General features: G+C 36.8%; 1 protein-coding gene and 1 pseudogene across 6 annotated transcripts; both read right to left on the bottom strand.

The window, feature by feature from the left end:
* Positions 1–48,757: 48,757 nt before the first annotated feature.
* CCDC172 (coiled-coil domain containing 172) lies at positions 48,758–118,084 on the bottom strand. Of its 6 annotated transcripts, XM_027596522.1 has the most exons (10): positions 118,017–118,084; positions 117,495–117,638; positions 117,238–117,323; positions 87,106–87,222; positions 85,772–85,937; positions 76,573–76,674; positions 76,115–76,217; positions 50,319–50,406; positions 49,418–49,483; positions 48,847–48,919 (listed from the first exon to the last, which is right to left on the bottom strand). In XM_027596522.1, exons 2-9 carry the CDS (start codon positions 117,571–117,573, stop codon positions 49,448–49,450), a joined length of 777 nt encoding a protein of 258 aa, XP_027452323.1. In that variant the 5' UTR covers positions 117,574–117,638; positions 118,017–118,084; the 3' UTR covers positions 48,847–48,919; positions 49,418–49,447. The 6 variants fall into 6 exon arrangements, with proteins under 6 accessions (XP_027452321.1, XP_027452319.1, XP_027452320.1 ...); XM_027596520.1 differs by lacking the exon at positions 50,319–50,406 and having other exon boundaries at positions 48,758–48,919; XM_027596521.2 differs by lacking the exon at positions 48,847–48,919 and having other exon boundaries at positions 49,304–49,483.
* On the bottom strand, positions 76,730–76,852 carry LOC113924002 (annotated as a pseudogene).
* Positions 118,085–125,958: the final 7,874 nt, after the last annotated feature.

Here is a 125,958-nt window from a genome sequence, read left to right as displayed (position 1 = left end):
AAGGAGGCCAGGATTTCGTCATGGCCACTTTGGTGAAGCAAAAAAAGAGTGAAGTACAAAGACAAATACCTAAGTCATCTCAGCAAACCAAATATTTAAGTGGCTACTACATGCCAGGCACAATTCGAGTTTCTAGTGATACATCCATGAATAAAAGACAATAAAGACTCTGCCCTCTTGAATAGGACAATGGGGAAAGCAGCCAATAAACACTGTAAACAAGTAAGATAGAAATTCTTACTCTAGATAGAATAGGACTCTAAGAGTGGAAGACTCATTATACTTTAACAATTATATTTAACGATCATCAGACACTGGCGACTTATAGAGTACGGGGAAAGGTGGTTCAAATACTATGGGGCGGGGGAGAAAGCAGAGTAAAGCAGATTGGGGAATCTGGGATTTGTTTGGAGGAGAGGGTTGCTATTAAGTTCGAATGGTCGAGGCAGGTCTCACTGAGGAAGGTGATGTTTGAGCAAAGACTACTGGCAGAGGTGAGGGAGGTAACCATGTGACTCTCCAGGGAGAGGGACAGGTGGTCCCTCCTGTCTTTGAGGAAGAGCAAAAAGGGGACTATAAGGGGACTATGGCAAGAACAGAGGAAGAAGAGCAGGGGATGAAGTCACAGAAGCACTTGGAGTGCTTCTGTGGGTAAGGCTTTATTGGTCATTGTAAAAACTGCTGCTTTTCATCTCAGGAAAAAGGAAGCCATTGGAGGGAGGGCTCTGAGCCGAGGGGACCTGGTCTGACTGGTTGTACCGGGGTCTTTCTGGCAGTTGTGCTGCCACGAGGCTGAAGTAGGGCAAAGGCAGAAGCACTTTTTTTCCCCCTCCTTTCCGTTCTGGTCCTTTTATTTTTGTAGTAAACTCTCTGCGGGCGGGGGTGGCTGGTGTGGGTTGTGGGGAGCTTGTGCGGAGGGGGCCCTCCTGGGCGGGGGCTGGAGGCAGGGTTATTGGCCCGAGCTCCCTGTCCCCAGGTGGCCTCTGTGGGGAGGGTGTCAGGACGGGGGGCCGGCACAAACACGAAGCTGACGGCACGGGGGCGTGGGCAGGCAGGAGAGGCTGGGCGCCATACTGCACTTTGGGAGTGGGGCCAGCCTCCTAGCCAGGAGGCTGTTTCAGTAATCCAGGTGAGAGATGATGATGGTTTGGACCAAGAGGGTGCCAAGAGAGGTGGTGGGAAGTGGATCGACTCAGGATACAGTCTGACGGCAGAGCCAATAGGGTTTCCTTTCTTATCATGTCTGTTCTTCGACTTAGCTCTTGAAGGATGCAATGATATAGGAAGGTCTTCAGTGTGTTTTGCAGATCTACTCCCCTTTTTTCCTGCTTTATTCTTGAATAACACATTTTCTCTCATGAGTATCATCCTTACCATGTTTGAAAGGACAAAAATATTTTAATGAATTTGTTTAGCTTGATTGGTTTAAGGAATGTAATTTTTCTGCAGATTTTTAGAAATGTGTTTCTAAAACATGATGCTTCCGGAGTCTATCTCTGTAGTAAGGCTTTATTTGTATGCACATTTTGTAATAATACACCACTTGTAGGCAGACATAAAACAAGTATCTCATGTGAAAGAATAACCTCTACCAAGGAAATATTGTAAACTATTACTTTGTGAACTCTAGACTGTAATTAGAGAGTCATCACATACTTGTTAAATTACACAACACAGTAAAAATATACATTGCATCAACACAATTCATTATAATTACAAGTTACTCTAGAAGGCTATTTGAAGTTTCCAAGTAGTAGTACACTTTGCATAAGAGTAATGTACTATATATATTAGGATGTGTATTAAAATTACACTTGAAAACTTAAAATTAAATTTTCCCACATTCAGGAAAGAAACTGGAATATATAGAAAAAAATACCACTGTCAAAGAGGCAAGGGAAGGAGAGGTTAGGAGGATTTATATTAGCAATTCATGTATGAGACTTCAACACAGTTTGAAAAAGCCTAAGTTCTAGAAGCAGACTCTAGAAGGAATAAAGTAGCATGGTGATTTAGAGCCTGGACTTCAGAGCTGGATCTGGGTTCATAGCCAGCCAGGACCTCTTCAGATGTGTGATTGCTGGCAACTTAACCTCTCTGAGCCTCAGGTTCCCTGTGCACACTGGTTAAAAAATTAAGTCCCATAACTCACCTGCACCAGCTTTATTTGAATGTTAGTAAGTTTGCCTTTTCTCCTTTATCTAACTATTCATTTCTTTCCTTCCCTTTCTCCCCTTAGCTTTCTTTATTAATTGACAGATAAAATTGTATATGTTTAAAGTGTACAATGTGATGATTTGCTATGCATACATTGTGGAATGACTACCACACTCAAGGGATGTCGGAGTGTTCTTGGGAAGATGCAATGAGCAAATTCGCATAAAGAGCTTGGCCTACACGAGGCATCCAGCACGCAGTAAATGACAGCTGTAACAACAATTACTATCTTCTTAGGTCCAACCCAGTCTCCTGTTATGGGTGGGGTGGTACGGAACAAATACTACTTGTCCAAACCAGCCCAGGAGAAAGGCAGGACTGGAAGGGAGGGTCATCCATGGGTAAGTCTTCCTTCTGTGCGTGCATGGTGACAACAGGGAAATCTGTATGTGGACAGCTTGTGTAATTATGAAGGAAGTGTGGGCCCCATAGAAAAGAACCGCACGGGGAGAGAGAGAGAGAGTCACGGAAAACAGGTTCATTAGGAGGCATGATGAAGTAGCTAGATATGGGGAGGAGAGGGATGATTATTGGGTGAGGATGGCAGGAAGAGATCAGGCATGCCCAAGGACAGGGAACAGGAAGGTGACTTACAGGTTAGAGAGCGTAGGGAGGAGACCTGATTTGCTTCAGCAGGGACTGAACATCTTCCTGGGATGTTCTCGTTCCATGAGCAACAGGATGTTCTGTCATATACTTCCACCCATCACAAGGAAAACCAGAGCTTAAGTAGATTAGTGTAAATCCAGCCAAGCACATTTTAAAACAACTCAAATGCTCATCTGTGAAAGGACTTACCACGAGTTTCCAGGCTTCCCTACGAGCAGGACAGGTGCTCCCAGGGCCCTGGCAGGGGCAGTCACAGCTGTTTCACCTTGCTAGTGTCTTTAGACCCCATTTGCCTGTGTCTCTGTCTACTCTGGCTCCCTTTCCATCGCCCTTCGCCTTGTACGGGTGGTGCTGGAGTGGCCGTGGGCATTTCTGGGGCTCAGCTGAGGGAGAAATTTAGGAAACACTTTGTAAGTGCCTGACTCTGCTGTTTGATGCTTGGCGGCTGACAGCTTTCAAGCCTCACCCTAACCTCCTTTCTTTCTGCCCTACATCTGCTAACCTGATAAGAAAGCCGAGTCTTCCTTTTTTTTGGCACGAGTGGCAAGTCCACTTGATCTTAGCCAAAAGGCCGAGAAGCGATGAGTGGCAAGTCCAGACAGGGAATCCCGTGCACATGCGTGTGGGAGCCACTACCTCAGCCCCACCTCCTAAGCACCATAAAACCCCCAAGCCAGTGTCCTCTCTCTCTAGTCGTTTTTTAGACCAGCGGGGGTGTCTTGCCCCGCTTTCCCAGAGATGCATGAGGTAAGTAATATGAGCCTATTTTGTTCTCACAAGTACCCTACAAGGTTGATAGTTTATTCCAGTTTTTATTCAGGTAAGAAAGTTGAAGTTAAAGAGGTTAAAAAAGTAAAACCCAAGAGAATTATGAAAACTGAGCTAGGGTTTGAATGCAGTAAAACTCCTAAACACTGCCCTGTCTCACTGTAGCCTCCCAAATGGTCGGTCCTCCCTGTCCTCTCTGCTGTATTTCCTTCTTCCTGGCTCTGGAAACACACATCCCACTTCCTAGGTCTCTGAACTAGCCTGTTTTCCCACCTAGTTTTATGGATTCTCTGGTTCCATTGCCGGTGGCTTTTTCAAGTTTTTTTCTTATTCTTCATATACCATTATTCCCCCCACATCCTTCTCCTTTCCTTGCACTGTAGATTCCTAGATATTGACATCTGTGGCAAGAGCCTTCCTTCCTACGACTTCACCTTTTGTCTCTATGTGAGAAACTTCCCTCCATCCTCTTTCCGAAGCTTCTGGACCCAGCGATACCATCTGTCTTCTGGACCCTTCTAGCTGGGTGTTTTAAACAAGTCATAAAGTCATCCCATCCAAGTTCTAAGAAACTCTTCTCTCCGCGGAGCTCTTCCTCACACCTCCCCAGTTCCTATTGTAGGAGCTGCTATTCTTTGAGTCATGAGCTGGAAACATCCACAGCATCTCTGATCATATCAAGGGCCCTATTGATTCTTCTTCTGTGGTGTCTCCTTTGTTCATTTCCTGTGAGACTCACTGTCATGATCCCTGCTCAGGACTCCATCTCTTGCCTGAAATTTTGCTCCTCTTTCACTATCCGTGTATCCTACTTGTCCAAACCAGCCCAGGAGAAAGGCAGGACTGGAAGGGAGGGTCATCCATGGGTAAGTCTTCAAGACTTGAACTTCAAGTTCAAGACCAACCATCTTGAATCATAACTCTGATCACATTCTCCCCAAATGTCTCTGTTGAATGAAGCTCAAACTATTTACCTTGGATAAAGGACCTCCTTGTCCTCCCCTCAATTTAGCTTTTGAGCCTTCAAGTCCACACCCCTCTACACCCATTGCTCTTGTCGACTTGCTGAGGTTTTGGTTCCTGCTGGTTCTTTAACCTCGATGGCCCTTTCCCACCCTTCTTTACATGCTAAACACTCCTCAAAATTCAAGGCCCAGTTCAAGTGTGACAGTCTTCTCTCCTGAATATTTCTCCCCATTCCCCTCAGTCATATAAGCTTTCTCATTTCTGAATACCCACTTAACTTGTATTATTTTTATTCTTCTTATAACTTTTAATTTTATTATTCCATTTTTAATTTTTTTCTTCTGCCTGTTCACCTTTCATCCCCCTTCACCCATTTCTCCCACCGCCCCACCTCTGGCAACTGCCAGTCTGTTCTCCGTATCCATGAACTTGATTTTTTCTTTTTTACTTGATTCCCCGTATAAAAGAGATCATATGGTATTTGTCTTTCTCTGACTTATTTCACTTAAGCATAATGCCCCCAAGGCCCACCCATGTTGTTGCAAATGGCAAGGTTTCATTCTTTTTTATGGCTAAATAATATGCCATTGCGTGTGTGCATGGGTGTGTATACCACAATTTCTTTATTCATTTATCCACCGATGGACACTTAGGTTGTTTCCATATCTTGGTTATTGCAAAAAATGCAAAAATTATTTTTATCTTTCTTCTAACTTAAAAAAAACTCATTTATTTTTTTCATCCACCTTATTAAATTGTAATGAGGTACATTGTAATGTACCAAATTCACGGCCAAGGATATATATTTGCATGCTTGTTATGATACCTGATTAGTACAGTTTTTTGCTAAAACACAGATCTGATCATTTTGCTTGTCTCTGCTTGTCTATGAGATAAAGCTGAGCTCGTCAGCATGTGATGCACGGCCTTTCTCACAGCACCGCCTTGGGTTTCTCCCACCACTCCTCACTCTAAGTGCCCATCAAAAAGAACCACTTACAGCACTGCAACAAGCTCAAAGCTCATTGTGCCTATGCCTCTGCACCTTTATTTGAGCTATTTTTGCAACACTATTCCCCTCCCTTCTCTACAGGGTAATCCTAGTCTTTCCTCCAGATCCACGTCAGGTATTACCAACTCTGTGAAATCATCCTCAACCTTTAAACTGGAAATTATCACTTACTCTGGGCTCCCCCGTACTTTAGACACATCTCTAATTTTGATGCTATTGATTATAATGAGTGACATGTTGGACTGTCTCACCTGAACCCTCCTTAAAATTAAGGAAATCAACACCTCATAGTCATCTTTGTGTTCCTCAGTACCAGGCAAGGGGCCTGCCACTTGGTGAACACTCAGTACTTCTAGAACAGATACGTGAGTAAATAAATGAGTGAAAGAATGAAGGAAAGAAGTAGTCTAAATATATATTGAATGGACTCATCTTGATTTTGCTAAACATATAAAAAAATAGAATTCTTGTCAATGGTCCAAATTTCTATTATAGCCTTCAACAACTTATGGAAAGGAAACAACTCTATGAGTTTATTCATTCCATTCTTCATGTTTTCTAGTACATGTAGGCTTTAAAAAAAAAAAATCAGCTGCAGGTCTGGTTTCCATCCTCTGAAATCCAAGGATTACCGTTATGTATTGTTCTCTTTGATATACTAAAATAGGTAGATGTATCCTAATACAACAAATGTATATATTCCCACAACAAATAGTTGCAAGAATTCAACTTTGGTACTGATGATCATTTATCTCTAATAGGGCTAAATCTTGATTATTTCATGAAATTGCTCTGATTATTTATTTATGCTTCATATTTCCACAATGTCTAGTTGCCATCTTAATGAATTTAAAATTTCTGAGGAAAAGATGACTTGGGGGTAACTTGAAGACAATTGGGTTTTCTCTTTTCACAGGAGACCCAGTATTGGGGCTGTTACAGACAGAATGGCATGCTGTTGTTTGAGGTTTATTGAATACATATCCCTAAGCTCCTATGTGATAAATCGCAAAACACATTTTAACCAAAGCACTTATTTCCCTCTGGCAGGCTTTAAGCTTTACATGACAGTACATGATATAGAAAAGACGACTCAACTTGACATCTGAAGAGAGTTGTGTGAGAATGCTCTTGGGACACAGAGGGATACATAGAAATGAAGGGTCTTGGTCTCTACTTCTGATACGGATATTAGCTAGCTATGATCTAGGCCAATAGACACTTTGTTTCTTTTTTTTTAAATTTTTTATTGGTATGTTAATCACCATACATTACATCATTAGCTTTTGATGTAATGTTCCATGATTCATTGTTTGTGCATAACACCCAGTGCTCCATGCAGAATGTGCCCTCTTTAATACCCATCACCAGGCTAACCCATCCCTCCACCCCCCTCCCCTCTAGAACCCTCAGTTTGTTTTTCAGAGTGCATTGTCTCTCATGGTTTGTCTCCCCCTCTGACTTACTCCCCTTCATTCTTCCCCTCCTGCTATTTTCTTCTTCTTTTTTTTTCTTAACATATGTTGCATTATTTGTTTCAGAGGTACAGATCTGTGATTCAACAGTCTTGCACAATTCACAGCGCTCACCATAGCACATACCCTCCCCAATGTCTATCACCCAGCCACCCCATCTCTCCCACCCCCCACCACTCCAGCAACTCTCAGTTTGTTTCCTGAGATTAAGAATTCCTCATATCATGAGGTCATATGATACATGTCTTTCTCTGATTGACTTATTTCACTCAGCATAACACCCTCCAGTTCCATCCACGTCATTGCAAATGGCAAGATCTCATTCCTTTTGATGGCTGCATAATATTCCATTGTGTATATATACCACTTCTTCTTTACCCATCCATCTGTCGATGGACATCTTGGCTCTTTCCACAGTTTGGCTATTGTGGACATTGCTGCTATAAACATTGGGGTGCACGTACCCCTTCGGATCCCTACATTTGTATCTTTGTGGTAAATACCCAGTAGTGCAATTGCTGGATCATATGGTAGCTCTATTTTCAACTGTTTGAGTAAGCTCCGTACTGTTTTCCAGAGTGGTTGCACCAGCTTGCATTCCCACCAACAGTGTGGGAGGGTTCCCCTTTCTCCACATCCCCGCCAACATCTGTCGTTTCCTGACTTGTTAACTTTAGCCATTCTGACTGGTGTGAGGTGATATCTCATTGAGGTTTTGATTTGGATTTCCCTGATGCCGAGCGATGTTGAGCACTTTTCCGTGTGTCTGTTGGCCATTTGGATGTCTTCTTTGGAAAAATGTCTGTTCATTTCTTGATTGGATTATTTGTTCTCTGGGTGTTGAGTTTGATAAGTTCTTTATAGATTTTGGATACTAGCCCTTTATCTGATATGTCATTTGCAAATATTTTCTCCCATTCTGTCAGTTGTCTTTTGGTTTTGTGGACTGTTTCTTTTGCTGTGCAAAAGCTTTTGATCTTGATGAAATCCCAATAGTTCATTTTTGCCCTTGCTTCCCTTGCCTGTGGCGATGTTTCTAGGAAGAAGTTGCTGCAGCTGAGGTTGAAGAAGTTGCTACCTGTGTTCTCCTTTAGGATTTTGATGGACTCCTGTCTCACGTTTAGGTCTTTCAACCATTTGGAGTCTATTTTTGTGTGTGGTGTAAGGAAATGGTCCAGTTTCATTCTTCTGCATGTGGCTGTCCACTTTTCCCAACACCATTTGTTGAAGAGACTGTCTTTTTGCCATTGGACATTCTTTCCTGTTTTGTCAAAGATTAGTTGACCATAGAGTTGAGGGTCCATTTCTGGGCTCTCGATTCTGTTCCATTGATCTATGTGTCTGTTTTTGTGCCAGTACCATACTGTCTTGATGATGACAGCTTTGAAATAGAGCTGGAAGTCCGGAATTGTGATGCCGCCAGCTTTGCTTTTCTTTTTCAAGATTCCTCTGGCTATTCGGGGTCTCTTCTGGTTCCACAAAATTTTAGGATTTGTTCCATTTCTTTGAAAAAAGTGGATGGTATTTTGATGGGGATTGCATTGAATGTGTACATTGCTCTAGGTAGCACTGACATCTTCACAATATTTGTTCTTCCAATTCATGAGCATAGAACGTTTCTCCATTTCTTTGTGTCTTCCTCAATTTCTTTCATGAGTATTTCATAGTTTTCCGAGTACAGATTCTCTACCTCTTTGGTGAGATTTATTCCTAGGTATCATATGGTTTTGGGTGCAATTGTAAATGGGATCGACTCGTTAATTTCTCTCTCTCCTGTCCTGTTGTTGGTGTATAGGAATGCCACTGATTTCTGTGCATTGATTTTCTATCCTGCCACTTTACTGAATTTCTGTATGAGTTCTAGCAGTTTTGGGGTGGAGTCTTTTGGGTTTTCCACATAAAGTATCACATCATCTGCAAACAGTGAGAGTTTGACTTCTTCTTTGCCGATTTGGATGCCTTTGATTTCTTTTTGTTGTCTGATTGCTGTGGCTAGGACTTCTAATACTATGTTGAATAGCAGTGCTGATAGTGGACATCCCGCGTTCCTGACCTTAGGGGGAAAGCTCTCAGTTTTTCCCCATTGAGAATGATATTTGCTGTAGGTTTTTCAAAATGGCTTTTATGATATTGAGGTATGTACCCTCTATCCTTATACTCGGAAGAGTTTGGATCAAGAAAGGATGCTGTACTTTGTCAAATGCTTTTTCTGCATCTGTTGAGAGGATCATACGATTCTTGTTCTTTCTTTTGTTAATGTATTGTATCACGTTGACTGATTTGCAGATGTTGAACCAACCTTGCAGCCCAGGGATAAATCCCACTTGGTCGTGGTGAATAATCCTTTTAATGTACTGTTGGATCCTATTGGCTAGTATTTTGGTGAGAATTTTTGCATCCATGTTCATCAAGGATATTGGTCTGTAATTCTCCTTTTTGATGGGGTCTTTGTCTGGGTTTGGGATCAAGGTAATGGTGGCCTCCTAAAATGAGTTTGGAAGTTTTCCTTCCATTTCTATTTTTTGGAACAGTTTCAGGAGCATAGGTATTAATTCTTCTTTAAATGTCTGATAGAATTCCCCTGGGAAGCCATCTGGCCCTGGGCTTTTGTTTCTTGGGAGATTTTTGATGACTGCTTCAATTTCCTTAGTGGTTATAGGTCTGTTCAGGTTTTCTATTTCTTCCTGGTCAATTTTGGTAGTTGACACATTTCTAGGAATGCATCCATTTCTTCCCAGTTATCTAATTTGCTGGCACAGAGTTGCTCATAATCTGTTCTTATAATTGTTTGTATTTCTCTGGTGTTGGTTGTGATCTCTCCTCTTTCATTCATAATTTTGTTGATTTGGGTCATTTTTCTTTTTGATAAGTCTGGCCAGGGGTTTATCAATCTTGTTAATTCTTTCAAAGAACCAGCTCCTAGTTTCGTTGATCTGTTCTACTGTTCTTTTGGTTTCTAGTTCATTGATTTCTGCTCTGATCTTTATTATTTCTCTTCTCCTGCTGCGTTTAGGCTTTATTTGCTGTTCTCTCTCCAGCTCCTTTAGGTGTAGGGTTAGGTTGTATATTTGAGACCTTTCTTGTTTCTTGAGAAAGGCTTGTATTGCTATATACTTTCCTCCCAGGACTGCCTTTGCTGTATCCCAAAGATTTTGAACAGTTGTGTTTTCATTTTCATTGGTTTCCATGAATTTTTTAAATTCTTCTTTGATTTCCTGGTTGACCCATTCATTCTTTAGTAGGATGCTCTTTAGCCTCCATGTATTGGAGTTCTTTCTGACTACCCTCTTGTGATTGAGTTCTAGTTTCAAAGCAGTGTGGTCTGAAAATATGCCAGGAATAATCCCAATCTTTTGGTACCGGTTGAGACCTGATTTGTGACCTAGGATGTGATCGATTCTGGAGAATATTCCATGGGCACTAGAGAAGAATGTGTATTCCGTTGCTTTGGGATGGAATGTCCTGAATATGTCTGTGAAGTCCATTTGGTCCAGTGTTTCATTTAAAGTCTTTATTTCCTTGTTGATCTTTTGCTTTGATGATCTGTCCATTTCAGTCAGGGGGGTGTTAAAGTCCCCCACTATTATTGTATTGTTGTCCATGTGTTTCTTCGCTTTGGTTATTAATTGCCTTATAAAATTGGCTGCTCCCATGTTCGGGGCATAGATATTTACAATTGTTAGATCTTCTTGTTGGATAGACCCTTTAAGTAGGATATAGTTTCCTTCTTCATCTCTTATGACAGTCTTTGTTTTAAAATCTAATTTGTCTGATATAAGGATTGCCACCCCAGCTTTCTTTTGGTGTCCATTAGCATGGTAAATGGTTTTCCACCCCTCACTTTCAATGTGGGGGTGTCTTTGGGTCTAAAATGAGTCTCTTGCAGACAGCATATCGATGGGTCTTGTTTTTTAATCCAATCTGATAGCCTGTGTCTTTTGATTGGGGCATTTAGCCCATTTACATTCAGGGTAACTATTGAAAAATATGAATTTAGTGCTATGGTATTGCCTGTAAGGTGACCGTTACTGTATATTGTCTGTGTTCCTTTCTGATCTATGCTGCTTTTAGGCTCTCTCTTTGCTTAGAGGACCCCTTTCAATATTTCTTGGAGGGCTGGTTTCGTGTTTGCAAATTCCTTTAGTTTTTGTTTGTCTTGGAAGCTTTTTATCTCTCCTTCTATTTTCAATGACAGCCTAGCTGGATATAGTATTCTTGGCTGCATATTTTTCTGGTTTAGTCCTCTGAAGATATCATGCCAGTCCTTTCTGGCCTTCCAGGTCTCTGTGGATAGGTCTTTTGCCAATCTAATGTTTCTACCATTGGAGGTTACAGATCTCTTCTCCCGAGCTGCTTTCAGGATTTTCTCTTTGTCTCTGAGACTCGTAAGTTTTACTATTAGATGTTGGGGTGTTGACCTATTATTATTGATTTTGAGAGGGGTTCTCTGTGCCTCCTGGATTTTGATGCCTGTTTCCTTCCTCACATTAGGGAAGTTCTCTGCTATAATTTGCTCTAATATACCTTCTGCCCCTCTCTCTCTTTCTTCTTCTTCTGGGATCCCAATTATTCTAATGTTGTTTCATCTTATCGTAGTGCTTATCTCTCGAATTCTGCCCTTGTGATCCTGTAGTTGTTTATCTCTCTCTTTCTCAGCCTCTTTATTTTCCATCATTTGGTCTTCTATATCGCTGATTCTCTCTTCTGCCTCATTTATCCTAGCAGTTAGTGCCCCATTTTTTATTGCACCTCATTAATAGCCTTTTTGATTTCGACTTGGTTAGATTTTAGTTCTTTTATTTCTCCAGAAAGGGTTTCTCTAATAACTTCCATGCTTTTTTCAAGCCCAGCTCGTATCTTTATAGTCATGATTCTGAACTCTAGGTCTGACATCGTACTAATGTCCGTATTGAGTAGGTCCCTGGCAGACAGTACTACCTCTTGTTCTTTTTGCTGAGGTGATTTTTTTCGTCTTGTCATTTTGTCCAGAGGAGAACAGATGAATGAGAGAACAGAATGTTAACAGGTTAACAACGTCCCCACGAAATATACTCTATACAAATCAGAAAAGACCTGAAACCAGGGGAAAAGAAAGGGAAAGAAAGAAAAAAGAAAGTGGAAAAAGAAAAAGGAAAAGGAAAAGATAAAAACAAAGAAAAACAGAACAAAACAAAACAAAAAAAGAATATGATCAAATATGATCAGGCTAGTGCATAGATCAGTGCCGCACACTAGATTTTGGACGTATTTTGATCTCTTAGAAGAAAGTGCCTCCTAAAATTTTAAAGGAAGAAAGACTTATATATGTACAAAATAAGGGTTAATACAATGAAGGGATGGAAGATGACTGTAAAGATGAAAATTATAAAAGATTTTATAAAAGGAATTGATAAGATAAGAAGTTGTTTGAAAAAAGAAAGAAGATTTAAAAAAAAAAAAGGGAGAGAATGTGATCAGGCAGGAGACTAGAACAAAGCCATACACTAGTGATTTAGGGTATATTTTGATCTGTTAGAAGAAACTGTATCTCAAAATTTTAAAGAGAGAACAACTTATATATATATGCCAAAAATGAGGGTAACGACTATGAAGGGATAAAATATGACTCTAGAAATTAAAAATAAAAAAACTTTTTTTTAAAAAAGGGATTGATAAGATGTTGGTTGAAAAAGGGAAAAACAAAAATTCAAAAAAAAGTTAAAAAAATTAACTTTGAAAAACTAATGAATCATGGTAAAAAAGCCACGAATTCTATGTGCAGTATTCCCCTAGCGCTGGAGTTCTCCCGTTCTCCTTGATCGGTAAACTTGGTCTTGGCTTGCTGGCTTTTCAGGCTGATCTTCTGAGGGAGGGGCCTGTTGCCGTGGTTCCCAAATGTCTTTGCCAGAGGTGGAAGTGCCCCGCCTTTGTCGGTCTGTGTTAAGCAAGCTGCTCAGGTTTGGTCTCGGGAGCTTTTGTTCCCTGCAAGCTCTCGGTAGAGCTTTGGAGGACCAGGGTGAAAATGGTGGCCTCCCAATCTCTGCCTGGAGGAGCCGAGAACTCGGGGCCCCTCTCCTCAGTGCGCCCCCAGAGAAAAGCAGTCACTCCCGTCTCCCGGGTCTCCGGCCGCACTCCATGCTCACCCGGCCTGTGACCAAGCGTTTCTATCTCTGGCACCCGACTCAGTGTGGAGTCTCCAAACCCAGCAGACCCCTGCGGTGCGCTCCCGTGCCGCTCCTCCCGGGGGAGGAAGGGGAGTCTCCCCAGCTCTGCCGCTTGTTGGGTCCCTGCTGGAGGAGCAGTGGCCCAACTGGGCCGCGGATCACAGTTTATGGCAACCCCGAGCTGAGAGCCCGCGCCTCGGCTCCGTCTCTGCAGCCGGCTTCCCTGCTCCGATCCCTGGGAGCTCTGGCGCACTCGGGCACCCCCGGTCTTTCTGTGACCCCGAGGGTCCTGAGACTACACTGTCCCGCGAGGGCTCCCCCCCCCCCCTTAGCCACTGGAGCGACGTCCCTCTGCGGAGCCGACTTCTAAATGTTCCGATTTTGTGCTCCGCGGCTCTAGCACTTGCCAGAAGCGGCCGACGGAGGCCCCCTCCCCCGCCATCTATCCTCCCGAATATCGCCTCGGATTCACTTCTCCGCACGTCCTACCTTCCAGTAAGTGGTCCCTTTTCTGTTCAGAGAGTTGCTGCTACTCTCTTCTTCGGTCTCCTGTTGAGTTCATAGGTTTCAGAATGGTTTGATCCCTATTCAGCTGAGACCAGTCGAAATCCAGGTCTCCTACTCCTCCGCCATCTTGCTCCGCCCCCACCTCCAATAGACAACTTTCTGAATTTAATTTCCTTGTCTATAAAATGAGGAAATTGAACTTTGTGATCTAAAGTCCTTTGCAGCTCTAAAGCAGTCTAAGCTTTGAATTGTAAGGAGCACATTCATAGATCCTTGAGTAAGCTTGTCTTGTGAGGAAAAAATAAAAACAACTTGACAAATTTGTCTTCCTCTCTCACAGTCATGCTTTGACCATAAAAACCATCCTAAAGTGTGATTATTTCTTGCCATCCACGCTGACTCAGTGTTTATCATCGTCAGGTGGCATGACTTTTGGCACCACCCAGAAAGGAGCTCTTGGGGCAGGATATCACTAAGTAATTTTAAGAATGAAGAACGAATGACTTGAATTTCAACTAAAAAACCCCCAAAGACTCAGTATGTCTTGATGAATAAAGGGATTGATTTAGGTTTAGTTAAACCTTAGACCTTGCAGTGGCATAAGGAAAATTAACACCACTGTTATTTTAAAAGAACAGGAACCCCAATCAGCTTTTTTCTCCCATTGTGGAAGGGGATGAGGGAAGCAGTAACAAGGAGCCAAACACTTTTCATCTCCACCCTAAGGAGGAAGTCCCACCTTTGGGCTGGGTCTCCAAAGAAAGAAACAGGATCAGCTGACAGAACAGAAGAGCTCAATTTAAAGGGGAACTTTCTAATAAGTAGAATGTCCCCAAGTAGGAACTCCTTAATTGATTACTTCAAAAATATATTTGAGGGTGCCTAGGTAGCTCAGTTGGTTAAGCGACTGCCTTCGGCTCAGGTCATGATCCCGGAGTCCTGGGATCAAGTCCCACATTGCGCTCCCTGCTCAGAGGGGAGTCTGCTTCTCCCTCTGACCCTACCCCCTCTTGGGCTCTCCCTCTCTCTCTCTCTCTCAAGTAAATAAATAAAATCCTTAAAATATATATATATATTTGAGAACCTTATTACAGGGAAAGCACTTGTTATAAACAGGGTATTAGGGATTTAAGTATTGAATCTGCCCTCAAGGAGACTATAGTCTAGTAGAAATCATATGCCATGTACATAAAAAATCCTAAAACCAGATAGAAGGTAAAATTTATGAACTGAGTAGAACGGTAATAAATCCAATGTCAGTGGCAATGTTCAAGGAGAGGCTGCATGACTGTTTGGGGTGACGTAAGAGAGATTTATACATTCAGTAGGAAATTAAACTACATGACCTTCAAGATCATTTCCAACAAATGCTTTGTGGTTTTATTAGACTGTCACTATAGTAAGGATTTTTTAAAAAACAAGATTGTCTGATTTACTGTTCCGCTCACATCTCAGATGTTTTTCTTGTAAAATGTATCTCTATGGTATAGTATTTTTCCCAACATTAGTTCTTAAAACAAACATTCTTAATTAATTTACTTAAAATATGTCTGAGAATTCAGTTAGAAAAAGTCAATAGAGCATATTTAAAACTATTTCTAAAAGGCAAATACAAACATTTTTTCCAATATAATCATGATGGATTTTTTTAAAGGAAAACTTAATTACTTTATATAATACAAACCAGAAAAATGGGACTAAAATAATAATCTTACATACATTTATAATTTCCATTCACTCTTCATACTATTTTAGCTTTAAGATTAATTGTTCAGAATCTTATTTCACAGTCACTCAACTTTTATTGACTTCGATATGGACAGACTTGGTACAAGTTATAAAGCCTTATGTGGCATGATATAGAATTAAAATACTTTGTCTCATAACTTATATTAATGGGTGCATGTCAGAGAATGCCGATTTGCCTCTGAGAAGAATGTAAACCCACATAAATTAATTTATTGTGGAAAAGCATATCAGGGCCATTAACCACTTTGTCTTTGCCTCACATAGTGAAGTGTTAGCTGCTACAGGCTGTGGTTAGGAGCCCTGCAGGCTCAGCCTACTCTTCTTTAATGTGACTTCTGTTAACAGTAAATTCATGTTCCACTAGCCTACTGGTAAATTTTTGAAAATATAAAGCCGCTGGATCTGGATCAGATTAAATTTAAAAAAAGCATTAGTAAAAGAGTAATTTGATTTCTAAATGATTGTGGTAAGGAAGACTCTCATTGTTGTTCCTAAATCCTCACACATAAATTCAGTTGAATGGTACTGGGTATGGTCCAACCATTTTTAGAGCACTGAGTTATAAATAAGTAGCAGGATCTGGTGTGTTGTTTATAGGTCAAGATACAAATACTCTATTCTTATGCCCAAGGGTGATAAGGCTCTAGCAACTAATTTAGCTACCCAAACTGACAAGAGGCTGCTATGTAAACTGGAGAGCAAATTTATAAATGCATAGGACAAAAATTCACTTTTGAAGAGAAAAGATACTCTGGTGCCTCGCTCTCTCCTGCAGACCAGGTCAATAATATTGCTGTTGTTTAGTGAGCACAACATCTGATCAAGGATAGGTAGGTGAATGATATTTATGGCTCCTGTTATCTATCTAGAAAACAACCAGTGCGTCTATCTCCACAGTAACAATATCCTTGAGGTCTCTGGTTGGGTACATTTTTCCCCTAGATAGTGCTGGACACACTCTGACAAATTCTTGCTATTTGGAATCTCTGTTTATAGATACCATAAAGCCTTCCATCAAAGGATGACTGAGCATCATACAGAGGCTTAGGTCAAGGCGGGGGTGGGGGGTAGGGGGAAGGGGCTCATTCAAATGCCTCCAGGGGCCAGGTAGTCACAGAAACAAGTGAGGTTAATGAGATGTGAGAGAAGTGTTGGAAAATAACCAAATTTACATTATTTTTTCTGAATATAGTATGAACAGGTATGTGTGATATTTTTAGAGGGATTTGGAATTTTAAAATAAAAAACATTGAAAAATAGAAATATTTCCTTACTTAAGTTCTCTTTCATAATTTGTTGCATGGAAACATAAGATATCACTATCAGACCATGTAAACCTAAACCACAAATCCTTCGATTAGGTGTAATACTTTGATTTACTCAGTTTCAAATGCAAAAATGGAGTTGACAAACATTGGTGCTCCTTAATATGTATAGGCTCTCTTTACACAGTGCTTGTGTCTGGAGATGGCTTTGTTCAGTTCTGGCATCCCGGTACCATTGTACTTAACTTTTAGTTATTGCTTTGCAGTTCAGTGGCTTCAGTTTGTAGCTCTTGTTTTCATACTATCAATCTCAAATTACAAAGGTAAACTTTCTAATGTTTCAATGTTTCTTTATTTTCATAAAGTTTAAAATCAGAGAACCTTTTTGGAATTCCATTTTCAACTCCACAGCTTTGGTAATATAGTTCAAGCCATGACTTTCATTTCAGGAGAGTGATTTCAGTGCAGGATAATGGGCCAGATTATACCTTGCCAAATTAGTTTCTTAAAGACACAATTTCACTTCAAGTGAGCAAATTGAATCATACATTTGTGTAGCTGATGAACGTGGTGAATGTCTTTGAAGAGAACTATTCAAAATTGATAGGTTCTAGCATCAAAAGGCCAAGACTTTGATCCACTTTTCATTGTTAGAGATTAAGTAGAGTGGCAAATGACATAAAAGCATCCAAAAATATTAGCACTCAGCCACATAAGTCCATGTACTGCAACAGGCCACAATAGGATCCATCCAATTTATATAAAGGAGCCCTCAGATATCTGGATTTTATGCTATGTAACATTATCCAGTTCACAGTATTAATTACGGCACATTCATGGTATGTTGCATTTTAAATTCTTTGGCACAAAGCAATTCCTAGGAAATGATTGTAATCAAGAGACCTAAATTCTATGTCTTGGGGAATGTTTCCTTCCTGAATTTAAGTTTTCACATTAACACTGTCCATTGTAAGAGTTGAATCACACTGACTTTGACCAACTGCCCTGCATTTTGCAAATTTTCTTGCAGACAAAGATCAGTCATTTGCAGAGTCCAATCACAGCCTGTCATCTTCTGACACATAAGCGTTCTTGTCAGTATCACCAATTCAGTGTAGCTGATGATGTGATATTATTTAAATCTGTGCTCTCATCATCTGCAGTAAAAAATGCTGCAACCAATTTAACTTTTTTTATACAACTTTTCTGCAAGAGCTGAGACATAACTTCAATATTCTGGTCAACAGTACTTCCAGTAAGACTTCAATTTACAAATGCTTGTCTCTGTGCAGAACACATAATTTCTGCTGTACTCTATGATGCTCTTTTATAAACTTGCCATCCTTTATAAAAGTTTTTGTTGTCTGGGTAATTTTTTTCACTTAATATATAACCTCATTTATAGGAGCATCAGATATCTTATTCAAATTCAAAAACAATCATTGACATTTCAATCCTAGTCTCAGGTTAAGTTTTTCATTTCTCATCTTTTCCATATACCAGTAATAAATGTTATGATTTGTTTCAGATGGTTTATTTCATATTTCACAACCTCTTAAGTTGGGGTTTTTTCAATAGGGACATCTTTTATTTGTGTGTTATATATGGAAGACTACTCTTCACTTCATCAAAGAAAGATGATCTTTTCCATTGAGTCTAAATCAAGCATCTTTTCCCCACATTCAGTGGAGATAGGCATATAGCGTTCTTTATTCTAGAAGAAACAAACAAAAGTGGCAACTGAAATCAGCTTTAACATTATAGAAGCAATAGAGAGTGATGGTGATTATGGCTAATTAGAGACCAAATGTTCCATCTAAGGGAATAGTTGCTGCTGCTCTATTATATATATATATAATATATATATATATATATATATATATATATATGGTAACTAATTATCTTCATGCAAGAATGCAGATCTAGTTTTGCCAAAATTGATTTTTTTAAAAGAAAAGATGGGGCGCCTGGGTGGCTCAGATGGTTAAGCGTCTGCCTTCGGCTTGGGTCGTGATCCCAGGGTCCTGGGATCGAGTCCCGCATCGGGCTCCCTGCTCTTTGGGAGCCTGCTTCTCCCTCTGCTTCTCCCTCTGCTTCTCTCCCTCTCTCTCGCTCTCCCTCTGTCTCTCATGAATGGATAAATAAAATCTTTAAAAAAAAAAGAAAAGAAAAGATGAAAATGATTGGCTCAATTAAAAAAGAAGAAAAGAAACTACAGGTCAGTAGACTAGACAGAATAGTTCAGAAAGTCAAAACAGTCCCATAGGCAATCAGTATGCAATTTCTGTAATAAAGTATTCAGATATTTTCATACAATTTTACTTTTATGAGATTATATCCACCACTATGATTGGAATGCTATATATTCCCTACTATCTCAAACATTTGCAAAAAAAATTTATAAATGTCAGCTCATAGTGTGAATCTCTTATTTTCGTTATCCCAGCAGGTTCTTTCTACTGGTAGGGATGTCGATCACATGGACCTGCATCCCCTGCATCCGCCATCATTGAGAGGATGTCATGTGATGCAGCACAGCCACTGTTCTGAGATTTATGAATGGGCACATGACCCAAGCCAGTCCAGTCAGAATCCTCTCTGGGTTTTTATTTAAATGTTGAAGTACTCGCTTTTCTTGGGGCTCACAACCAGAAAGTACATGACGTCTAGAATTATTTATGGCCATTTTTGTCACAACACAAAGAGTCTACCTCAAATGATGCTAACATAGAGAAAGATATCAGAGCCAAAAACATGAAGAAAAGAGATAAATAAATTGGTCATAATATCATTTGAACTGCTGAAGCCAGCCATTTTTAAAGCCAGAATTTTCCTTGGTCTTCCTAGTTAATAAACCAGTTTATATATATATATATATATATATATATATATATATATATATATATATATATACACACATATATATTGGCATAGGCTGGTTTAGGGTGGGTTCTGTAACAAGCAAATAGTCCTGACTCCGTATGATTAGTACAGATAACTAATATTACTCTTTATGTCTGAGTTGTTCGGCAAGCTATATGGTCTATAATAATCCTAAGTATTCTCCATTATAATATACTATACTTAAATATAATCTCTTATTTAACATCAATTTTATATACTAGGTTTGGAAAACTTTATTTGTGAAGAGCGAGATAGTAAATATTTTAGACATTTTGGGCCAGATGCACTCTGTCACAAGTAACTTAACTCTTTTTGTGCAAAATCAGCCATAAATAGTCCTAAAACAAATGAGCCCAGTTATGTTACAATGAAACTTTATTAATGGCACTGAAATGTGAATTTCATATAATTTTCACATGTCATGAAATATTACTCTTCTTTTGATTTTTTTCAATCACTTAAAAATCATTCTTAGCTTGTGAGCCATATTTGGCCTGCAGGCTATGGATTGCTGACCTTGTAGTAGATCATAACCTCCACAAGGGCGAGGAGGGAGCCTCACCATCACTGTGTCCCCAGCACTAAGGGGCAGTGCTCGCAAGTAGCAACATATCCCTAAATATTGAATATGGGTTAATGAGTACTCAGGGAAGATCAAGATTATGGAAAATTCTGTTTTCACAAAAAATAGTAACACTAAGCATTTTGGAAACTTAGTAGAAATAATTAAAGATTGAAGGAACCCAAGGAAGGCCACCGCTTCTTCCCAGTTCTCTGGCCCCTTCTTTGCCCTTTCCTCATCTCTTTACACCCTCCCTCCTGAATTGTCCTAGGAACCCCAACTTTTTCTCCTTCTATTATGCAGACCAATGTTTTCTCTTTACAACTACTATCCCCAAGCTTGCATACTGAAACCAATCAAAGTATTCTGATGAACGGAGGGATCTACCCTACAGGTCAGGGAACCAACCTCCCAGTTCTATTCGTGATATCTTCAACAGGTCATTGGTCCCAGGCAACATGCTTAAAAACTGATTTTTTTCTCACATAAAATGGAGACAAGTATCACCTATGGAACCAACTCCATACATTTTCTTGAAAGTTCCACACGAATTAGTAAACATATGGGATACATAAGTTTCTTCAAATTCCTAAAAAAATTTAACACATTATTGGTAAAGATTTTAGTACTTTTTACAGTGATAAACGTTTATAAGGAATGTGATCCTACCTGCTTAACAAAGCAAATTTGTTTTAAAGGGGCCATCATTGTAATGAAATTTCTCACCTTAAAATAAAAATAAATTAGGCTTCACAGGTTTTCTAAGAAGAAGTATCAACTATAACCAGGATAACTTTGATACTATATTTTTTCTTAACTGAGAATCTTGTATTCAACTGATTGCAAACTATTATTAATACATGAAAATGAAAAATAACATCTGCATCTTATTTGTGTAAAAAAATATAAGAACTCAGCCAGCCTAATCTCAAGAAAATATGAAAATTACACCTTTAGGATATTATTCTCTAGAGAAATGTGGATATTTCTAAACATCTTTTAAAATGATATTTTATTCTAGTGGAATCCTTTTCTCTTTCATTAACCTGGAGAATTAAACTTAGACTTTTAGTTAGGGTAAGTATCAAATGAATAAAACAGTTTTTCATACAACAATGAATTAGTCTCTTTTCTTCAGAATCATCTTTAATGTGTTGCGTAGCTACTGTTGCTAAGATTCTTTTTTCTTTTTCTTGAAAAAGAATATTATGTTATATAGCCTATGGGGTCCTCTTATCTTACCTTAACTTCTGCTATCATAACTACACAAAACTAAAACTCTACACAGACATTATCTTTGTTTTAAATAAAGAATGACACATGGAAATAGTTAGATTTTAAATTGTTTTAAATATTCAGATTATCTTTCCAACCATCAGTTCTCACAAATGAAAAGCTTGAGTTTCTAGTCCATGTCATCCAGTTTATCTGTCCATTATGCACTTATATTTGTTTATGAAATATGAGAATAAAATATAAAATAACTAATTCTAAGCAAATGTGCTTCCATTATTTAAGAACAGGATGAAAACATCTGGTTGCTTTAATATGAATTTTAATTGCTCTCACTGGTTATCTCCCTTTGACTCTACAAAATCAAGTGTGGACCTAGAATGGAACATTCTTTCTCCTTCTCTATTACTCTAGCAAACAATATCATTTTCCACAGCTGCCATTGAGGGACTTTTTCAAAAGATTTTACTCTCATTTTTTTTTCCCTTGTGGGGGTGATAGGGGGGAAAGGGCAGTAGAGGAAGGCAGGGAATTAAACCAAATCCAGCCAATTTTCAAAAAAAGATAATGTGTTCTCACCACCTTTCAGTTGTAAGCTCCTAATTGGTAAAAACCGAAGTTGTGCACAAATTTAGCTTCCCCATTACACTGTGAGTTCTTCAAGGACAGAACCCTGTTTTACTCTTCTTTTTACCCCCAGCACCTAGCATGCACAGTGCAAGAGAAGTAGGAAGAGTTTAGCAAGAGTGCTGAAAGAATTAATGAATGGGTGAAAGGTCAATGGTTAAAATTCTTATGTGTAGCCACAGGCGTAAGTCCCTTCAAAAGATAAATGAAGACAACATCTCATTGGCTAGGACTGTAGGGTAAGCACCCAAAAAGAGTAAGGGTAGTCATTGTTACTGATTATTTTAAATATAGAAAATAATTAGTGGAAGCCCCTCAAAAATTTGTATTCATCTACTGAAATCTGAAAGGCTGTGTTGGTTTATGATTGATCACAGGATAGTAGGGATGAAAGAAATACCATCGGATTAGAAACTAACAAAAATTTTACACATCAAAGACCATTTTAATCAATTATTAGAATTTTTGTTCCTTTTCAATTCCTGTGTTACTTATGACACTATTTTAGAATGAGGCAGGGTTAGAATTGCTTTTCACCTGGTAAAGAGCTACATGGAAAAATTGGCTTATCTTTTATTTTCTGGAGACAAAGGTGAGACTCTGTTGAAAAGAAACAGGACAAGAAAAAGCACAATTAACTAACTCATTCTCAATATTCCTGGTCTCCATCCTGTTACTCAAATGGATCTTTTGCTTTAAAATCAACACCTTGGGACACACTGATGAGTTTGACGTTGATCAGTATATGTCCCAAGATTTCCTTGATGGTTTTCCTTTGCATAAAAGAAATAGATGTCCCTGGGCAGTTTATGGATCAACTCATGTATTTGAGTAAGGCCTTCCATCATTACTGCCTCACTTAGAGTAATACCATTGATTATTAGAGCCACAACATCTGACATTGCTCAGAGATTATCCCTTCAAAAAAAGAATCAAGAACTATGTTGCTTATGGCAAAGACCAGTATATCTATTTCACCATTAAAATTTTCTTAATTTCTTAGACAATATAGGACAAAAATCTAATGTGGAATTACCAATAAAATCCTCCCAAGTTAATTTCTGACTGAACTGCACCCAATTAAAATCCCCAGCCAGTGAGACCACATAACAAACACCAAAATAAGTAAAGAAACATAACCTGATACTAATGTTATCCATATTACCAAGCAGAAAGCCATTGCCCACAGAGTCAACAAAATGCAGGAAATACATGTGTCAGCATGCATGTGTCAGAATGCAAGGAGACAAGCCAAATCTGGATTTGACTATGTAGTATCTAAAGCTTTATCTGATAAATTCAAGGATATAGTATGTACATCTTAGGAATTGCAACTTCGAGTTAACCTGACCTTAATAAAGACTTAGTAATATTATAATAAAGTCTATAACTGGATATGAATATTCATGTGATCTCAACTATAAAAAGGTTCTTACTCAGGCAGTCGACACTAGGGCCTAGGCTTCAGGGCAGGGAAACATGACCAGTAGCCCTTAGAAATGGTCATGACTTGGTGATGTCCACTGTAGTTCTTGGGAGTCAATCAACAGTGAATACTTCCACGCATGGTCTGTTGCACTGATGAGCACTGTTTTTGATACAGTTAGAGACAGTGCAGAAAAGGGCAACAGCAACCCAGACAGGGGGACAGCTTACAAAAATGTCTTGGGAAAGAAGTGATTCACACCATTAAAAATACAGGTATAGTAAACTGATAATATGGCCTCAGCTATTGACCAATTTTCTAAAATATAATCTGGGAGCTTATATAAAGAAACTGTATAATTCTATCTGGAATCAGACATTACACCAATTTACTTAAAAACTAAAATATAGGGGTGCCTGGGTGGCTCAGTTGGTTAAGCACCTGCCTTTGGCTCAGGTGAGGATCCCGGGGTTCTGGGATCAAACCCCACATCAGGCTCCCTGCTCAGTGGGAAGTCTGCTTCTCCTCCCTTTGCCCCTTTCCCCTCTGGTGCGTGCTCTCTCTGTCAAATAATTCAATAAAATCTTAAAAAAAAAAAAAAACCCAAAATGTGTATCTTTTGTTTTAAAGGGGAAAAACCAAAACCAATTAAATTAAAGAAAAAAAGGGGAGTATCAGACTAGTGAAAGACAACCCCAGTAGGCTATTTCAAGTCCGTACAAAAAGGTTTCAAACCTAAAGCCACAGGAACATTTTGAGAGTCTGCCAATGATCCATCAAATAAGAACCTAAGCACCCATATTTAGTGCTTACAAGGCACTCAGTTTTTACCATATTTTTGTTCAATAAATGTGAATTACTGCAGAATTATTTTATAGTCCACTAGAAAAATGTTGTTCCATGATATTAAATTCACCAGCACAGAGATGCTTTCCGAAATACCAAGCAGGTACTGAGTTCTGAATTTGTGCCAGAACGTAACAAACACAAACCACAATTTCTCTGGCTTCACATTAAGAAATCAGATGGTGCTGAGGGAGTAAATGTGCATTCTTAAGGGACAATGTCTTCCAAATAAAGGAAGCCCTTGATCTTATCTCAGAGTCAAGAAGTTCTAGAATTATGTCTGCAGTTATGTCTATATAATTTACATTGATTTCAAGCTGTTTTCTGGGCTCCAAGGACGAAGCCTGGTGGGAGTAGGAAATGGATGAACAGGACTTGAACTTTCTGACAGGAATCACAAGGAGAATCTCAGCCTTATTCACATGCAGTCAGGCGTCAGTGCCTTGACAGAGAGGAGGTATCCAGAAGAGAACCCCCAGGCTCAGGGATATGTCCCTTAGTGGCCAGGAGAGTGTCCAGTGAGTTGGGGATTTTTGTTTGTTTGTTTGTTTTTCCAAATAGAAAGGAGACCAGGAAGGCTGTATGAGAACCCAGTGCTAGAGATTTACAAGGGAGAAAAAAAAACTCAGCTGACAGAAATACATCAGTATAACCCACACTTCCCCAGTTTGCACAACAGCCTATAGAGGAGTGCAATCCAAAGGTAGAAAAAATAAAATAATTATCTTTGGCTCAGGGCCACCAGCAACAAAACAGACCTTGATGCCACAATTATAGTTACTTGCAACTACAGACTGATCACTAGATAGGGTTAGTTTCTGACTCAGAGTCTGAGTGAATGAATCAGTTTGTCTTGGTTGGTATTAGGCAGGCTGTGAACAAAGAGGTTATTTGAACTGCCCTCATGTTTGCCTCCAGCAAATGGTCAGGCAGAAAGAATGATGTAGATAACAAAGATTATCTGAAGAAGATTGCCATTAAGACTCACTGGGTTTCGCATCGTATGTCCCATATTAAAAACCAGAGGCACATATGTCCCATATTAAAAATCAGAGCCTGCCCAGTGAAGACAAGGGGATGGTGCCCCACCTGGCCTCAGCTGTCTCCAAGTAAACTCTGAGAATTCACAACACAATCCTAAAGGTTGCTCTACCTGTCATACCTACTTTTCATTTTTTGACAAGTCATTTTTTTAAACAAGTGGGTCTTTGTAAAGAACTGTGGAGTTACCAGGGCTGTTTTCTGCCATGGGTATTGAGGAATCCAACTTTGAAATACAGAGTACAAGTGTGCCTGTGGGCCAACAGCTCTGGAATGGCCAACCGGAAAATGTTTTCCCCAAAGAACTAAATGATACCAGAACCATTAAAGTATTTCTCAGCCTTACTTGCATATTCAGTTTACTGAATTATTTCAAGCGATTTACAGTCTTGGCATTAGTTTTGGTTTGCTTATTCGTTTTGTTTATTCAGCACTTTTTCTTTTAAAAATATTTTAAATTGAGGCATATTTCGTGTGAATGGAAGTGGGTATAATATGGATTCTGCTAGATTTCACTATCTTATGGCTGAAAAACTAGGCATTCATCCCAGCAGCTGCCGTGGATGGATTTTGGGAGAACATGGCAACTCAAGTGTGGCTGTGTGGAGTGGAGTGAATGTGGCAGGTGTTTCTCTCAGGAACTGAATCCAGAAATGGGAACAGACGACAGTGAAAATTGGAAGTGCCTAAGATGGTGGTTGAAAGTGCCTATGAAGTCATCAAGCTAAAAGGATATACCAACTAGGCTATTGGATTAAGTGTGGCTGATCTCACTGAATCCTTGTTGAAAAATCTATCCGGGATTCGTCCAGTGTCAACGATGGTGAAGGGAATGCATGGCATCGAGAACGAAATCTTCCTTAGCCTTCTGTGTATCCTGACTGCTCAGGGATTAACCAGTGTTATCAACCAGAAGCTGAAGGGTAATGAGGTTACTCAGCTCAGGAGTTACCTTGTGGGACATCTAGAAAGACCAAAAACACCTGTGACTTTTGGCTTCTAGGCTGTAGAAATTTAAAACTACAATGTGATTAACTGTGAGCCTTTAGTTTTTCATCCATATACATGGATCATAGTTTGCTTTTATCTTCCTAAATATGTGAATCTGGGATCACAGAATCAAAGCTACACTTGGTTCAATGCTTTGCAATATGAGCCCTTAACAAATAAAATTAACTATCATAAAATAAATAAATTGGGGTACATTTAACATTCAATAAAATATACAAGTCTTCAGTGTTCAGTGAGCTTTTTTATTGTAGTGAAGTATAAATAACATAAAATTTACCATTCTAACCATTTTTAAGTACAGTTCAGTCGCATTAAATACATTCACACTGTTGTGCAGCCATCACCCCCATCCATCCAAAGATTTTAATATCCCCCAAATAAGACCCTGTACCCATTAAGCACTAACTCCTCTAGGGGCGCTTGGGTGGTGCAGTCAGGTGAGGATCCCACTCTTGGCTTCCGCTCAGGTTGTGATCTCAGGGCCCTGACCTCAGGGTTGTGGGATAAAGCCCTGCACAGAGCCCGGCGTCAGGCTCCATGCTCAGTGTGGAGTCTGCTTAAGACTTTCTCTCCCTCTCCCTCTGTCCTTTCCTACCACTCGCTCTCTCCTCTCTCTCCATTAAATAAATTTTAAACACTAACTCTTCTATGTTGTGAAGCAACTTTTTTTATATGCTTACTTGCCACCTGTATATATTCTTTTAGGTATTCTTCTTTTAAGGTCTTTGACTCATTTTTTATTTGGGTTGTTTTCTTACTGTTGAGATTTAAGAGTCCTTTGTATATTTTATATATTTAATAGATGTTTCTTTTGCAAATATTTTCTCCCAGTCTGTGGCTTGTCTTCTCATTCTCTTGATATTGTCTTTCACAGAGTAGTTTGTAATTTTAATAAAGTCTAGCTTATCATTTTTTTCTTGGTTCATTTTTAGTATTAATTTACAGGAATTCTTTTTATATTCTGGATACAAGTTCTGTCAGAGTTGAGCTTCAAGTGTCTTTCCCAGTCTGTAGCTTGTTTTTTTTATTTTTTAAATAACACCTTTTGATGACAGAAATTTTTTTAAAAGATTTTATTTATTTATTTGACAGGGAGAGAGACAGCGAGAGAGGGAACACAAGCAGGGCGAGTGGGAGAGGGAGAAGCAGGCTCCCTGCCGAGCAGAGAGCCCGATGTGGGGCTCGATCCAGAACCCTGGGATCATGACCTGAGAGCCAAATGCAGACGCTTAACAACTGAGCCACCCAGATGCCCCTTGATGACAGTTTTTAATTTTGATGAAAACTTAGTTTTTTAGTTTTTTTTTTGTAATGGTTAGCACCTTTTGTGCCCTATCCAAAAAATTCTGCCTATCCCAAAGTGGGTAAAATATTCACCTATGTTTTCTTTCTACAAGGTTCCAGGTTCTGGGTTTTACATTTCAGTCTATAATCCATCTCAAATTAAGTTTTGTATATGTAGTGAGAGAGGGGTTTAAGTGTATTTTTTTTCTATATGGATATCTAGTTTTTCCAGCAATATTTGTTTAAAACGAATTTCCTTTGCCCCACTGGACTGCCTTGGTACCAAGGCAAAAAAATCAACTGATCATATACATGTAAAACAATTTCTAGCCTCTTTATTCTGTTCTCTTGATCTATATGTTTATCTTTATGCCAATACCACAGTGTCTTGATCTAAGCTTTAAGAAGTAAGTCTTGAAATCGGGCAGTGTAATTTTACCAACAGTGCTTTTTTTTTTTCAAGATTTGTTTTGGATATTCTGGGTCCTTTGTATTTCTATGTAAATTTTAGAATCAGGTTGTGTATTTCTTCACAAAATCCTTCTGATATTTTAAGAGGGATTTCAGTGAGTGTATGGACTTATTTGGAGAGAACTGACATCCAGATGTTAATGAGCCTTCCAATCCATGAACATATCTCTCCACTTGTTTAGGCATTCTGTAATTTCTCTAAGTAACATTTCATACTTTTCAATGTAGATGTCTTGTACATCTTTTGTAAGATATCTGTAAGGTATATTCCAAAGTATTTGATGTTTTTTGATGCATTTAGTATCTTTTGAAATTTAATTTTAAATTCTCATTGCTTGTATACAGAATAAAATTTTTGAATATTGCCTGTGTATCTTGTATTCATGCTAAATTGACTTGTTAGTTCTACTATACTTTGGGATGATTCCATAGAATTTTTCAAATACTCACTGATGTTGTCTGTGAATAATGAGTATTTTATAACTTTTTTTCCAATTTAGATGTCTTTTGTTTCTTCTTCTTGCCTCAATGCACCAGCAGGAACCTCTTACCCTGTTGAATACAAATGGTGAAAGCAAGCATCCTTGCCCTGTTGCCACTCTCACAGGAAAGGATTTAACATTTCACCATTAAGTATGATGTGAGCTGTAGGTTGTTTTGTAATGCCCTTTACCAAACAGAGGAGGCTGTCATCCTGGTTTGCTGCAAGGTTTCATCATGATGGAGTACTGAACTTTGCCAAATGTTTTTTCTGCATCTATTGTGAGTTTTTTCCTTTATTCTGTTAAGTGGTGTATTCCATTGGCTTGGTTTTCAAGTGTTAAATCAACCTTGTATTTGTGGAATAAACCCCACTTCACCATGATAAATTATCCTTTGTGTATATTAACAGGCTGTTACATTTTTTGTGTTATGTTCATGAAAGTTATTGATCTATAATGTACTTTTCTTGTAATATCATTGATAGGTCTCAGGGTTATTCTAGCCTCATAAAATGAAGTAAGAAGTATTGTCTCCTATTCTACCTTATGAAAGAATTTGTGAGGACTGGTTTTATTTCTTCCTCCAGTGTTGGGTAGAATTCACTAATGAAGATATCTGGCGCTGTAGTTTTCTCTGTAGGAAGGTTTATGATGACAAATTCAGTTTATTTAATAGATATGGGGCTATTTGGATGCTCTATTATTATGTAAGTTTTGGTAATTTATGTATTTCAAGAAATTTGTCTATTGTATGTTGCAAAATATTGATTGCCATAAAGAAGTCTGTAATATTCACATCATTCTTATGTCTACAGAATTTGTAGTGGGGTTCTCTTTGTATTCCAGATATCAGTAACTTGTGTTTCCTCTTTCTTGATTACATTTGTTGGGGTGTATCAATTCTACTTGTCTTTCAAAGTATCACATTACAGGTTTTTAAATGTTATTATACTGTATTGTCTAGATTGCCTTTTTTGCTTAACAATATATCATTGACATTTTCCAAAGGTGATAATACATAAATATGCCTCAATTTTTAATAGTTGCATAATATGCCCTTAATTCCATATTTAAGTCATTTCCAAATTTTTCAAAACTACAAACAACCTTGTATTCTTGTTTACAAACATCACACAACCCACGCTGGTACCTAGTAGTACCTTCTAGGTTATAAACCATGAAATTAAAATGTTGATAGAGTCTCCAAAGATATTGTAATGTAAGAGTATGCTTTTTCCTCCTAATTTCACCAATACTGGCATCATCCCTTTGTTTAATTTTTCCCAATTTCCTAAAGAAATTTATCTTGTTTTTGTTTGCATTTAATTATAAATGAGCTTAAGCATCTTTTTGTATGAATAGCGGCCTCTGTATCTTTTTCTATTAATTATTGATATCCCTTGCCCAGTTTTTTTTATTAATTTTTTGAGGTTCTCTCTGCATTATTCATGTTAACACTCCACTTATCACCTGTTGCAAATTCATTTTCCTAGTTTTGTGTGTGCATGTGTCTGTGCGTCTGTGTGTTGGGTGTTTTTTAAGTGTTAGAAATAGATGAATGCTTCTAAAGTGTTTGGCACAATGTACAGCAGACATCCAATGCACAGAACTATTGTTATTAATCCTGTCGTGTGAATGGTTGATGCTAGGAGACTACCTTGTTGCCTGTACTACTAAAGTCCATTAGGAAGCTAAATGCTTCATTTTTCTCTACACTTCTTACATCAGACTTCTCCCTCACAGAATAATCATGGAGAACTACTGCTTTCTTACTCCCACATTCCGTAACAAACTAGCTAAATTTAAAACTTTACAGGAAATTGAGTTTTAATTAATATAATCCAACTCACACTACAAGATCGATACCATTTTGCATGACAAGCATCAGAAAATAATTTAAATTCTTATGACTCATCCTTGAGAACAAAATGTCCTCAGACAGTGGAACACAGGTGTGACAGGTGTCATCAGCCTTGTAGTCTCTGTCTCATGCTCCCTGGATGAGAAGTAACATACCCTGGATAAGAAATGAAGAAATGTTGAGGTAATTTGCTATATTCCCTGTGCACCTTCTGCCACAGGAAAAGATTTTAGTGAACTGTCTTGCTCAGCTTCATCAGACAGGCTTCAATGATATAAACAATTTCTGCAGGTGTTATTAGGTAAGATGGACACTTTTAAAAAAGAATCATGGGCTCTATGTGAACCTAGATGAAAAAAGTGGTAGTTTCTATGAGGAAATCGAGAGAGTATGAGAACTGACAGTTAACTACACTTGGAAATAAGGATTTTCAAGTGAGAGACTCTAATTACTGCTGTATGCTCTACTAAGAAGTCCTTTACCTAACATTGATAGCTTCCTCTGGCCCAGATTAATTAAGCCCAAACCAATATTCTGTCACTGAGATTGTTCAGCCACTAGGAAAAGTAGAAAGCTGGGTGAGTATTAGCCTTACAATGATGTGTGTCCTTATATATTTTTATCCCATCTTCAAGCAAACTCATCTAAATTTTTAACAAAAGCAGTTCATCTGATGACTCATTTATTCAACAAACATCTATTAACCACTTACTAAAAGTGTTTTCCCACTCTTGTATTTTTAGTACCTAGCACTGAGCCTAGCATAATCATCAATTTTTTAAAAAGATTTTTTATTTATTCATTTGCGAGAGAGAGACGGAGACAGAGACAGTGAGAGCACCAGCAGGGGAAAGAGTCAGAGGGAAAGGGAGAAGTGGACCCCGCACTGAGCAGGGAGCCTGACTCGGGGCTCCATCCCAGGACCCCAGGATTATGATCTGAGCCAAAGGCAGATGCTTAACTGACTGAACCACCCAGGTGCCCCAATCATTGAGGTTTAATAAACATTTGACAAATAAATTAATGAATGAAACCAGGTGCTGTGCTAAGCAGTATGAGCATGTTTAAATCCCTACCTTTCTTGACAGCATTTGAAACAGTTGTCCAGTCCTTCCTTCTTTGAAGTTCTGTTCCTACGCTTCCTCAATGTCATAGTCACCTGTTTCTGCTCCTAATTCTTTAGGAAATCCTCACTGTTCTTTGCTGGTTCCTCCTCATTCCGCCCATTAAATTTTGGTAGTTCCTCCAGAGTCTGTCATAAGCCTTCTTCTAAGTCTGCTCACTCTCCTCAGGTCATTTTATTCATCTCCAAGACTTCAGTTATTGTTTATATGTGCACAACAAATCTTTATTTCCAACCCAGGTCTCTCTCTTGAGTGACAGATCATGTATCTCATTGTCCCTGGGTTTCTCCCCTTAGATATCAAACAGATACCTCACATTCATCGGCATCAAACCGGAACTCATCAGTTCTCCTTTACCTCTCTTCCACATGCTTCTGCCCCACAACACACTATCTCAATAAACAGCACTCCCATGCAATCTAGTGTCCCAGCTAGAAACTTGGAAGTCATGTTTAAGTCCTCTTGTCTTCACTTTTTTCTACTTTGTTCTATGCAACCAATCATGAAGTCCTTTTAATTCTAGGGCTTAAATTTTCCCCAAATCTGTCTCCTTCTCCCAATCTTCTCTACAGTGATTTTTGGTCCAAGCTGCTATCAATTTTTACCTCCTCCTACTACAACAGTCTCCAATCTCCCTGCCTTCAGTCTTGTTCCTCTTCAATTTCTTACCCATACTGTAGTAGGAAAGAATGATTCAGTGTAAATATGGTCATATTCTTCTCCTTGAAACTCTTTGTCTATTGTCCTTAAAGTAAAAATCCAAGAAGCTGAAACAGCCAAATGCATTCCAAGATCTGGCCTATGCTATTTCTATACTGTATGAGATTGTTTCTTGAATACTCATGGTATCATCTCTTACCTCAAGACCTTTGTACAGCCCTTCCCTCTTCCTGAAACAGTCACCTCCCATCTCCACATCACTCTTCATCATGCTAACTCCTTCATTCCCTCCCTGTCTATTACCATGATGCTCTTAACACTTGTATCACAAAATTTAACAGATATTTTGTAATTTTTTTCTTTCCCATTAGAGTAAGCTTTGTTAGCATTTAGTGTCATGTCTGGTATGTTGTACTCTATAAATATTTGCTGACTAAATGAATGAATAAATGGGATTCAAACAAAAATAAAATAAGGTCTCTGCCCTCAAAGAGTCTGGAGGAAAAAGAAAGACAAAATGATTAATTGTAACTGAGCCAAAATTATGTTTCATACATAGGTAAATGTAAAAGTTAAATGAAAGTTAAAGGACTGATCACTTCTGCCTATATTGCAAAGGGCCCAGAAAGGCTTTATAGATAAAATGACACTTGAACCAGGGGAGGGGGGTGGGAGGATGGGTGAGCCTGGTGATGGGTATTAAAGAGGGCACGTTCTGCATGGAGCACTGGGTGTTATGCACCAACAATGAATCATGGAACACTGCACCAAAAACTAATGATGTAATATATGGTGATTAACATAACAATAAAAAAATTAAAAAAAAAAGAATAAGTGGACATTCAGAGTGCTTGGAATAGAGAAAGTACTTTTGCTGGTAATGCCCATCATTCATTCTTCCTCCTTGTGGTAACAACACTTCCGCTTTCTTCTGGAGAAATATGGTTCCCTTTTCCCAGTGGTTTGCATTCGGCTGACCTCATTCCTTGCCCCACCCCTCAGCCTGGCCTGGCCAGTCAGAATCTGAGTGTTTCCAGGCACAGGGACCTTGTCCATGCAGGCCAGTGAGAGCCAGTTCAGAGACCTGCTAGAACTCGTAGAGGAGGAGCACTCTTTCCATGGGGGACAGCTACACTGATGGTAAAAGCCTGAAGCTGCTAGTAGCCATCTCTGACACCATGTAGGCAGAGTTTACCTGAAGATGAAGCTAGAAGACTGAAAAATGGACCTAGTGGTGAAGACAGAGACTGGTCTAATTACTTTGTTAAAGCCCTTGGGTCCAGCTGTGCAGAAGGAAGGCCAATATGTATTCCAAGACTTAACTACTTAAGCAAGAACGCACTTTTTGAGCTAGTTTGCGTTGGATATCTGATCTTTTACAAGTAAAAGTGTCCCCACTAACTCAGCATTCAATAAATAACTATTAAAATGTGTACAAAAGTAACAGGCAGAAAACACAAGATAAGGTGTCAGGTCAAAGGAATAAATAGCATTAAGTGAAGGAGGAAATTAAGTTTTAGACAGCTTAGTTTAACTTTTCTTAAAAATGGGGGAACATATTCCTGTTGTCAGCAGCCCATAGATGCAAGATATTTCATGCCTCTTAGGGCCCCTATCTGAAGGCTCCTCTTCATCTCTCAAACTGTCGTACATAAGAATCATGGTACATAATAAAGGAATGATTTGTCCAGTTTTGTTCAGAGAAGGTTATGTCTTTTGTTCATATTCTGAACAGAAAGATTCAAGGCAGAGTTACAGAACTCATTTATTATATCTATGTTCAGCGATTAGAATCAATCCTTAAACCAACCATTATGATGTCATTCTTCTTGACATGCACCAGGAAACAATCCCTATTGTTAATGTATAACCAGAAGATTTGCATAATCTGTACTATATGCAATCAGCATGCATTATGAACTAGAGCACTGCCAACTTATGATGACGTGATTTCACTACCTTTTCTGCATGATCAAATTACACATCTATTGAAGTAAATCTTCTCAACTTGTCTCGTGTAATTTTAATATTGCAACTTTTCTATACACACCAAACCTCCTTTCTGTTTCCTAACATAGCTCTGCTTTAGACAGTCTTCTATCTGGCACACCTTTCTTTTTAATTGGAAATCCAAAATTTACATGCTAAACAATTTAGATAACAAAAGCATTAATAAGGCACCAATAGGCTTTTGTATATCTATCCTAGGTTCTAAATTAACTTCAGCATTTGCTGAAATGCTCTAATTAACAGAGGTTCGTAGCCTTAATACTAGTGCTCAAAATTTTAGTTATACCCGGAGAACCCACTAAATGTAAGCATCATGCTCCCTATAATCTCAAGAAGGTAACTAAATATAATATAAGGGAAAAATAGGTATGCCTCACTTTAACTGTAGCCTTGTTAAATTTCCTATAGTCATAGTACCCATTTTCCTAAAATATCCCATATCGGGTACAGATGCTCTAACATAGTGAAAAATGAATGAAAATTAAAGTAAGTTTGACAGATGAGACCTTATGGATTCCCAGTTAAATTAGTTAATTTGCTCCAATGTACATTAAAACAGAGCTTCCAAAGATAGAAACTTATTATATAAAACCTAATTAATAAAGGGTTGATCATCTCACTGATTCTCCATTTAGTAGCCCCAAATTTTTGCCAGCTATTAAATTTTTGCCTGGAAAAAAATAAAAGACATTCCCATGGTGGATTACCATAGCCTGAATTCTGTAGTCCCACCATTAAGGCCCCATGCCCAATATCCAATATTATTAAAATTACTGATTCCATCCAGTCAATAACTATAAATGAAATTGTTCTATCCCTTGCTTTGGGTAGTGATTACATGGGTGTTTACCTCTGGCAAAACTTATCAAAACCCACTTAAAATCTGTGCATTTTATTGCATATGAATTACATCTCAAAAAATGATTTAAATTTAAAGAAAAAACAACTGCAAAGAAAAATACGTGTTTCACATATCAACACTATACTTTTATGCAAGCCAGAGAGGATTTTTTCCTTTAAAAACAAAAACAAAAACATGTACTTTTATTGAAGTCATTATAAGCTGAATTATACTGCCTTGTATGAGTCGATTATTAAATTTTAGGAACTTTGTGAGCCAACTGTTAAGTTATTGTTATCCTGAAATTAGCCATGGTAGAAGCCTTTACAACAGTACATTACAAATCAGGGCTCCTCCCACCCCAATACCTCAGTGAGCTGGTTTACTAGCATACCCCTGTACTTATGATTTATATTAAAATAAAGATCTACTTTGCATGTCATGTTTAGAGTTATGGTCAATAAACAAAGCAAACTTTCCAAAATATAGTTTTACAAAAATCATTTGTATTAATGTAGACTATCAATATCACCATGCCTGCTCCCCTTTTCTTCTCATCACGTGTGCTCTCAAGTAATAATTTCAACTCTTTTGGCTGTTCATTTTTTATTTTGCCTTCATGTCACTAACATGCTGCTGTTGCTTATTTTTTCAGTTTTGGCACTATATAATGATTTCCCACATGAAAGATATGAATTTAGTCTTCTTTCTCACAAAACATCTGCCACCATCACAAACACACTTCTTCCCACTCCTATCCTTCCAACATTGTGTTATACTTTTGGTTAGATCAATAGTCAGTGTTTCATATGATTATCAAAATACCCACAGCTGAGCTATCTAGTATTATGATTAGTATTACTTATACTTCCTTGCACAACTTTTTGTTTTCTCTGGAGTTAATGATATTCTTGTGGTTTATTTGCTTAGTTTTCTATGTACTTATCACTGACCAAAACTCTATCCAAATTGTTTAAAATTCCTCTCAGTATTTCCAACATATCAGGTATTGCAGCAATTCCACTTTGGGAACACCTCTCTGGAGGTATTTTCATTTGGACTGGTTGCTCTCTAGGCCTGGTGCACGGCTATGATCCTGGGATTTATCTTCCCCGTTATCTCTAAGATTCTCACTACCTCTTTTCTGAATCGGTAAACCAATTGTTAGATCAGTCATCCAAGTACTGCTGTTAAGTTCAAAGCATTCTGACTCCTGATCCCTTAGAGGTGACCTATTTTTCACTTTGCAACTTCACAGGATCTTATCTTTGTCCTTCATATTCTGAAATTTTGTGATGATGTCAGTTGGACAGCAGGTTGAATGATTCCACTACGCCCTTAATGGGTTCTTTCCATCTAAAAACTCAGGTCCTTTAATTCTTGAAAATTTTCCTTTTTTTTTTTTCTGCTCTCTTTCCAAACCCCTATTATTCAGATATTGAACAAAATGAACTGATTCTTGACTCTTATCTTTCTTTCCTATTTTCCTCCTTTTTTTTTTTGCTCTACTTTCTGGGAGATTTCCTCAACTTTATCTTTTCGCTCTTTCATTAAAAAAAAAAACCTCCTGCTAACATTTTAAATTTCATTTATTTTGTATCTTATAATGGCAAATATCTTCTCCTATCTCTCTGAGGATATCAAGTACTTTTTAAAAGCTTTCATCTCCCTGAGTAATCTCTTCCAAGTTGCTTTTCCCCTATTTGTTTGGATAGGCCCTCTTCTTGTTAAAAGAATGTCTTGTGGATATTGACTGCTTCTATTTAAGAATGAGGCTGTAAAATGTTTTAAAATTTCTTTGGGGTACCTGGGTGGCTCAGTCAGTTGTGTCTGACTCTTGATTTCAGCTTAGGTCATGATTTCAGAGTTGTGAGCTCCAGCCTTGCTTTGGGCTCTGTGCTGGGCATGGAGCTTGCTTAATATTCTCTCTCCCTGTCCCTCTGTTCCTTTTCCACCTGCACTCGCCCTCTTGCTCTCTCTCAAAAAATTAAATTAAATTAAATTAAATTAAATTAAATTAAATTAAATTAAATTAAATTTCTGGATACATGGGTGGCACTTGTCAACTGTGAGTTTCACTCTAAGGTCATCTGGCTGGACTGTTTCATTGAAAAATTTCTTTCCTTAAGTCTTTCCTATTGAACTTGTGAAATTCCTCAGAGAAGGATATTCCAATCTTTTGTCTGGAGTGGTATGGTTCTCAAACTTGAGTGTACATCAGAATCACTGAGACATCTTGTTACAACACAGATTGCTGGGCCCCACCTACACAGTTTCTGAGATAGAGCCCTACAATTTGCATTTCTAACAAGTTCCTAGATGATACTGATGCTGCTGGTCCTGGGACCATACACTGAGAATACTGGCTGGCCTAGAGGATATAAATTTCATTGCCCAAATCAAGGCCTAGTTTAAAGTGTTGGGCTTACAACATTTAGAATGTAAGCTTTTCTTAATTCCTCTGTTTTCAGTAATTGTACTCTATCCTCAACAGTGCCCAGTTCCCTCTGTCCTGAGACCTTCTGTTTTATAGTTCCCAGAAAATAAGCCTAAAATCTTATGCCAGAGCTGGGAGGGTGTTATTCTTAGCCTGAATGGGGACTAGGGCCTGAGGATCTCAGTGTTTCTTAAACACACATCTGACCAATCCCTTTGTTTTCAATCCCACCTTCACTGCTACTTCCAGCGGTACACAGTATTGCCAGTTTCCAAGTGTTTTGAGAATTCTTTAGGGGCAAATCAAGGTGGTTTTCGTCTTTTTTTCTGCCAGTTTGGGATCCACTTTCTCAAGTTTGCTATGTCATCTCCCAATCATCCATCTACTTCCAGCTTCCAAAATCATACTACTATCAACTCTTCTATATCATTTTCTCTTTGTCCTTTAGGCTTTCAAAAAAATCATTTTACTATCATATTAGTAGAATTTGGGGAAAGAAGCAGAGGTAAAAATTTGTGTTCAATCTGCTGCCTTCAACTGGAAGTTAGAAAAGTCTTTAGTATCCAACAAATGATATTCCTAGATTAATTATATCTCAGAATATAAAAACAACAAAAGCAAATTGAACCATCCCCAAAAGTTCTGCTAGACTGGTCAGTTCAGTTGTTTCAGACTTGGCAAAAGATGTAAACTATGTTTGCATAGGACAATCTGTTTCACAACTTCAGACTGCACCTCTCCCATAGCCAAGTGTGTCATGGGTCTGGGATACAAGCCAAACACAGGAAATTCTGGGGACTCAAAGCAAGAAATCCAAGTATATGAACCAGAAAGTTCATCTTTGCATATAAAGAACAACACTAAAAACATTAAGACCATGCTAAGGTACACTATCTGTTCCACACTGTCTTCTGCCCAACAACAATTAAAATGACTAGGATTTTTATACATAATGTCAGGATTATGCTAGTTCCTTTATATACTACTCTCTCTCATAGAATCTTTACAACAACCCAACACAATGGATATTATTTTACTCTTTTATTACCAGTTAGGTAACTGAATTCCAAAAGAATTAAGTAACTTGCCCAAGGCCAAATAGGAAGGGCAGAGCCAGAATGGGATTCTAAAGCTACCGCATGACCACTTTTGAAATTGGGTGAGTTAAAAGCAAATAAAAATATTTATCCTGAACACAAAACCAAAGCTGATTTCATAAGGCAACACAGTGTTCTTGAATTAAGTTTTTTTTTACAGATTTGGACCACATCTTGCTTTGTGTGGGTGTGACCCATACAAGCACCCACCAGAGCAAAACTTTAAGAAATAGCCATTAAATTGAAGATGGTTACAATATATTTAATAGTTCTATGAATACTACACAAGAACAAGTTCATTCAAGATTATTATAGACATGTCTGGTAAGTCACTAGACAGATTTCTGCCATGGGAAATCAAGAGGACAGAAAACCCTTCAGAGACACACACACTTCGTTCCTTATCATTACTTTGCAATATTTTCTTTTTAAATAAAAACAGATTCTACACATTTGAACCAACAAAGTGGTTTTCCCAAAGGATATTTTGAGGGTGGATATTTTAGCTTTAGTTTATAAAGGTCACTCTGAAGTTTTATGCTCTCTGGGGAGTCTTCCAAATGAAGATTTTTACCAGAGAAGAGAGATTCAGTGAGGGACTAATGGTCACATTTTAAAACCTAAAAAAGGGGACCGAACTTCTTTTATTATCCATGAGTGAAAGTAACACAGTAAAACAAGATAAACAAGGTAAGACTGGGCAATAAGAGTAGAAGTGGAAAATAAGAGAAAAAAAAAACATAAAAATGTGTTTGGAAGAAACTCAGAAAGGAAAGGCAAAGATGTTAACATTTAGGATGAGAAGAAGATGAAGGAGATAAAGAAAAAACTGCTTGAACTGCCCACGAAACATCTTTGTTACAGGACTACAGGACCCACTTTGCTGGGAGGGGGAGAAATCACTCAACTACATTATGTTTTCACTTTATTGCAGGCCAGGAGATAGGCTACAGAATCATAAAAAGCAAAATGTCATTAACTAATACTAAATTTTTCATTCAACTTAAAAGGACTTACTAGGAAACCAAGCACAAAATGCGCTGTACAATTGAGAAGAAAGCTTAGCCTGTCTTAGAGAGCACAAATATTTCACTGATGTGCTAGGCAGAGTAATACCCTCTTCCAAAGAGGTCCACATCCTAATCTCTAAAACCTGTGAATATGTAAGTTACATGGCAAAGAGAAACTAAGGTTGTAGATGGAGTGAAATCTTTAATTAGCTGACCTTGAAATGAGGAGATAAGCCTAGTTTGTCCAGGTGGGCCTCAAAATTACCAGGTCCTTGTAAGTTGAAGAGGAGGGCAGAAGAGGGAGACCAGGGAGACTCAACATGAGAACAACCTGGCTTGATGGGCTGGATGGAGGAAGATGGAGGAAGGGGCCACATGCCAAAGAATGTAAGCAGCCCCAGAAGCTAGAAGAGGCAAGAATCTATAGATTCTACCCTAGAGCCTCCAAAAGAAATGCAGCGCTGACGACATCTTGCTTTCAGTCCAGTGAGACCCATATCACACTTCTGACCTCCAGAACTGTAAGATAACAAATGTGTGTTATTTTAAACCACTCAATTTGTGGTAATTTGTCAGCAGCAATGGGAAACTAACACAACCGGCATGCCCACGTATGTAAACTCATCATTAGTCTTATCTTACTCTCTAAAGCCAGCTAGTCAGCCTTCACTCAACAGCCTGCACAGCAAAAATGAAACTGTCACCTGTTTTTGTTAGAACAAAAACTGACTCCATTTTTCAGTTTCAGATAAGTGTATTCTCAGTTAAGCTTAATTAATGAGGTTTTATGAAAACAGAAATCAGAACTGAATTAAACATGTGTAAGTAGTCTGTTTCACACATCATCATCATTGCATAATACTGTTGTAGTTCGGCCAACTCTGATGCTTTCTACACTTGCAGAATAGATTAACCAAATGTCCTTCCCTAAGAAGAACTTCTTCCACTGGTTTGTATGTATACATTAATTCTTTAATTCTGGTAGTCTGTCATCAGCTATTTTTTCTATATATTTTCTCTCTATATATATTTTTCTATTTTTTCTATATGCTTACTCATTTCCTTTTAAAATGTTCCCATAGTAGTGAGTATCCCCAACTTCCCTTTTAACAATATCAAGTTGCAACTGTGAATAGCAAATGGTAATTGGTTGTACTGAGAGCAAATTTGAATTTTTTTTTTTTTGTAGGGGAGGAATCACCAGGACAAGAATTTGAGAAAGAAATAATTATAGGTACCTAGTGTTCAAAAGTTAATATTAGGTTATTTATTTATTTGTTTGTTTCAAGTTTTTATTTAAATCCCAGTTGTTAACATATAGTGTAATTTTAGTTTCAGGAGAAGTAGGTTGTTTAAATCCTAGCAATCACCTTCTCTCACCAAGATTCCTGAAGATTATCAGGTTCCAGGCCAATCTATAAAACTTAGCCCACTAAGTATGTGAAGTGGAAGTTAATCATATACATGAAGTCTTCCACATTTACTGGGTACGTGCAATGTGCAAGATCTTTGAGTTCGAAATGCAAAGATAAATGAAAATTCTTGCCCTCATATAGTTCACAGTCCAGAGGAGGCTAATAATTATATCACTGCTGGATAATACTATAATGCACATTTAGTAAGGGTTCAGCGGGGGACAGATGGCATCCTCAACTTGCCTGATGGTATGGGGAGACACTTGGCAGAGAAAGAAGCACTGGTGCAGTATCTGAAAGGAAGGAATATTCTTATTCCAGTTACCTCCACACTTGCTGGGAAGGAGGAAGCTGTGGCCACCACTGGAGAAGAGGCAGTTTAAGCATCCCTGGTACCTAGTTAACTGCTCTCTACATCTATGAAAAAAAAAAATCTCTTTGTTGCATCTCTAAACCCAGGCAAATTAGTACCTATGTATTCTGAATCGGGAAAGATAGCATTTATTAGAGAGGACTAAATTTAGGTAGCCCTGGGTTCAAATCTGCTTGGAAACTGTCACTGCATTATCTTGGTAATTTGCTTAGGCTTGCAGTCTCTGGTTTCTTGGCTAAAAAACAATCTTCTCATCTTTTAAGATAGTGGTGAAGATTAGAGCTGGTTTATGTAAAGCACCTAGTGTAAGAGATCAAAATGGAATTCTGAATTTGGACTCTAACACCAAAACACACACAAGTCAAGTGTTCACAGATCAGGAAAAACACCAAACTCCTCAAGAACCACTGCCAAGTTTAACCAATGCCCCTCAGAAAAATCAGCAAAATGCAACAAAATGAAACCCATCTCCTATTTCACTGAAGAATAAATCTAGGAGCTCTGAGTCTGAATTGTTTTGTGCCATTCACCACAACCCCTTAATAATCCTCAGGTAGAAGTGCAAGTTCTGTAACCAAAAGGACCTCATCTTAGTCACCTTTGGTCCCATATCACAACTATGATTTCTTGCTCAGTAGGTGCTCATTTTTCACCTTAAAATGTAGAGCTATATAGTCAGTCTGCATGCATGTAAATGACAGAGATTATACTTACTTGGACATTACAATTTAGAGTTGACAGAAACACCAAGGATATATCCCTACTAAATAATTTATAAAATATTTTATTTGAGAAAGAGGAAAATCACTCAGTCATTCATTTAAGAAATAAGCTGTTTAAATACATACTATGTGTCAGGCACTGTTCTATGTACTGGGAGATAGCAGTGAAAGAGACAATTTCATGACACTTATATTCTAGTCTGAAAGATAGTGAATGTGACAAAATTTATAAATAAGAAAAACAGTAGGGTAAGTGCTAAGAGACAAATTAAGCAGAAAAGAAAGGCAGGAAGTATCAGGGAGCCTACGCCATGGTGGTAGCCTTGCTGTGATGCAAGAGCTCCCAGATTCTGCATGTATTTTGAAGGTAGAAACAAGACTTGGTGATGGATTGGACACATGAAATACTGTCAAATATCCAACTATTAGGATATTCTTGGAGTCAACAGAGATTCACCCCAATTTCCCTTCATCAGAATTGTGCTAGAAAATATTTCAATCACTTAACTCATGAAACAACATGAATTCTGGAGATGATAAATGATAAGGAGATAGGAAGTTTAAAGTCAAGCTTTAAAGAAAACACGTATCTGGCGATTAAAGGTGCTTGGCAGGTAAATTGCCAAAGATCTTAAGTAGAATGACTTCACTTCATTTGATGGACCAACAATTCACGAGTGAATCTTTGAAGACTAAAGACAAACACTAAATAATCAAGGTTAACAAACTAAGAAGTTGTATAATCAAGAATATGATTTTATACCAACTTTTCATGTGGTCTCAGAGCAAAAGTCTTATATTTTTTAACTCAAAAATAAATAAAATGTCTTGATTAAACCAGTTAGGTTCTTTTAACATTAGCAAAAGCAGAAACAGTAATAGTACTAAAATTTTACTTTTACAGCCCTTTAACTTTATATTTTCTCTTGGATACATGTGATATTAATTTGAAAATTGGTGTCATTTGAAAATTATATATGGAACGATTAGAAATTATATATAGAAATTTAAAAGTTATATCTACATAGATGGGGAAGGAGGGAATAAAGGAAGGAAAGAAAAGAGAAAGGAAGGAAATCTCACTTGTTTATAAGGATTTGTCATTCCCAAACTTCCTTCGTATTCATCTCAACTTGTCCAAGGTGGTACCAAAGAAATCCAGCAGATGGCACTCATACATTTTTCTAAATACGGTGCTGAATAAAAACAGGATTGCTTAAACTTCGTATTTCAGACCAGAAAGACCGAATAAATCATAGTCAGAAGCAAATGCATTTCAAATTTTTCTATTACCATAGAGAAATTATGCTTTTAAGCTACTCTAATGCACAGTCATAGCTTGCAAGCAACTTACAATTTTCACTTCCTATTCTAGTAGCTGGTGGAAAGTAAGCATTCAAAGCCATTACATGCCAATCAACAGCTTGATAATAGAAAGCTGTAAGTAAACACTGAGAGACCCACAGACTTTTTCCATGAAGGGATATGGGATCATTATTTTCTTCTAGTTTCCTTTCAATGCTTTTATTGGTTGTTCTACAAAGATAGGTTCTGAAATTAGCAAACATTATTACTGCCAATTTTTAGCTAAGTAAACAGAGTCTCAGAAAGAGTAAAAAATGAGGGCATAGAGTAATTCAACCAAGAAAGAATCAACAATAAATGAACTCAGTTTCTTTAACTAGAAAATCAACAATTTATATTTAAATTCTCAATAAATATGGGTTAAATGAACAAGTTAATTCAAGCCATATTTTAACATATATTTATTGAACACTTCCTAAATGCCAACACAGTTTCAGGCTTTGAGAAAAAAAGTGGTATGTAAGACCAACAACACCCCTGCTCTCATGGAACTTGTGTTTCCAGTGGTTAGAAATAGAAAAGGAAAAAACCAAACAAACAAGAAAGATATCAGAAATGACAAGTAGTATGAAGAGCGTTAAACTTGAGTGTGTGATAATGTGACCAAGTGACTACTTTAGAGCAACTGTTTAAAGGAGGGCTTCTCTGAGGAGGTGACATTTCAGTTGACACTTGAATGACAGAGCAGACAGCTATACAGAGATCAGGAGGAGGAGCAGAAGAAAGTTCCTGAAATGATCCCAAGGCCAGAGCGAGTCTGGCCTATTTAGAGAGCAGAAAACCAGTGTGGTTGGAGAGGAATTTTCAAGGACAGTGGCATGATATGAATTCTGAGAAGTAGCCAGGATGGATGGATAGGTGGAAGGAAGGAAGGAAGAAAGAATAGATGGAAGGAAGGGGATGGAATAGAAGGGGAACAGAAAGAAATGAACAAGAGTACTAATTTCAGGTTAATCAGAGATTCTTTTATATGTTGATCTTTCTGGAAGTTTTCTATTAGTTCACAATCCTGCCTTAGCAAGTACTGAAAAATGAATATAACTCTCATTATTTGATATTTTAAGAAGGTGCCATCCCTTAGGTTATCACCTTAAATTATCAATGACCTTCAGGGTAACACCGAAAAAAATACATCTGTAGAAAGTGTAATAAAGTGGGATGAATAGATATTAATTTCAAGAGATACCCAAGAGGTGAATTTTCAATAATACTTGAGTCTGTTTTGTGCTGATTTGCCCTTTCCTTCTCATGGAGAGTAAAAGATATTCTTAGTTAATGATTTACATGTACTGATTCTGATTAATCAATGTTTTCTGGTACCAAAAGGGTGATTTAAATGATTCTCAAATTTCTCTTATCTTCTAATATTTACCTGTTGTGTAAGATTTTATAAGCAAATTTTCAAAAGCAATGTATTTTTAAGGTTGTTGGAACTGAAGCCCAAGCAATTAAATTGTAAATAAAGGAACGCACTGCCCTCTGTGACCTCACACAAATCAGATCATCAATCAAAATCTCAGTTCTTCCTGTAAACACTGGGATCTATGCTCAGACTCCAACTAGAATCTCAATAAAGAGCTTTGATTTTATTGGGGGTAAATTGTTTTTATAAATATAACCTTGATATTTTACAAATTTTAACTGACAACAGAGTTTAAAGCTGACATTACACTGACCTTAGGATTACTCCCATGTCACCCATTCCCAACCAGAAGTTTCCTTCTCTAAAGTCCACAAAAACTATCAACAACCACCCCATTTAATGGTGATTTGAATTTGCAAATACTTTCTCTCAGCAATCACAAAGCCATATCCAGAAATATTCATTAGTAATTGTATTTGCGTCTATTAAATGTAGATTAAGAGGATTTTATTTTAACAAGATTTTATTTACCAACTAATTAGGATGACAATTTATTACAAGTATGAAAATAATTAACTTAGAATTAATAGAGTAGTATAGCTTTTCTGGTTGTAAGAAAGAAAGAAAATCATTTCTCTCCCCTCTATGGGCCTTGGTTTGCATAGCTACTTATATCAGTCATTGTTATTAATTTCACATTTTTACTTACTCTTTATTTTCCCAGACATTTGAATTCTGGTGCTGTCAATTTCATAAAGGTCTTTTAAAGATAAATGTGCTATGTATCAAAAGCAGTTGTTTAAATAGGCTTTCAGTTCTGACAGCTTTGCTCTTGATACTTTTCACAGCAGCAGCTAGGAGAGCATTTTACCATCAGTCATGGCTATCTTTGTAATGCTTCCTTTTTTTTCCTCCAGTCAAAGTAAATATGTTCTTACAACTAGCATTACCCTGCAAAATGTTTCCTCATGTTTAATAAATGTGACCATCAGTTTAGTGAACAACAACAAATAAACAAATGAAATTCCCATACTCCCTTATTGAACAGGGAGAATGATTACATTATTTCCTTTATATATTAGTCAGTGTTGTCTCAATATTGTCTTTTGGCCAAATGTCAGTAAAATAAATAAAAAATTAAAGCTTCTTGAGGCATGATGGTTAGATCATTAGCAGGCCAAGCAAAAACTTACTTAACTGGAAAATGTAATGTTTAGAAAGTATAAATGCAGCTAACTGTACATTCTTAGCTCCAACATTTTCAAAGATAACTTCATCTACCCTGCTCTTCCATTAAAAAAAAAAAAAATCTGTTGTCTTAAGATAAAAGGGCCTCAAAACTCCAAGACTTAATCCCTGCTTCAGGCTAATGACAAAAACTATTTTTCATTTTTTTAGTTCACATCCTGAAAAAACATTCCCTTGACAGAAAATGTTCTGAACTAGACTCTGAAAGGCAAATGTATTTGCTTCACTTCAGTTTTTCAGGATGACAAAGGAGAGAAGAGGAGTCAAGAAGAAACATAAAAGTTGACCTAAAAAAGATCTGTTTCAAATATTAAAATATTTTTTAGAGCATCGAACAACTTCAAATTTCAAATGTTATGCTATAAATAAATATTTGAATGACAGAACACCTTACCCTTGTACACCCAGGATTAAAAATCATATCATATTTATTTCCAATCATGTCACTGAACTGCTACTGTTTTCTGGACTGCAAATAAATGACTTATTCATAATAATGTGACACAGTTATGTATGATTGATTGGTATGAAATAGAAAGGGACTTTGTCCTCAGTGTACACTTAGAACAGGGCTTGTCCCGTGCAAGCTATCAGTCCATCTGCAGCCAGCCAGCTAAACTAACCTTCTGGTGAGAGACTCAGTAGATTTTTCACAGCATAATTTCCACTCCACAATAAATTACCAATCCCAATTGCCTCTCTTTTAAGACATTTCTAGATTTCAATTCATTATAATTCTATGACTTCAACCTTATCTTGGACTTTTAACAATCTCATCATGGTTTTTCAGGGTTCAAGGAGAAAAAAGACAGGCAGACAAAGTACTCCTCAATTTTTGTTTCTTTTACAAGAGAAAACACTACTATTGACAAAACAATGAGTAGTATAGAAATCTTATTGATTGTATATACCTTAAAGCTTTTCCTTTTCTTTGATTTTTCCTTCCATTTCAATAATCAAGCCAGGGAAGGAAGAAAGGAATTTCTAGTCTAGTGGTCACACTCCACATCGTATAACTGTGTTGCTGTTTTTCCCCTAGCCAAATAAAGCCATTAATCAACAGGAAAAATACGCAGCAAACTACCTATATACATCCTCATATTATCCCCAACAGAGAGCTGAGAATTAGAAAGTTGCTTCTGGAAGAACTTCTGTCACAATAAAGAAATATGGTGGTGTGCCCAGAACCTTGGAGCACTCTTACTCTGGATTGGTTTAAGCCTTGGCTATAACTAAGTATAAGGAAAATTTAGTGAATTATTTGCTTAATGAATGAGTATTCATTTAAAAACTGTCCTTCTGCATAGCCAAAGTCTTGCTTCCCAAATAATTATAGTCAGTCTGAGACACATTTTACCCAGAAATTTCAGTTATTTTTCCCACTTAAGAGGTTTATGAATATGGTCTTAAAAAAAACTAAAAACAGCCCAAATCTACTGCTGATATATTACATTAACAGTGCACTTTAGTTTCATACACTGTGATTTCTATTGATTGTTTTATTTCCTTTGTCCAGTGAACCTGTTCCTTTGATTACATTGATTCTAGTAGTCCCAGTTATTTTGACTTGGTATCACATGGGTAGTGCTTTATATCACTCTACCATGTAGTGCTAAAATAATCATATATTTGATTGTTTGAAAATTAAAGTTTTAAAATATGCATTTTAAAATAATGAAAATACCAAATCTTCCATTTTTTTCTCAAATTCAGTTCATATGAATCCTGATTCCATTACTGAATATTTAATCCTGATATCCTATATGATATACATATGAAAAGATAGTTGTATCTGTAAAGAGTTTATTCTGCATACATGTCATTGCATGTCAGTTATGCAAATATGCGGCAGATCTGTAGTTCACATTAATATTTAGCTACAAAACCAAAAACGAACAAAAATTACTGGTAATTGAAAAAGGCTTTATGTGTAAACTCAAACTGCATATTAATAATATAATACACATTTAATAAGTAGATATTCATGAGACTTAGAATTTAGATAAATGGACTAAAATAAGACAGAACTGAAGTCATGACTAATTCCAATAACCATTTCCTACTCTATATTTGCATATAAAATAGAATGTAATTCCCTGGTACCATTAATTTTTTTCTTCTTAGGCAAAAGTAATTTACTATCAAATATTTAAGGAATCAAAATAAGAAATCACTTCTGAAAATGCAAATTATTTAAACAGATGGCAATTGCTACACATCTCAAAGGAGAGTTTTAACTTTACTAATTTTTACAAAATAAGAGTGTAAAACAACACATATAGAAAGCTATACCAAAATAAGCCTTGCTCTGAAACTAGACCACCTTATCAGTAGAGGGAAGATGTATGTAAACATTTCATAGTTGATGTTAAACTCATTCAACTCTAACCACAAAATAAAACATGATTCTAACATTTTGTACTCAGTACTTTGAAATATATCTCCAAACAAGTTTTGTTTCCTTCCTCACACCCACAATTTAGGGCCTTGTTGGACATTTTCAATACACTTTTATAGAAACTAGTGAAAATACACCTATCTTCCTAGACAGTATGGCGAACCACAGAAAGCTACATGATGTTGCAAATTTGGTGGAAATACCAAGTTTGATACAAACATGAGTTTTAGTTGCCATGTTTCAGTGAAAATGAATCCTGAGGCCCCTCAGGGGATTATGTACGTCCCCAAGTGGATGACTCATTTCATTCTACCAACATTGGCATCAGGAAGAAAACGGCCAGGCACAAAGACTGGTGAAGACCTCAGGTGCCCCAGACTTAACTCCACAGACACATCTAGAGAAAAGAAGAGAAAACTGGCTTTTGCAGATGAAAGGCCTCCTAGGACCTCTGTCAACAGACATCTTACTGATGAGAGAAGGATTAAAATGAAGTGAACATCTTTGTTGGTGAAAATGGCAGGGACAAAACTGGGTCAATAATCTGATCATTTCTCTCTCCCAGGGTTTGATTGGACCCAAGGTAAACTGCAACAAAAAATGAACATCAGAAAGTACAGATCAGCTTAAGGGTCAGGGGAGATAAGAAGCCGGAAAACACAGTATCTACCTGTCCTTTCTTCTTCCTTTAGAAACAAAATCAAACACCATAAGGAGCTTTAAAGTTCCAGCAAGTAACAAGAGAAAAAAATGACATTTTTAAAGTGCTAATATACCAATTCTAGATAACAACTTTGAACATTCTGGACTTCACATTTTCCACAAAAATCTGTTGTAATGGGTATCGTTCGTGTATCTATCACAAAGATTTGATTCTAAGATACTTTCATCAAACCTTGGATAGCTTTGGTCAACTCTCCACAAGTTATTTGTTTTCCTGAAGATCTTTCTGTGCCAATGTCTGAAAAGAAAAATATAGTAGTTATTCATGAGGAAAATTAAATTCCTAATGAAGGAATTCCATAAAGTTCATGTAAATTTAACACAATAACTGGGCATTTTTAAATTTTACCTTTGAAAGTTTTTATAAAAAATATAAATCCTGACATAAGTAATTGGGACATTTTAAACAAGAAATGTTTACAGAAAATAAACTGAAACAAAATGTAATGTACTAAATTAAAATTACATTTTAACATGTTTTAAAGCTAGCTATATATGTCTTCCATTAAAATGGAGCGTGGCAAATACTGCATTCATTTTATAAACAACCAAAGTAAGAGGTTAAAAGCAATTTAAAGTGCTCCCACACAATCCGAAAATAAGTTTCCAATAATTGAATCCAAAGTTCTTGAGATCATAAAAATCTGTAATAAGAAAGTTTTAGGATCAAACATAATAAAAGTATAATTTATGCCTATCAAAAACAAAAAGCTTTTAAGCATTATGATAGTTAAACTCCTTCAGTGCATTAATCCTCTAATAACTGTTTCAGTCAAGAGAATGTTGGGAGGTCAGGTTTGGATTTTTTTTTTAACTTAGTTTGAAATCGTACATATTCTCTTTGAATATAATTTGCTTTATGTAGCACCTAACTCTCCAGGAACTCAAAACACTTCAGGGATTTATATCCTGACCTTAGTTTTGTTCATTGTTGCTGTTTTATTTTTTTGTATCTAGTGAAAATCCATGTGAAGGGCAAACCACTAGTTCAGTGATATGTATCCCAACAAACCCATTCTTGCCAGTAGGGAAAATAATGCTGAACAGAAGTTAAAGAATCAGTGGTGGCTTACCAACTCCAAAACTTCTATTTCTGTTTGGAGAGCTTCACAAGCACTTTGTATGTCATCTTCCTTATAAAGTTCTAATTCTTTTTTAAGTCTGTTTTAAAGGAAAAATTCACCCTATGAGTTCAGCAATAAGCTTTTATAATAATTTTTTTGTTATATGGATAGTGGCAGATTTGTAGCTTCTATCATCAGAATTTTAACACTAAAGAATTTGGAAAGAAATTTTAATTCTCTATACTTCTATAAAGACTGTATAAAATTCTGAAGAAGTACAAAACTTCCATAAAGAAAATAAGGCAGACTAAATAAATAAGACAATTTTAGATTAATTAAAAGAGCAACATAGTTTAGTGGGGAAAAATATAGTACTGTCTGAAGAGCTCTGTTTTAGTCTTAGCCACTAACAAGCTGAAAAACTTTGGCTAAATCATTTAGCCTCTCTAAACTTCACCTGAAAAATTTTAATTACAGGAAAAAATGACCTCTGAGATTTCTTCTTGAACTAAAATTAAACATTAACTTTATAGTACACATATGCAATTAAAATATATTTTAATTTTAGAGTGAGAAAGCAACATCAATATTTCTTTCTTCCAATTAAGTCTTTAATCCTTTGAATATTCATAAATTTAAAAAAGTATTTTATGTCTATACTTAATGTAAAAAAATAGTGAAAAAATGGTCTTCTATTTCTAGCATTAGGGCTAATATTCCTTCCAAAAAGAAAAACTTAAGCGAAAGCCATGAAATGTGGCTGGAGAGGTAGAGAGCTAGGGCAGCAAGGCAGATGAGGCTGCCCTGAGGGAGCAACACTGATCTCACAAACGTAAGCCAATGGGGCCAGCCACAAGGTGAAGACTTGCACCTCTGTTGAGCTCCAACCCTTAAGGAAAGTCTGAAAGGGGTTCTAGGTCAGTGGCATTCCCTGTATGCTAGCAGAAGCAAAAGAAAATCCTCTCTGAAGGAAAGTTTAACATATTTAGACCTACAGGCTTCACACAGATCAAGAGGAAACCATGAGCTCACAATCATGAGATCACCAAGCACGCAAGAAGGCAAGCCACCATAAATAAGTCAGCAGAGACAATAAACAATAGATTATGTCCATAATACACGAAGAACTACAAGTCAGTAAGAAAAAGACAACACAGTGGAAAATGGGCATACCCTCCCCAAACACACAAATCTCTGCCAGATCAAAAGATATACAATGGCTAACAAAAATAGGAAAAGATGCTCAACTTAATTAGTTATCAAGGAAATACAAAAGAAAAACACAACGAAATGTTATTACAAACCCACCAGAATAGCTAAAATGAAAAATAAGGAATTCCAAATATTGACAAGGCTATGACTATATGCCATAGAGGCTACTCCTTTACACTTGGTTGCAGAATGAAGATGACAAGTGTGGCTAACTCCCAATGAACATGCATGTAGTGTGAGCAAGAAATAAACACTCATTATTCACTGACATCTTAGGGTTGTTTGCTTCTGAAGCATAATTTAGTCTAGGTCACAGAAAAAAATATAAAAAATAATTGGAAAGTCACCAGGAACTGAGCATTGAAGGCTACTAACACCCCCAAAACTAGAGGCACTAGGCCTCCTGATGGAAAAACACCACCATCTATGATATAGCTTTGCCAAAAAAATTCAACCTAAATTTGATCAAGTTTTTAGAACCAATTACCAATTTACAAAAAATATATAAGTCAAACAAACATGTTTAACCCTACAATGGGAATATAATCAACTACATCCAAATCGAGGGAAACTCTACAGGATAAAAAATTTAATCTCCTCAACAAATAAATTACAAGTTAAAAAAAAAAGGAGGGGGATATTCAAGATAAAAGAGACTTAAAAGACTTATCAGCTGATTATCATGTATAGACCTAATCTGAACTTAATTCAGACAAAAAAAATGACACCTATAAATTGTAAATGTGAACACTGACTGGATATTTGATGGTATCAGTTAATTGCTGTTAATTATTTTATGTGTAATAATGGACTCTAGTTATGTTTTTTAAAAGTTCTTATTTTTTAAGAGACATAATAAAATAATTATATGATATATATGATTTGCTTCAAGTAATACAGGAGAAAAACAAGTAGAGATACAGATGAAACAAGATTGGTCATAAACTGATAACTGTTAAAGTTGCATGATGAAGTACATATGATACATTATATTTTTCTTTTTTACCTTTGTATGTGCTTTAAATCCTCTATAATAATTCTTTTAAGAAACAGAGTTTAGCAAAGATAGTGGCTATAAAGTCAACATACAAAAACCTGTTATATTTTCATGCACCAGCAATAAACAATTAGAACATGTCATTTAAAATAAACACACCGTTTACAACAGCATCTAAAACTACAAAGTACCTAAAATTAAAACTTATCAAAGATGTGCAAGATCAATAAACAGAAAATCATAAAGTTTTATTGAAAGATATTTAAAAAGACAAATGGAGATATCCTAAGTTCATAGATGGGAAGTCTCAGTTTCATAAAGATATAAAGTCTCTCAGAAGTAACTACAATAATAAATGCAACTGTAACCAAAATCACAACAGATTTTCATGGATATGATAAATTGATTCAGAAATGTATGTAAAAAGCAAAAGGCCAAGTATAGACAATATACTCTTGAGAAGACAAAAAAAAGACAAAGGGGGGTGTCCCACCTTGTATCATGACTCATTATAAAGTAACAGTAATTAACTAGTTAAAACGGAATAGTATGCATTTAGTAGTTCTGAGTGGTAATGAACGAATTGACCAATGAAACAGAATAGAAAATAGAATGTGAATTATATCCATGATCTATTATTATTATTTTTATTTTTAATACAAGATGTGACATTGTAGATCACTAGAGGAAGAAGACACCATTCAATAAATGTTGCTGGGACAACTGGTTATCCATGTGCAAAAAAATGAAAATAGATCTTGTTGTACATATAAACAAAATCAATGCCATATAAACTAAAGACAAATGTGAAAGGCAAACCTTACAAATAATTAGAGAAAATACAGAACAATATCCTTCTGATCTTAGGTAAGTAAAGAGTTCTTAAGGCACAAAAATGCTAACCATAACAAGAAATGACAGATAATTTCAACCATATTAAAAGTAGGAACTCTACTAAAGCATAACAGTATAAAGAACTCCAAAAAACAAAACAAAAACAAAAAGCTTCATAAATTGGGAGAAGAGATCTCTAACGTGTAGCAAACAAAATCCAGAATTATGAAAAAACTAAAAATAAAAAACTTCTAGAAATCAATAAAATCAAATACCCAAACAACCCAGTTGCAAAATAATTATGAGGCATTTTACAGAAAAGGAAACACACGATCTATAAACAGATGGAAAGAAGCTCAATCTCATGGGTAGTCAGGGCAATACAGATTTAGCCCACAAAATACCATCTTATATCCATGAGGTTGGCAAGAGTTTTAGTAAGTCTAAAAATAAAGTACTGAAGAAGATGGAGATCAATGGGAATTTTTATAATTTGCTAAAGTAAATAGAAACTGGTTTAATCATTTTGGAAAATAGTTTGTTGTTACCTTGTAAAGTTCAAAATTCATATGCCTTTACACACCAATTCTACCAGGCATATAACCTAAACTCTTACACATGTTGTATCAGGATAATCACAAGAGCATTGTTTGTGGAAACGAAAACTAGAAACAATCCAAATGTGCATTAAAAGGAAAAAAAAAACTGTGATATATTCACACATCTACGTTCAATAACATGGATGAGTCTTAGAAACAATCCAAAACAGTATCATACCATTTTTACAAAACTAAAAAATAAACAAAAATAACCAATATGCAGACAGATCATATATATAAATATATGGCATAAATTTAAATAAATCACAATGTAACAAAGAAAATTACATATAGGGAAATGGACTAAATGCAGTGTCACACATACACAAGAAAATGAAACACAATGTAGGACAGCAATTACATCTGGAAGGAAGGGTATGGAATAAAGGAGGAGCCCATGGCTAATGCAAGTTACTGGTTTTAAGTCTAGTTTAGTTCACAGGTGCTCATTATATTATTACACTTTACAACTTACACATAATTAGGGAAGAAAAACATAATAACTGTAGGGATGGAAGAGGAAATAATACCCTGTATATGTGAACTTCATTGTGTTCTGAACTTTTATGAATTTAATAGTAAATAAGAATTCTGAAGGAATGCTCAAGTAGGAAAAATAGAACAAGTTATTAATTTTGAGCATTAGATGTTTACACAAGCATAAAAAGCCTTGTAATGAATATTTTTAAAGAGTAAGTAGAAAGTTAAATGGAGAATGACAATGTACTATGGAGAGCTACACAATGTACTTCAGGCTTCATTTGAATATATTTATCTTTTTGAATAAAGTGGTAGCAATCTTTCTTCCACCATACCATCCATTCTTGCTCCTCCTCCTTTTCATTTTAAATGAAGTGCAGGTTCTGTAACATTTTTCATGCCATCAGAACTGGGCGGTTGACCACTTTCCCTTTCAGTGAGCTAACCGTGAGAATGAGAGACTACTGAAATTAAGGAGGGCATTTAGAGCGAATTATAGGAAGTATTTCACTATCCAGCATATAATCAAGCTGTAGAATTTAGATCTGCACTTAAAAAAAATTTGCTGTTGCTAGCTTTAAAAGAGGCTAGATAATACTGGTATGAATATTAATACATTTGCAGCTAGCCAAAGCTATATAATGGTAAGCAGATATCATGCTTCAGTGCACAGACTGATTGCCCACAGGAGTCAAGAAGGACTTCCTTCACCTGCTGCACAGTAACTCAGAGCAGTTTGCATTGGTTATTGTCACCTTTCTCTGAATCATCAAATAATGATGAGGATGGGCCAATACTGCTAGTTAGTCTTGCAAAACTTATGTCCCGTGTATTTTTATGATTTCCTGCCACATTCCAATCTTTTCCAGTTACTTCTAAATGCTATAGAAAGCCTTTACTGAAAGAACACTTTTTAGCTACAGCACTGTACACAAGTACTATTTAAGTAGAAAGAAAAGGAAAAATTTCACCTAAAGTCCTAGTACACAGACTCAAATGATAATTAAATTTAGGTATATTTTATTAAAAGAACTTACTAAAGAATACTCATTTTAGCTACAGAGCTGTACACAAATACTATTTCAGTGGAAAGAAGGAAAAATTTCACCCAAAATTCTAGTACACAAACTCAAATGATATTGACATTTAGGTATATTTCATCATAGTCTTTTGTTTCCATATAATCGTGATTATGTAATTTTACTTCCTAGTTTTTTTCTTTTGCTTAATGTTATCACTTATATTTTCCTCTGTTAATTACATATGCCTATTAATACTATATAAGAGAAATATGTAATCCAAGTGGCTACCCCAGAATTAACTTAATCATTCATGTATGTTATAGAAATTAAGTTGTTCCTATTTTTTTCTACCATAAATAACATTTCTATGAACACCTTTGTGCATCAAGTTTCCTCTGTACTTAGAATTATTTTCCTTCGATAGAGCTTGTAAGTGTAATTTTTAGGTTAAATGGCATAAACATTTTTAAGATGCTTACAGTGATTTATGCACATCAAATTGCCTTTGAAATATATGCAATGTATACTGCCTCAGCTTTGTATGAATTATCTCTGTACCACACCCTTGCCAATTTTGATATGGCCATTTAAGAATGTCTTTCAAAATTTGATAGAAAAATGATATTCAGTGGTTTTAATTTGCATTTAATAGATAAACAGTATAACTGATTTACCATTTGACTTATTCGTCTTGGTATCCTTACTAACTTGTATAACGTAAGATACAAAATATGCATTCAATGCATGTTTGGTGGGTAAATACATGAATGGACACTATTGATTTTAGTGTCTTCTGACTGATTTTTCATCAGTTGATTATTTGACAAGCTGTTATCCTTGTTTGTCATAACTACTATAAATTTCTCCCCATTTATCATTCCATGATGCTGAACATCTTTGACACATGGAATTTTAAATCTTATATGTTAAGTGTATTAATTTTATCCTTTTTGGTTTCCTTAATCACACCAGAGGTTTAATAAGTAGTTCTTTCTACTTTTTGCTAGTGTTTCCTGCTTAGAAGGAGGTAAAAGAGGGATGGGCCCTGCCAGCAATTCCATTATTTCAAATCTGGGTGAGCTGAATTAGGCATCTTCTTTAAACTACATATTTCCTCTAATCTTCCTACTCCCCCATACCAAAAAGAGTAGTTTGTAAAGGTAAACATATGAAAATGGAAAAAAAATGTTTTCTATTAAAGACATGAGTGATTTCTGAAAATGATTAATTTAACATTACACATGGCTTCTACAATAAACAAAATTATTTCAAAGTTTAGGGACATTTACAAATAGTGACATTTACATCAGAATATAATGTTTAAAATAATCAGTTGATTCTGTCATCAAAATTTCCCTTGTATTTACTTAGAAGTTTTAATAACTATAGTATGTGCCAAGAATTCACAAAACAGGAGATCTCTATTAGCTTGACGGCTACATAAGCAATGCTATAGAGACTCTTCTGTTAGTGAATAAATGATGAAGTTTTACTCGAAAAGATGCAGAGTCAACAGAAATATTCAACAAAATACATAGCTAAGAATAATCCTGGAATTAAATGGGGATTTTCATATTTTATAAATGTTAAAAAAAGAGAGAGATGGCATGGATTGGCTACAGGTATATCATTATTTGACTAGTATATTCCAGAAACTTTAATGCTGAGATCTTATTACACTTACCCAGTTTGAGTTCATTCTTGTTGATAGTACAGAGTACTGCAAAGTACCTGGGCATTATTTCCTCAGTGCAGCCGGGATAACAATTCTTATTACTCTACTAAATAATGCTTGTTCTAAATAATGTTATGAAACACTCCCACAAATATTTAAAGATACATGTATAAAATGTTTTCAATTATGAAAATTTAGAAACTCATATATCCATCAGTGGGAAAAAGGCTACATCAATACGGTATTTCCCTACATCGGCATTAAAAGGGAAGGAAGTTTATCAGCACAAACGAACATGGGAAATGTCTATAATATTTTGCTAAGTAAAAAGCAAATTACAGACCAGTAAGTCTGATCCCATTCTATGCTAAACACACACACAGCTCGTATGTGTGCTCACACACACACACAGATATATAAACTCTGAAAAGATACATGTCAAACTTTTAACAATGGTTACATGGGGTTTCTGGAATAAGGTAATAAGAGAGGAGACTTTGATGTTTTACATTTTCATAGTGTTTGAATTTTGGATTCAGTCAACATAGCCTAGTCTCATAATTTAAAAACACCTATATACATTTGGTAAAATAAAAAATGTAAATGTGTGTAAATACACATATTTATCTGTGTATCTTTTAGAGAGGTTGGGAGTGTTTCAATACCATCATGTATTTATGCGTTCCTATAAATCAAAGGACCATCAGTGTGATCTCTACAACCAACTTAACTGACTTTTTCACTGAAAAGGCAACAGCACTGATTTACTACTTCATATAAATGCATTTAGAGTCTCTCAGTAGGAGGTGAGTATTAACTTTTGTGCAGTTTCCATTGCAAATATCTCTTCACAAAACCACACTATCTTCAAATGTTCAGAAGGAAAATCCCATGCTGTTGACTTTGCAGCTTTATTTCTGAAATAAACTTCCTGTTGTATTAAACAGGCACAAATACTGGTTATAAAAAATGTAAAAGCATTCTAGAAAGAAGTTTCATGGGTAAGGAAAATGACTGAAATGTTTCAAGTTGTCTGGTATGTCACTATTTGGAGCAAATAAAAAGTCATGATCAATAGCTGTATTTTGGTGACCTTGGTGTTGGGCAATAATACAAAAATAATAGGTGTTGGGAGTTTGAAAGGGCCCAATATATAACCGTCTTTTTTCCTGCCCAGTTGAGAAATAAAAGGAAAGCAGAAGATAACCACATTTACTACGAATATAGCAGATACTGGACAATGTGGCTTATATCTACAAGCAAAGGGCTTACTAATATTAAACCCCAGAATTAGACTAACTTAACGCACACATTACGGGCACAATTGGATGCAACAAGCTTTCTCTTATGGATTCCTAGCACTTTAAAACTTAAGGGATAGAGGAGCAGAGAGGAACATACACTCTCTGAGGCAGGCCAGCTTCTAAAGAAATAGGGAAAGAAAAGGGGTTGGGCTCCAGTTTACCCCTCCAAACTCACCAGTCAGATTGGGTCACTCCTCCCCACTTTCCAAAAAGAAAGGAGGGTCTTGGGGGAAAGGCTGCGAGGATTACACCTATAAAGCTTTTTCCACATGGAATAAAAAATCAGGAGTGGAAAAAGAATTCCATTGGGCTATCCCAGTGGTGAGAATACACCACATCTTTGCAAATAACATTGAACATATGTGAAGGACTTGTATCTTCTTTGTAGTCAAAATAAAATTATATGTAGACTCAATCACTGGAACAAATATTTATTGAACACCATGTGCCCTTGACTGTGCTAGATGTGAGACTGATAGAAAAATGAGCAAGAAGTAGGGGGAATTCCCAGCTGAGTGGGATCGATTGACACAAATAACTATCATGGAATATGACTAATGATATAATAGAATTATAAACATACTCTCTTATGAACACAGAGAAAGGAACAGTAGAGGAAAGCTTTCATGATTTATTACATTCATTTATTCATTTATTTATTTAATACCTACTATATGCCAAGCTCTGTAACAATGTCTTAGACCATGAATATACAATGGTAAACCAAGTAGACAAGATCTCTCCTCTTGTTGAGCACATGGCAGAGACAGACACTAACAAAATAAAACACATAAGTACAAAATAGAATCTGTGCTATAAAGGGAAAAATATAGAGTGTTAATAAAAAAATAAAAATAAATTTAGATCACAGGGTAAGGGAGGGCTTCTCTGGGGAAACATTTCAATTGAGATCTAAAGGATAGGGTATGACCCATGTAGGTAGGAGACAGGCAGACAGAGGGGCTAACAGATTATTTGAAGAGAAGGAAAGGCAGAGAAAGAGGCCCGTAAGTGGAAAAAAGCTTGGAGTGCTTGAGGGAGCAGAGTGAAGAGGGGCCCTCAGGTGAAAATAACATCAAGGGAGGTGGTCAGAGGCCATATTGTGACAGGGCCATACTAAGGACGTTAAGTTTTATTATGTGTGTTATGAAGCCATTGAATGATTTTGATGATATGATTCAATTTACAATGGATTGGCTGATGCAAAAGTGGAGGAATGGGGAGAAGAAGACAGATTGTTACTGTGATCCAGGTGAGAGAGGGTGGTGGCTAGAACTAGGATGTTAGCAATGGGGAGAGAGAATTGGAAGGATTCAGGAAATATTTTGCGGGCAAAAGCAGTAAAACTTGGTAATGGATTCGGGTGGGGTGAGAATGACGAGTTCTGTAAATACATCAAAGATGCCTGCTACCTTTTAGATTTGAGCAAAACCCATAAAAAATGACATGTGAGCTGGGCCTTAAGGACTAAGTTAGATTTTAGGTCATGGAGAAGAAAGAAAGATAGAGGTATGAGGTCCTGTGGCATATTTAGAATTCTATAAATAGTATTCTGATGCACTAGTAGTTTAGGGTATGTGATAAAAATGCAGGGAGATAGTAGAAGGGCACAGATTATGAAGACCTTTGAATTCTCCCACCCAAGTACTAACTAACCAGGCCCGACCCTGCTTAGCTTCTGAGATTAGATGAGATTGGGTGTGTTCAGGGTGGTTTGGCCTAGCCAAGACCTGTGAGCCTCGGATAAGATTTTTGTTTTTGCTTTTTTGCTTATTTAATCAGGGCAACATCACTTCAGATCTATCTTTATATTAAACTATTGGGAATTCAGGACTGGAGCTTAGGAAAGAGGGATTTAGGACAAATATTTGGAAATTATCTATATGTGATAACTAAAACCATTAGAGCTTATGAGGTAGCCCATAAAGAGTATAAAGAAAGAAGATTCAGTGATTAACCTTTAGGGATCCAATGCATTTAAAAGACAGGTGGAAGGAGCCCAAGATGGTGAAGAAGTAGGAGACCCTAGTTTTGTCTGGTCCCAGGAATTCAGCTAGATAGCTATCCAATCATTCTGAACACCTACAAACTCAACTAGAGATCTAAGAAAAGAATTGCTGCAATTCTACAAATAGATAAGCAACCACTTTCTGCAAGTCTTTTTTTAATTTTCATTTTTATAGTTACATTCTATCCTTTTATTGTATTTAATTTAATTTTTGTACATATATAAGTTTTTTTTTCTTTACAATTTTGGGATCTAGTTTTCTAACAAACAGACCTAAATACACACAGGATCCAGTGTATTGCTCTGTTCTGTTCACCTGTCTGATTATATTCTTTTTTTTTTTTTTAAGTTTAAGGTCTCTTCTGATTTGTTTAGTGTATATTTCTCTGGGGTCATTGTTGCCATTTTAGTATTTTGTTCTCTCATTCAACTATTCTTCTCTGGGCAGAGTAACAAGAGAGAAAAACTCACTTCATAAAAGAGAACAAGAGGCAGTACTGATGGCCAGGAATCTAATCAGTATAGATATAAGTAAGATGCCAGAACTAGAGTTCAGAATAATGATTATAAAGATAACAGATGGGCTTGAAAAAAGCATAGAAGACACTACAGCATCTCTTCCTGGAGAAATAAAAGAACTAAAATCTACTCATGTTGAAATAAAAAAAGGCTATTAATGGGATGCAATCAAAAATGGAGGCTCTAACTGCTAGAATAAATGAGGCAGAAGAGAGCATTAGTGATACAGAAGACAAATGATGGAGAATAAATAAGCTGAGAAAAAGAGAAATAAACAACTACTGGATTACGAGGGGAGAATTCGAGAGATAAGTGATACCATAAAGTGAAACAATATTAGAATAATTGGGATCCTAGAAGAAAGGGGGGCAGAAGGTATACTGGAATAAATTATAGCAAAGAACTTCCCTAATCTGGGGAAGGAAACAGGCGTTCAAGTCCAGGAGGCAGAGAGAACCCCACTCAAAATCAATAAAAATAAGTCAACATCTTGACATATAATAGTGAAACTTGCAAATCTCAGAGACAAAGAGAAAATCCTGAAAGCAGCTTGGGACAAGAGGTCCGTAACCTACAAGGGTAGAAACATTAGACTGGCAGCAGACCTATCCACAGAGACCTGGGAGGCCAGTAAGCACTATATTCAGGGTGCTAAATGAGAAAAATATGCAGCCAAGAATAATTTATCCAATTAGGCTGTCATTCAAAATAGAAGGAGAGATAAAAACTTCCAGGACAAATAGAAACTGAAAGAATTTGTGATCACTAAACAAGCCCTGCAATATTAAAGGGAATCCTTTAAGCAAAGAGAGAGCCCCAAAGTAACACAGACCAGAAAGGAACAGAGAAAATATACAGAAACAGTGACTTTATAGGTAATATAATGGCACTAAATTTATATCTTTCAACAGTTACTCTGAATGTAAATGGGCTAAATGCCCCAATTAAAAGACACAGGGTATCAGATTGGATAAAAAAGCAAGATCCATCGATATGTTGTCTGCAAGAGACCCATTTTAGACCCAAAGACACCCCCAGATTGAAGTGAGGGGGGTAGAAAACCATTTATCATGCTCATGGACATCAAAAGAAAGTTGGGATTAGATATCAAACCAAAGACGGTAATAAGAGATGAGAAAGGACACTATATCATAACTAAAGGGTATATATATCATAATCCAACAAGAGTATCTAACCACAGTAAATATTTATGCCCCTAACATGGGAGCAGCCAATTATATAAACCATTTAAGAACAAAATTAAACACATTGATAATAATACAATAATAGTAGGGGACTTTAACATCCCACTCACTGCAATGGACAGATCATCTAAGCAGAAGATCAACAAGGAAACAAAGGCTTTGAATGACACACTGGACCAGATGGACTTCACAGATATATTCAGAACATTCTATCGTAAAGCAACAGAATACACATTCTTCTCGAGGTCACATGGAACATTCTCCAGATTATAACACATACTGGGTCACAAATCAGGTCTCAACTGGTACCAAAAGTCTGGAATCATTCCCTGCACATTTTCAGACCACAATGCTTTGAAACTTGAACTCAATCACAAGAGGAAAGTTAGAAGGAACTCAAATACATGGAGGTTAAAGAGAAAGCTACTGAAGAATGAATGGGTCAACTAGGAAATTAAAGAAGAATTAAAAAATTCATGGAAACAAATGAAAATAAACACAACTGTTCAAAATCTTTGGGTTGTAGCAAAGGTGGTCCTAAGAGGGAAGTATATAGCACTACAAGCCTTTCTCAAGAAAAAAGAAAGGTCTCATATATACAACCTAACTTTACACCTAAAGGAGCTGGAAAAAGACCAGCAAATAAAGCCTAAATCCAGCATGAGAAGAGAATTAATAAAGATTAGAGCAGAAGTCAATGAAATAGAAACCAAAAGAATAGTGGAACAGATCAATGAAACTAGGAGCTGGTTCTTTGAAAGAAAATTAATAAGATCATTAAACCCTGGGCAGACTTATCAAAAAGAAAAGAGAAAGGAACCAGATAATCATGAATGAAAGAAGAGAGATCGCAACCAACATTGAAGAAATACAAACAATTATAAGAACATATGCATAACTACATGTCAACAAATTAGGCAATCTGGAAGAAATGGATGCATTCCTAGAGATATATAAATTACCAAAACTGAAATAGGAAGAAATAGAAAACCTGAACAGACTTATAATCAGCAAGGAAATTGAAGCAGTAATCAAAAATCTCCCAATAAACAAGAGTCCACGGCCAGAAGGCTTCCTAGAGGAATTCTACCAAACATTTAAAGAAGAAGTAATACCTATTCTTCTGAAGCTGTTTCAAAAAATAGAAGGAAAACTTCCAGGCTCTTTCTATGAAGCCAGCATTACCTTGATCCCCAAACCAGAAAAAGACCCTGCCAAAAAGGAGAATTACAGACCAATATCCCTGATGAACACAGACACAAAACTTCTCACCAAGATACTAGCCAATATGATCCACCATGTCCAAGTAGGATTTATTCCTGGGCTGCAGGGTGGTTCAACATCAGCAAATCAATCAATGTGATACACTACATTAAAAAAAGAAAGGACAAGAACCATGTGATTCTCTCAATAGATGCAGAAAAAGCATTTGACAAAGTACAGCATCCCGATTCTTGATTAAAACTCTTCACAGTATAGGGATAGAGGGAATATACCTCAATATCATAAAAGCCATCTATGGAAAGCCCACAGCGAATATCATTCTCAATGGGGAAAAACAGAGCTTTCCCCTAAGGTCAGGAACATGGCAGAGATATCCACTATCACCACTGTTTTTCAACATAGTACTAGCAGTCCTAGTCTCAGGAATCAGACAACAACAACAACAACAACAAAAATAAAAGGCATCCGAATCAGCAAAGAAGAATTCAAACTCTCACTCTTCGCAGATGACATGATACTCTATGTGGAAAACCCAAAAGACTACACTCTAAATTGCTAGAACTCATATAGGAATTCAGCAAAGTCTCAGGATATAAAATCAATGCACAGAAATCAGTTGCATTTCTATACACTAACAATGAGACAGAAAAAAGAGAAATTAAGGACTCAATCCCATTTGTAATTGCACTAAAAACCATAAGATAACTAGGAATAAACCTAACCAAAGAGGCAAAGGATCTGTACTCAGAAAAGTATAGAACACTCATGAAAGAAACTGAGGAAGACACAAAGAAATGGAAAAACATTCCATGTTCATGGATTGGAAGAACAAAATTGTGAAAATGTCTATGATACCTAGGGCAATCTATACATTCAATATAATCTCTATCAAAATACCATCAACCTTTTTCACAGAGTTGGAACAAATAATCCTAAAATTTGTATGGAACCAGAAAAAACTCTGAATAGTCAAAGGAATGTTGAAAAAGAAAACCAAAGCTGGTGGCATCACAATCCCAGACTTCAAGATCTATTACAAAGCTGTAATAATCAAGACAGTATGGTACTGGCACAAAACAGACACACAGATCAATGGAACAGAACAGACAACCCAGAAATGGACCCTCAACTCTATAGTCAACTAATCTTCGACAAAGCAGGAAAGAATATCCAATGGAAAAAAGACAAATCTTTTCAACAAATGGTATTGGGAAAATTGGGACACCTGCAGAAGAATGAAATTGGACCATTTCCTTATACCATACACAAAAATAGAATCAAAATGGATGAAAGACCTAAATATGAGACAGGAATCCATAAAAATCCTAGAAGAGGACACAGGCAGCAACCTCTTTGACCTCAGCTGCAGCAACCTCTGGCTAGACATGTCTTCAGAGGCAAGGGCAAAAATGAACTATTGGGACTTAATCAAGATAAAAAGCTTTTGCACAGCAAAGGAAATAGTCAACAAAACCAAATGATGACCAACAGAATGGGAGAAGATATTTGCAAATGTCTTATCAGATAAAGGGCTAGTATCCAAAATATATAAAGAACTTATCAAACTCAATACCGAAAGAACAAATAGTCCAATCAAGAAATGAGCAGAAGACCCGAACAGACATTTCTCCAAAGAAGACATACAAATGGCCAACAGACACATGAAAAAATGTTCAACATCACTTGGCATCAGAGAAATACAAGTCGAAAGCACAATGAGATACTACCTCACACCAGTCAGAATGGCTAAAATTAACAAGTCAGGAAATGACAGATGTTGGCGAGCGTGCGGAGAAAGGGGAACCCTCTTACACTGTTGATGGAGAATGCAAGCTGGTGCAGCCACTCTGGAAAACAGAATGGAGGTTCCTCAAAGGGTTGAAAATAGAGCTACCCTATGACTCAGCAATTGCACTACTAGGTATTTACCCCAAAGATAAAAATGTAGTGATCCAAAAGGGCACATGCACCCCAATGTTTATAGCAGAAATGTTCACAACAGCCAAGCTAGGTAAAGACCCCAGATGCCCAACAACAGACGAATGGATAAAGAAGATGTGGTATATATATACAATGGAGCAGTACTCAGCTATCAAAAAAATGAAATCTTGCCGTTTGCAATGACATGGATGGAACTAGAGGGTATTATGCTGAGCGAAACAAGTCAATCAGAGAAAGATAATTATCATATGATCTCATTCATATGTGGAATTTAAGAAACAAAACAAGATCATGGGGGAGTGAGGGAAAAATAAAACAAGATGAAAGCAGAAAGGGAGACAAACCATAAGATACTCTTAATCATAGGAAACAAACTGAGGGTTGCTGGAGGAGAGAAGGGTGGGGGGAATGGGGTAACTGGGTGATGGACATTAAGGAGGGCATGTGATATAATGAGCACTGGGTATTATATAAGACTGATGAATCACTGAACTCTACTAGGAAACTAATAATACATTATATATTAACTAATTGAATTTAAATTAAAAAAAAGACAGGTGGAAGAAAAATGATAAAGAAGGTGAAAGTCATGAAATCCTCATGGATAATATGAAATAAAAATTCAATCATAAGTAATCATATATTTATAATTATATCTAATTTTAGAGCATTTACTATGTTCCAAGCACTGTTCTAAGGGCTTTATATATATTATGTCATTTAATTATCACTATAATCTTGTGAGGTAGATGCTATTATGAAACTCATTTTATAGCTGTGGAGACTGAGGATAGACAAGTTAAATTGCTGGTACAAGGTTAGTAACCTAGTAAATAGCAGAGCTGGGATTTTAAGGGGTTTGTAATCTTAACCTCTATGCTTGCTGCCTCTTAAGAACCCAAGGTTTATCATTTCTATCCTCCCTGAACTATATGAAAAAACTAGATCAGTCAGAGTTATACAACCTCCTGGGAGCTTCTTATGAATTAACCCAACCTTTGACATAAGTGTTAATCATAGCAATATTCTACAAGTTAGCTACCTTAATATGTTTACTTAATGATCCCAAAATCTTCAAAATAGAATCTTTTAAATAAGTAAGCATCTTGGTATTTATAAAGAGGAAATGATTACCTAAAGCAGAGACCATTAAACCACTGTGAATGTAAGTACTGGTTCTCTACACTAAAGGATGGCATCAAGATAGAGTCCAACAAATAATCTGAACATGGCAGATTAATTTAAAAAAGAAAACCATAATCATTATGAAAGAATTCCAATAATATAGACAGTATAAAATATGTGTAAAATTTTCTAATTACTGAAAGTAGAAACAATAAACTCATAGAAATCAACTAATATTAATTTTTTTGTAATTGCTTTCTTAACTGGTTAAAGTTTAATAAAAGTAGAAGTACAGTTATAATAACCTTAAAATAAAACTGGTTCTTGACAGGGAGCAAGATGGCGGAGGAGTAGGAGACCTAGATTTCGTCTGGTCTCAGGAATTCAGCTGAATAGGGATCAAACCATTCGGAACACCTACAAACTCAACAGGAGATCGAAGAGGAGAGTAGCAACAACTCTCTGAACAGAGAAGCGACCACTTACTGGAAGGTAGGACGTGCAGAGAAGTGAATCCAAGGCGATATTCGGGAGGACAGACGGCGGGGGAGGGGCCTCCGCCGGCCGGTTCTGGCAAGTGATAGGGCCGCGGAGCACAAAATCGGACCTTTTAGAAGTCGGCTCCGCAGAGGGACGTCGCTTCAGTGGCTAAAAGGGGGGTGGAACCCTCGCAGGACAGTGTGGTCCTGGGACCCTCGGGGTCACAGAAAGACCGGGGGTGCCTGAGTGCGGCAGAGCTCCCAGGTATCGGAGCGGGGAAGCCGGCTGCAGAGATGGAGCCGAGGCGCGGGCTCTCAGCTCGGGGTGGCCATAAACTGTGATCCGCGGCCCAGTCGGGCCACTGCTCCTCCAGCAGGGACCCAACAAGCGGCAGAGCTGGGGAGACTCCCCTTCCTCCCCCGGGAGGAGTGGCACGGGAACGCAGCGCAGGGATCTGCTGGGTTTGGAGACTCCACATGGGGTTGGGTGCCAGAGATAGAAACGCTCGGTCACAGGCCGGGTGAGCACGGAGTGCTGCTGGAGACCGGGAGACGGGAGTGACTGCTTTTCTCTGGGGCGCACTGAGGAGCGGGGCCCCGAGTTCTCGGCTCCTCCAGGTGGAGATTGGGAGGCCACAATTTTCACCCTGGTCCTCCAAAGCTCCAGCGAGAGCTTGGAGGGAACAAAAGCTCCTGAGAGCAAACCCGAGCAGCTTCCTTAGCCCAGACCAACAAGGGCGGGGCAATTCAGCCTCCGGCAAAGACATTTGGAAACCACAGCAACAGGCCCCTCCCCCAGAAGATCAGCACGAACAGCCAGCAAGCCAAGACCAAGTTTACCGATCAAGGAGAACGGGAGAAGTTCAGCGCTAGGGGAATACTGCACATAGAATTCATGGCTTTTTTTTTTTTACCATGATTCATTAGTTCATCAAAGTTAATTTTTGTTAACTGTTTTTTTTTTATTTTTTTTTCCCTTTTTCAACCAACATCTTATTAATCCCTTTTAAAAAAAAAACATTTTTTATTTTTCATTTTTAGAGTCATATTTTATCCCTTCATAGTAGTTACCCTTATTTTTGGCATATATATATAAGTTGTTCTCTCTTTAAAATTTTGAGATACAGTTTCTTCTAACAGATCAAAATATACCCTAAATCACTAGTGTATGGCTTTGTTCTAGTCTCCTGCCTGATCACATTCTCTCCCTTTTTCCTTTTTTTTCCTTAAATCTTCTTTCTTTTTTCAAACAACTTCTTATCTTATCAAGTCCTTTTGTAAAATCTTTTATAATTTTCATCTTTACAGTCATCTTCCATCCCTTCATTGTATCAACCCTTATTTTGTACATATATGTCTTTCTTCCTTTAAAATTTTAGGAGGCACTTTTTTTTTTTTAAAGATTTTATTTATTTATTTGAGAGAGGGAGAGAATGAGAGATAGAAAGCACGAGAGGGAAGAGGGTCAGAGGGAGAAGCAGACTCCCTGCCGAGCAGGGAGCCCGATGCGGGACTCGATCCCGGGACTCCAGGATCATGACCCGAGCCGAAGGCAGTCGCTCAACCAACTGAGCCATCCAGGCGCCCAGGAGGCACTTTTTTCTAACACACCAAAATACGCCCAAAATCTACTGTGTGGCACTGATCTATGCACTAGCCTGATCATATTTTTTTCTTTTTTTTTTTGTTCTTTTTTTTTTTTTTTTTCTTCTTTTTTTTATCTTATTCTGTTTTTTTATTTGTTCTGTTTTTGTTTTTATCTTTTTTCTTCTTTTTTTTCTCTTTTTTTTCTTTCTTTCCCTTTCTTTTCCCCTGGTTTCAGGTCTTTTCTGATTTGTATACAGTATATTTGCTGGGGACGTTGTAAAACTGTTAGCATTTGGTTCTCTCATTCATCTATTCTCCTCTGGACAAAATGACAAGACGAAAAAAATCACCTCAGCAAAAAGAACAAGAGGTAGTACCGTCTGCCAGGGACCTACTCAATACGGACATTAGTACGATGTCGGACCTAGAGTTCAGAATCATGACTTTAAAGATACTAGCTGGGCTTGAAAAAAGCGTGGAAGTTATTAGAGAAACCCTTTCTGGAGAAATAAAAGAACTAAAATCTAACCAAGTCGAAATCAAAAAGGCTATTGATGAGGTGCAATCAAAAATGGGGGCACTAACTGCTAGGATAAATGAGGCAGAAGAGAGAATCAGTGATATAGAAGACCAAATGATGGAAAATAAAGAGGCTGAGAAAAAGAGAGAGAAACAACTACAGGATCACGAGGGCAGAATTTGAGAGATAAGTGATACGATAAGACGAAACAACATTAGAATAATTGGGATCCCAGAAGAAGAAGAAAGAGAGAGAGGGGCAGAAGGTATACTGGAGCAAATAATAGCAGAGAACTTCCCTAATGTGAGGAAGGAAACAGGCATCAAAATCCAGGAGGCACAGAGAACCCCTCTCAAAATCAATAATAATAGGTCAACACCCCGACATCTAATAGTAAAACTTACAAGTCTCAGAGACAAAGAGAAAATCCTGAAAGCAGCTCGGGAGAAGAGATATGTAACCTACAATGGTAGAAACATTAGATTGGCAAGAGACCTATCCACAGAGACCTGGTAGGCCAGAAAGGACTGGCAAGATATCTTCAGAGCATTAAACGAGAAAAATATGAAGCCAAGAATACTATATCCAGCTAGGCTGTCATTGAAAATAGGAAGAGAGATAAAAAGCTTCCAGAACAAACAAAAACTAAAGGAATTGGCAAACACGAAACCAGCCCTCCAAGAAATATTGAAAGGGGTCCTCTAAGCAAAGAGAGAGCCTAAAAGCAGCAAAGATCAGAAAGGAACACAGACAACATACAGTTAACAGTCACCTTACAGGCAATACAATGGCATTAATTCATACCTTTCAATAGTTACCCTGAATGTAAATGGGCTAAATGCCCCAATCAAAAGACACAGGCTATCAGATTGGATTAAAAAACAAGACCCATCGATATGCTGTCTGCAAGAGACTCATTTTAGACCCAAAGACACCCCCACATTGAAAGTGAGGGGTGGAAAACCATTTACCATGCTAATGGACACCAAAAGAAAGCTGGGGTGGCAATCCTTATATCAGACAAATTAGATTTTAAAACAAAGACTGTCATAATAGATGAAGAAGGAAACCATATCCTACTTAAAGGGTCTATCCAACAAGAAGATCTAACAATGGTAAATATCTATGCCCCAAACATGGGAGCAGCCAATTATATAAGGCAATTAATAACTAAAGCAAAGAAACACATTGACAACAATACAATAATAGTGGGGGACTTTAACACCCCCCTGACTGAAATGGACAGAAAATCTAAGCAAAAGATCAGCAAGGAAATAAAGACTTTAAATGACACACTGGACCAAATGGACTTCACAGACATATTCAGAACATTCCATCCCAAAGCAATGGAATACACATTCTTCTCTAGTGCCCATGGAACATTCTCCAGAATTGATCACATACTAGGTCACAAATTAGGTCTCAACCGGTACCAAAAGATTGGGATCATTCCCTGCATATTTTCAGACCACAATGCTTTGAAACTAGAACTCAATCACAAGAGGGAAAGTCGGAAAGATCTCAAGTACATGGAGGCTAAAGAGCATCCTCCTAAAGAATGAATGGGTCAACCAGGAAATTAAAGAAGAATTAAAAAAATTCATGGAAACCAATAAATATGAAAACACAACTGTTCAATATCTTTGGGATACAGCAAAGGCAGTCCTGAGAGGAAAGTATATAGCAATACAAGCCTTTCTCAAGAAACAAGAAAGGTCTCAAATACACAACCTAACCCTACACCTAAAGGAGTTGGAGAAAGAACAGCAAATAAAGCCTAAACCCAGCAGGAGAAGAGAAATAATAAAGATCAGAGCAGAAATCAATGAACTAGAAACCAAAAGAACAGTAGAACAGATCAACGAAACTAGGAGCTGGTTCTTTGAAAGAATTAACAAGATTGATAAACTCCTGGCCAGACTGATCAAAAAGAAAAGAGAAGTGACCCAAATCAACAAAATCATGAATGAAAGAGGAGAGATCACAACCAACACCAAAGAAATACAAGCAATTATAAGAACATATTATGAGCAACTCTATGCCAGCAAATTAGATAACCTAGAAGAAATGGGTGCATTCCTAGAGATGTATCAACTACAAAAACTGAACCAAGAAGAAATAGAAAACCTGAACAGACCTATAACCACTAAGGAAATTGAAGCAGTCATCAAAAATCTCCCAACAAACAAAAGCCCAGGGCCAGATGGCTTCCCAGGGGAATTCTATCAGACATTTAAAGAAGAATTAATACCTATTCTCCTGAAACTGTTCCAAAAAATAGAAATGGAAGGAAAACTTCCAAACTCATTTTAGGAGGCCAGCATTACCTTGATCCCAAAACCAGACAAAGACCCCATCAAAAAGGAGAATTACAGACCAATATCCTTGATGAACATGGATGCAAAAATTCTCACCAAAATACTAGCCAATAGGATCCAACAGTATATTAAAAGGATTATTCACCACGACCAAGTGGGATTTATCCCTGGGCTGCAAGGCTGGTTCAACATCTGCAAATCAATCAACGTGATACAATACATTAACAAAAGAAAGAACAAGAATCATATGATCCTCTCAATAGATGCAGAAAAAGCATTGAAAAAGTACAGCATCCTTTCTTGATCAAAACTCTTCAGAGTGTAGGGATAGAGGGTACATACCTCAATATCATAAAAGCCATCTATGAAAAACCTACAGCGAATATCATTCTCAATGGGGAAAGGCTGAGAGCTTTTCCCCTAAGGTTAGGAACGCGGCAGGGATGTCCACTCTCACCACTGCTATTCAACATAGTATTAGAAGTCCTAGCCACAGCAATCAGACAACAAAAATCAAAGGCATCCAAATCGGCAAAGAGGAAGTCAAACTCTCACTCTTTGCAGATGATATGATACTGTATGTGGAAAACCCAAAAGACTCCACCCCAAAACTGCTAGAACTCATACAGGAATTCAGTCAAGTAGCAGGATATAAAATCAATGCACAGAAATCAGTGGCATTCCTATACACCAACAAGACAGAAGAGAGACAAATCAAGGAGTCGATCCCATTACAATTGCACCCAAAACCATTAGATACCTAGGAATAAATTTAACCAAAGAGGCAAAGGATCTGTACTCAGAAAACTATAAAATACTCAGGAAAGAAATTGAAGAAGACACAAAGAAATGGAAAAACATTCCATGCTCATGGATTGGGAGAACCAACATTGTGAAGATGTCAATGCTACCTAGAGCAATCTACACATTCAATGCAATCCCCATCAAAATACCATCCACTTTTTTCAAAGAAATGGAACAAATAATCCTAAAATTTGTATGGAACCAGAAGAGACCCCGAATAGCCAGAGGAATCTTGAAAAAGAAAAGCAAAGCCGGCGGCATCACAATTCCGGACTTCCAGCTCTATTACAAAGCTGTCATCATCAAGACAGTATGGTACTGGCACAAAAACAGACACATAGATCAATGGAACAGAATCGAGAGCCCAGAAATGGACCCTCAACTTTATGGTCAACTTATCTTTGACAAAGCAGGAAAGAATGTCCAATGGCAAAAAGACAGTCTCTTCAACAAATGGTGTTGGGAAAATTGGACAGCCACATGCAGAAGAATGAAACTGGACCATTTCCTTACCCCACACACAAAAATAGACTCCAAATGGTTGAAAGACCTAAACGTGAGACAGGAGTCCATCAAAATCCTAAAGGAGAACACAGGTAGCAACCTCTTCGACCTCAGCCGCAGCAACTTCTTCCTAGAAACATCGCCAAAGACACGGGAAGCCAGGGCAAAAATGAACTATTGGGATTTCATGAAGATAAAAAGCTTTTGCACAGCAAAAGAAACAGTCCACAAAACCAAAAGACAACCGACAGAATGGGAGAAAATATTTGCAAATGACAGATCAGATAAAGGGCTAGTATCCAAAATCTATAAAGAACTTATCAAACTCAACACCCAAAGAACAAATAATCCAATCAAAAAATGGGCAGAAGACATGAACAGACATTTTTCCAAAGAAGACATCCAAATGGCCAACAGGCACATGAAAAAGTGCTCAACATCGCTCGGCATCAGGGAAATCCAAATCAAAACCTCAATGAGATACCACCTCACACCCGTCAGAATGGCTAAAATTAACAAGTCAGGGAACGACAGATGTTGGCGGGGATGTGGAGAAAGGGGAACCCTCCTACACTGTTGGTGGGAATGCAAGCTGGTGCAACCACTCTGGAAAACAGTATGGAGGTTCCTGAAACAGTTGAAATTAGAGCTACCATTCGATCCAGCAATTGCACTACTGGGTATTTATCACAAAGATACAAATGTAGGGACCCGAAGGGGTACGTGCACCCCAATGTTTATAGCAGCAATGTCCACAATAGCCAAACTGTGGAAAGAGCCAAGATGTCCATCGACAGATGAATGGGTAAAGAAATGGTATATATACACAATGGAATATTATGCAGCCATCCAAAGGAATGAGATCTTGCCATTTGCAACGACGTGGATGGAACTGGAGGGTCTTATGCTGAGTGAAATAAGTCAATCAGAGAAAGACATGTATCATATGACCTCACTGATATGAGGAATTCTTAATCTCAGGAAACAAACTGAGTGTTACTGGAGTCGTTGGGGGTGGGAGGGAATGGGTTGGCTGGGTGATAGACATTGGGGAGGCTATGTGCTACGGTGAGTGCTGTGAATTGTGCAAGACTGTTGAATCACAGATCTGTACTTCTGAAACAAATAATGCAACATATTTTAAGAAAAAAGAAAAAGAAGAAGGTAACAGGAGAGGAAGAATGAAGGGGAGTAAGTCAGAGGGGGAGACGAACCATGAGAGATGATGGACTCTGAAAAACAAACTCAGGGTTCTAGAGGGGAGGAGGCGAGGGGGATGGGTTAGCCTGGTGATGGGTATTGAGGAGGGCACATTCTGCATGGAGCACTGGGTGTTATGAACAAACAATGAATCATGGAATACTACATCAAAAACTAATGATGTAATATATGGTGATTAACATAACAATAAAAAAAACTGGTTCTCAACTGGGTAGAGTTTTGCCCACCCCTCTCTGGCCAGGGGACATTTGGCAATGTCTGGAGACATTTTTGGTTGTCAAAGCTGGGGGTGGGAGGTGCTACTGGCATCTAGTGTTTAGAGGCCAGAGATGCTGCTAAATGTCTTAAATTGCGTTAAGACTCCCCTCTTGCAACCAAGAATGACCTGGGCCAAAATGTCAATAGTGCCAAGTTTCAGAAACCCTGCTATAAAAATGGCATCTATACCAATAGCAGTTAATCCTGAAAATTTAAGAAAAAGGCAACAGAATTTAGTATACATTTGAACACACAGATAGAAAATAATATTCCAAAATTTAGGGATAAAACCAACTTAATTTTGCCCTTCAGGATATTGAATAAATGTCATGTCGTTTCTTGCCATTATTAGCTTCTTGTTATTGCACCAATTATAAGGCTTATGGCCCTATTTCCAAAAATCTTTATATTTGGTACTTTGACTTGGTTCTTTATACTTGAAATTACTTTTATGGAACATATCAGTAAGCAAACTAAACTACACATATCAAAAAATTTAAAGTGGGAACTGGTAAATATTGGCATTTCATTTGATAACTCCTAAAATTCAAAAAAAAGGACAATGTATATAGACAAATGTTTCTTTCTATTAAGATTTCTTCTGTCACCATCTGTGAAGGAAAAAACACTCTCTAACAGACTTTGTGTGTTTAATTTTAACCCAGGGCAAATTTTTATGACTGAGTGATAAACCCACAAAACTGGAGTTCACATCAGAAGCCCTTATACTACTAACCATGATGATACCAGTGGGCATTATCATTTTTAAAAGTGTAAAAAATTCAATGAGCAGATTGTCATTACAGAAACTCATTCTGCATCACACATATCACCCAAGAGATTGATATTTCATGCTTATAAAACTTAACATAAAATTAAATTGCAAGTATTTTCTCACAATCTACTAAAATTATGGCCTAAGGCAATACACTGCTAATATGAAGCATTTGTTCAGCTCTAGTGGGCATATTTCTATATGATTTATGTAAAAGAAGACTTCATTTGCTTCTCATAGATTCAGTAATGAGGTTTCTTTCCTTATATTTAGCCCAGAAAGTAGATGAACTTCTTTGAAATTAAGCCAGCAAATATAACATTGAATTATTAATAAACAATAGTAAAATTAACAAACTGAAGATTTTCTCCTTGGGTGTATGACTATGTGGTTTCAAACACCAGCCATTCTTTCATTATCCAAATACATAAAAAGCAGCTCAATTTCCCATACAGAAAATACATTTCATTCTTTCAGCATAAAACAAATAGTAATAAATTTCAAGTAAAATAGTAGGTTGTGATTTTTTTTCCCTGAAATCTGAAACAATAAAAAATAATTTCAACCATTAAAAAAAAGTTAAGGGGTGCGTGGGTGGCTCAGTCGGTTAAATGTCTGTCTTTGGGTCAGGTCACGATCCCAGAGTCCTGGGATCCAGCCCCACATCGGGCTCCCTGCTCAGCGGGCAGTCTGCTTCTCCCTCCCTCTCTCCCTCTGTGTGCTCTTTCTCTCCCAAAGAAAGAAAAAGAAAAGAAAAGAAAAGAAAAGAAAGAAAGAAAGAAAGAAAGAAAGAAAGAAAGAAAGAAAGAAAGAAAGAAAGAAAAAGGAAGGAAGGAAGGAAGAGAGAAAAAAGAAAAATCTATCTTAAAAAAAAGTTAGGAATAACAGAAAAGATAGTTGTGGAACCAATACTTTGTCTTAATCTATTTGGATGTGAATAACACTGAGTCCATGAGGTAAAAGAAAAAATTGATTTCAATATTATCAACCTGATGCACTGTGAAACTTACATGTAGCACTTTTTAGACAGTGAAGCGTTTTCTCATTAGCATACTTCACAATACAAATAAAAGGAATTAACATCTTTATCTGGAACTTAAAAAAAAAACTACACATTTAGCTTTATGCTGAAATATCTTTGACAACTTGAAAAATTAGCAGATTTTACACCAAAATATAATAGGGAATTCTTACCTTAAGCATTCAGCATCATTTTGAGGCTTTTCACTGATTTTTACTTTTTCTGCCTCTAGGTATTTGGTAGTACAAATGGCTTCATTCTTTTTATCTTCAAAAACTAAACAATTAAGAAAATGCTTACAATCTTCAAAAAAAATCATAAGAGTTAACTTTATTCATTCATAAGAGCAGTATTCTAATTTTTGGTGCTTTATGTAAAATGTATGCACTCATGATTCTTATTTTTCTACTTTAATATAGCAATTAAAGGCATAAAAAAGATCTCGACAAAATTTATGACATTAAAACTACCAGATCTAACACTGTTTATTTTAGTGTTTTACCTATTTTTTCTTTATACCAATAATAACACTGTATCCCAATAGGTTAGTGCAATTTGAAATAATAATACGACCGTTATGTGTACGTAATTATATTCATCAGCAAAATAAACTAGCTCATAGAGATAATACCTTTAAGTTTTCTCTGCACAGTAAGTAATTCTTGTACTAATTCACTCTTTTGTTTTTGAAGTTCACTTAACTGGCCACTATCATGTTCCATTGACTTCATTTCTAGAAACAAATAGACAAATAAAAGCCATATTTTAACCACTTAGGCTTTGCCTTGAATATGTCAGCAATTATTAACTTTTTTTGTGTGTGTAGTAAAAATTTAAGCAGCACATGGTCAATTTTAAACTGATAAGAACAGATACTATACTTAATCTTAGCCAAAAGGCTTTGAAGCGATTCATATGGTCAATTTGAAGTCACAGCAGGCTTCCTTTGGCCATCTAGATACTGTTTTTAATAAACTGACCAGGATTCATTAAGAAACAACGAGGTACAAAAGAATTAGTTAATTGATGGTTAGACTACCTAGAGAGAATTCAAAATAATGTAACATCACTAAGTAAAACAAGCTTCCCAATGAGATAATAAGAAAACTCTATCCTTCATAAGTAAAGCATATTTAAAATGACATTGCATAGTACTCACTATATGGCTACAAACTCCCACAATACTGCTAATATTGCCTCTTCTACCTAAAATATCTTTCCTTTCTTTATCCCCACAACAAATTCCAATTCATCCTTTAAGATTCATCTCCTAATTTTTCAAAAGGTAAACAATAAATTAGGACACAATTATGCAAGACACTACATAAGTAGCTAACTTCCTTAATTTACAAAGAACTCATATAAATCAGTAAGAACAAAAATGTAGAAAGATGAACAGAATATGAACAGATTGTTCACAGGAAAATAAAAAGAAATTTAAGTGATCAATAAATTCAGAGAAGTAAATTCAACATCATGCAAAATCAAAGAAATGTGACTTAAACCAACAATAAAAATAATATTTTTGCTTGTCAGATTGGTAAAGATTAAAGCCAGTGATAATACCCAGATTGGTAATGGTATAGAATAATAATAAAAGAAAACAGGCACTCTCCTATAGAGTTGGTAGGAAAATTAATTAATTCAGTGCTTTAAGGAGTCTAATTTGGCATTAAGTCTCTTAATATTTTCCTCTGACCTAGTAGTTTCATTAGTAGATTTTACGAGGCTTATATAGTCACAAAAGTATAGAGAGATATATACTCAGATAATTAGAGGCCCCTATTGATGGTCATGTAGGTTGTTTCCTGATTTTATTTTTATTTTGTTTTGTTTTCTTCTGAAATCACCACCAGTCCCTCCACCTGTGCACCATTTCCCATCTTCTCTGGGAACTTTACTTCTCTCTTGAGTTTTCAACTCTACTTCTCCATGGGCTTTGGTCAATTATTATTTAATATGTTCAAATATCTCCTGTCTCAAAAAACAGAAATGAAAAAAGGACAACACATAAACCACTAAAAGCCCTCCCCTGACTTCATATCCCCCTGGATTACTGGACTGTCTCATCCAGAGAAACTTCGCTTAAAGGGCTTGTGGGCGCTTATGATCACCATTTCCTCTGCTCTCACTGCTCAACCCATTACAACCTGCCCTCTGCCCTTCCTTTTTTCCTACTTCCATCTGTTGCTTTCCCTAAAGATCACAAGGGACCACCCTTGGCTGCTTCTTAGTCTTCATGGTTGACAATTTGGCAGCATTTAACATGGGCTGATCACTCCCTCAAACGCTCTCTCCCTGAGGTGATTCCCCTTTCACACAGTAATGTGTCCCGCCAGCTTTCACACTCTTCACTGGCCTTTTTCTTCTTGCTTTGAAAATCCTGGTGTTCCTCAGGGTTTTATTATTTTCCTTCAATACATTTTTCCTGGGTGACTCCCAAATTTAACTGTTCCAGCCCAAGTCTTCCTCGAAGCTCTTGACTTATATACTCAATTTTCTGACATTTACACTCAGATCTGCCATTTGGCTAATTCCTATCACCCTTCAGATCTCAGTCTGAAAGTCACTTGTTCGGGGAGAATTTCCTTCATTCCTAGTCCAGGTTAAGTTCCCTTATTATATGTTTTCACCTCATTTTATACTTCTCCTATTGAAGCAGTCATCGATTCATAATTATCTCTTTCATACTATTGGAGAAAGAGCATTAAAAAAAAACAAAGTCCTGCCATTACAGAGTTTAAAGTTTCATATAAAAATGTTATGATATATGTAGAGATGGGCTTTGTGAAAGTACAAAGACCAACAGCACCAGGTAGTATGGAAGCAAATCTATTAAAATAAATCCATATTTCTGGAAGAAAGGATACAAAACAAAGGGCTCCTACAGTATGTGTGGTATCAAGGATTTTTTCTTTATCACTTTTTTGGAGGAATAATTTACATGAAGTATATCCATCCACTTAATAGCATACAAATCTATGAGTTTTGGCTCTCACATACACTCGTGAAAGCACCACCACAATCAAGAAACTGTGTATTTCTATCAGTCCCAAAAGCTTCCTCTGCCCCTTTGCAATTTATTCATTCTGACCCAGGCAACCACACCGATCGGCTTGTTGTCACTTGCCTGCTTGTTGTCCCATACAGTTTGCATTGTATGTAGTATGTGTTCTTTTGTGTCTGGCTTCTTTCAGGTACCAAATCATTGATGTCCCATACAGTTTGCACTGTATGTAGTATGTGTTCTTTTGTGTCTAGCTTCTTTCAGGCACCATGTTGTCTGTGAGCAGATCTGTTATTTTTTTATCTCTGAGTATTCCACTGCATGGAATACACCAATTTTGTTTATCCATTTACCTCTTACCGGACATTTAAAAGTTATGTTCAGTTTTTGGCTACTGTGAATAAAGTCACTAAAAACTTAGTGTGTACCTAAATTTCACTTCTCTGGTGTATCTAGTTGTAGAATGGCTGGGTCATATGGTAAATGTATGTTTAATGTTTTAAGAAACTGCAAAACAATTTCCAAAGTGGTTGTACCATTTATTTTACATTCCCATCAGTACCATATGCATTTCAGATGCTCCACATTCTTGCCAACACTTCATATGACCAGTCTTTTTAATTTTAATTGAATGCATGTACAGTGATATTACATTGTGGTTTTAATTTGTATTTTCGTGATGACTAAAGATATTGAATATCTTTTCATATGTTCATTGGTCATTAGTATATGCCCTTTTGTGAAGTTCAAATCTTTTTCCCCTTTTAGAATCAGTTTTTTGCCTTATTATTAAGTTTTAAGAGTTCATTATATTCTAGATAATAGTACACTGGCAGATATATGTATTTCAAATATTTTCTCCAAGTCTGTGGTTTGTCTTTTGATTTTCTTAATAGTGTTTTTTTCTTAATTTATTTGAAATCCAATGTATTTTTTTTCTTTCTTTTATGGTTCATGTTTCTGTGTCCCATCTAAGAAATCATTGCCTATCCCAAGATGGCAAAGATTTCCTATTATGATTTCTTCTAAGAGTTTCATGATGTTAGCTTTTATGTTTAGGTGTATGTCCATTCTGAGTTAATGTTTAATATGGTGTGAAGTAAGATTTAAGAATCATTGTTTTGCAATGGAAGTCCAATTGTTCCAGCAGTATTTACTGAAAAGACTTTCCTTTCCCCACTGAATTACCCTGTTACCTTTGTTGACAATCAACTGACCTTATGGACTCTTTCATTCCAGTGGTACCTATATGCCTATTTTTAAGCCAGTGACACACTGTCTTGATTACTATAGCTTTTCAACAAAATTTGAAATCAGGGAGTATAAATCCCTAAATTTTGGTCTTTTAAAAATTTTTGACTGTTCTAAGTGATTTACATTTCCATATAAGTATTAGAATCAGCTTGTCAAGGCTTACTAAAACTTAATGAGATTTTTACTGAGATTCTGTTGAAACTATGATAAATTTGAAGAGACCTGACCTATTAACAAAATTGAGTTTTCTAATCCATGAACATGATAGATCTATTTATTTAGGTCTTCCTTAATTTCTCTCAGCAATGCTCTATAGTTTATAGTGTAGAAGTCCCTCATGTCTTTTGTTAAATTTGTTTCTATTTTGTTTTTTGCTGCTGTTTAAATGGCATTTTTATTCCATTTTCTATTGTTTGCTGTTAGTATATAAGAATTCAACTGATTTTCTTTTTTTCTTTAGAGAGAGATAGTGGGAGGGGAGGGGTATAGGAGAGGGAAAGAGAGAATCTTAATCATGCTCCACACTGGGCAGTCCTGAGGTCATGACCTGAGCCGAAAACAAGAATCAGACACTTAACTGACTGAGCCACCCAGGTGCCCCTCAACTGATTTTTAAATATATACCTTATATCCTATAACCTTACCATATTGACTTATTAATTTTAGTAACTGTTTTGTAAATTCCTTATAATTTTCTAAGTAAACAATCATGTAATCTGTAAATAGAGGCAAATTTTTTTGTCTCATTGAAAAGGTTAAAATGGCTAGGACATCCAGAGCTGTACTGAATGGAAGTGATAAGAATAAGCATCATTGCCTTATTCTCAATCTTTGCAGGGAAAGTATTTAATATGTCACCATTTCGAATGATATTGGTATTCGATATTTCACCATTAAGTGTAATATGAGCTGTAGGCTTTTCAAACAAGTTCTTTATCTGGTTGAGAAAGTTCCCTTCTATTCCTGGTTTTCTGAGAGTTATATAGAACTGTATAGATCCATTTACCAGTACTCTTTTCCAGCCCTTTATGTGATAGCTGTCATATATGCATATGGTATGCATGTATACAAATTGCCTCTGTATACACTATAAATTCTACAAGACAATATATTATTTTTGCTTTAAACAATTACATGTGTCTTTTAAAGCTAAGAGAAAAAATAGGTATTTATAATTATCCATATATTTGCCATTTCTGTTTATTTTAATTCATTAAATATGATCCAAGTTTCTCTCCAGTATTATTTTTGCCTCTACTTGGAGGACTTCCTTTAGCATTTCTTGTCTTTCAGGCATGATGGCAATGGATTCCCCTAATTTTTATTTATCTGAAAATGTCTTTTTTTAACTTCATTTTTGAAGGATATTTTCACTGGATAGGGAAAATTTTCTTTCAACACTTCCAAGATGTTATTGCGCTGTCTTCTTGACTTTATCATTTCTAGTTACAGGTACATAGTCATTAGAGTTACTGTTTCCTGTTTTCAAGATTTTCTCTTTCTCTTTGACTTTTTAAGTGTGACTACTAAGTGGCTAGGCATGGATTTCTTTGAATTTACCCTATTTGGGTTTGCTGAACTTCTTGAATCTGCAAATTAATGTCTTTTAGAAAATTTAAGAAATTTTCTGCCATGATTTCTTCAAATATATTTTCTGCCAATTCTCTTTCCTCTCCTTCAGAGACTCCAATTACTTGAATGTTAGACCTTTTAAAATTGTCCTACAGGTTCCTAAGTTTCTAATTTCTTGTTTCATTTTATTTTAATTTCTCATCTTTTTCAGACTGGACAATTTCTATCGATCTATCTTCATGTTCACTGGATTTCCTATCACTTCATGTTCACTGGACCTCCGATCAGGTCCATTCTGTTATTAAGCTTATTCAGTGACATTTTTATTTCAGATAATGTATTTTTCAGTTCTAATATGTTTTTTTTTTTACATTTTCTATTTCTCCACTGAAATTACCTATCTTTTCATCGATTGCAAGTGCATCTTCCTTAACTCACTGAGCATAGCTCAATAATAGCTGCTATAAAGTATTTCATAATTCCAATGTCTAGATCACTGTAGGTTTGGCATCCCATGGTTTTCTTTTGACACTAGGTCACATTTCACTGATTCTTCAGAAGTCAAGTAATTTTGAATTGCATCCTGAACATTGTGAATATCATGCTGTGGAGACTGTATTTTTTGATAATAGCCATTCTAATGGGTGTTAAGTAGTATCTCTTTGTGGTTTTGATTTCCATTTCTCTAAAGACTAGTGGATATGGAGCACCTTTTCATGTGCTTATTGGCCATATCTTTGAAGAAATGTTTACTCAAGTCCTTTACCCATTTTTTAATTGAGTTGTTTATTTTTTTGGTGTTGAGTTGTAGTTCTTCTATATTCTGGACACTAGAAGCACCTGGCTGGCTCAGTCAGTAGAGCATATGACTCTTGATCTTGGGGTTATGAGTTCAAGCCCTAAATTGGGTACAGAAACTACTTAAAAAAATACTCTGGATATTAATCCTTTATCGAAGATATGATTTGCAAATATTTTCTTCCATAAAAAACACAACTCATTCTCTCTGTGAGTTGTGTTTTTACTCTCTTGATAGTGTCCTCTGATATACAAAAGATCTTAATTTTAATGAAATACAATTTATCTATTTTTTCTTTTGTTGCCTGTGTTTTTGATATCCAAGAAATCATCTCCAAATCCAATATGATGAAGTGTTTCCTGTACGATTTCTTCTAAGAGTTTTGTTGTTTTACTTAAGTTTAAGACTTAGCTAATTTTTATATATTGTGTAAGGTAAGTGTGGTATCCAGTCTTCCCAGCTCTATATGTTGAAAAGACTACCCTTTCCCATTGAATAGTCTTGGCACTCTTATAAAAAAATCATTTGACCACATACACGAGGGTTTATATTTGAGCTCTCTATTTTATCCTGATTTTCTATATGTCTGTCCTTATTCTAGTACCATACAATTTTGATTACTGTGGCATTTTAGTATGTTTTGAAATCAGGAAATGTTGAGTCCTCCAACTTTGTTCTTCTTTTCCAAAATAGTTTTGGCTCTTTGGGATCCTTTGGGATCCTATATGAATTTTAGGATGGGTTTTTTCAATTCATGAAAAAAATGCTGTTAGGATTTTGATAGAGATTACATTGAATCTATACATCATTTTGGGTAATAATGTCATTTTAACAATACCAATTTTTCCAATCCATGAACATGGGATGTCTTTCCACTTATTTGGGTCTTCTTTAATTTCTTTAAGCAATGTTTTATATGGTTTTCAATGTACAAGTCTTTTACCTCCTTGGCTAAATTTATTCTTAAGTATTTTATTCTTTTTAATACTATTATAAATGGAATTTAATTTTTTTTCCTTTTTGGATCACTTATTGCTCATACATAGAAATGCAACTTATTTTTGTGTGTTGATTTTATATACTGCAACTTTGCTGTATTTATTTATTAGTCCCAGCAGTTTTTTGTGTATCCTTAGGTGTTCTATATATAAGAGCATTATCATCTGGGCACAGAGACAATTTTACTTTTTTCGTTCCAATGTAGATGCCTTTTATTTCTTCTTCTTGCCTAATTGATTTGGCTAAATTTCTAATACTATGTTGGATAGAAGTGGTGATATCCATGACTTTTTGCAGAAGTTAGTTTTAAAGTATGTACCTATTTAACTTTGTATTCTAACTTGTTATTGAAGTACACATCAATGTCACCTAAGGGATTTTTAAAAAGTTATGTTCCCTATCCTCTCCCACAGATTCTGTTTCAATAGGTCTTGAATGAGACTCAAGCATTTAATATTTTTTAAAGCTTTCCAGATGTGTTCCTCTGTCCTACACTCTCTACCCAAAGTAATTTATCTCTGAGAACCTTATTTCCTTCATCTATAGAATGAGACTAAAAAGTATAATCCTCACATTTTTTGAGGGTTTAATTATGTGGCAGGCAGCATTCTATGTGCTTCAGTATTATTTCATTGAATCCTCACAACAACCTTTGTTAAGGTCATGACCACTAGGCCCCATCTTTACAGATGGGGAAACTGAGCCAAAGAAAAGTTTAGCACCTTGCCCCAAATCACACAACTATCAAATGGTAAAATTAAGACTTAAATGAAATCAACATATTAGCAATGAAATCTTTAGGATGGTGGTTGTTATACAGTATAAGCCTGATGAATATTACTTAAAATAGTTGTCATATGCAAAGCAAAACAATAAATTATTCATACTGATAGCTCCAAGTCAATAAAAAAGTTAAATGTGTTTATTATTCTCCATTTACTAAAGGCATCAAAGTAACAGTACATCTTAGAAAGGCTTCCATTAAAAACTAATTTTCCATTTAATATCGTTTATATTTTCATTCTCTACTTCAACTCCCATTGACTCCAATCTATTACTACTGCTCTACTCTGTGCTACTGCGCTTGACATCTTCTGATTATCAAATTAATATCCTATTTTGTTTTCCACTAATTTGAGGGAATACATATTTTGCTTTTGGTTTCTAAAATATTACTCTCTGTTGGTTCTTCTCTTGCCTTCTTTGACTACTCTGTTCCATTCTTTTTCTTTCTTTCCTTAAATGTAATGCTTTCCCAGTTTCCGGCTTTGGTCTTCGCTCCTCATCTATGTTCCCTCTGTATGTTTTCTCTGAATGATGTCACCAACTCCTCCGGATTCAGTCCCAAACCTAATGCTCTGGCTCTGATCTCTCTTACCAGCTTCACAACCAAATCTTCCCCTGCCACCTGGGCATCCTCCCCTGTATATTCCATAGACATCTCCAACTAAAAATGCCTGAAACAAAACTCAATCATTTTGTCCAGAATAGGCTACAGTTCCAACAGGCTTCTCTACCTCTGCTCTTCCTCCTGGTACCATAGTCCACCCAATTTCTGACATATGGAAACTGGAATTCATCCCTAACTTTCTCTATTTTTGTTCACATTAATCAGTGATAAATGTGAAAATCCTATCATCATTCCTAAACACCTCTTTAATTTACCCTCTCTTCTCTTTGGCAATGTCTTTAGTTCAGGATCTTATCACAGATTGCAATAACCTGCATGCTAGGTTTCCTGAAATGAAATTCTCCCCACCCCACTGTGTAACCTTGTTTCCCAGTTTAAATTGTATTGATGGTAAAATGATGGTAAAATGAGGATCATCATACCAGTCCTGCCCTTATTAGAGCTTCTATCACATCATACGATAAATATCTGCTTACATATTGGATTCCTCCACTTTTTAGTTTTATATCCCCATAACCCAGAACAATGCCTATCACATAACAGAGAGTAACAGATATTTGTTTACTGAATGAATGACTAAATGCTCATGTCACACCTACTTCTAAAGAACTTGAAACTGCTCACAATAAAAGATACATTTCCATTAGGATAATTAAGATAAATGTAAAAGAATAGTATGCAATAACCAATTTACTTATGAAAAAGTTAAATTTCTGGAAAATTCACTGGTTCAAAATAAGTTATTTTCATTAATGACAGATAAATGAGGTAGCACTATATACTCATACCCCTCTTCAAAATGTTCGCCTGGTTTTCTAAGTCAGATATTTCAATCTTGACATTTTCTTTTATCAAAAGCTTTCTTTTCTTTGTTACTTCATACTCATTATTGAAGTCTGTAATTTCCTTAATAAATTTTTCTTCCTCCTCTGTCATTCTTTTCTTTGTAGCCCCCTGGAAAACAAACAAAAGATCAAATATAGATGTTAATTGTAATAATATTTTTCTTTAATGATTTAAAATGCAATCATTTGGAATTATTAACAACAAAAATATAAAATTATACTTCCTGGTGTTATCACAAAAATGCTTTATTCCTCCAGCAATATTAATAAAAAAGTGAAGCTATTACATACTAATAACCAACTATTTCCACATGAAAGTTTTATCCTTAATGTTTTGGGGGTATTATTGGGATAGAAATTCTACTACTTGTGATTATATCTGTGTTTACTTATGTATTAACTTATAGCCATATATGGGTGCCATTTTGTCATTGCAATATAAAATTGGGTAAAATAATTAAATGTGCAAATGTGAAAATGAAAATATACACTCAAAGGAATTACTGCTATAGAAAAAACAAACAAATAAGGAAATCCTAGGAAATCTTTTAAAATATGGACAAAGGAGGTAAAATTATATATTTATTTCCAATTCAGTTCTACAAAATAATTCAAATTTTATGAAACATCAACCTGAAGAAGAAAGAATTTCCAAAAACTCTGCACAATGACGGAACCTAAATATTACTGTATTTTTCTATTTTTTCTAAGAAATATCAACTAATAGTGAACTACATTGAGAAACTAGACATGTCATGTATAAGCACAAAGCCTGTTGGTTCTGACTTCAGATAAATATTTTTAGTATTTTTAAATGTATTTTCTTTGAAATTCAATTAATTATAAGTCATATTCCTAAACTGGCCCGGTCATTTAAAACTACTAAGTTTGTTGGTTCTGACTTAAGATAAAAAGATAAACAAAATCTATCTCTTCACCAAGATCCATAAATATGCCTTGAGTGTGAACCTCTCTGTCTTTCAAAAGCATTAAAACCAAGGTCTCAAAGCCTGAGCAATTCAAATCAGTTTCACTGGGTTTTTTTATGCTTATTACAATTGCAAATAATTTCTATATTGCATCCCTGCCAATAGAATTCTTTCTAGCTATATTACTCTACCACCTGGTTTTAAATAGCACTTAATACTTTTCCATAACTGAACAGGATTATCTGCCAATATGCATACAGATAATTTTCTAACAGTACACCTAAGTATATCTAAATACATTTCAATACAGTTAGTGAAATAGATATTTCTAAGTGGCTGTAGGCTTACAAAGGTTTGGAGAAGCATATTCCTCTGGTTTGTAATTTCACTACACTGTCTTTCTAAGGCATTTTCATGAATTTTCCAAAGCTGTAAGAGGAAGGCTTTTTCAGAAAACTGCTGAACCTTTAAAGTGAAAAAAAAAAAAACAAATCAGAATGAAACAATTAGTTAAACATTTTAGGGTGCCTTCTTAGCTAACAGAACAGATCTGCATAGTATAAGATATTTTCTGTATTAACCTTAAATGAAAAATAAAATTCACATTAAACATGTTATTTTATATGTACTATCATATATTATTTTATAAGTGTTCTATCATCACAAGTTTTATAATATTTTCCCCCAATAAGACTATAGGCCCCTCAATGGCAGAAAATGTGTTTTTTCTTTACAGTACCTAACACATTTCTTAGCTTAGGTATCAAAGGCTTTTTGACTACACATATTAAACTCTGCTTCAAGACAGCCTGTGTTAAAGAACAAGTTTCTATTCTCATCACTTATAAGGAAAATATGGATGAATTAAACATGCATACAGTACGACTAATAAAATGAGATAAAATCTACAAACCATAGGCAAAAACCCCGTCCCATGACTATAGTTATATTAAGAAAAACACAAATCTGCTAAAGTCCTCAAATGCTTTTTTTATTTTTTATTATTATGTTAATCATCATACATCATTAGTTTTTGATGTAGTGTTCCATGATTCATTGTTTGCGTATAACATCCAGTGCTCCATGCAGAACGTGCCCTCTTTAATACCCATCACCAGGCTAACCCATCCCCCACCCCTCTTCCCTCTAGAACCCTCAGTTTGTTTCTCAGAGTCCATAGTCTCTCATGGTTCATCTGCCACTCCGATTTCCCCTCTTCATTCTTTCCTTCCTGCTATCTTCTTCTTCCCTTTTTTTTTTTTTAACATATAGTGTATCATTTGTTTTAGGGGTACAGGTCTGCGATTCAACAGTCTTACACAATTCACAGCGCTCACCATAGCACATACCCTCCCCAATGTCTATCACCCAGCTACCCCATCCCAGAACTCATTTCTTATGTTAGTACCTCATTTGGTTCTAGTTAGCATAAGACATAATAAACATTAATATTGGATATGTAACTATTATTTCATTTGGGCCATAAAGAATAGCATCTCCTGAGACCATTAGAATATTGAAATGAAAGTCAGGAAGCTTTAATATATAAAAGCTAAAATTGATGCCAGACTGGGAATAATCTTTCCTCTATATTCAGTACTGGCCCTCATAAGAAAGCATCACTTTTAGTTTGGGGCTGTTCTCATCTCCACAGTGAAAAGAAAAAGGAAATAAATTCAATTTAAATTGCAGAAAGCAAGATTTATGTTAGCCATAAGAACTTCCTGAAGGTGAGAGACAGGGTGTGAAATCTCTGTCCCAGAAGATATTGAATAGTAAAGAGCTTAAGAATAGTCTAGTCCAGAGGCAAAGGGTTGGCCTGAAAGATATTTTGAAACGATATGGCTAAAAAGTCCTGGAAATATTGGCATTAAAAAAGTAACAGAAAAAAAGTAATGGAAATAAAACAGAAAATATGGTCTTGCATATATATAATATCATGGCACATCTGCTCCCACCTTCAGTACTTGGTGCTGTTCTCATCAGCTCTATCTTAAGAAAGACATCAATACAGAACGATGAAAGAGATACAATTTTCATGACCAAAGAAACTCAGAAAATACTTTTAAAGTTGAGGGAAGGAAGAATGGGGCAGTTAGTTATTTTACTAAGAAGACAGAAATTAGAAATATGGCCAGATCTATGAAATCATATAGAAAATAGTAACAACAGCAAACAAGGGTATGACCATGAATTCTATCACATTTATTTAGAATAAGAAAATACTTCAGAGCTATTTAGTGTTTATCATATAAATGAGAATAAAATGAGTTCCAAAGAAGTGAAATTCGTTAACAGAGGTAAAATAATTAAGTATAGACAAACGCAGGACTAAAATCCAGTTCTTCTGACTTATTTTCTCCTAAATTAGGAATAGAACTATTTCAAAGTAATAGAGATATTTCTGGAACTAAAAGGGACTTTAGTCTCTGATAAAAGCAGAAGATGAAAGTATGTAAGTTTGAGAAACAGAAAAATTACTAGAACTTAATGAGAGAAGGTTGCTTGCATTATATACCTAACTCTCAGAGTTGTTATTCTGGACAGTAACCATGAATGCCTGCAAAATTGCTTTGGGACCAAATATTGGGCTGGATCAATTTTGGTTTAATCCAATAAGGTATGTCACGTATGAATCAAAATTCCTGAATTCTAATTGTTTCCACCACTGATCTGTTGTGAAAGACCTATGATGAAACCCAGAAATGAAGAAAATAGTAATTATCAGGCTAAAAAGTTTTTAAATAAGTCATAACTAAATTTATTATTCAGGTTCAGAAAAACCTTATGGTAAGAAATAAAAAATTAAGATGTCCCATTCCAGCTATCACCAACTAAGACCTAAAATTACCACTGTTCTCTTTCCTAAAAAAGAAAATAATTAAAGAGAGCTCTTAGACAAGTTGTCATTTAATTGGAATATTTTACCATAATCTGAAAAATGAAATCTATATACCCCAAATGAAAAGTAGAGAACTATTCAAAAACTTCATAAGAAAGGTATATCTATAAACTTCCTCTTCCCCTAAACTTCTATGGGAATTATCATTTTGAGGTCTTTTCTGCTTCTTTGTTGTTGTTGTTTTTATTATTATTGGTCTGCTTCTCCTCACCATTCCCATTTTCTGTCTTATATTCTGTATTTATCTTTTACTTCCTCATTTTCCTCTTAAAATCAACCTTAAAAAGTTCCAGAATCAATAACTACAGAAAAATTACAGTAACACTAATTTTTAAATTCACTTAGGATCTGTGATGAAAACATTTAATATAAAATGGAATTGGCAAATAAAGGAAAAAGCATAATAGAAAAAGAGGCAGGAGTTTGGGAAAGCTCAAGTCAGTAAGAGCAGATGTCCACAATATGATGATTCACATGGTGAAGACGGCAGTAAGTTAGGGTTGCAGAAGCTACATGGGTCTATTATTAATAGAGTTCTTTCATATTTTAATGAAACTGAAAGGACAAAGACTCTTGGATCTTCCTAGGTGCTCTCTGCCAAGTGTAAGTTGTTACTCTTAAAAAAACTGAAATAGCTTTTCATGGCCACCTATTTGCAGAATGTGTTTCTCATTATTCCTTTCGTTCTTTTTATCACAACCAATTCCTTAAACTATTATTCACACTCTTGTGTTCGAAAACCAGACCTACTGATGTGTAAAATTTAGGTAAATAATTCCAGATACAACCCTGAACATACTGCTATGATCACAAGACAAGAACATTTCACAGAATAAATTATCATCAGAAACAGCTCTTCTGTTGTAAAAATGATGGGTGGGGATCAGAATTGGAAAGACACTAGAAGAAATGTAAAACTGAGACTTAAAAATAATTTTAACTAAGGTATAATTGACATATAACATTATATTAGTTTTCAGTGTACAACAAAATGATTTGATATTTATATACACTGACAAATGATCACCACAGCAAGTCAAGGTACCATTTGTCACCAAAATTATAAAAATCTTTTTTTTTTCTTGTAAGGAGAACTTTTTAAGATTTATTCTCTTAGCAACTTTCAATATCACTGACTATGGGCACCCTGCTATGTATTATGACCCAAGCACTTATTTATTTTATAACTGGAAGATTGTACCCCTTGACCCTCTTCACCCATTTTGCCCACCCCCCCAAACTCCTCCCCACTGGTAACTACCAATCTATTATTTGTATCTATTAGTTTGGTTTTTCTTTGTTTGTTAGTATGTTTTGTTTTTTTAGATTCCACAAATAAGTGAAATTATATGGTATTTGTCTTTCTCTGATTTATTTCATTTAGCATAATACCCTCAAAGTCCATCCATGTTGTTGCAAATGGCAAGATTTTATTCTTTTTTTATGGCTGAGTGGTATTCCGTTATGTATTTACCCACAACTTCTTTATCCATTCACCCACTGATGGATACTTAGGTTGTTTCCATATCTTGGCTATCATAAATAGTGTTGCAATGAACCTAGGGGTACACATACCTTTTTGAATTCGTGTTCCCATTTTCTTTGGATAAATACCCAGAAGTGGAATTGCTGGATCATATGGTAGTTCTGTTTTTAATTTTTTGAGGAACCTCCATACTATTTTCCATAGTAGTTGCACCATTTACATTCCTACCAACAGGGCAAGAGGGTTCCCTTTTTACCACATTCTTGCCAACACTTGTTATTTCTTGTTTTTTTGATTATAACCATCTTAACAGATATGAGATGATATCTCATTGTGGTATTGATTTGCATTTCCCTGACGATTAGTAATGTTGAGCATATTTCCATGTGCCTGTTGGCCATCTGTATGTCTTCTTTGGAAAAATATTTATTCAGATCCTCTACCCATTTTTAAATCAGCTTTGTGTGTGTGTGTGTATGTCCACCAGCTTTAAGAAGGCAGCAGGAGAGTGGGGCACATCCCCTGGCATTAGCAGGGCAGCTCTCCTGGAGAGTGCTGTGACTGTGTGCATGTGCCAGCCACTGCCAGCAAGATAAAGGGAGAGTGCAAAAATGGTGCTAGCAAGTCAGTAAAATGGCACAAGGTGGAGGAAGAGCGCAAAAATGGCACCCATCTGTGCCTCCATCTCTAGAGAGAATCCCAGTAGGCCCCTGTCCCTCTGACAGATGCTTTTATAATTAGGAAATAAATTTCTCCTTCACAAATATATAGTCCTAGGTGCTTTTCAAACTGCTGCTTTTGCACTAGTTCTGTGGCAAATGAGTCTACCTATGAGCCTTTTAAGAGCAGAGCCTTAGTTCCCTACAGCACTTTGGATCTCCTGGATGTAATAAGCACCATTGATTTTCAAAGCCAAATGTTTTGAGGGTTCATTTCTCCCCTGTTAAGTCCCAAGGGCTGGTGTGCCTGACGCTGGTATGCTGAGATCTCCGGGAGAGGCTCCATATTTGTGAGCTCCCTCCTGATTATGGGTTGCTGTGCCAAGGTAGGAAGTGGGTTCTGCTGAGACTACATCTCTGCCTCTTGCACCCATCTCAGTGTGGCCCTGTATGTTATCCTTTGTTGTGGAGGAAATTTTCAGCTAGTTTTCAGGTCTTTTTCATAGGGAATTTTTCCAAATGTAGCTGTAGATTTGGTGTGTACGTGGGAAATGAGTTCAGATATTCCTATGCTGCCATCTTGAACCACCTCCCAAAATATTTTTGAACATATCTTTCCCAATCAGGTTTGAGTTGAGGCACTATCTTATATCCATGGTAGCTTGGACATCTTTCATAAATCAACACCTTAGAGACTACTAACTCTATATCCTAAGTTACCCAGGAATATCAAGGGGCTATAACAACAAAAAGAAAAGGGTAGAAGGTTCCTAGTAGCAGTAATACAAATTTCCCTTTCTCATCTCTCTTCTTCCTCTGACTACAAATGAAGAGAAATTATTCGCATGCAGCCTTAAAGTTATATTCTAGAATCAAATAGCCAAGCTTTGTCAGAAAATATTGCTGTTTTGGAAAATTTTAATTTATAGCAGTGCCAACACTCTGGTTAATTCTGCTTCCCTCAGCAATAAAGATCTTTTTCTTTCCCTGTTTTATTCCTCTTGGGATATTTGATTTTTCAACAGAGCTTATAGTTTTCCCAGTGAGCTGACTTATCTGGTCAACTAGGTCAGTTTTCAGCATAGCCATGATTTGTGACTCTCCACTACTCTTGCTGCCTGGGTGCCTTTAGGTATTTTTCTACCAGAAGAACTTGAAAATTGAAAATGACTGAGAATTCTAAATTAATGCTTAGGTCCAAGTAAGCACAGTACAAAGCTACCCTTTGTTGTGGTTGCTGTTGTTTAAAATATTCTCAGACTTTAGGAACTGACATTTTGCTGATTAAATGATCTACCCCACAGTGTAAGGCGACTTTACATAAGACAGTTATACAGATTTCACATTTTAAGCTCATAGCAATTGGGGGAAAGAATGTGTTATGACTATAATAAAAGACATTTTAAATGCTAGAATACATCAGTGAATATTGTATCAACAACGGATATTAAGGTTTTGTAAAAGAAAAAGATCTATTTTTTATAAATTTGTTTCTGTTTTTTAATTTAAATTCAATTAGCCAACATATAGTACATCATTAGTCTTAGATGTAATGTTCAACAATTTATCAGTTGTGTATAACACCCAGATGTAGTACTTAAAGGAAAACTCACTATGACACAGGAATCCTAATGTAGGAAGCTTCAATATCAGGAAATATTAATCCCTACAATGGACTTTTGTCCAGTAAGACTTTTCACGATCTGCACTCCCTTATTCACTGTCCAACCTTATCTTCTACTACTCTCCTCTTCATTTACTTTCTCCAGCCACACTGGCCTCTTTGTTATTCCTCAGACATACCAGGTGCACTCCCTCCTATAACCTTTGTACTGGCTGTTCTCTCTGCCTGAGAATCTCTTTTCCCAGATTCCTTCTGGTTCATTCCTTTACCTCAGTCAAGTCTTTGCTCATCTCTCATCTTTTCATTGGAGGTTATTAGGATGCCAGATAAGACCACTGCTATTTAAGTTTGTTCTGGAAGTTTTTATTAATGCAATACGGCAAGAAAAAGGAATAAGAGATACAATTATCAAAAAAAAAGCTAGTACACAACTTTCTTTCATTTGTTTAGGCAAATGCTATTGTTACATACCTAATAAATCCAAATAAATCTACTGAAAAACTGTTAGAAATAAAAAAAAAATCAGTAAAAAGGTTAGTAACAAATAAATATCAAAAACTAAGTATCTCTTCCAGTTACCAAAAATAAATAGAAAGAAAGCATGGAAAAGATCTCATTCATACCAGCAACCAAATAAAGAAAACACAAATAAGCTTAAAAAATATCTGAGACCTATATGAAAAAAACCCTCTACTGAAGAACAGAAGAGATTCAATAAATAGAAAGATATGCTTTGTCCTTGAATGTAAAGATTCAGAGATGGAAATACACCAATTCTTCCCAAATCATCACATGAATGTTGTACAGTCTTAATTAAAACCCCAATAGTTTTATTTGTTAGAATTTGACAAAATGATTTTAAATTTATCTAGAATAACAAAAAACCTGAAAAGAATCAGGAAAATTCTAAAAAAGAAACTGTCGTGCCAGAGAGTCAAAGGTATTTAGTAGCTAATATAATTAAGTAAATATGATACTGGTGCCAAAACAGATTAATAGAAGCGTATAGACTATCTAGAAACAAATATATATGTATTACTGTATCATAAAGATGGTGCTTTTGGTCAATGGAGATCATATGACATCTATCCAGGCAAAAATGGAGGAAGAGTCATCTTTATTTAAGATATTTAAGAAAAAAACACACTGGAAAAGTACTGGAAAAACATACTGTTTAAAACCTTGGAGTGGAATAGGCTTTCCCAAGCCTGAGACGGATTTCAGGAACAAACAAATAAACAAAAAGATTAAAATTCTAGCAACACATTCTAAACTTTGACTAGATAAAATATGTCATAAAAAGCCAACCTACAAATAATAAAATTTGCAACAAATGACAAAGAAAGGGTAATATCTGTAACATATAAAAAGCTAGATGTCAATAAGAAAAAGGCAAGGAAAGGATATGAATAGGTAAAACACATAGTAAATATTAGCGATCAGTGAAAAAAATAAAAATATAAGTAAACAGAAAGTTCAAATTAAAACTATAAAAAGATGCCACTTTTTCTTATATTTGCCCAAAGAATTGATAATTTCAATTATATGAGTAGTGAAATTATGGGAAAATAAACGACCAACTTTTCTGGAGGACAATTTGGAAATTATCAAAAGCCTTAATAGTATATAACTGTTGATAGAGCAATTTGGTTCCCAGGACTTTATCCTAAAAAAATTAAGTGCACCAAGATGCATGTGCAAGATTGTCATCACAGTGATATTAATCATAGTAATTTATTAATAGTAATAGTAAATATTTATCAGTAGGAAAGTAGTTAACTAAAATATCATATAGCCATTGAGTGGAATACTATGCAATCATTAAAAACTGCTTATTTAGATATATATTTACTGAGATATGTGGGATACAGTAAATGGAAAAAAAGCAAATCATTTCAGAAAAAAATACATTCACTTAAATAAATCTGAAAGAAGAACTATGAAAATATTAACTATACAGTGGAACTATGGATAGTTTTCACTCTGTATTTGACCTATTTCTATTTTTGGAATAATTTGCAATAAACACATACTACTTTTATGAAGAATTAAAACAAAGCTAGTTCAATTCAGAAAAAAAATGTCTGCTACATGTTCATCAAAAATAATGATAGGAGGCCCTTATATTTCCCGAGAATATAACCTACTCTTCCAGTAACAGCATAAGCAAGTGCTCCTAATAAAGATGGAGAGGAAGAGGAGCTCATAATAGAGAGAAGACGACCATTTTGGAGGAACAACCTAATCCGTTTTCCTAAAGTGGAAGTCACATATCTCCCATTCTTTCCTCTTCTGTCTTCTCTTGGGAGGAATTAATTAGAATTTTAACCAGCAAAAACTGGACTATATTTAAAGCCATGAAACTAGACTGAATCAAAGAAGCTGAAGTAGGCAACCTTCAAGTTATCTTGAGATATTAATTCAGGCAATAACAATTCAGAAGACCACGTAAGTACCAAAGGCTCTATGAGATGTTCTTCTCAACAACATCAAGATCACAGGCACAGCTGCAAGTAGCCAGTTTGCTTTTGACCTCTTCCATTCACCTTTTTTGAATCCGTCTGGTGTTACGGGTTCCATAGCCAACCTAAATCTAACCTTCTCAAAGTAACCCCATACTCCAAAATCACTTTTCCCCTTTTCCTCAAATAAAACTTCCACTTCTAAAGAACTGCTGATGCAGCTACATACTAATATGATTAGGGAAAGAGCAGTAATGCACAAATACTGATAGGCCAAGAACATTTGTAATGATACTTCTTAATCTGACTCAGTTGGGAGATACTTTGAAATAAGGTGACTTCTATGCTATTTGACAATTCAGGAGGCAGTACTTTATCTTAGCTATCACTACATGTTCCTATTCTGTCAGGATATAAAACAATGGAATACTGCAGGTAGTGATTTTTCATGTACTGCTTTTAATGGAAGAACTATAAAATGTCACAGATTCTTTAAAACATAGTTTTCCTCCTCATAATAAGAAAACTTGGCACATGAGCATGAAAAGATCATACCTCCGTCAAGTATACTACAAGAAACCGGATGGGGGATATTCACATCAACTTGTCAACCAACAGCTTTAGCTTTAGGAAGACAGTTCATTCTTTAAGAAGCTGAGCAAACAAGAATGGGACAAAGAACAATGTATATACTGTATCTGTTGGCAAGCTGTAAGTTTGGACAGTTCTCACATAACAACAGCATAAACCTCACCCCCCCAAAAATACTGCAATGGAAGATAAAAAAAAATAATTACCCAAAAGCTTACGGAGAAAGAGTACTATAAATCTCTGTAATATATTACAGCTACAGGGTGCAAAGAGATAAATTTTGCTTATCAATTATGTGATGTCCTCAAAAGAGTGCAAAGGTATGTCCCCCAAAAAACAAGAGCAAGTCAGGACATAAAGAGTAAGATAAAAAAAAAAAAAAAAAGCTGAGCTAAAAAGGAAGACAGGAAATGAAAGAAATATAAAAAAGAAAAATAAGAGCCCAACACAGCTTTTAAATTTACAGAGTATTAAATAACAGCACCAACAATGCAAAAGATGGAATCAGTAATGCAAAGTATAAAGAGTTCTCCAAGGCTGCTGAGAAAATCACGGGTTCAGAGAACAAAGAACAAAGATCTACTCTTATAAGGAATAGGGGTACTCAGAAAATAAACCACAAGTAATAGTTGAGGTTAGAATGGGAGGCTCACCCATGGTCTAAACAAAACTAATAGGTACATCTGTGAACAGATCTGTAATTATAAGAATGAAAAAATCTGCACAACCAACCAGGGAAGAAAAATGAAAACAGGCTACCTAAAAAGGATTTTTAAAAAGCAGACTGAGGGGTACCTGGGTGGCTCAGTCAGTGAAGCATCTTCCTTTGGCTCAGGTCATGATCCCAGGGTCCTGGGATCAAGCCCCACATCGGGCTCCCTGTTCAGTTGGGGAGTCTGCTTCTCCCTCTCCATCTGCCTCTCCCACCTCTCCCCAACCCCCGCTTGTGTGCACACGTGCGTGCTCTATCTCAAATAAATAAATAAAATCTTTAAAAATAAAAAATAAAAACCAGGCTGATTTCAATATTTCTCTTCTGCATTAATAAAGTTCAAAAATCAGTAGTGCCACTTATTGTGACAATCACTGGGTGCTGTATATAAGTACTGAATCACTAAACTGTATACCTGAAGCTAATATTACACTATATGTTAACTAACTGGAATTTAATAAAAATTTTTAAAAAATCAGTAGTGTTAGATCTACATAATTTTTTAAAAACAGGTGTGAGCCAAGAATTCTGTATACAGACAACTTTTCATTCAAGTGTGAAAACAACAGAAAGAAATTTAAGATCTTAATGGCTTAGAAAATCCATCATGCACATATTTTCCCTGAAAATTTACTTGAACAATTATACAGATTGACCAAAAGATAAAAAAGAAATAAGAACCCAAGAATGAGGAAGTTGAAGCATTAAAAAATTTTAAAGTTAAAAAATTAAAAGTTAAGAATTCTGTTTAACATGGCAGTCTAAGCAAATGTGGGAAGGACCCACTTTCTACTCAAATACAGAGAAATGCTATATAAAATAGAACTACCTTTAAAATAAGATATCATTTACATAGCCAACCTGAAAGTAAGAATGGGAAATTGTCATGCCAAAAACAAAGAGGTAACTCAGGGTAAAAATGGCGTGCTAGATTTTAAGCCCAAGCGATGTCCTTGAGATTGGGTACAGGTGTTAGGGGCTAGGGTTTTAAATGCCCACATCAGACCAAAAGTCAAGACCAGAGGGAGCTGGAACTGGGCTTCACTGGATAAAGTCAGGAATTGAGAAGTGTCTATGCCAGCTGTGCAAGAGGGAATAACAAAACTCCATTCATTGGTTTAGAGAAGCAGCATATAAATGAGGCTGCCACCATTGAGCCACGAGTGGAAGGAGTCATCCCCAAGAAGCTCCAACCCCAAGCTTGAACGGTTCATGGATATGAGATTTCTCTATCTCTCATTCATGTACTGCAGAAATCCTAAACTCAGAAATTAACATAAAAACTGGTTCTGAACAAGTGAAATTTGTAAGGCCCTGGCAGCAGGGGTGAAACTGCTCCATAGGGACATCTTTTTTATTAAGGGAATATGTGGTACCCCAAGGAAACACAAGCCCCACTAAAGGTAAGTTCACAATAGAAAAATTAAAGCTCATAAGAAAACACACCATTACATAAGAAAGCCATCAGATGAAACAAGCAGAATTCACAGGAGAACAGAAAACAGAATCCTATGAGAAAAGTTTTAATTTATTCACTCAATATTATTTATTTAACACCCACTACAATTCAAGCACTGTTCTAGATAATGGGAATAACAGTAGTGAACAAACTAGACAAATTTGTATTTCTTGTGGAGCTTACATTACATTGGGGGGAGACAAGTAATAACAGATAGATACAAAATATGGTCAAGAGGCAAGTACATGTTACAAAATAAAGGATCGTGAATAGAAAGGAATGGGAAGGGGTGATACTTTTTTATATACTGGAGGTCAGGGACGATCCTCTCCAGGAGCCATTACTAAACTTTTTGGTCTCATGACTTTTCCATCTTTAGGACTTTACAGTCTTAAAAAATTATTGAAGACATTTTTGATTGTTTTTGTAAGCTAGACCTATCAATATTTTCTGTATCAAATATTAAAACAGAAATTTTAAGAAACATTTAATTCATTAAGAATAACAGTAAATTTATTGCATGTTTAAAAATATATATTTATGAAAAAATAGTACTCCACCCCCACAAAAAATAGAAGAGTTGCATTTACATTTTTTTGCAAATCTTTTTAATGCCTGGCTTAATAGAATGACAACTGGATTCTCACATTGCCTTCTTTACTCAATCTTTTTCAATACGTTTTTTGTTGAAGTATATGCAGAAAATCTGGCCCTCACACAATATAATTTTAATACCCTTTTCAAATGACCTGTGGGGTATGCTTGATACTGCACCCAAACTAAACCAGTGATAGTTCCTTAAAGGTTAGTTGCAATGTGGAATCTGAAACTATTTCAGTGAACTTTTCACCTTCTGTTACAATAAAACCTATTGGTCTATGGTGCTTTCAGAGGATCTTTTATCCATGCGTGGTTTCGTAACATTATGTGCTGGTCATTTGGGAACTATTGCCTCACTGAACTATTCAGATCCTCCAAACGTTAATACATTTCACAATATAATACTAAAAAAATAACATTCATTAAGTATCATCACACAAATTCATCAGAAAAATCTTAAGTATTGGGTGAAAATACTGTCAAGTTATAGTGACAGTTATGAGTCTTCCAAAATTCTAACTTTTGTTTGAAAGGTTGAATATTATTATTGGCAAAATATTACTACTACTATCAGTTGTTTGCCTTTAAATATCAGGGTCAACTTCATTTTTGATGAAAATTTTGCCAAGTACTCAAGTTTAAATAACTACAGCCTGTCAGTTGTTCAAGTAAAAATGGTGTTCCTGGAAAAAAAAAAAAAGAGCTAGTTCATTTTGTAACTCAATCACATAAGTACTCTCCCTTGAGACAATCATTGTACTTTGGAACACAGAAGTACTTTATGTGAACTTCCCATTTCATCACATGCGGTATTAAAAACTCATATACATAATGGTCAACTTCAAAACAACCAAGGCATTTGTGAAACTGGTGGGTTTTGTTTTTTACTCTAAGTTTATGGCAGTGAAGAATGCAATGACTACCAGTACAGCTGGATGCTACTGCCTTGACTTGTGCTAAGGCACCAAAAGTTTTACTCATCATCGCCTCTACTAACATCAATGTGCAGGCAAGCACAGTGAAAATAGTGAATAATGCCTTTGCATCATTAAGAAAATAGTTCACAGACCTCCTGAAAGAGTCTTGGGGATGCCTATGGTTGCAGATCACTCTTTAAAAACCATAGCTCTCAAGTGGCAACTGCAACCTCAGGTAACCAACCACCAAGATTTGCATGTCTTGACGTAAAGGCTCACATTCCAGTGGAATGGCTGGCCACCCTGCGGAAAGAGACCTAAAAGAAACGAGCGTACACAAAACACCCCTAGCTGAGGGAAGAAGCATTTCAGGCAGAGGAGACAGCAAGTGCAAAAGCCCCAAAGTCAAAGAATAGTTGGCATATTCAAGAACAACAGAACCCATTGCAAAGGCAAACACCCTTAGAAAAATAGCCCACCCCCACAAAAATGCCCAGTACTGTACTCTAAGGACATCTGGTGCACTCATCTATTTTTATGCTTTAATTACTTGTGACAAATATGAAAAGTTTTTCTTTACAGAACTGCAGAGAAAACATCAAAAGATATTACAAACTTTTTTTTAGAAAGGAGAACATTGAGAATTTTGAGTTTACAGTTAAGTTTATACACTTGAAACTGTTTGATGCCAACTCTCAAATTAAGGTAGAAAGTCATTATGTAATTTATTTCCAATTATTCACAGTGCAATGTAGAAGTTGCTTAATGAATGTTTGTTGAATGAATAATTATCCAATGTGTGATTGGAGATACTTAGAAATGAGGAACACAGTTATTGACATTCTAAGAATCACAAAAGGCAGGGGCGGAGCAAGATGGCGGAGGAGTAGGAGACCTGGATTTCAGGAATTCAGCTGAATGGGGATCAAACCCTTCTGAACACCTACGAACTCCAACAGCAGACGAAGAAAGAGTAGCAACAACTCTCTGAACAGAGAAGCGACCACTTACTGGAAGGTAGGATGTGCGGAGAAATGAAACCCGAGGCGATATTTGGGAGGATAGACGGCGGGAGAGGGGCCTCCACCGGCTGCTTCTGGCAAGTGATAGAGCCGCAGAGCACAAAATCAGAACTTTTCGAAGCCGGCTCCGCTGAAGGACGTCGCTGCAGTGGCTAAGCGGGGAGTGGAAACCTCGCGGTACAGTGTGGACTCAGGACCCTCGGGGTCACAGAAAGACCGGGGGTGCCTGAGTGCAGCAGAGCTCCCTGTTATCGGAGCGGGGAAGCCGGCTGCAGAGACGGAGCTGAGGGCGCGGCTCTCAGCTCGGGGTTGCCATAAACTGTGATCCGCGGCCCAGTTGGGCCACTGCTCCTGCAAGCAGGGACCCAACAAGCGGCAGATCCGGGGAGACTCCCCTTCCTCCCCCGGGGAGGAGCGGCGCGGGAGCGCACTGCAGGGATCTGCTGGGTTTGGAGACTCCACACGGGTCGGGTGGCCAGAGATACAAACGCTGGGTCACAGGCCAGGTTAGCACGCAGTGCAGCCGGACACCAGGGAGACGGGAGTGACTGCTTTTCTCTGGGGGCGCACTGAGGAGCAGGGCCCCGAGTTCTCGGCTCCTCCGGGCGGAGATTGAGAGGCCACCATTTTCACCCTGGTCCTCCAAAGCTCCAGCAAGAGCTTGCACGGAACAAAAGCTCCTGAGAGCAAACCCGAGCAGCTTCCTTAGCCCAGACCAACAAGGGCGGGGCAATTCCCGCCTCCGGCAAAGACATTTGGCAACCACGGCAACAGGCCCCTCCCCCAGAAGATCAGCACGAACAGCCAGCAAGCCAAGACCAAGTTTACCGATCAAGGAAAAGGGAGAAATCCAGCACTAGGGGAATACTGCACATAGAATTCATGGATTTTTTTTACCATGATTCATTAGTTTTCAAAGTTAATTTTTTAAACGGTTTTTTTTAAATTTTTCTTTTTCCCCTTTTCAACCAACATCTTCTCAATCCTTTTAAAAAAAAAACATTTTTATTTTTCATTTTTAGAGTCATATTTTATCCCTTCATAGTAGTTACCCTTATTGTTGGCATATGTATATATATAAGTTGTTCTCTCTTTAAAATTTTGAGATACAGTTTCTTCTAACAGATCAAAATATACCCTAAATCACTAGTGTATGGCCTTGTTCTAGTCTCCTGCCTGATCACATTCTCTCCCTTTTTTTTATTTTTTCTTTCTTTTTTTTTTAAATCTTCTTTCTTTTTCAAACTTCTTATCGTATCAATTCCTTTTATAAAATCTTTTATAATTTTCATCTTTACAGTCATCTTCCAACCCTTCATTGTATCAACCCTTATGTTGTACATATATAAGTCTTTCTTCCTTTAAAATTTTAGGAGGCACTTTTATCTAACAGACCAAAAATATGCCCAAAAATCTAGTGTGTGGCACTGATCTATGCACTAGCCTGATCATATTTGATCATATTCGGTTTTTTTCGTATTGTTCTATTTTGGTATTTATCTTTTTCTTTTTCTTTTCTTTCTTTTCTTTACTTTCTTTCCCTTCTTTTCCCCTGGTTTCAGGTCTTTTCTGATTTGTATAGAGTCTATTTGCTGGGGACATTGTTAACCTGTTAGCATTTTGTTCTCTCATTCATCTGTTCTCCTCTGGACAAAATGACAAGACGAAAAAAATCTCCTCAGCAAAAAGAACAAGAGATAGTACCGTCAGCCAGGGACCTACTCAATACGGACATTAGTACGATGTCGGACCTAGAGTTCAGAATCATGACTTTAAAGATACGAGCTGGGCTTGAAAAAAGCGTGGAAGTTATTAGAGAAACCCTTTCTGGAGAAATAAAAGAACTAAAATCTAACCAAGTCGAAATCAAAAAGGCTATTGAGACACAATAAAAAATGGGGGCACTAACTGGTAGGATAAATGAGGCAGAAGAGAGAATCAGTGATATAGAAGACCAAATGATGGAAAATAAAGAAGCTGAGAAAAAGAGAGAGAAACAACTACAGGATCACGAGGGCAGAATTCGAGAGATAAGCGATACGATTAGACGAAACAACAGTAGAATAATTGGGATCCCAGAAGAAGAAGAAAGAGAGGGGCAGAAGGTATATTGGAGCAAATAATAGCAGAGAACTTCCCTAATATGAGGAAGGAAACAGGCATCAAAATCCAGGAGGCACAGAGAACCCCTCTCAAAATCAATGAAAATAGGTCAACACCCCGACATCTAATATATTAGTAAAACTTACGAGTCTCAGAGACAAAGAGAAAATCCTGAAAGCAGCTCGGGAGAAGAGATATGTAACCTACAATGGTAAAAATATTAGATTGGCAACAGACCTATCCACAGAGACCTGGCAGGCCAGAAAGGACTGGCATGATATCTTCAGAGCACTAAACGAGAAAAATACGCAGCCAAGAATACTCTATCCAGCTAGGCTCTCATTGAAAATTGAAGAAGAGATAAAAAGCTTCCAGGACAAACAAAAACTAAAGGAATTTGCAAACACGAAACCAGCCCTCCAAGAAATATTGAAAGGGGTCCTCTAAGCAAAGAGAGAGCCTAAAAGCAGCATAGATCAGAAAGGAACAGAGACAATATACAGTAACAGTCACCATACAGGCAATACAATGGCACTAAATTCATACCTTTCAAGAGTTACCCTGAATGTAAATGGGCTAAATGCCCTAATCAAAAGACACAGGCTATCATATTGGATTAAAAAACATTCTCCAGAATAGATCGCATCCTAGGTCACAAATCAGGTCTCAACCAGTACCAAAAGATTGGGATTATTCCCTGCATATTTTCAGACCACAATGCTTTGAAACTAGAACTCAATCACAAGAGGGTAGTCAGAAAGAACTCAGATACATGGAGGCTAAAGAGCATCCTACTAAAGAATGAATGGGTCAACCAGGAAATTAAAGAAGAATTTAAAAAATTCATGGAAACCAATGAAAATGAAAACAACTGTTCAAAATCTTTGGGATACAGCAAAGGCAGTCCTGGGAGGAAAGTATATAGCAATACAAGCCTTTCTCAAGAAACAAGAAAGGTCTCAAATACACAACCAAACCCTACACATAAAGGAGCTGGAGAAAGAACAGCAAATAAAGCCTAAACCCAGCAGGAGAAGAGAAATAATAAAGATCAGAGCAGAAATCAATAAAACAGAAACCAAAAGAACACTAGAACAGATCAACGGAACTAGAAGCTGGTTCTTTGAAAGAATTAACGAGATTGATAAACCCCTGGCCAGAGTGATCAAAAAGAAAAGAGAAATGACCCAAATCAACAAAATCATGAATGAAAGAGGAGAGATCACAACCAACACCAAAGAAATACAAACAATTATAAGAACATATTATGAGCAACTCTATGCCAGCAAATTAGATAACCTGGAAGAAATGGGTGCATTCCTAGACATGTATCAACTACCAAAATTGAACAAGGAAGAAATAGAAAACCTGAAGAGACCTATAACAACTAAGGAAATTGAAGCAGTCATCAAAAATCTCCCAACAAACAAAAGCCCAGGGCCAGATGGCTTCCCAGGGGAATTCTATCAGACATTTCAAGAAGAATTAATACCTATTCTCCTGAAACTGTTCCAAAAAATAAAATGGAAGGAAAACTTCCAAACTCATTTTAGGAGGCCACCATTACCTTGATCCCCAAACCAGACAAAGACCCCATCAAAAAGGAGAATTACAGACCAATATCCTTGATGAACATGGATGCAAAAATTCTCACCAAAATACTAGCAAATAGGATCCAATAGTACATTAAAAGGATTATTCACCACGACCATGTGGGATTTATCCCTGGGTTGCAAGGCTGGTTCAACATCCGCAAATCAATCAATGTGATACAATACATTAACAAAAGAAAGAACAAGAATCATATGATCCTCTCAATAGATGCAGAAAAAGCATTTGACAAAGTACAGCATCCTTTCTTGATCAAAACTCTTCAGAGTATAGGGATAGAGGGTACATACCTCAACATCATAAAAGCCATCTATGAAAAACCTACAGCGAATATCATTCTCAATGGGGAAAAGCTGAGAGCTTTTCCCCTAAGGTCAGGAACGTGGCAGGGATGTCCACTATCACCACCGCTATTCAACATAGTATTAGAAGTCCTAGCCACAGCAATCAGACAACAAAAAGAAATCAAGGGCATCCAAATTGGCACGGAGGAAGTCAAACTCTCACTCTTTGCAGATGATATGATACTGTATGTGGAAAACCCAAAAGACTCCACCCCAGAACTGCCAGAACTCATACAGGAATTCAGTAAAGTAGCAGGATATAAAATCAATGCACAGAAATCAGTGGCATTCCTATACACCAACAACAAGACAGAAGAGAGACAAATCAAGGAGTCGATCCCATTTACAATTGCACCCAAAACCATAAGATACTTCGGAATAAATTTAACCAAAGAGGCAAAGGATCTGTACTCAGAAAACTATAAAATACTCAGGAAAGAAATTGAAGAAGACACAAAGAAATGGAAAAACATTCCATGCTCATGGATTGGGAGAACCAACATTGTGAAGATGTCAATGCTACCTAGAGCAATCTACACATTCAATGCAATCCCCATCAAAATACCATCCACTTTTTTCAAAGAAATGGAACAAATAATCCTAAAATTTGTATGGAACCAGAAGAGACCCCCGAATAGCCAGAGGAATCTTGAAAAAGAAAAGCAAAGCTGGCGGCATCATAATTCCGGACTTCCAGCTCTATTACAAAGCTGTCATCATCAAGACAGTATGGTACTGGCACAAAAACAGACACATAGATCAATGGAACAGAATCGAGAGCCCAGAAATGGACCCTCAACTCTATGGTCAACTAATCTTCGACAAAGCAGGAAAGAATGTCCAATGGCAAAAAGACAGTCTCTTCAACAAATGGTGTTGGGAAAACTGGACAGCCACATGCAGAAGAATGAAACTGGACCATTTCCTTACACCACACACAAAAATAGACTCCAAATGGTTGAAAGACCTAAACGTGAGACAGGAGTCCATCAAATTCCTAAAGGAGAACACAGGCAGCAACCTCTTCAACCTCAGCTGCAGCAACTTCTTCCTAGAAACATCGCCAAAGGCAAGGGAAGCGAGGGCAAAAATGAACTATTGGGATTTCATCAAGATAAAAAGCTTTTGCACAGCAAAAGAAACAGTCCACAAAACCAAAAGGCAACCGACAGAATGGGAGAAAATATTTGCAAATTGATATATCAGATAAAGGGCTAGTATCCAAAATCTATAAAGAACTTATCAAACTCAACACCCAAAGAACAAATAATCAATCAAGAAATGGGCAGAAGACATGAACAGACATTTTTTCCAAAGAAGACGTCCAAATGGCCAACAGACACATGAAAAAGTGCTCAACATCGCTCGGCATCAGGGAAATCGAAATCAAAACCTCAATGAGATACCACCTCACACCAGTCAGAATGGCTAAAATTAACAAGTTGGGAAATGACAGATGTTGGCAGGGATGCGGAGAAAGGGGAACCCTCCTACACTGTTGGTGGGAATGCAAGCTGGTGCAACCCCTCTGGAAAACAGTACGCAGCTTACTCAGTTGAAAATAGAGCTACCATACGATCCAGCAATTGCACTACTGGGTATTTACCACAAAGATACAAATGTAGGGACTTGAAGGGGTACGTGCACCCCAATGTTTTTAGCAGCAATGTCCACAATAGCCAAACTGTGGAAAGAGCCAAGATGTCCATCGACAGATGAATGGGTAAAGAAGTGGTATATATACACAATGGAATATTATGCAGCCATCCAACGGAATGAGATCTTGCCATTTGCAACGACGTGGATGGAACTGGAGGGTCTTATGCTGAGTGAAATAAATCAATCAGAGAAAGACATGTATCATATGACCTCACTGATATGAGGAATTCTTAATCTCAGGAAACTGAGAGTTGCTGGAGTGGTGGGGGGTGGAAGGGATGGGTTGGCTGGGTGATAGACATTGGGGAGGGTATGTGCTATGGTGAGCGCTGTGAATTGTGCAAGACTGTTGAATCACAGATCTGTACTTCTGAAACAAATAATGCAACATATGTTAAGAAAAAAGAAAAAGAAGAAGATAGCAGGAGGGGAAGAATGAAGGGGAGTAAGTCAGAGGGGGAGACGAACCATGAGAGACGATGGACTCTGAAAAACAAACAGGGTTCTAGAGGGGAGGAGGGTGGGGGGATGGGTTAGTCTGGTGATGGGTATTAAAGAGGGCACATTCTGCATGGAGCACTGGGTGTTATGCACAAACAATGAATCATGGAACACTACATCAAGAACTAATGATGTAATGTATGGTGATTAACATAACAATAAAAAAATTTAAAAAAAAAGAAATCAAAAGGCAAACTTTTGAAAGGGCAATCTTGTGCTGTATAGTCTTAGGAGGTTAGCAAACTAAATGTAATCTCATGCTTTCTGCACACTAAGCCACAAAGTTTCTGTTCTTTAATTAGAGAACCCTGGGTGCCTGGGTGGCTCAGATGGTTAAGCATCTGCCTTCAGCTCAGGTCATGATCCCAGAGTCCTGGGACTGAGTCCTGCATCGGGCTCCCTGCTCCCTCTGCCTCTCTCTCTCTGTCTCTCTATCTCTCATGAATAAATAAATAAAATCTTTAAAAAAATAAATAATAAATAATAATAAATAAATAAAAATAATAAGTCTTAAAAAAATAATTAGAGAACCCTTCTCTCAGTTCCTGGAAAGGAAGCTTTTTTTTTTTTTCTGTTGAGAACATTTCTAACATTTCAGGCTAAACAATTAGAGTAGCTCTTTAAAGAGAAAACAAAAGGAAAGAGAGAAAAAAGAGAAGAGAAGAGAAGAAATAGGCACACTGGTGTAGATTTTATACAATTAGAAACAGTGCAGCAGATTTTCCACTTTTTGGACCCAAGCCAGGAAGTGTGCAACTTTTGTGATTTATAAGCACTTGTAAATAGAAAGGCTATCTGGCATACTGTTAGAGAGTTTGCTCTAAACTGCTATTAACATGAAATATTCTTTGGATTTTCTTAAGATCATGAAAACAAAGTTGAGAAAAAGGAGTTCAATAGATACTATATATAATATTTTTTACTTCATTTAGAAATGTAATCATTTCAGTTCTATCAATATGAAGAGCGATCACTACTTCTCAGAGACTAATGCTCCCCAATAAAAGAAGTGGAACCATGGACACGACCATTAATCTAACAGCTCATCTTAAGAATAGATGTGCCAAATGGCCAATAAGCACCTGAAAAGATGTTCAGCATTAATGTCATTAAGGAACTTGAAATATAAACCAAAACCAAAGTATAAACCAAATACTGTCTCACACCCACTAAAATGGCTATAACACAAAAGCAAAACAAATTAAAATAACAGAAAATAACTAGTGTTAGTGAGGCTATAGAGAAATTGGAGCCCTGGGATACTGCTGGTGACAGGTACGATGATGTGGCTGCTACGCAGTCTGGCATTTTCCTCAAAGAGTTAAACCTATCCGTACCATATGCCCCAGAAATTCCACTCCTGGATGAAATACCCAGGAGAATTGAAAATGTATGCTCATACAAAAACTTGTAGATAAATATTCACAGTGACATTATTCATAATAGCTAAAATGTGGAAACAGCCCAATGTCTATTAACTGTTGAATGCATAAACAAATTAGGTATATCTGTACAATGGAATATTATTCAGCCATAGAAAGGAATGAAGTAGTGATACATGCTACAATATGGATGAAACTTGAAAACATGCTCAGTGAGAGAAGCCAGTCAGAAAAGGCCATCATAAAATTCCACTTAAATGCAATGTCTGGAGACAGAAGTAGGTTAGTGGTGACTTTGGGCTGGTGGAGTTTGAGGGGGATGGAGGGGAACTGCTATGGGCATAGGGTTTCTTTCTGGGGTGATGAAGATGGTCTGTAATTAGTGATGGCTGCCTAACTTTTTGCATAGACTGAAAAACACTGCTTTGTAACTTTCAAAATGTATCTTTATTTTTAAAAGTCACATAACAGCTATGTTCCCACCCCCAGCTTAAGAAATTAAACATTATGTGTATAGCTAAAGTGACCTGTATACCCTTCCCTGATTATATTTATCTTCCACCCCCTATCAGAGATAATCACTACTTGATGTTGCTACTTATCATTCCATGCATGTCATTATAGTTCACTATATATTTATAATCCCTCATAGATGTTTTGTGTGTTTTTAAATGGTATATACTTATGTACCTTCTATAGGTTACTTTTTCATCACAATACTATGTTTTAGAGATTTGTGGATTTTTTGGGGGGGTTATTATTAAGTGGCTTTTTCACAATGACATTTACCACTTAGAATTCTGAGGTCATACTCCCAGATTTAGCAATCTGTTAAATGTTTTTGTCTACTTTTTAAAAATCAATTCAATCAGGTGATTCCTTCAAGCATCTCAAACTATCATCAAGCTCTTGTTCAAAATAAAGGAATTTTAAGTGCATGTAATAACATAAAGGCTCTTAAGGACTCTAACATAAAACAACTCTTGGTTGACTGAGGGGTAACTTACAAGGGAAAACTTGCATTATATTCTTTCATATATGATAAATCATACTAAGATTAAATGATAAACATAATTAACCTTACATACTTCAACCAATGACAGGGACTCTCTACATGGTCATTCTGGATTAACCACTAAAATATTTGTTGTAGACACTGTGGTTGCCTCCCAAACATGTATTCCTCCTTTCTTTGGTTAACTATTAGTTTTTGGAAACTTGTACCATCCCTAGACAGCTCACTGAATTTGGAAGAATTTACTACCTTTGACCACAGTTATTGGTTCAGGGATAGTCACATGTTAAAATTTGTGGATATGAGATGGAAGAAGGTATCCGATGAGGATAATTTCCTTGCTTTTCAGAGAAAGCTTCTACAAACTTCCTTCTCTCTCTCTCCCTGATTTAGAAGGAGAAAGCAGTTGTTGTTACTTACTTTTTGGGGAGTTGTTACTTACTTTTAGGGGAACGCAAGGTCAACCGGCATTCGGCCATTCTTCTTTATTAATAAAATCCCAATTTTATTCAGAGCAGTAATGCAACCAGTTAAAAAGTTCCCAGGCTCCATTTTCCAAGGTTGACCATGTGAAAAATTCTAATCCTTAAGATGCAGGATTAAGTCCTTAGAGAGGACTTCCCTTCCACCAAAACAATGATAAAGCCACATGGGAAGTCTTTTGATTTTCATGCTCTCCTCTTCTTCCAGCTGGAATTCAAATATGATGCCCTCAGATGGAGCAGTACTGTGACTATAAGGATGAAAGCCACAAGCTAAGGATAGTGGAATAGAAAGAATGTACTGGGGGTCTTTCACGATCTCCTTGAGCAATTTTAAATAAATGGCTGTGGATTTCCTACCTCCAGACTTTCTGTTACATAGAAAAAAATAACCCCTTATTTGGTAAAGCCACTATGGTTACATTTTTGTTATAAGCAACCTGATGCAATTCCAACTGATATAACTGTTGAATCAAAGGTTGGGTTTTCAAACATATAAGTCAATTGTTTCTTAATACGTTTAAGTCATTTTGAACTGAATTTCTATTATTTGCAACCAAAAGCACCCTAAACTGATAGAGCCTTCTAAGGAAGGGGTGGTACTTCTGACTGGTCTCAACCCTCAGCGGCTAACCTGCTACCTGACTAAAATAGATCTGTACCAATGAGTAGCCCCTATGATTACAGGGAAGCTTCCGTAAACTCACGGTGTTACCTTGCTTGCATAAGACCACCCAACTGTAAAAGCAGAGGAACAAAGAAATAAAACATTCTTATTAATAATTTCATTAAACACATAAGACACATACTCATCAAAATTGTTGAACTGGGATGCCTGGGTGGCTCAGTCGTTAAGCGTCTGCCTTCGGCTCAGGTCATGGTCCCAGGGTCCTGGGATGGAGCCCCGCGTCAGGCTCCCCAGTCCGCGGGAAGCCTGCTTCTCCCTCTCCCACTCCCCCTGCTTGTGATCTCTCTCTGTCAAATAAATAAATAAAATCTTAAAAAAAAAAAATTGTTGAACTAACAAAGCTAGGTGGCTTTTAGTGAACCATGCCTTTCGTTTCCTGTCACTGTCTCCAAACTTTCCTGTACCCTCATCCCTTCCTTATCCTGTTCCTTACACTACGCTGCAGCAGTGAAGAGTGAGGGCTCTCGGGGCGCCTGGGTGGCTCAGTCGGTTAAGTGTCTGCTGTCAGCTCAGGTCATGATCTCAGGGTCCTGGGATCCAGCCCGGAGTCAAGCTCTCTGCTCAGTAGGGAGTCTGCTTCTCCCACTGTCCCTCTCCCTGCTCGTGTTCTCTCTCTCTCTCAAATAAATAAATAAAATCTTAAAAAAAAAGAGTGAGACTCTCTAGTTAACCCCATATACGTTCAAATCTTCCATCTATTACTTGCCACTTAATGTGACTTCGTGCAAGGTACTTAATTTCTCTGAGTCTCAATTTTCTCAAATGAATAATGGGGGAGTAATTCTACCAATCTCACAGGGCTCTTGCAAGAGTTAATTGAGCTAAGGTTTGTAAAATGCTTAGCATACAGCCTGATATATAGTAATGATTTGCTCAATACTACCTATTACTTTTAAGGTTTTGGTTTTTTTTTAAGATTTTATTTATTTATTTGGGAGATCAAGGGAGAGAGCATAAGCAGGGGGAGGGGCAGAAGGAGAGGGACAAGCAGACTCCCTGCTGAGCAGGGAGCCCAATGCAGGGCTGGATCCCAGGACCCTGGGATCATGACCTGAGCCAAAGGCAGACGCTTAACTGACTCAGCCACCCAGGTGCCCCCTACTCTCAGTTTTTACAACAGAAGAGGTATCTCTCCTCCTGTCAAAGGCTAGTTCTTACCTTAGGCTCTGGACCCCACCCATCCTCCTTCCACCTCCTCAGGGACTTTTAACTCTTGATTATATTTTCTCTCTAGTCTTTGTCTTCAACCTCTCTCTATAGGCCCCTTCCCACTAACATGCATAACATTGATGATGATAATGATAATGATGATACAGGAGATGATGGGATATGAAGCATAGCTAGAACTATCCTTCTTCAGGAGGAAGGGCATCTCATTCAAGATAACAGGAAGAAAGGGGAGATGGGTCTTCACACAGGCAGGTTTGAAGATCGGCAGGTGGGAAAATAAAAAATTTCCTGGTGGATGTTTTCTATTTTCTCTGAAACAAAAGGCAAAATTACCTCCTGAGAGTTAAGTAGTTCAGAAGAGAGGATAAAATGTAGAAGAGTGAAGGTTGAAATAGTCATTACAGAGAGTAAGGAATGTAGTAGTGTTTCCAGGCAATGTAGAAGTCTCAGTTGAAGCTGAGGCTCACATTCGTGAATACCGGATCCAATCTCCCCTGGAATTGCCTGAGTGCTGACATTGTAGCAGGTAATTTGTTCACCTGGAGTTGGAGTCTTGCCAGGGAAGGGAAAAAAAAAGGAGAGAGGAGTCAGGAGGAAGAGTGGAATGGCCAACGATGAAATCTAAGAATAAAGAGGGAAATGAACACACAGGCAAGTAATAGTGGAGAAAGACAGAAATGGACTCAAGGTCCAGATGAAGTAAGAGAACAGTGGGATCTGGGACCAGGTACCAATTTTAAGAGCAAGGGAGAGTACCCAGTGAATTAGTAGGATAACAGAAAAGAGAAGCAGGGAAAAGATGGCAGAACATAGCATGAGCTACCATAAGGAGGGAGAAAAATGTTTTGGAAGTAGCATTGGGGAGTGAAGAAAACATCCACCAAACTTCTAGGAAGTACTTTGAGTATAAAAGAAAAGTCCTCTGGGGCGCCTGGGTGGCTCAGTTGTTAGGTGTCTGCCTTTGGCTCAGGTCATGATCCCGGGGTCCTGGGATCAAGCCCCACATGGGGCTCCTTGCTCAGCAGGAAGCCTGCTTCTCCCTCTCCCGCTCCCCGCTTGTGTTCCCTCTCTTGCTATGTCTCTCTCTGTCAAATAAATAAATAAAATCTTAAAAAATAAATAAAAGAAAAGTCCTCTGTAGAATGGACTCCAGACTCAATAATATGATTGGCTATGGAAGTGTACATATGACCAAAGTGAATGTAAAAGAGACAATATACCAAAATTCTACACAATTTTTTAAAAATCAGCTCTACATGTTTAGGATAGGAGGGATTTTGCTTAAAAGACTTTCATGTGGAAAAGTCAGAGACAGTGCAAGCAACTAAGTGTAACTACCCCCAAAAGTGTCCTGGTCACAATTAATTAACCTATATATAGGAATGTGTTAAATTGTGATAAACAGAATTTCCATGTTATTTTCTAAAATTGGGATTAAATAATTCACATGTACTGCTATTTAAACAATGTTAGAGTGAATTAATAATGTCCTTTTATTTATGTTTTTAAGTAACTTTAACTTTTAATTAATAAAATTAAAGATGGATATAAATTTTTGTTGGTGCAACTTTTACAAAAAGAAAAATCTCCATAACAAAACTCCATTTCAATATTATACATGATAACAATTTGTGATTTTGTTCTTTCCCTAATTAGGTAATAGAGTACAACACATATGACTTTGTCTGCTGGTCTGGGAGGGTTCCTAACTAGGAGGGTTCCTAACTGGGAGGGTTTTTTTCAACTAAAAAAAAAAAAAAAAGGAATGTGCACATTTTGAAGTAAAAGAAGCCACCTTAAGTTACTTGTTTATTTCAATATGATGAATTTTTTTAAAAAATTCATGCCATATTTTATTATTGTTATAATGTTTACATAATAAGGTAAAATTGGGAGAAGAAAAATTATACAAAATAGCTTTCTTCCATTTACTTTCTTTTGAGACAGTATGATATTATGTTAGGTTTTATATGTTTTTACGGATTAAATGCCCAAATTTTAACTATATACTATTTTTAAAGCAGAAAAGAAAAAAACTTTTAGATGCTTAGAAGAAACTACAAATGTTCTGTGAGTTCTTAATTTTGGATTTGCTCTGTCATCAATACTATAAAGTCTTTCCTTGACTATCAGAAGCTTTGGGTATTTTGGTAAGCATTAAAATGCAAATCCAGGGCATGTTCTTGTCTTTCTGTTTTCATATTACCAAACCTAACCAGCCATACTGTAGCTCTCCAATGCACAAAGTACTCATACTATATAATCTGAGACTTTTGTAACCATATATTTTAAAGGACTCATCGAGCCCTGAAAAGCAAATGCTATCATTCAAGTTCTAATTACATGCTACCTGGGTTTTACAGAACAGAAAAAAAATGAGTACTGTACTTCCTAAAAACATTTTTTTACCACAAGCGACTTCCAAAATAAATGCCCCAAATATTGTCTGAATGTATCACTGTACAAATAGCTCAAGCACTGGCCTATTCAAATTATGTTCTAGTTTCTCCCGATGCTGCTTCCACTTGATAAATTGGTCAATAAATGCCAAGTCAAATATTCAAGTAAATATATTTTCATTGTTATTGGCAGACATATAATTAACTCTGAGAATGAAAGACACAAGAAATCAATTTATGATTACTTCTTCAGTTCTTCCCATTAGTCATTTACATTATAATTGTGGTCCCCCTTTTAAAATCTTTATCCATACACACACACACACACACACACACACACACACACACACCATTTTGACTATATTATAAATCAAATTATTTCAATGACAAATTAGTATTGTATGAACTGTGAACTTGATATGTTAATTTTATTAGTAAGATACAATCATACTATTACCCATGTATATGAGCTGATCAAAAAACAATGCACATTTAAGAGCCTATATTAATTAGTAATTTCAGCAGATGTTTCTAAACAATGTTAAGGACTTGCTCTGTCTTTTCTCAAGTATAAATATTTGAGTCAACATTTTTTATGTATGTGTATTTAGTAACAAATTACACTTCCACTTCCAACAAAACAGGCTGCTAAAAAAGAAAACAGTACAAAGAGTAAACCTATTTTTTGTCAAAGAAGACATATAAAGAACAAGTTTTTTTTTAACATTTGTTATCTGTCAGGTCAATATCTTCACCAATCTGGGAAAAATACATTTTGTATAAAAACTTACATAAGTGACCTTTTAAAAACTGCCCTAAACTAACTGCAAAAGCTTCAGATACATTATTATATGTGGATTTCTTGAAGAAAAAAATCTAAGACGAGCTCAAGAAATGTTTTAATAAAATATGCTGTCATTACTCAATTGTTACTTTCATTATGGTAGCCTAATTGTTTTTAATTATATATCATGGGCAAGTCATTTAACCTCTGTGTTTCCTCACCCATAAAGGGAGATTCATAATGGTGCCTCATCACAGGATTCCTGGCAGGGTTAAAGGACTTAATATGGGTGAAGCTATTTAGAATAGTGCCCAGCATACAGTAAGTGTCAGCTAAGCATTACCTAATTGTATGTTTTGCCTATTACTTCTATTAGCTTCCAGTTACCAATCCTCAAAGTATCTCAATTCTTTTTAAAGAAAAAAAAGCTACATCATGACGTTCTTAATGCTCTGCCCTTCCCATCAGCTTATAGTGTTAGCAGCTACTTTATCTGCTACTCACAAGCAAAACAGGACCTAGGGTCTCATTGAGTAACAGTCCAAAATTCTATCTTAAAAGACAGCACTCTCCCTATTATCTTACTATTAGTACACTTTAATTCATTCAAACACCAAAGTAAACTAGGTGCTAGGCAAGGGCTACAACCTGTGGAAACAAAAGATGGTTAAGAAAAAAATTCCAGATGTGTTGCCCCCAAAACAGTGAGGGATACAAACACAAATCCCAGTAAGTACTCTTGTTTAATTGTAACATGGTACCCCGAACTATAAAAAAAAAAAAATTCTCCAAGCTGTCCAAGGGTGGGCTTCACAGGTGACATTTGAGTAAGACTTGAAAGAAGAGCAGAAACTCACCAGGTAGAGAAGAGATCTATGATTACTTTTGTTCACAAAGAAAACTAGAAATTCCTCACACTAGGAAGTTAAAATAGACATTTTTTTAAGCAGACATCCTCAAACAGATTTCCCATTGCACACAGCTTGCTTAGTTTATCTCTAGGTGTTGAACAAATATTTTTGAATGACTGTCGTCCCCCGTCCCCCCCTCCCTCCTTAGGCAAGGCCTTCATTAGGGCATACTTGGATAATGTTCTTAGATCCCTTCCTCCCAGGGCTCAGAGAAATCTTCCTAAAACCACTTTTATCACACCACTCCCTGATCAAAAGCCTGGAATGGTTTCCTCCTATTCCCAGAAATCAGCTCTCTTCTCTGACTAGATTTCTCTCCCAATATGCCTTGGGCATATTTCCCTTTTGTTCATATCCCCTCTCTGCCCCAAATGCTTTTCTCCTATTACTTACTTCTGCCTTTCCAGAATTCTACCTTGTGTCCAAAATCCTCCTTCAAGAAGCCATTGGATTTCCTTGCTGCTACTTAAAATAACATAACTTTTCAAATGATGCAGGAAAGAAAGATGCTAGTGAAAAAATTCTACTTTGGGATGAAAGAAATGTCCAAAATGTGGGAGAGAATTGAAAAAAAAAAACGAAAGGCAGAGACTCGCTGGAAAGTTACATTCCAATTGTTACATCAGGCAGCACACTTCCTTGAATTATTTACTATTCAAAACGTATACCCTGCACCAACTACTTATTGAACAATTATTTTTTCCAGTGACATCAGGCTCTTTTAAAAAGTTAACCATCCCACAACATGGACAATCAATTCACTATTACTTAAACTGGTTTCTTTAGGACAAGTGCCTATTAGAACGAGTGTCCCTGGATTTGGAGTTTGAAATATTACCCAGCAATATGGCACTGCACTAACCAGCCCGGCAGTGTGCCTCCTACTTGAAGGACAACTATTTACAATAGTAAAATACCTTCAAAAAGCCAAGTTCAAATAGATTTTTTTTTTTCAAGTGACAATGAGAGAATGAGCATGCTCTAGGCGTCAAGCTACCTTAGATTCCAACTTGGTTTTCTCTTCATTCAGCTCCTCGGTTGCTTTCTTCATATCTTCACGACATCTGTTTATCTCCGACCTTACTGGAATACAAACGAAATCCTTAAACATCTCTATCTTTCTAAAGTCCCCACGTCTGTGCACCTGGACAGCAGAGCCCCCTCCCTGCTCTGACCACGCCTTGGGGGCTGCCCTTCGCCCTACGCCCCCACCTCGAGGAGACCGAGGCTGCAGAAGGCGACAGAAGCACCCACCTCCTCGGATCACGCGGCGACTCTCCTCGGCCTGATGCTCCGAGAAGATGATGTGCTGAAACAAGGACTCTAAACTCATCTCAGGCCCGGGCTCCTGCGGATCCGCTGACGCCCTTCAGTATCTGCTAGCGGAGTCCGAGGCCCCTGGAAAGCACAGGGAGGCCGGAGGACTGCTCGGGGCCAGCCCCGGATGGGCCGCCAGCCCGGCTCCCGGCCTTGGTTTCCCCGCTTCCCTAACAACAGACAACCAGACAACCGTTTATCCCCCTCGCACCCTCTCTCTGCCTGGGACAAAAACTCTGCTTTGGTTCCCTGGCTGAACGCAGCACCCCTCATTCGAGGACCCAGGCCCTCTCGGGGTTCCCTTCTGGGCTGGTGGCAAATAAAAATGGAGGCCGCGAGCCGTGGCGTCGGCGCCGGCCTGGGCAGCACCCCAGTGTGTGGCTGGCCTTTTCCTCTCCACCTGCTCTATTTTTGGGGAGAAGGTTCTCATAATGCTCTGTCCCACAGCAAAATGCGTACTTGCCAGCAATACCGTGGGCAGGAGATCTCCCCGCCGGCTGTGGCAGGCGCCTCTGGGTGGCCTCGCCTGGTGGGGACTGAACTACGGCGTCTCGTTGCGCCCAGTCTGCGTTCAGGGGCTTTGCTTTGGCCGCAAGGCCCCAAAGGTCTTAAGGCCTTACTTGGACTTGTGGTGATCTTTCCCTGAGGCGCAAACACCCCGCATCCTAAAGAACTAAGCACTCATGATTCTAAATATAAACTGCAACGTCTTCTCCTTTGACTGCGGCAGAGACTGCTATAAATGTGCAATGCCTGACATTCCGCCTTAATCATTCCTTTGTAATCAGGGCATATCTTTTTAGTCTGCTTTAAAATTAATCATGGCCTTCTGTAATCAAGCTTCAGTAATATTAACACTTCAATATCTGCACAATGTGTGTCAGAGACCAAAGCGGTTGCTAATTAATAAAGCTTAAACGTGAAAGGCACCTTTGGGACTTTTGCATGGGATTTTTAAATTAAAAAATCAAGCATTTTTAGTTTTAGTAGGCCAAAATTGTAAGATTATAATAAACATTTGACTTTTTTTCTGAATGTAGAATTGACATTGGCTAAACTTTAAAAAATATTTTTTTTTTTTTTAGATTTTATTTATTTGTTTGACAGAGAGAGAGTGGCAGACAGAGGGAGAGGGAGAAGCAGGCTCCCCACTGAGCAGGAATCCCGACGTGGGGCTCGATCCCAGGACCCTGGAATCATGACCTGAGCCGAAGGCAGACGCTTAACCGTCTGAGCCACTCAGGTGCCCCTAAAAAATAATTTTTAGTTAGATTGTATTAGAATTGAAGGAAAGTAAATGTGATTTCTGTCTGTCACATCATCTGTATGAGTCTTAATTAATATTTCATTAATGCTGTAGTATATTGGGCTGTAAGTTTTAACCTATTCCAAATTTCCACCTCAATTTCCATCAAGCCATGTATGCATAAAACTTAATTTTTAAACTGTATTTAAACTGTATTACAAAACAACACATACAGAAAAGTGTAATGCTGTAGAAAAGAATTACCCATAAACATACCATTCAGAAGCAAGTATTAATAACATTTTGGCTCCTTCTTCCCGCTAATCCTTCTCACCTTGCATTTTTCTTTTATAAGCTTGACAATATTGTGGATAATAATAATTTGATTAATATTATTTATTAAGTATCTGCTGGGAACTATTCCAAACACAATGATTTTTACTATTACCTTTATAGTATTAGATGAGAAAACTGAGAGCAGGAAAGTTAAGTATCTTGCCAAGGCTGCATACCTTGTATACATATACCTTGTATACGGCAGAGCTAGAGCTGAAACCAAGAAATCTGAGATCAGAGGCCATGAATTTAATTTTGGATACTGCTCTGTCTTCCTTTGATTACATCATAAGCATTTTACCATTTCATTGGAAACTCTTCATGAATATACTTTTATATCGTCATAATCCTCCATCATGTGATGCATGTGTAAAACTTAGATATACTGAAATAAATTTGACTCTTTTTTCCGTTCGAGGATGGAAAACAAAACTGAAATTGTGGTGTGAACCATTTTCTTTGAGCATTTGTTTGGAAGCTTATGAACTGTGCCACGGTGCTATCAAAAGGAAAGGGCTTCCAGAAGATAAATTATATTACTAATTAATATCACTCCCTTCAGAATTATTTCCCGTGGACTTGCACAGGGGGCATCCTCACAAGGAGGCTCTTTTCAAAAGCATGCTGCTCTTTAACATTCCAATTTTATTAGTTACACTCAAACTCACATTTATTATTTAACATGTTCTTTCTGTACTGGAAACTTGGCAGAGTGGAATTCAGGCAGCCTTTCGGGAGCCCAGCCGCCTCACTCACACAGGCGTATGCGAGAGAGAACTGCTGGAAATTCTGGAATGGGGTTATGGGGAGAAATGGCTTCTTCATTTTCTGCAGTCTTCATATCACAGAATATTTTGGTGCTTTTAAATCCCAAGTTCAATTCTTCTTAGAGGCACCGCCACTATAGACATTAGCAGGGTTTTTCCTTTTCTTTTATTTGTTGAAATGAACATGATTTTGCAAGCTCACAATTCAAATTTTTTTTAAAGATTTTATTTATTTATTTGAGAGAGAGAATGAGAGATAGAGAGCATGAGAGGGAAGAGGGTCAGAGGGAGAAGCAGACTCCCCGCCGAGCAGGGAGCCCAATGCAGGACTCGATCCCGGGACTCCAGGATCATGACTTGAGCCGAAGGCAGTCGCCCAACCAACTGAGCCACCCAGGCACCCCACAATTCAAATTTTAAGTGGTTGTTTTGTTTTAGATTTTGTTTTATTTGAGAGGGAGCAGGAGCGGGGGCTCCCCTCTGAGCAGGGAGCCCGCAGTGGGGCTCCATTCCAGGACCCCAGGATCATGACCTGAGCTGAAGGCAGATGCTTAATCAACTGAGCCACCCAGGCGCCCCAAATTTTAAGTGTTTTATAATAATGAGTAAAAGTAACATGTTAGGATATTAAAATATTATTATCATATACTAGCTATATTCATATATTTTCTTCAGTAAGATATTTATTCTTATAGATATACATGCTGATTACATTCTCTAATATTCAGAGCAAGAGTAGCATTACTTCAATTTATGCCAAATAAAAATGGTATACGGCATGGTAAAACTAGGGCATACCACTTTTGGAAAATGGTACCTTATAAGTCTGAAAAAATGATTCATTCAACAACTGTTTAATGAGTCTCTGCTATTCATTCAACAGTCATTCAACAAATATTATTGAGCATCTCCTATGTGCCATATTAGAGAAGCAACAAAAGGATTTAATAAAAACAGAACTACATAAAAACTATTTTTCTTCCCCCGGATATTTCTAACCTCATTGGAGAATTATTATATTTTTCAGCATTTTGGCATCAGTATAAACAACTGCTTTCAGATGTTTCAACAGATGTTCTTCAGAAAGAAGGCCAATTATTTGCATTATGATACCCACATATGATTCTCAGATCTAAACTTTCCATCTGTACATGTTTCATTGAATTGCATACCTATGGAATATAAAAGTTAAGATCACTCATTGTCTCTCAACCTCAGACTTTTGTTCATAATAACTCCAGCACCTGGGTTATTGAGCCATTGATAATTGCTTTGCTAGAAGGCCTTACATAAGGCTATATTGCTCTTGTGATTTAAAATGCATTTCCTCTCCAGTCTTAGATTGATGACTTTCCTAGGTTCTAAACCAGACTTGCAAATACCCACTAGCCCAGGGCATATATATTGCAATGAAAAGAAGACAAGTAATTCGTTTATTTTATGTTTTTCTTAGGGCATCTGCCAAAAAGAAAAACAAAACATAGGTTCAACCAAGTTTAACAACCATTTATTGAGTATCTACTAAGTATAAAGATATCTCTGCTAGGTACTAGGGAGGATACAAAATTGAAAGATACAAGCCCTGTCCTCCTGGAGGTCATCATCTATCAAATGGGATGTAGCATGCACAAATACTCCTAAGCAGACTGTATATGAGAGCTTCACCCTTGTGCTAGCGGAATATGGCAGAGGCAGAAAGAGTAAGTCTGACGTAGGTGATCAGGGAGACTTACCAGTAGGGGATAGAATATGAGCTACCTTTTCAAGGAGGGTGTGACTTCAATAGATAGCGAGTAAGGGATAAAAAAAGCAGAAAGTTAGATGAAGCCAACATCTAGACGGTCTTTAACAATTTCATGTATGTGATGGGGGACCATGTCATGTTTTCCAGCAGGTGAGAGGTCCGTCAGAGTTGCTCCTGTAGTCAATTTGTGGCAGTGGGTTTGAAGCACTAGAAAGGAAGAGAATAATAGCTAACATGTATTAATAACTAACTACATGCCATCCACCATCTGAGACCTTGACACATCTTAATTCTCTTAACCAACCCGGTAAACTTGTAAGTTCAATGCTTTTACTTTTTTCCACATTACAGTTGGAGAAGTGAGGCAGAGAGAACTAAGTAACTTGTCCATGGTCACCTATGGCAGCAGAATCAGGATTTAAACCCTGATACAATCTTAAAGCAGATCCTTAACTACTTCATTTCCTGCCTCCAAAAACTAGAGGCTGGAGAAAATAAGACTGTTTCAGCAGCTGTGTTTCATTTCAAAGCAGATACATTTCCTAAAAAAAAAAAAAAAAAAAAAAAAAAAAAAAAAAAAAGTTTATCATTAACAAGTTAATATCTTTTCAGAAGACATTTTTTGACTTCCAGAATTTGGATTAGTAACACAATCTATGTTTAACCAATTAAAATCAAATGTGATTTAAGGAAAAATAATAGAGAATGGATCACGCATTGTAAATGCTTATTTAACCAGCTCTATATCTAACATGTAAAACTAAAAATGAAATTTGTATACAAAGTATTATATTCAATTCCTAACATTTATATTAGTTTCCTAGAGCTGCTATAACAAAAATATCACAGCTCAGTGATTTAGAACAACAAAAGTTTATTCTCTCACAGTTCTGGAGGCCAGAAGTCTGAAATTAAGATGTTGGCAGGGTTGGTTCCTTCTGGGCCCTCTGAGGGACAATTTGGTCTTTACGTCTTCCTAGCTGCTGGTCCTGGCCGGTAATTTTTGCTGTTCCTTGATTTGTAGATGCAACACTCTAATCTCTACCTCCATTGTCCCTTAGAGTTCTAGTCTTCTTCTCTCTCCTCTTCTTATAAGGACACCAGTCATATTGGATAAAAGGCCTACCATACACCAGTATGACCTCATCTTAAATAATTAACGCCTCTGATAACCCAATTTCCAAATAAGGTCACATTCTGAGCTACCAGAGATTTAGGATTTTAATGTATTTTTGGGGGGACACAAATTCAGTGCATATAACAGACCTTAAAAGTTAAGTTACAGGAACTGGTTATGATTTTTTTAAAAAACTTAAGTGGTTGATTTATTTCTATTACAATCAATGTATTTTAGTGTTTAGTGTTTATTTTAGACTTTAGAAAACATCTTGCACAATCCTTTTATTTTATAGATGTTAGCACGGAGGCCATGGAGGTTGATGGATTTCCCCAACATGGCACAGGCAATTAACGTCAGAGCTAGGTTTAGAACTCCTTCTTAATTCCTTCTGCTCCAATGAAAGATCTTTTTTGTTCACCAGTGGCTTTCAACTACTTCAGTTAAAAGAACTCCTCTTTTATCTTTTTTCTGTATTGAACTTTCTAGCAAGAGTTTGAAGAAAGGCTGTAACAGCTAGGGTTCAGAGATGGCCTGGGGCAATTCACCTACTATAGGAGCCCTTCCCCATTAAAGAGATTAGATAGATAGATAGATAGATAGATAGATAGATAGATAGATAGATAGATAGACAGATAAAGAGAAAAAAAGAGAGGTAGATAAATATAGGTATATATAGAGAAAACACACATGCATACATACATATGCATATATATATAAATACACACATATATATGATACAGTCATATATATAAGCATAAATACTTAAAAGTATCAATTTTATTTTCAGTCTTACACTTCTATAATAGAAATGAAAGTAAACTGTCAGTTCTTAATTATTGATTGAGAAAATCAAACTTGTTTTGGTTGTGAAATGTATTGCATGAAGAAATTCCAATAGCACATTAGGAGTCATGAAATAGCAAACTCTTTGGAATTAAAAAGCTGTAGTGAAACTGGTGAACTTGGATTTTCACCCTGTCAGAGTCAGGAGCCCAGCACAGGGTCCAGGAAGGCTGCCCCAGGTGCCGTGACCCAGGAGGTTAGCCTGTCAGCTCCAGAAAACAAAAACAAAACAGAACCTGGAAACCACTCTTCTTCACTTTGTATAATTTATTTGTTTATTTAATAAATATTTATTGGGTGGACACTGTATGTAAGGCAAATAAGAATTTTCACTTACAAAGATGAATAAACAAGGGCCTTAAAATCTCGTTGTATCAAGTTGTAGTTTTCATGACAATAAATTTAAGTAGTTTGGGATTACACAGAAAGAATTAAAAGAGAAATTTAAGGCTTTTTTTTTTTCTTACCAGTTATTTGTTTTCATCATTAACATTGTCTTTGCCTTCCTAATAAGTACATGGTTATTCAGCAAATAAATGACTCTAGTTGTTGAATATGTTCAAATTTAAGCCAACAATTAACACATTCTGTTCTTACAATTTCTATGAAGATTTCTATTAATTTCAGGGAATTAGTCATAGTGACTATTTGGAAATTTGGGATACATTTTAATATTTCTATTACTTTCTATGAATTATTCACAGTGACTCTTTGGAAAGTTTGAAAAAATGTAATGCTCATATATACATATAGGTAGATGAGTCATAAATCCTTTTTCTTCTTTTTTTTTTAAAGATTTTATTTATTTATTCGAGAGAGAGAGAATGAGAGATAGAGAGCATGAGAGGGGGGAGGGTCGGAGGGAGAAGCAGACTCCCCGCTGAGCAGGGAGCCCGATGCGGGACTCGATCCCAGGACTCCAGGATCATGACCTGGGCCAAAGGCAGTCGCTCAACCAACTGAGCCACCCAGGCGCCCAAATCCTTTTTCTTCTTAAAACAATTTGCTAAACTGCTCATTTATCAGGATGAAATTACTTTATGCTTCCAATGTTTGAAATGACTTAGTGGCCTTTGTAGAATAGTATTACCTTATAAAAGTCAGACACTGCCATTATTTTCCCTTCACGATGCCATAGACAGTTCAAAATGCTTTATCATAGTTTACATGGCTCATAAGAATATGGAAACTTTGTAAGATGGTTAAAGGAAACAATTAATTAGCATTGAAATAAAAGAGCTCAGTAAGAAACGTTTTAAACAGAAATAAGCTGATTATTTCATGGGTAATAGTAAGCAGTTGTGGAATAGAATTAAAGGGAATGCATACAGAGTGAAAGAAATTTAAATACCTGAAAACAAGTAAGGAAATATTGCAAATGTTAGAATTACTAAAGTTGTAATATACATCATCATTTGAAACTTGATGGTCTTGTAATTCCATTCCTGCTATATCTCATTATTCTACTTATGAAACATGTACATGAATAGGTTTCTTAAACCTTTTGATAATCTACCTTTACAATTTCCTTTTTCAAGATGTTAACACAGAGAAAAGCAGGAAAAGGCTGAGATCCTGCACTCTATTGTGCCTCAAGTGAATAAATGCAAAGATTGTGCACACAGGATCCAAACACTCGTAAAAAAGATTCATGGTGATATTCTTAGAAGAAATTAATAAACCCTAAGAGAACTTGTCAGAAGAATGTCCTAAAGATGATTTTATTTCGGTAATTGTTGTATTTTAAATGCTTTCATTTTCTTTTGTGATGTCTTTTATCTTACTTACAGATGCTATTACTCATAAAATATGATATTTCAGTCCAGAAGGCTGTAACTGTAAATGAGACATAATATTCTCATCTAGAAGTAGATAGGGGGATTCAAATCTCCTGCTTCACGTTGTAAGCTGATTACTGCAGAGGTCAGAAAGCTAGTTTCCACTTCCTTTAAGTGCCAGCTATGATATTTTACATAAATGATCAGACACCTTGTGTTTCCTTTTATTCAGCCCCCTGCATCTGGTTGGCGGCCTGTGTCGGTGGTTCACAAGATAACCCAGGAATTCCGTGCCTTGAGAGTGGTGAGATGACTTTAGGGTGTGGCCATGAGAAATGACCGCAAACATGATCCACAAAGTGTTCATTGCAGAACTACTGTGTACTGGGCTCTGCTACAACAGTGAACAAGACGAATGAGCTTTCTGCATGCATGGAGCCTACAGGGCAACAAGCAACAAAGTACACACATTCATTAACTCAAGGCACACAGAGTAAGTGTAAGTGTAAACTATAACTGCGGGGCAGGCACCTGCTACGGACAGTATGGACAACACATTCCTGCTCT

This window comes from Zalophus californianus, chromosome 15 (assembly GCF_009762305.2).
Source record: "Zalophus californianus isolate mZalCal1 chromosome 15, mZalCal1.pri.v2, whole genome shotgun sequence".
Taxonomy (NCBI): Eukaryota; Metazoa; Chordata; class Mammalia; order Carnivora; family Otariidae; genus Zalophus; species Zalophus californianus.
Note: the sequence above shows the minus strand (reverse complement) of the source record. Positions and strands in the feature narration are given on the sequence as shown.

What these genes read in the sequence shown, in the direction of transcription:
- CCDC172 (XM_027596518.1), bottom strand. Translation starts at nt 117,573, where the DNA reads ATGAGTTTAGAGTCCTTGTTTCAGCACATCATCTTCTCGGAGCATCAG. An exon ending in AAACCAAGTTGGAATCTAAG is followed by an intron (nt 87,223 to 117,237) that starts GTAGCTTGACGC and finishes TTCACTTTAAAG; the next exon opens with GTTCAGCAGTTTTCTGAAAA. An exon ending in AATGATGCTGAATGCTTAAG is followed by an intron (nt 49,484 to 76,114) that starts GTAAGAATTCCC and finishes TTTTCTTTTCAG; the next exon opens with ACATTGGCACAGAAAGATCT.